The sequence below is a fragment of the Leiobunum rupestre genome, chromosome 4 (genome assembly GCF_980474605.1).
Source record: "Leiobunum rupestre chromosome 4, qqLeiRupe1.1.hap1, whole genome shotgun sequence".
Taxonomy (NCBI): domain Eukaryota; kingdom Metazoa; phylum Arthropoda; class Arachnida; order Opiliones; family Sclerosomatidae; genus Leiobunum; species Leiobunum rupestre.
Window position 1 is genome coordinate 38,006,854 of NC_143387.1, and position 121,896 is coordinate 38,128,749.

Consider the following 121,896-nt stretch of genomic DNA (forward strand, 5'->3'; position numbering starts at 1 on the left):
ATTTGATTATAAAAGGTCTATGCATGACTAACTATTATTGCTAACGTGCGCTCCGCTCATTTTTTTGTCGAGAAAGCCCGTTTCGGGTTTTGAGACGCCCTAGTTAATTAATTAATCATTACTTTGTTTTTATGCACGCTCTAGAGTTCAGTTCAGTTTAGTTCAGTTCAGTTCAGTTCAGCTCAGTTCAGTTCAGTTCATTTTCCACCCCCAAGAGGGTCTCTTTTAAGTCGATCAGGGAGGCTCACATTTGCTTGCGCCAACGGGGCACGGTGGGGCATGGGATAAGTTCACCACGTGGGTCGTTTGTTCGGTTTTGTCGAGACCACCAGCTATCTAAGAGATGTTTGGTGGCCTCCGTCGTTGGTGTAGTTGGTTTCAGTGGCGTAACTAGGAACTTCGAGGGCCCCCCGCGAAAAACGACTTGCGGCCCTTTTAAATAGCACAGATTTTAATCATAAACGTTTGGGGGCCCCCTAGTTCTCGCCCCCCCCGCGCCGCGGGGTCTGTGGGGGCGCTATTTACGCCACTGGTTGGTTTGACCGAGGTCAGCGCAACCTCTGTATGCTAGCGTACTCTGGCGGTGGATAGTTACATTAACTGTTATTTACAATGTCCCTAACACTTTCTCTCGGCAATAAACCTTAAATGTCGTAAATATCCAAATTGATCAAGTTCCTCGCCAACAGTATAAATAGTCCCTTTCCGCTTAGATCCCAATGATGAATATGTTTCATTAAAGAAGCGTCTTTCGAAACTGTCGACGTTCCACAAATGTCGGTTTACGACAACGGCTCGCGAGCGAATCTAAAACTTCATGGAAAATTCCTCCTCGACCAGACGTGTATTGTCGCGTGTGATATTTAAGCAACCGAATGGGACGTATAGAATCGTGCGTTTCAGACAGACACACTCTCCTCTTACGTAGTTTACCACCGTCTACGTGCTCTTACTACCGACTCTTACGTATAATTACCATTTACGATAATCGTCCTGATTGGACGCGACCTCTTTAACTTAGACTCCAACTTCGCCATATAGACAGCGATCATTTTCTATCGGGCTACTTTATTTGCGACTGTCAGATTTGAGAGTCCACCGAGTTTTGCAAATTGTTCTCGTAAGGGTTAAAATTCCGCGAATGTTGTATTTCTCTGAAAGGCTTTCCTTCTAATGGTACCAGATCCAGTCAGAAGTCGAATATTTGCAACTTTCAACATGTCAGCGTGAAGTCTTTAAAGACATGTCTAACGAAACAAGTAGGATATATCCATTTTTAATATAGTAAACATACCATAATTAACATTTAGTTAGTATACGTCACTGATGTAGCTTTAATAGTGGCCGTCATTGCTGGAGTATCTTATTTCTTAATTTACAAATAGTATTGGTAACATCAGTTAAACTAATCTTATATTACATTACATATTACATTACATATTACATTACATATTACATTACATATTACATTACATATTACATTACATATTACATTACATATTACATTGCATATTACATTACATATTACATTACATATTACATTACATATTACATTACATTACATATTACATTACATTACATATTACATTACATATTACATTACATATTACATTACATTACATATTACATTACATATTACATTACATATTGCATTACATATTACATTGTATATTACATTACATATTACATTACATATTACATTACATTACATATTACATTACATATTACATTACATATTACATTACATATTACATTACATATTACATTACATATTACATTACATATTACATTACATATTACATTACATATTACATTACATATTACATTATATATTACATTACAATACATCTAAAATATTATCTAATAAGCGACAATTGGAACAAAGTAATTTAACGGTAAAGTAATTATTGGTACATGGTCTATTTGAATGAGCCGGAGGAATTTGATGGATGTCAAGTTAAGCGAGCGTTTTGAGAACCGAAATCGGCTAGTGATTCATCTCGCGTCGGAGGAGCAAAGAAAATAAAGAGGAGACATCGCTCAAAGTCTATCGAGTCACGTACCGTATTCGGTTTATGGAAACAAGTCGAATCTTGTTGATCCTTTGAATGCCAGCCGAGCACGCGAAATATACGCATCACGAATCCAAACGTGAACGTGAAAAATTTCATTAAGGGCAAAAGCTCCTTTCGCTCACTTTACAGTTCGCAGTTCGGAAATCCCTGATATTTAACGTTCTGCAGGTAACGGGGTACAGCCAATATAGACGAGTCTATGTCGTCAAAAAAGGAAAAGTTATCTTTCGGCGTATATAACTCTCTATTCTAATCTCGAAAAAGAGTTTTTATAGGTTCGGCGCCATAATATGGGTATCGCGAGAGGTTATTATAACGGAGGAGAATTTCGGAGGTCGTTGGAGGAGAAAAGGGGTGCGGCTTTGGGTCGGGCCACGCCAGCGCCGCCTTATTAAGAGCCTAATCTTAAGATCTCGCTCGCCCGCGTTTTAAGTCTTTCATAAACATCGGGCTGGTGCGCGAGGCAATTCCTTCCCGACACTCGCTCCAACGAATCCTTTAAAAGTTTTTCTACCTTGAATATTTTATAGCGGAGTCTAGTTCCGACTTACGACCATCCATTAGAAAAGAAAAAAGGTCTAAGCCCAACTACGGTCATTACTATATTGTGAAGAGAAAAAGGTCGAAAATGTATACGCTACCCATAATAAAGAGTAAATCACTTCGGCCGTTTGGCGTTTTGACTCTCGAAGAATTTTAATATTTTTTCTACGTAGCGCCATCTAACGTAGCAAATTTATTATAAATAATTAAATAATTAATGTTTAAGCTGGTATGGTGGAAAATAAATACGATCCAACCCATACAGAGTTGGCAGTCCACTTGTATATGTAATGGACATAGCTCAAACCTTTGAGACATGTTTCTAATAAAATTTAAATTTAAAAGGGTTAATAATAATAATAATAATAATCAGCTAGGCTATAATACTCAAGGCATGTTAAAAATAACGTGATATTTATATATATATATATATATATATATATATATATATATATATATATATATATATATCCTGTTATTTTTCTATCGGAATTATGTTAAATATAGCACTTTCGCCTCGCAGCAAGAGGAGCCAGGTTTGATCCCCGCTTGTGGCAACGGGTGAAAACTCGGGACAACTCCTTCCGCGTTGAGTTTGCAAGTTCTCTCCCCACTGGTTTAAGGGGATTTCCCCCGAGCTATTCGGTTTCCCCTTCCATAAATACTTGTTGAGGTTAACGGTAATAGTTAGTGTAGGGAGCTGTTGGCTCGCGAGGCATGAAGGGCTTGCCACCATCCTCCTACGTGTTGTAACCCGGGCACCTGAATTAATGGCTTCAAAAGTCGATTGATGACTTAGGCCTAAGGTGGTGCCTTGGGTATTAGCTTAGCTGATTACTTGATTTTTTTTTATATATTTATTCAAAATAATTCGGCTCTAAGGCGTACAGTCTAAACAACAGTAGACAATTTAAATTGCAGTATTCGCGAAATAATTAAATGATAACACAAATGACGAAATATTAGTGAGCGAATGACTGGCTGGTTCACCCCATAAATAATTAAATAAAAATGCTTTTATCAAAGCAGTTGGAAGGTTGATTTAAGGGGTAGTTCGAATCTATGAAGGCACAGATATTGGAAATGTTTTAGATTAAAGAGTTATTTTTTGGAATTATTTTAAAAAGCAAAATATATTTCTAAAATAATTTCCATAAATTTTCCCTCACCTTTTATATATTTTAAAACCATTTCCTTAAATTTGAGCCTTGAAACTGTAACAGTAAACTGAGAAAATTTTAAATTGTAAAGGAGTACGCGTGTTTAGTTCAGAATTATGTATATTCTAATGGAAATATTTAAAATTAATTTTAAAATCGGCCGCCATGGATATAAAATAAGGCTGTGGGATAAAAAATTCGAAAGAAAAGACATACTACGAGCTGAGCTATTTTGCTTGATAAGGCACCATATTTTTGAAACACTTATTTCTGGCATTGATTTTCAATGCTATAGACGCAGTGCTTCCATATGCGGGGAATTTTTCCTTTTTCCAGAATTTTTCACCCTTTAAAAACGCTGAAAGGGAAAAATGCAATTTAAAAGTGAAAACGGGAAAAGCGATGGAAATTTAATAAAGGGTCATTATAAAAGTAATGAAAGTCACAATCTAAATATCCAAAGCAACTTTTGAGGATATGTTTTTGCAAAATTATTAAAATGTAAGTAATTTTGTAATAAATAAAACCTTAAATTTTAAAAGTTTCTACTTTAACGAATATTTCTTAATTTATTCTTGAATTATTTGATAACTAAAAATTCAAGCTGAAAACAGTTAAGCAGAGAAGTATAGATAGACCCAAAAAAGAATAAATCTTCGGCAATGATGCTAGATGATTGTAAAGCACGGGCACTTGATAAATTCGTTATGTCCAAGTTTTTGTGCGTTTATTATGAAAAGCGTATTTTTTATATTGAAATTTCAACGCGACCATACACTCTTAGAAAAATTCGTCCATTATTGTATAAAACATGATCCAAATTGTTGTCACTGATACCGTACGTATTTTTGTCCAAAATTGCACAAAAACAATACGTGCAACGTTGGACTTTATGTGGATCCAATATTGCACATTATTACGGGATATATTGGTAGTTAATTTGTCTATTATTGTACAATATAGCATCAAATATATTTTAATTTTGGGACTCAAATTGTCCAAAATTGGGAGGTGATGCGTCCGATATTGGAGTTTAATTCTTGTAATATTAACTATTTATTTGTCTAATTTCGAAAGTTGTTATGTGCAACATTGGGAGGTTATTTGTCCGATATTGAAGTTTAATTCGTGTAATATTAACTATTTATTTGTCCAATTTTAAAAGTTTTTTGGTCCTGTTTGATAGTGAACACTAAACCCATCAACATCTATTTCTAAATTGTATGATTTTGGAGCTGAAAATATTCGATATTGAGCAATAACTTAAATAATAACGAACGAACGAACAAATGTTTAATATTATCGATTCAATAGATTTATTTCTTTAGGTAGTACCGTCCAATACATAGTGTTGACTTTAGACAATGAACTGTTAGAGCGCCTTATTTCCTTATTTTGATTTAAAGTTACGCTATTAAATTAAATGTTCACTGCAGGGTCTTAAATTAGTGTTACAATTATGTTTCAAGGTATACTTGAAAGAATAAGTGAAGTAATAATTTTATTTATAATAATAACTGGTAACAATGTGTTCCATTGAGTTCGATAGTTTAGAGGCATTGAGTTGGAAATAAATAGAGGTACAACTAAATCTGGCTGGCGTGGGACCAATTTCGTTCAATAAAGAGATTTTATCCACTTTATCGTTCTACCGTGGCGGTATCTGTCTCTAGTGGTGGCAACTATATTGCAATTGAATTTTTTCGCGAATCGGATGCGAAATTGAAATGTATGACTACTCGTAACAAACAAATCTTTGAAGTTGTTTAAAAATAATTTTATTCTGTCAACACGATCCTTTTTAACTCAAGTTACGGTGAGTTAGCTAATAATTATTTATTTTTAGCCATATAACTTTACAAAATATAGATAGCCCTACCACCTAATTATAAAGATGAATTTACATATATCCACGCATACACCCATACACGCAAACATAAAAGGACAAGCTTCAAGACATAGAGTAACCCACTCGCATAGAGTGGCAAGCCTTATGGAAGCGCATGAAACATCCATCCTAACGGGCCAGCTTGTCTTCGAGGCGTGAATAAATATAGTCCGAAGAGCGATGGTGTTGATTTTACTTTTTTTAGAGTATAAACTTACTTTTTTATCTACATATTGTACATTACCTTTAGGTCAACTTGTTTATTTCACGCCTCGGAATCAAGACGTTGCATACGAACAGTGTTAACAAGTTTCGCTGATGCTTCCACTCTATGTGAGTGGTTTACTCTAGGCTTCAAGACTTATAGTTATAGATACGGAAGTTTTCATTTTTAGAAAGTAATAATTTATAATGAATTTAAAAAAAAACATACGATAAAATTTTTGAAAATCACATCGATTCTATAATAGATGGCGCTATTTAAAGGACCAATATTAACTCTATTTTAAGTTTAATGTAAAAACTACATAATGAAATCGCTCCGTAAAGATATCAAGAAAAAGATAATGAACGTTTCGACCTATTAATTTTGAAATATTTAAACGATTATGTTTTGAAGAGTGTTAAAAATTAACATTACACTAAATATATTTAAACCTAATTAAGATATGAATACAATTTTTAAAAAATAGGCAACGTTATCAATCGTAAACAATAAACATTTCGAGATTTTCAAAATAATAGATGGCGCGTAAAACTTAAAATTTAATTTCAGTTAAAGTTTGACAAGTTATATTTAAATGACGATACTTTATACTTACAACTTTTAACAATCATGTTATCGTATGTTTAATTAGCTTCAATTTTAATTATATTTTGAGGAAATCCATAAAACTGAACCCGTGGAATTAAACCAAATAGAAACTACATTATTTTTGTGAATTTTAAAAAATTTGGGTCAAGACCCCTAGCAAACCAAAGACTATATTAGCTATGGTTTCAAAGAATGGCGTGTTCTGCGGAGAAAAGGTTGCCCAAGCATCAGCGCCATCAAGTAGTCGCGGAAGGAGTTTTTCGTTAAAAAAGACGCTCCCGACGCCGGTTGTATGGTCTCAAAGACTATATCAACTATAGCTATATTAACCCATTTTAAGTTCTATAAACCAAAGATAGATGGCAGAGAAGTGCCACTCTTTTAGTTCCTGCCGCGAATACTACGTGGTGCTAGGTGTTAAATTGTCAACCTTTCTACGACACAGAGAAACTGTAAAATAATACATTTCGAGCGTAAAAGAATCACCTCTTCCCGTATTGGGTGGGGTAATGACGGGGGTTCACTCTCAGCCGCGTATATTGGACGCTTCTGAAAACGATTGAACACAATTTTACCCAAAATCGTGTAGAGAGAAAAATTTGGATTACTGGTTCCCAAATTGAACAAATTTGTACCTATCGTCCTATGTTGGCACACTGTGTGCAATTTTGGACTTGATTTGGAACCTTTTTTCTAAGAGTGTAAGAGTTAAGTTTTTAAGTTCCGAACTCAAAAGCCTTTGCCAGAGGCCACCCCCTTCGGTACGAGTGAGCTAGAAGTTAACATTTATTATTAAAATTACTGTTCAATTAATAACGACTACAAAAACGAAATCACGCAACTGTACTCAAATTTGTTATAAAGGTAAGGACGTTTTCTCAAAACTCAAGTTAATAATAAAACTCGATAGAAAGCAAATGAAAGTCTAGCTCCAATCAATATGGAGTGAATTTAATTGAAGTTGATACGAACCATGCCTTTAGTTAGCATGTACGTGACTTATATGAAAGAGTGATTAAAGACCATATAAAAGCAATACAAACACTTTTTTTAAATATATGGCTTAAAAATAGCAGCTTTACAAACGTATGGCTTAAAAATAGCTTATTGCAGAATTCAAGAATTTGTAAATAGTTATTTCAAAATGCAAAATCAAAATTAAACTGTCTGAGAAACCATTTGTGGGCACTTTCAAGGAAAGCAAAAGGTACTCAAAATAAACCAAAAGCAAACATTGAAAATGTTCTTTCTGAAAGCTGTAGAAGAAAAAGTTAAGATAATCATGGAATTTCGAATTAAACGAAGAGTCAACGAAGCGGAATTTTATCTAAGAGAGCTCTCTTAATATAGTTTTAGCTCTATTTAAAACTATAAGTTGTTACGTTTTCTTAAAATTTTTGGTTTGTGGCATGTTTCCTAATTCATTGAAAGGTGTGAGGTTTAAATAGAATAGTAAAACAATAAATTTAAAAATAATTTGGATTTACTCAAATACCGCTATGAAATATTTTGATTCAACCTTCAATTTCAAAGAAAAATAAAACTCTAATACGAGTTAAAAGAGGCAGGAAACTATAGAGGTATACACTTGGAATGTCTAAGGTTCCATTGGGACGGTGATACGAAAGCGCGTCGAGAAAAAGGCGGGGCTTAACTACGTCAAGTGTAAGACGTAACGCGACATTTCAAATTCATTGGCTCGAGGTTTGACGCGAAAAGAATGCGTCGTCATGGTAACAAATAGGCGATCTTCCCGCGCAAAATACAATGGATTTAAAAACCTCAATTTGTTATCGTACTTAATATTTCTGCGAGCTTCATAACGGCCGTAAAAATCTTCCTTAGTCATTCCAAGTGTATACCTATATAGTTTCCTGAAAAGGTTATAATATTCAAAGAAGCAACCCTTTAAATTTTGTTTCAGATATCTCTAGTTGCAACAGCCTTAGAGTCGTTTATGCTAGAGATTTTGCAACCATTAACATGCGTTAGAGAACATACTGAAATTGTGCAAAAAAGGTAAATTGACCAGAATTTCTGGAAAGAAAATCTGAAACAGCCTTCAAATACAAATACATCAATTAAGGTCAGGTCACACGTTGACCACGAAATTAATTCAGTTTGGGTAGATTTACTTGGTTTAAATTTTGAATTTGAATTTTAATGTTTAAGAAATTATTCTGAAATATATTTCTAGTCTTCTGTTATCGACTTCAAAATTTCCGAATGCTCATTTAAAATTTTCCCCTGATTTAAAAATCAATTTTGAAAAAGTTTATTTCGAGCATTGAAGTAAAGATACACGTAACATTGAAAAGCACTTGGCGGACTTTACTTCGTTCCCGCTTCACAGTCATATAATTCTGCTAGGATTTCCGGTTGTTACAAAATCTTCGAAAGTCGAACATTTAACTTGTTCCAATTGTCTACAATTATGTAACATTTTAAGAAACGAGGCAAAGACCACATTTTCGCTTTCAAATTGCTGTGTACAAGTTGAGTAGATTTTATCACGAAATAAGTGGCAAAGCAGCATTAAAGCAAGAACACTTTGGTCGAGATTAAAACAAAACGAATTTACTAACAATAATTACATTGAACAGGTTGAAAAGTTAAAATGACAATAATCGTAATTTATCTGGAGCTTCTATACTAAGAATTATTAGCGCCTTTGATTTTTTATCGTTAGTCGAGGTAAGAATTCATTTTCTTTTACCATTTTTTACCGAGATAGTTGCGACACAAGTCTTAGGCCCTTAACGGTTTACTGCGTAATAACTGGTGGCTTCACCGGGGTGTCGGGGTCCGCCCAGTGGCGTACTTGGAGATGTGAGCCATGGTCGAAGGGTCTACCGCCCACCACCCCCCTCCGACTCTGGTCAGCTCCGTCTTTTGTACCTTCACTTCCTGGCGTTGGCTCCCGTTCTATGTGACTTGTGTGTCTGTTGATGGTTCTTTAGCAACCATCCTTATTCCCACGGCTGTCCTCGACGTGGGCCCATTGCTGCGCCTTTCGGAGGATTGGGTGTCTTGCAACAGCGGTGCAACTGTCAGCAGTAGGGTTATTTCGCTTCCACTGGCTGTTTCGTCACCCGTCCGGGCTGTGGACGCTTGCGCGTGGGAATTATGATGACACCACCGCGGATATAGGACGCCATGATTGCTCTCAGGTACATAAATTCGGACACAATTTGTACAAGTCTTCGAGTGGTTTGAACCCTAATTATTTGAGTAATTACTTCCAGAATAATTTCGCTATGCTATTTTTACAATCAATTGTTGGACATGTAATCCAATATAGCAGGGTATGTAAATGTGGATGCAAAATTATTATCAACTTTTTTATATACTCAAAGTTAAAGATTGGAACACAAACTAAACCGATTATTTTAAAATAGAGCCCCCCTCTATCTTATGATGCGTGGGCCACTGCTCTTGGTGGGCTCCTAGGCTTCAGCCTAGTCAGCCTTATGGATAATGCGGCACTGATCGAACTGTGCGCGTTGTACCGAAGAAAATTATTATGGAATGGCTTGAAATATTGTATGGTTCGATTATATTATGCATATAATGTTGGTGATTTTTTATTTGCGTATAAAGCTAGGGTATTCTTCTTCGGTCCTTGAAAAGATCATCAGTGAATTGGACATTCTAATTTCAAATAACTTGATCTATTGCTTTGACTTTATCAAAAACCATTTTGTTTATCTTTTTTGATTTTTTAAAAATCTTCAATGGGTCATATTTTTTTAGTCGTTCACGTAGTCGAAATCAGTACCGGGATCATTGTCATATTTCTTGGAAGCTGTTGAATATTGAATTTGCGAATAATGTGAATGATGTTTTACTTCTGGTATAGCTGATCAAAGCTTTCCTATAAGTCATTATATTCAACTGATTTCGTTTTCAACTCTTAAAGGAAAACTTCAAGCTGAGAAATACGGTTCACCATGAGAAAGTTCTTGAAAAATGAATTAAAAATGCAATTTGAGTTTTCTCTCTATCTATAACAGCTAATCATTTAAATATTCTACAAGACCCCTTCGCGCTAGGCTCCCCCATTGAGCACTTGAAATCACCTCAAGGCTAAGCCGCCAACTTCACTTCGTGTCTAGCGGCGCTCTCCACAGGGAGTCTTGAAGAGACGCGAGTTTGCAGTTTGCTTTGCGGCCTAGTCTAACGTCTAGGAACTTTATAGAGAATATAAATAAATATAACTTTTTAACGGTGACAGATAAACACACAATTCCAAATTCTTTTAGTATTTATTTTTCAAGGTCTTTGTCATGTCGAAAGGTTTTCCAGTTGAAGCCTCACCTCCAAATTTTCTATTTCATTTCACCAAACGTTCCAGATAATTTTTCTTCAACCGTCTCAGTGTGAACCGATAGCTCATTAATTAAATTCGTATGGTTTTGTATAGTTGATAATAATAATAATAATAATAATAATAATAATCAGCTAGGCTAATACCCAAGGCACCACCTTAGGCCTAAGTCATCAAGCGACTTTTGAAGCCATTAATTCAGGTGGCCGGTTACAATGCGTAGGAGTGTGGTGGCAAGCACTTCATGCCACGATAGCCAACAGCTCCCTGCACTCACTATTACCGTTCCAAATTTATAAGTCAACTTCTGCTTCTTGTTGTTCATTTTCAAATTGAGAAATTGCTATTTTTCCTCTTAGTATTTAAGTTCCTAATTGTTGTGGTTACTTTTTCCCGCTTTAAAACTTTTACATTTTGACAAATAATTTTCGCCTTATAACCGCAATAATCTTTTTAAGTCAACAGTTTGAAATCTTAGCGTAGCGTGGGAACTGGTAAATTTATGTTCTTACGGTTATTCAGAATTTAACAATGGCTCATTATTAGCTGCATTTAAAAAGAACAAAAAACCATATTATTGGACATTGACTTTAAACATTTATTTTTTCATTTTAGTATACCACAATTTACGATGTATAAGCTCACTGCATGCCGGCATACGACGAAATAAAGCAAAGCCAGACTCCATTGTGATTTACTCCCGAAATCTTTTTAGGCATTAAACTAAAACCGAGAGCTATTTAAGTAACTTGACTTAAAGCATTAGTCGGCTCTATCATTGCCACCTGTATTATGATAAGGCCCTTGTTATTAGAGAATGGTAATGAATCTATCTGATTCTTCGGAAACGCAACTTTACTGGAGAGCGTGGTGCCATCTATTAATGAAAAAAGGAAGCTAGAATTCAAAATAGCGAAACAATAACGTCGTCAGTGAGCCATTGTAGAGGATTATAATTATACAACTTATACTCTACTTAATGGACTTTAATCGAAATTATATATCCCATATAAAATATATTGTTAATAATTACTATAATTGAAGCTATCGTCAAATATACAAACGAGCCAATTAACGCGAGGGGTATTTTTATGTCGCGCCTTTTGGGTCAAAATGTAGCGTAAGCATCTTGTTTTGATTTCGACGCTAGCGACATCAGTTGAAAAAAGAGCCACTTCACGTCGAGCCGACACTTGCTTTAAAGAGTAAGTTGAAAATAGATTTTCGGAATAGATATTAAGCTTCTTTATATTTTTATCGTTAATTTTATGATGGGCTTTCCGAAAATGAAACTAACTTGATGAAATACCGCCGTTTAGTTTATTTAATATTAATATTAAATTTTCTTGCAGCGCCCCACAACGGCATTTAATACGAAGGATAATTTTATCGCGCCTAGTTTGTGACGTCATTGACTACGGTTTTGTCTGAATTATTCCCACTGCATCTGATAAATTATATAATTACCACTAGTGTAGTAAGTCGGAAAATATTCCGCGGAAAATGACCGAGGCCTTTTTTTCCGGAAAATTTTCTGTATTTTTCCAAAAACAATAAAAAAAAGTTTTCATTCCATGATTAGTCTAGTATTGTTTGCAAATTTAAATATAGCGGCATTTTCGCCTCGTTTTTTCGAATCAAAAAGTAAAACTAAACCTCTAGACAAACTTTAAACTGATTACCAATGTAACACTATTAATGTTTTGTAGTTGTTTACTGTTATTAGCCATTTTATATCGAAAAAAAAGTAAAAAAAATTAGAAAACCTTAAAAAGTAATTTATGTTCAATTTTTTTATTTTTCCGATTTCAGGAAAATTTTCCGCATCTAATTTTTCCAGAAAATTAACAACGCTAGTTCCCACTATCCTACCCAGATCATTCTTTTAATATCATTGGGAAATATGGCGATGTCAAGAATAAGCGTGAGCACCTGTTTTCTAAAGTATCTAAGCACTAAATTCAGTAGTAGAATCATAACAATATAATAATATATAATCAGCTAGGCTAATACCCAAGGCACCACCTTAGGCCTAAGTCATCAAGCGACTTTTGAAGCCATTAATTCAGGTGGCCGGGTTACAATGCGTAGGAGGGTGGTGGCAAGCCCTGCATGCCACGCGAGCCTATATGGTTCTATAGGAGATTTTTCGGTTTCGACCACGGAATCAGTAGCATCTACATCAAGCCTATAAACTCTATGAACACGGTTGAAGAGGTAAAAAAGACCAACAACGTTTGGAGAAACTCAAATATATTTAATTAATAAGTTAAACCGATACGCGGTACTTCGGCCGATAGGCCTTCAGGGCGAAGTTACAAGTTAAGACTAATTAATAGAATGATTTAGAAATTAAAACACGCGACTTATTAAATAAATATATTTTAGTTTCCCCAAACGTTGTTGGTCTTTTTTACCTCTTCAACCGTGTTCATTGTTACCTTTAGACCAACGGTGGTTCTCGTTTTCTTGTATTTGCTATAAACTCTATGTTGGGGATAGCGGCCAATGAGAAATAACGTGAACATAGTCAATAACGTCAATCACCACGCTAAAATTTTAAATGTTTTTAGCGTTCTAATAATTATTTCCAATTAACTACGAAACGGAAAGCAACGTAAGCGCTTCATTTTATAACCAAATTAAGGCGGTAACAAATAATTTGCAACTTACTCTTTAAGTGTACAGCTAGTGAAAACGAGACCAAGACTAAAATATGCATTGGTGGTAACAAAAGTCTATAATATTGTTCCATAAGTTTGTCACTTTGAGGACTATTTTACTGAGAGCTAGTAACGGAGTGACGTCATCACAAGAAGAAAATCTCCCCCTAGCGAGGCGCTGTCAAAGGCTACGTGTGACGCGGGAGCGAGCGGTCGCAAAACGGCGACGAAGTCCGTAATGCAGTCTGTCTTGTGAATAGCTCTCACAAGGAGACATCCCGAAGTGTAACCCACCGATTTTGTTCAAACTCGGGGGATTGGTAGACCTTCATGTAACTTGAAAAATCCTAAAAGGAATTTATTCAATGGGCAACCGTTTTGCCATGGCAACGAAAAATGTTTTTGACAACAACAAATTTAAATTTTCCCATTGAAAACAACATGGGATTCTGAACGATTCCCCCCCCCCTGTGAAAAATTTCGAAAATGCCAAAAATAGAAAAAATAGATATAAATTGACAAAAAAACCATCAAAACTGATCAACTTTTGATCACTTTGAGGTCCAAATCCCATGTTATTTTCAATTTGAAAATTTAATATTTTGTGTTATCAAAAACATTTTTCGTTGCCATGGCAAAACGGTTGCCCATTGAATAAATTCCCTTAAGGAGTTTTCATGATACATGAAGGTCTACCAATCCCCCGAGTTCGAACAAAATCGGTGGGTTACACTTCGGGATGTCTCCTTGTCAGTGTCACACTTATGTAACAATATTATACATTTAGGGCGGTAGTTAATGGTCGCTCTTGAACGATAAACTTAAGGTTTATGACTGAATACCACGGTAAAACGAAACGGGGCAACGGAATTTGAGTGTCGCCTTCTTGGCGAACTTGTTTTCATCTGCCTTCGTAATATGCAAAAAGTAGGAAGACGTTTTCTTTCATTGAAGAATAGCGTTTTTCTGGTCCGTGTCCATCGCGCCTGGAAAAGTGGTCGCGAACCATTAGATATTCATGCTCCGGAGATGATTTCCAATTACTGGACAACTACGCGGAATGCATAATAAATGACCTTCCTGCCTTTCACCCGCTTTTGAATTCCTCGTCGTCTCTTTGGCCTTTTTAAAAGCTCCGAAAATATCAAATAAAAAGCGATGATGGTTCCGGGGCTCACTCCGAACAAATAAGCTTTCTTAATGATAACGTTTACTTACGATGAAAACATAAATGAATTTTTAAAATATTTTAATGGAAATTGCGGCAAACAATTTTTATTTGGTCCACTCTCATCAACTCAAGCTCTGGAAAAGGGTTCTATTTCGAAACTAGTAAACTTTCTTTTTCAATATTTAAAATTCCAATTTAGTTTGAAACGTTTTATAAACCCATTTACTGAAATTCATCTATTGACGAAAATAAAGAAGAGGAATGGAAAATTGAAGTATTATCGTCTCTAGGTATACTTTACTATATTCCTCTAAATTTCCGGTAACGATATGACTTAAAGGGGCACATAGTCGTTTGAGTTTTGAGGGGTGGGTTATGTAATCAAATGTGTTCGTTGATATATTAACCGATAGTACACCACGCAAACCCCAAGGCTTTAGAACCTCGAGATACGTTTTAAAACTTTGTCAAAACGATAGTTGCTATTCGTCTTCTATATTTTCTATGGTTGGTTTGAATCCTTGTAGAAGACATTCGGGTTTGAACTAACAAACACGTAGTTAACAACTGAAGCGGGTGCAATAATAATAATAATAATAAACACCTAACGACTTACAACGCGTAACCCTTCTAAGAAGCCTTCGTACGCAGCATTTTTAGCGGATATTTATTATCTATTAAAATAAATTTATCCAAGATGGCATAAGAAATACGTGGCTTCGTATAGTTTTCCCGGTTTGTACGAATAAACAGGATGTTGCAAAAGGTTATGCAAAAATATTAAGGAGTTGTAGGGGTGAGTTGAGAAGTATGCCTGTTTTTTCCCCATTTTCCTACGATGAGTTAAAAGAGCACCCGAGAGCTTCAAAAAATGGCCTACTAGCCCCTGGAATTTAATCATTTTAATCGAGATTTAATCATTTTAATCGAGATTTAATCGTTTTAATCGAGATTTAATAATTTTAATCGAGATTTAATCGTTTTAATCGAGATTTAATCATTTTAATCGAGATTTAATCATTTTAATCGAGATTTAATCATTTCAATTACGATTTAATCATTTCAATTACGATTTAATCATTTTAATCGAGATTTAATCATTTCAATTACGATTAAATCATTTTAATCGAGATTTAATCATTTCAATTACGATTCAATCATTTTAATCGAGATTTAATCATTTCAATTACGATTTAATCATTTTAATCGAGATTTAATCATTTCAATTGCGATTAAATCGTTTTAATCGAGATTTAATCATTTCAATTACGATTAAATCGTTTTAATCGAGATTTAATCATTTTAATCGAGATTTAATCATTTCAATTACGATTAAATCGTTTTAATCGAGATTTAATCATTTTAATCGAGATTTAATCATTTTAATCGAGTTTTAATCATTTCAAATACGATTTAATCATTTTAATCGAGTTTTAATCATTTCAATTACGATTTAATAATTTTAATCGAGATTTAATCATTTTAATCGAGATTTAATCATTTCAATTACGATTTAATCATTTCAATTACGATTTAATCATTTTAATCGAGATTTAATCATTTCAATTACGATTCAATCATTTTAATCGAGATTTAATCATTTCAATTACGATTAAATCATTTTAATCGAGATTTAATCATTTCAATTACGATTCAATCATTTTAATCGAGATTTAATCATTTCAATTACGATTTAATCATTTTAATCGAGATTTAATCATTTCAATTGCGATTAAATCGTTTTAATCGAGATTTAATCATTTCAATTACGATTAAATCGTTTTAATCGAGATTTAATCATTTTAATCGAGATTTAATCATTTCAATTACGATTAAATCGTTTTAATCGAGATTTAATCATTTTAATCGAGATTTAATCATTTTAATCGAGTTTTAATCATTTCAAATACGATTTAATCATTTTAATCGAGTTTTAATCATTTCAATTACGATTTAATAATTTTAATCGAGATTTAATCATTTTAATCGAGATTTAATCATTTCAATTACGATTTAATCATTTCAATTACGATTTAATCATTTTAATCGAGATTTAATCATTTCAATTACGATTCAATCATTTTAATCGAGATTTAATCATTTCAATTACGATTTAATCATTTTAATCGAGATTTACTCATTTCAATTACGATTAAATCGTTTTAATCGAGATGTAATCATTTCAATCACGATTAATATCCGACTTAATCATTTGAGGTTGACCTAATAAACATGCTAGTGATCTGCCCCTCGGATTAACCCTATTAGAGCACGCCACATCCTCGCTGTGTTAAATTCTCGCTTTTTAGTTCATAAAACATAATAGTTAAGGAAAAAGTCTTCGAGCATTAACGCGAAGGCCGACAGACAGTGGAAGAGACGGAAAGTGAAAAGTGAAAAATAAAAAGGGAATGAAAACCGGCGGGCGGTAAAAAGCTAAACAGGAAAATAAAGAAATTGAGGGTATACGAAGAATTTCTTTTTTATATACTCGAGACTGTAATAGAGACTATATCCTTATACGCGTACCCTTGTCTTTAGTTTCTTCGCGCCTATTCTTCGCCACTGGGCTCGGCAGCGTTTCTACAATTCTTATTTTATTTCACGCTTTGGAGACTGTAACATCGCGTTTTTCGGAGTCTCGGCTACTTGACAAATTGCTCCCACCGGCGCCATTTCTTCCGTATTTTCCGGGCTATCTTGGGATTATACAAGAATAATGCGTTACACGAGTGCACCCCCGGATGAGCGCCCAAAAGAAAAGACTTTTCGAAAACCCGAATTCCGAGCTTTACCGATAGCGGCCACTACTTTACCCAACGGCAAAGACACTATTTCGCAATCTGTATATATAACGCGTCTCCGAGAAAGAAAAAACTCCGCCATTTTCTAAGAGAAAAAAAATTGGGCCGCTACACTCGACTAATTATCGACGCGTAAGATAAATGTAAAAGTCACTTTTATTTTTTTATTTTGAATGAGTCTTTTAATTTTAGAATTAGATGTCCCGTAAGGATAAAAATGAGATTTTTCGAGGGTCTTTGCGCTCGACGAAAGGAGGGCTTGAAAATTGGGGTTCGCGGGTCACCTTTGGGGAATTCTTCGTTGTCCGACTTAATTAGAAAAGAAACAGTTTTTGTAGCGGGAATATTCCCGGCTTTTTGTTCCGAGTAATTGTCCGTGAATAACGAAGGGTAAGAAATGAACCTCGACTCTCACCACCGACTTAATAAAGTTTTAATACGCTCGCATTAGGCAGGTTTTTGTCTGCCGAAAATGGGATTTTTCTTCGCGCACGGAAAATAAAATATTTCTATTTTTGAGAAAACCCTATTTCGGAAATAAATGGCGAAAGATATTTTAAGAAACTATTAGAATATTTGAATTTCTATACTATATCAATTTATATGTTTAAATCGAGTGGTGGTTCCGGTTTAGTACCTAAATGGTACGGTAGGTCGTTTAATTGAGATTTAAAAAGCTTACGTAGGGGGACTAAATATTTGCAACGGGCCGTTGGGCGTTACAATTCAAGTCTTGGTCTCTCGAATTTCACTCGTTCACCGTTTTAAGACCGGGGCTTCTCATCAAATCGTAATAATAATAAACAGCTTTTCAACTGAACGCGAGTCAATAAATAAATATACACCTACATTATATTGATCAACAGACGAAGTATTTTCTTGGCTGGTTAAAATAAAAATGTTTGGGGATAAAATTAAAGTATTTGTCGCTTCTATATTGATCAACAAAGATTGAAGTAGATGAAGTATTTTTTTGGCTGGTTAAAATGAGAAATCGCCATAGTTTCTCGTTTGGGGATAAAATTAAAATATTTCGCGCTTCAGCTACGATAGGGGGCATTACATCCGCGGGGTTGTAGTCACTTGTTTTAAACGATCCGCGGCCACCATAGCTTATCCCCGCCCGCCCGGAATCCCGTCCGAAGACGTAAGTTTGTTTCATACCAATTAGGTTACTTAGGTACCTTACCGATTTGATTGATATATTGATATATTCTAGATTGTATATGGGGTTTTTCCCCTTGCTGAGGTTAACGGTAATAGAAAGTATAGGGAACTGTTGGCTCGCGTAACTCGACCACCTGAATTTAAGTCGCTCGATGACTTAGGCCTAAGGTGGTGCCTTGGGCGGAATCTCTCGAGAAAAATGATATGGTTTTATTTTGACTGATTATTATGTAAGGATTTTTACAACCATTTAGAACAAAATAGTCTTTTATTAGTGTTTATAATATAATGGTGATATATTAGCTTTCGAGAATAAATCTTGGAAGACTGAAACGATTAGTTCCAGTAAATAGGAACTTCCAAACAACCTTAATCGTAGCTAAGGCACGTAGGCAGAAAAAGGGACTTATAGAGAAAAAGCTCTTTTCGTTTCGTCAAAGAAAAGCGATTTTAAGCGTCTAATAGGAAGAAACCCGACAGTTTAAAGCTATCATTTTATGAAAAAGCGCTGTCCTTTCTGGCTTTCTCCGCGCTCTATAAACGACTCTCGTCGCCGGGTCTTCCTGCGCTGCAAAATCAATCAAATGCCGCTTCTTTTTACGGAACTTTCTTCCGCTACTGGCTTTTGTAACTTTGCTACACGCCACAACGCTATACTCGGATCCTGATAGAAAGGGAATATTTCAAAATAAAATGTTTGCATCCACCGCAACAGTTGCGGTAATAACGGTCTCCTTTTTTTCTCAATTGTCCTCCCCCTCAGTGTCGAGTTTCATTACTTTCCGCTAGCGTATCTTCCATTGAGTTGGGAATAAATAGAGGTACAACTAAATCTGGCTGGCACGGGACCAATTTCGTTCAATAAGGAGACTTTATCAACTATATCGTTCTACCGTGGCGGCATCTGTCTCTAGTGGTGGCAACTATATTACAATTGAATTTTTTCGCGAATCTGATGCGAAATGGAAATGTATGATTACTCGTAACAAACAAACCTTTGAAGTTGTTTAAAAATAATTTTATTCTGTCAACACGATCCTTTTTAACTCAAGTTACGGTGAGTTAGCTAATAATTATTTATTTTTAGCCATATAACTTTACAAAATATAGATGGCGATACCGCCTAATTATAAAGATGAACTTCGTACAGTCTTATCGGAACAAGTCCAGCGTAACCATGGCAACCGAAATCGTAATTGTAATTCTAGCAGTACTATTCCCAATTCAATGGTATCTTCTATGGCTTTCGTACTTTTATCAAGGATCCTATATGTTAGAATGATATGATGCGAGGGACGAAAAATGGCAGCGCCGTCGGTGGATCACGCGCGATAGAGAATCCGTCTTTAGATTCCGTCAAGGACAAAACGTGGAGGGATATTACGCCAAAATTTGTCCTTGAGGGAATAGAAGCAAGATGTCCCACGTTTAGCGGCTCTCTTAATATCGACGGCCCTGCCGGCGTTTTGAAAACACGGGCTGGCCGGAGGGCTACCTATCCTTCTAACATATAGGATCCTTGCTTTTATGACGATTTAGATGGAAATTATTTTATGAAATGTAAACCATTCGTCTACAGACAGAGTTGTTCATTAATTTTAGTTGGTTTGATTTTATTGATTATTAAAAATTTTGTGCATCTTCCTCCTTGCCAATTGTTAACTAAATGCGTGGATTGGTATTTTCAACTAAAAATTAAATTATTCTTAGATAAATTTAATTAGCACTTGTAATTTTTTATTGGTAAAGCTACAGGAATTACATTTGCGCATTTTCGTAAATACATTGAAGTATAAAAGATGAATTAAATTAATAATTTAAAATACATACATTGATTTAATTTCGGCAATACTGCCCCACAGCTCAAATACAACAATCAGCTAGGCTAATACCCAAGGTACCACCCTAGGCCCAAGTAATCTATCAACTTATAATGCCTTTAAACAGGTGGCCGGGTTACAATGCGTAGGAGGGTGGTAGCAACTAGCAAGCCTTTCATGCCACGCGAGCCAACAGCTCCCTACACTAACTATTACCGTTAACATCTACAAGTTTTCATGGAAAGGGAAAACCGAAGAACTTGGGGGAAAACCCCTTTAAAAAGTAAGGAGAGAACTTGCAAACTCAACGCATAAGGAGTTGTTCCGAGATTTCACACAGTGCCACAAGTTAGTCTTGGTTTATATTTACATTGCATTGAACATCCTTATGCAGCTATTTCGCTATTCGGTCTATATCTTATCTGGTTTGAGAGCCGCTAAAAGTCTTTTTACCCCTCCGAGGTGACAAAGTCCCCTAGGAGGGGTTATACAATCACCGTGTCTGTCTGTCTGTCAGGCCTGCGAACGCGTTCGCATTTTCGGGGCAAAGGGCAATCACTGCGTACGAAGTTTCTTGGCTCACTTCGTTCGCAGTTTCTCTCCAACTTCTTCTGAATGACTTTGGGACGGACCGAGTGCTGAGAGTTATGCAACCTCTCAACGTCCAATGGCAGGGTTTCCACCAATTGTAAACGGTATTCGTCTTAGTATCAATTTACGATTTATTGGCGCCGGTCGGGAACCGAACCCGGGTCTGCCTCGTGCAAGAGACGTACTCTAGCCACTCAGCCACCAACGCTTGTTAATTTACGGTGTTTTTCTAAAAAACAGCTTTGGCGAATGTCCTTTACAAAGTTATAACGTTAGGTACTATAATTTATTCTACATCATTTTAAATATTTATAAATTATATTAATCTTATATTTAATTAAATATTTATAAATTATATTAATCTTATATTTAATTAAATATTTATAAATTATATTAATCTTATATTTAATTAAATATTTATAAATTATATTAATCTTATATTTAATTAAATATTTATAAATTATATTAATCTTATATTTAATTAAATATTTATAAATTATATTAATCTTATATTTAATTAAATATTTATAAATTATATTAATCTTATATTTAATTAAATATTTATAAATTATATTAATCTTATATTTAATTAAATATTTATAAATTATATTAATCTTATATTTAATTAAATATTTATAAATTATATTAATCTTATATTTAATTAAATATTTATAAATTATATTAATCTTATATTTAATTAAATATTTATAAATTATATTAATCTTATATTTAATTAAATATTTATAAATTATATTAATCTTACATTTAATTAAATTTTTTTTCGTTAATGCCCACCGTCGCTACGTTTGTTATGCGTGCGCATTCTCCAACTCCTTCTTATTGACTTTTGGGACGGACTGAGTGCTGAGTGTTATGGCAACCTCTCAACTTCCAATGGCAGGGTTTCCACAAATTGTTTACGGTATTCGTTTTAGTATCAATTTGCAATCACATCGGGCGGGAATTGAACCCGAGACCTCCTGCTTGACAGGCGGACGTTCTACGACAGAACCACCGACACTTGTTACGCTTTATTGAAAATTAGACCTTCAGCGTTATCGGAAGCGTATTTAATAGAGTACGGAATTTTGGTTTAATTTAAATGGAATAGGTGTTTCAATGAAAAATGATCTCTCTGCTTTGCCCCACTACTAAAGCGTGGTAGGAAAATACAGACATAAGGCGACTGAACTGCGCATGCGTCTTTGACGTTTCAAGGGATGAGGGGGTACCGACGCCTGAGAGCGAAATCCACGTAACTATATACACAAATCTTAAAAAAATACGTGGATTTTGCTCTCAAGCCACGCGGCGTCGGAGCTTGAATTAAAAATAGAAGCCAGGTCTTTTCCTGTGTTTACTATTTACCTGTTTTAAAGTCCAAAAGGTAAAAATATATTTTTTTAATGACTTGCTATATAATTCTAATAACTTACGTGATTTCGACATCTTTTGAGATACGAAACGTATTCTCCTAACCCACTCATCTCTTATCATATTTTCTTTAGGAAACTAGTGAAAGCTTATATTGTTTGAAGTTATTGTATTGCTAAAACAATTTGGAATACAACAAGTAATACCTCTCTGTATATATTTTTTTTATCCATCTTAAAAACAAAATTAATCGCCTAACAATAATAAAAACGCTAGGCCTAGGCACTTCGACTGCTTTGTAGAGTAAGTAAACAACGACAAAGTCACAATATTATCGCCTGGTAGCCCTGGCAAAAATACGAAAGAATAAAAATTCAAATACTAAATAGTAGTTCAGAGTGGTATGTCCCGTTGCCTAACGTATAACACCTCCATGTCGGAAAAGCAGTCATATATTTTATTGAAACACCTATTGAAATTGAAATTATTGCATCGAAGAAATTCTAATTTAGCGTTTTCTCTATTGATTAAAAACAAATGCGCCACCCAGGTTTCGAACCCAGGCCATTCGGCTTGGCAGTCGAGCGCTCTATCACAGAACCACCGGTAGCTGCTTAGCTTCACTAAAAATAAGACACTCATCGAAAGCATAATAGGTAATAAAGTCTTGAATTTATGAAGGCGTAATCTGTTTTTTTTACGAATGAAATTATGTTGATTTAATCTTGTTTGTCTAATCATTGGTATTGTTGGTTTTTTCTGTCTTATATTTGTATCTACTATTTTTTAAGTTTATTTCCTTTTCCCCACAAAATCGTCCAATCTTAGAGCTTATCCGGTTTCATTATAATAACGTGAAAAATCGTATTTGTGAATGGTACGATGTTGCGCTTCTTGATATTATATTTTCTATTGCTTCATTTTTAAGTATTTGAACTAATTTATTGCTTGACTGCGTTATAATATTTTTCTATGAATTATTTTGATTCTGAAGTCTGATTGCTTGACTGCGTTATAATATTTTTCTATGAGTTTTGTTTCTGAAGTCTGATTGATTGGGTTGTTATTGTGTATTTTTCTATTCGTTATTTTTATTTTTTGATACTCTAATATTTTAAACTGGATATAGTATAACGTTACTTCTGCGTATTTCGAATGTGCGTGACGTGGAGGGTATTTTCACGTTTTATTAGGATCAGTTTTTTTAAATTTAAATATCTTTCTTTGTATTTTATTTCGTTTTTTCAGTCGTATATTTTTATCGAGTTGTATACATCGTGCGCTTACACTTATGTTGGTCTGGCTTTTAACTGGGTCGTCATTACTTCGTAATTTATTTTAAACGTTTTCTCGACTGATTAAGATGTTTAATTTGAAATAAAATGAGCGTTAAAGATGCGGCAAGTATTTCGTAAGCGAGAAAAATACAAATACCCTCTGTAGATATTTCTTTCATTAAAATTGGCTTCGTATTATATTTAACTGATAAACTTGTACCGTAAATAGGGTTAAATTCAATTGTGCATTGTTTTAGTAAGTCTAACTCACTGTTGTAACTACTTAATTTATAATATTCTGAATAAATTTTACTCGGTTGTTTCGTCTCAATTATTTTAATTATAATTAAAATTTTATACCGGGCGGGATTGAACCTGGATTACGTTTTTAGTAAATAACTCTGAATTGCGGAGATTTATCTTTAAGGGTCATCTCGAGAAATTAATACCGCTAGTTGATTTTGTTATCTCGCTTTTTAGTTCCACATCGAAATATTGCTATGACCGAAATGTAGTATTTGTAGTAGTAGTAGTAGTACTAGTAGTGTATTGGCGCGGCAGCATTAGAGATGGCGCTAGCGTAGAGATAATATGTATATTCGAAGACATCGGCACACGGCCGAAATAAAAAATCTTTTTACGAATGAATATAATATTCAAGCGCTAACCACAAATCACACGCTATTTTATCGTTACCATGGCGATTATTTATTTATTTTAGAAAATACGTGAAAATAACTTCTACTAAGGATGATAAAATACGCGAAAAAGTATATTAGTCCATAATTAAAAGGGATAATATAGCTAAATCCTAAACAAATTTGAATAAATTAAAAAACTTACTAATAACTCGTACCAATAGGTCTTCGAGTAAACAAACAAGTTGGCAAGCCAAAATATACCTCTCCTCGGAAGAATTGTCCCTAGTGGTATTAATTTCTCGAGATAACCCGTAAAGATATCTTCGCAATTTAAGAGTTATTTTTAAAAAATGTTATCCCAGTTCTATCCCGTCCGGTATAAAATTTTAATTATAATTAGAATAATTGAGACGAAACGACCAATTTTAATTTATTCAGAATATCATAAGTTAAGTAGTTAGAACAGTGAGTTAGACGTACTATAACAATGCACAATTGAATTCAACCCTTTTTACAGAACAAGTTTATCAGTTAAATATAATACGAAGCAAATTTTAATGAAAGAAATATCTACAGAGGGTATTATAACCACCGTTCGCTTTTTGGTTTATAATTTTAACGGAATCGGGCCGATTTTAATTAAACGATAGTTTATCGAAATTTTGTTAAAAGAATATTCCCTAAGGCCGCGCGATAAATTTACGAGAATAATTTCCCGTCGCCGTTATATCGAAAATTTATTTGATTCGGGATTGCCAGAACTGTAATGTTGTGGGCGAGTGATTAGAAAATAAAATGGCAACCAGAATTATGCAAAATTATAAATGTTTATTTTTATTCAGAACAGTCTATGGAACGTTCTAGATTTAACTTTCATCAATAACCCAACAATATATATCCCTTTTACGTAATTGTACAGAACTGGTACTAAGACTAGTATTGTCTTAGTTCATCGTGATTGAAAAATAAACCAAAACACACTTACACTTAAGTAAATATCATAAATTATACCGAGTAATTTCAACTAAATTCAAACTACCTAACTATAAACTCTGTCTTAATTAACAGCTGAGAGCTGTTCGCTACTAATTACTTCCAATCTACTTAATTACCCTCACAGGTTGAATTGATAATTTCAAGGGTATAATTAGGTTATTCCAATTCAAAAAATAATAACAATCAATTTTATCTTACAGCTGACTTGAGTTAGTTCACAATTACTTAAACACTTTCAGTCTTAAACACTGACTGTTCATACACTGAAGTCCATTCACTCACGTTCCAAACGCGAAACACAATTAAAACCGCAAAGTTACCTCATAACTTTGGACCGACACCAGGACCCCGTCCTGTAGTAGTTCGTCTGACAGCCAAGAACTAAGAAAGACTAAATCTTCTGTATTGATGGCAACGGCCTTATATACTGTTATTTTGTGTTTTTTTTTGACCCGTCGAGATTTGACTAAAGTTCGAAAAATTGAAGAGATTATATTTTTTACCCGGTTTGATTGATAGTTCTCCATACGGTGGCGCTATATTATTACTTACTTATTAGTTTCCGCGGGAGTTTTGAATAATTATCCTTTTTCTAAGCAATATTAAAAGGTAACAATGAACTACTTTTTGTGTTTTAACGAAATTTTGTTAAGAATTTAACAAAAATTTAAAACAAAACAAAAAACCGTACCAAAGAATAAACAAACAAAGTTCAATAAACAATATATACAGATATTGTTTTAATCCGTTTAGTAAAAAAACCCGCGTTATCATAATTGTTCCTTTACTTTAATATTTTCCCTAAGGAAGTCAATGGCTCGGCGATGAACTATCCGCATTGTTACAATGCGACCCGAGTTCAATTCCTGATCACGATCAAATTTTACATAAAAATACTAAAATATTTAATTAAATATAAGATTAATTTAATCTATAAATATTGAATTAAATATAAGATTAATTTAATCTATAAATATTTAATTAAATATAAGATTAATATAATTTATAAATATTTAATTAAATATAAGATAAATCGCAAATTGATACTAAGACGAATACCGTGTACAATTGGTGGAAACCCTGCCATTGGACGTTGAGAGGTTGCATAACACTCAGCACTCGGTCCGTCCCAAAGTCATTCAGAAGAAGTTGGAGAGAAAACGCCCATACAAACACAACAGACCCAACATCCACAACCTTCATAACGCAAACACAACAAACTCCACACCCACAACATTCACAACACGAACTCAACATTCACAACAAACTCAACACCCACAACCATCACAACACGACCTCAACATTCACAACCTACACATAAACATTACAATAACGGAATATCCAATCAAACTGAGTTAAAACTGTCGCGACGGTGAGCGTTGACGAAAAAAGACCAACCAAACCCAACCCAACCGCAAAGCAATCCGTTAACGCTCACCGTCACACGGTGGTTTTGCCAACCCTTCGAGAAACTGCGAACGCAGTGAGCCAAGAAACTGCGTACGCGTTCGCAGGCCTGACAGACAGACCCACAGACAGACAGACAGACACGGTGATTGTATAACCCCTCCTAGGGGACTCTGTCCCCTCGGAGAGGTAAAAACGCGAAACTCGGATCAAATAGATCTTCGAGTAATAAACTAAATTAAAAATAATTTTAAAATAATTTTAATTTAATAATATTTTTAATTTAGTTTATTATTTGGTCCGAATTTCGCGTTTTTTGTTTGCTCGAAGACCTATCGGTACGAGTTATTAGTAAGTTTTTTAATTTCTTCAAATTTGTTTAGGATTTAGCTATATTATCCCTTTTAATTATGGACTAATCTACTTTTTCGGGTATTTTATCATCCTTCTCACAGTCCATAGGTGGTTTCTTCTAACTTAACTTCTACTAAACCTACTAAAAAATGAATTCAAACGAAAAATAGCGCGTTCACGTCCCAACAAAATTATTTTGTAGCACTTGAGTTTTTTTTTATTTCGGCCGCGTGCCGATGTCTGTACTTGCTTTAAAATGTTTGCTCATTCTAATGAATCATTAATTAGCCATAGTTAAAATTTCGTGCAACCAACACTTTAAGGTATTAAAATTTTATTTTATATTAAGGGGTCGTAACTTCGAAATGGTGTCCTAAATCAAAAAAATGCCATAGAACATTTTCGTCTCAAAATAATCTGTAGAACCTGTAGACGCTCGTTCCTACCACCATTTAGGGAACACCCTGTATTATTTGTATATTAAACTGGACTCTCCGTATTCGAGACGAAAAGTTAATTCTCACGAGATATTTTCATTGGTTTCTCAATACGCTTGCGAGAAATCGCTATAGAGGGCAGCGTTGCCAGACATACGAAAACTATCGTCCTTGTCGATAATATTGAACCGATTTTTCGAACGTCCAATGTTTTGGATATTAATTTTCAATATATTCCGCGACTCTATCATAGCCGGACATGTAACGTGCAAAGACGATCAATAGACGGGTTAAGCCAACACCTGAAAACGTGTAGGGGGAACTAGTAGGGCTCGTAGATGTACCTTTGTGTGTACAGCCTGCACCTTCTACAAGTTCCCTCTACACGTTTTCTGGACATTTTCTAGTGCGGGCTTAACCTCTCTAATATACATAAGTACGCCTTTATAAATGACTGTACCTCTTTCCCGGTTCATAGGCGCTGGTTATGGCTCGCGAGTTAGTCCTTGTCGAAACCAGTTGTCATGGCGTATTTGTTTCAATTTAATTGGTAGAAACTGGCATTCAAACCGGCTTAAAAGGATTTTTATTCTCTTGTGTGACCGTGGTTTGCGTCGCCATTGCTACCTTATTTCCAAAACAAGGTATCTTAAAATATTCGCTTTAAGTAAAAAATAAGGTCCATTACTCAATTAACGCGTTTGCGTTTCGCTGCTTTATTTCTAAAACCAGGTATCTCAAAAAATTCGGTTTGAGTAAAAAATAATGACAACTAACGCGTTCGCGTTTCTCTATGTTATTTCTAAAACCAGGTACGTAAAACAATTCAGTTTCGGTATATTTTAAAATTTTACGAAAAATTATTTAATTTTTAAGAAGGTTAATTTATTTTATGTTATACGTGTAAAAATAAACGGTTGTAATCTTGATACGTGGTGTCTCGATTGGATTCAAGATGTTAGCGGGACCAATTGATGTCATGAACAAGGACGTAACTTAAATGAAATTTTTATGACCTATATTAAAGAATAATTCTCGCACATACACTTTTCGCCAAGTGACTCGGAAAAATTTGGATGGAGTTGGTCCAATCGAAAGTCCTCACCCCGAATTTGTCCTCCTTGGGTACGCCTCTGGTCATAAATCACGATGCTCTTAGGTACAACTTCGTGGACTGCAGTCATGTTAAGCTCGCAGATTCTTTTCGAATTGTATGACAATGGAGTGCACTGGGGCCAAGCTTTCAGATCTTTTCCTCTTACATCGCTTACTAGCCTTTTCACATTCTAATCTTCTTTAACTAATCTAATAATGTTCCCTTCTCTTAGTAGAATCGGCTTAGTTGTGGTAAAACGGATTAAGTAATGTACTAGTATGAGGTTTCCTCTGGTTCAATTACCGCGTGATCTTAGCTCGTCCATTGGCTTTCATCGTGGAATTGATAATGTTGCTTGTAAGAATATATATTATCTGGAAATAAGTTTATCAAATTTATAGATCCGCATACATCAACGCAAAACCCAATTTGATCACTGAGTTCCAGAAATTTATAGTAATCCATACGTGAAATGCCTAAAGCCGATATTTAAATCGTTCGAGTTCCGTGTGATAATGCAAATTTGAAAGGAAAACAAATCAATTTCTGTTCGAAACGATTCTAGCGAACGTAGGCGCCATCTATGACGCGAGCGCGGAATTTGCTTTCCGTTCTAAAGAACAAATCGATAAGACTGGTGGCGGAGCATACGTAACCAACCCAAAATGATCAATAAATGTTTAATTTAAAAACAAAAGGCAAATGTTTTTGCTTAAATTTCTAAAATTAACAATAAATATAGTTCAGCCATTTTAAATGAGTTTACCTAATTTGGTATTGTTTAATTTACTTTTACTTTTAAATTTTGAGCGGCGGAATCAATATCGATTGGTGCCCAGCGAAGGAACGTGGTATTATGTCTCAGTGAAATAAATACTATATTGCCAAAGTTTACGTTTTAGATCTAATGCCTTTACAATAAACATTAAGAGGGCTAAAATAATTAGGGTTTTATGTGTTATATTATAGGATAAACTTTTATAATGCGAATTCAAATATCTTATATTAGTGCGGTTTTACCATTTATCGCTTGAGAGAAAACAAATCTTGGATTTGAAGTATATGCTCAAAAACGTTTCTACAACTATGGAAAACTGGCTAAGCCTTGTACATACAACTAAGTTTTAAAATAAAATTATTATTTTTAGTGCCCGACGAAGACTCGTGCAATCGAGTCGAAACGTGCGTTGCGCGCAAATTAAATATTTCAAACTGTGCAATAGTGGATTTTATTTTAAAACTTACGTTTCTACAAATCACCCACATTTTCCTCTGGTGTTTGTTGTTTGATATTCACATGTTTTGATAGCCTTAGGTTCTTAAATTGACATTAAATTAAATTGGCGTATTTTCGTGATATTTTTTTTACCCAAACACGTAATGCAATTTTCGCAGGTTAAAATGATTCCCGGTAGCAAGGACCTTACGAAAATGATTTGGTACTATGTCTAAATTTGGATCACACTGGAATCAAATAATTTTGATCATATAGGAATAAAATTAAATTTCAAACATTGTAATTTGAACCAATTTGGGATATAATTTCTGAATCCATTTATTTTAAAATTATTATTATTAAGAGTTATGGTTAAAATTGAATGCTAAAAGAGACCGGATACTTCATGACTAAATTTTTTTTCAAATAAACTATGGCTTCGAAAGCTCACCTTATGTAAATATATTTTTAATAAAAACAATGTGTCGTTGACTGGATCCATAAAATATTTCTGGGATTGCGCATTTTAACCCGTAAAGAAAATTACTTGTTATTCTTAGAAAACTACTAATTAATCAGTTGATAATCACAAATAAATGCATTTGTTGTTCCTATTTGTACCTATTTTCGCTCGAATCCCAAAAATATATATTAAAATTTTAGGGAATAATTTTCAACTAAGCCTTGGCAATAAAAACGGCCAAGTTTCAAACAATATTTGAATGGCAACGCGTGATCATTATCGTAATAACTTGGCCCCTACCATCCCGGCAACTGATGCCAGACTTCCTAATGCAGTTCTATATTGATGCTTGAAATGAATACATTCATGGTACAATGTCAAACATATATAGAATCAGCATTTTCTTCAAACTTATGCCCACCAGTTCTTTCCCCGTGAAACTATAGTTTCAATAAAATTGGAATTAATATATTATCAATTTTTGAATAAATCTTTAAGGAAGCAATACTGCAATACGTATTTTCAAAGAATTTAATATATGAGAAAAGTATACATCTAGGACGAGGCAATTTTCAATTGTCGCGATTTTCCTGCCAAACCGCGGAAGCTAACACAGCATCACGCCTTGAAATTTCCCGGGTGTATCAATGTAAAACATCTTTAGAAAGACAGTATATGAACGAATTTTCAATCACTATTTGTTTTCCCAAAAATCATCGAGGGTACAGGCTTCAAGAAAAAAGCAATAGCGCTATAGGCAGTTGAATATTTCACTATAAGATACTAGCTATACACTTGTGGTATTTGAAATGAATTCGTCTATAATACAAAATTATTACAGCGTTTTCCATTTGATTACTCGAGATTCACTCCGAATCTGTCTCTGACGTCATAGATCTCGCCCGAATCGATTAGAGTAGAACCGCAAACGAAACATCCCATAAAAAAATTCCCGCGCTCGGTTGTTTTTCGTCTACTAAGTTGAATTTTCGCGTTTTGGTCTGCCATTTTGACAAAAAATCTAAAAGGAACACGCAAAAATTTGCTCCGATCTCGATCCGGTTGATCTGTCGAAATCGGCAGATCGGTTTTGGGCGAGCTCGAAGCACCCGAGAGCGTGAAATGGATCGCGCGAAACGTGATTGGAGCAGATCCGAGCACGAAAATGGAACATAAATTGTTGATCCGAGCGATCTAGCTAGCGCGGTTTCAGTTTCAAATACTTAGTCAGTACGTGTGTAGTCATTAACTTTTAGACTCGATGTCACGTTAGTTGGACGCGATATTGCATCGAAAACTTAATCTAAGACGGGGGAAACCTCAAGCAGTCGACGGAGGTCGTCTCGGACACCGCGCGCGCTGGGAGAGATGAGACTATTCCAGCTTCAATTACCCGCGAGATAAATGGAGAGAGAATCTCGTTCGAAAGGTCCATAATTACCGGAGAGGAGGCGGAGATATCCCCGCTTTGATTGATGGTCACCTTTGGCCGAGAGTCGCCCGTCTTCGGTAGATTACTCGGGACGATAGCCCCTTACCTATATAAAGAAAGAAGTCTCGGACTGTTGACATTGCTCCGCGGATGACACCGAAAGGAAACCTTACGGTCCATCGGGAAGACTATAAAGAAAGGTAAGATGGGGTGGCGGAGTGGTTAGCGCTTTCCCGTCTCAGCTTGTGGTACTGGGTGAAAACGTGGAACAACCTCTCCAGACTCCAGCGTTGAGTTTGCGAGTTCTCTCCCCTCTGGTCAAAGGGGTTTTACACCCCGGCTCTGCGATTTCCCCTTTCCTTAAACACGTGTTGAGGTTAACGGTAGTAGTGAGTGTATGGAGAAGTTGACTCGCGTGGCATGAAGGGCTTGTCACCGCCATTCTACGCGTTGTAATCTGGCCGTCTGATTTAAAGGCATTCAAAGGTGATTTGGGCCTTAAGTATTAGCTCAGCTGATTATTAAAATAAGCTTACCACGACCATGCATCGTTTCTTCCGATTAACTACCCTTACAATTTTGACTTTAACTTTTGTCTCGTGATGTTAAGTATTATTACAAACAGTTAATTATAAATATTGTTTCGAAAAAAGCATTCAAAGGTGATTTGGGCCTTAAGTATTAGCTCAGCTGATTATTAAAATAAGCTTACCACGACCATGCATCGTTTCTTCCGATTAACTACCCTTACAATTTTGACTTTAACTTTTGTCTCGTGATGTTAAGTATTATTACAAACAGTTAATTATAAATATTGTTTCGAAAAAAGCATTCAAAGGTGATTTGGGCCTTAAGTATTAGCTCAGCTGATTATTAAAATAAGCTTACCACGACCATGCATCGTTTCTTCCGATTAACTACCCTTACAATTTTGACTTTAACTTTTGTCTCGTGATGTTAAGTATTATTACAAACAGTTAATTATAAATATTGTTTCGAAAAAAGCATTCAAAGGTGATTTGGGCCTTAAGTATTAGCTCAGCTGATTATTAAATTAAGCTTACCACGACCATGCATCGTTTCTTCCGATTAACTACCCTTACAATTTTGACTTTAACTTTTGTCTCGTGATGTTAAGTATTATTACAAACAGTTAATTATAAATATTTTTTCAAATTTGAATTTTGGTAAAGTGTTATAGGCGATAGTAGCTGGTTAACTTACTTCGCTAAATAGAAATAGACGGATTTAGCAGAAGACAAATGAAAATTTAATTTAAGGCGTGATCGGTCTCTTTAGATGGTAAGGGGTCTTCCAGTCTATTTTCTTGATTTAGCTTCTAAGGTGGCTGAAAATGGGGGATTCAGGAAATAGAGTGCTCGGCTAGAAGAGCGATCTCTTTAACAGGAAACTAGCCCAAGTCAACAAGTTTCCAAGTGTTTGTTCGCGCTAACGTACAAAGGATTTTTTTCGAAGAACATGGAATTTTAATTATTTTTTCTCTCGTTTTATTTTACCTGGGTTTTCTAAAGGAGGGTAACAAATATTTACGTTTGACGTTCGCGTTTTATTGTCCTCTTTCGTAAAACCTAACTAGGAGTGGATTCGAGCAAATTTGTAAACAATTTAATGCGAGGGGTCCGACAGTCGTACAAACATCGTACACTCTAAAGAAAAATTATTTTAGAAATCTTCAAATCAACTTGAAAATCTCGAACTCTGGCGAAAATCAGTTCCAAGCTCTCGAAATCCACCTAAAAACAGTTTCTGATTTCTGAAATCACTTTGAGATTCAAAATCTCGTGCGATTAATTTAATTTTAAATGTCAGACCCCTCAATCTAATGTCACCGATTACCACTTTTTAATTTAATTCCGACATAATTCAACACAAAATTACAACTTTTCTATTGAATTCCGTCGTAATTCGATATAAATTACGACTTTTTTAATTTAATTCCGACATAGTTCAACACAAAATTACCACTTTTCTATTGAATTCCGTCGTAATTCGATATAAATTACGACTTTTTAATTTAATTCCGACATAATTCAACACAAAATTACCACTTTTCTATTGAATTCCGTCGTAATTCGATATAAATTACGACTTTTTTAATTTAATTGTTGTATTGAATTCATATACAACAAAATGTAAATCTTTTATTGCAAAAATTAAATAAAATTTCGAATGAATTTACTGGAACAATTCGTCCACGTATTTTTGGGAAGCAAATGTCGTAATCAGTTCAATGTTTTGGATGAATACATGCGGTAGGCGTTACCATCACGTTGGGATAGGAAAAACCAAAAATGTAGCTCCGTGTTTTAGGTGAAATTGAAAGTGGGTGGAGCAATATTAATATAACCAATCACTCATTTCTTTCACTGAACGCGTTTACCGTTCGACCCGCAATATTTAGTATATGCCGGCAAATATTTTGCCCTTTACATATTTAGGTACTAAACATATCGATTCGCGAAATCGAACAACGAGAAACCCCGGCTTGGGAAATGCTCGAATCAAATATGCAGTAGAAGGGAAGAAAGGGAATCCAGTTCTCGAAGAGCGCGCGCCGGCAAGAGATCAAGGGGGCCACGCCGTTTCAGTTGAACCCGTTGACAGATGGCGCCCCGCGGGAAAGTTTGTTTCAAAGTCCGGCGAGCTGAGAAATGCCCGGGAAGAGTCCGGTGCCGGCGGAGAGAGGCAGCGCGCGCCATTCGATCAAACGCTTTCGAGCATGACGTCCAATTCTCAGATTGGCGGATGTGGCTAACCGCCAAACAACGGTGACGCTCGCTTCATAAAGAATTCATCACGCGCGCTTTGGCCGAACCGTTCTCCCGACGAAATACTTTCATTTCGGGTTTCTAATTCGGACGAGTTTCTCCGAGCACGCCGTCGAAATGCCGTATCTGTACGTGGAAACGGCTGGATATCATTTGTGCAAAGGTGACAGGTACGTCAAAGTTTTTCCAGTTGTTCGCGTGGAAACCACCCTTATCGACAAAATACCCTCGCGATACGTTTCAATAATTCACGGAATTCAATCAGTCTATACGCTACAATATTCAAATATACCCCTTATTTTAATTCTTGTAGTTCCGAAAATATCACCCTACGAAATTTCCTATCTTGGAACGAACCGCCCTCTTAATGATTAGTCAGATCATAAATTAAAAGGGTTAAAAAGAGCCACCTATGGACTGCGATGCAAATAATGGTAAAACACGAGAAAAGGTAGAAAATTCCATCATGAAAAGTGATAAAAAAGCTAAACCTTAAACAAATTTTAAAACTTACTTCGAGGGCAAAATAAAGACGCGAAACTCGGATCAAAGAGAGCTTCGAGTCAAAAATTAATTATAAATTAAATAAAATAGCGATATTTTCGAACGATTGACCAGTTTCTACCTATTTGGGGAAATCGCGTAAGTTTTTTTAATTCCTATAAATTCGTTTAGTATTAGTTTTTTTGCCCCTTTTCGCGATGGACTTTTCTACCTTTTCGAGTGATTGGGCATTCTTTTCATAAAATATTAAAAATATTAGTACGAGGAATATTTTCAATTTTTATCGTGATTGTAAAATAACTGTGGTCAATCTTTGTTTGGATTAATAGAAAATACGGGGTGACCCAACAACATAAAACAATTGAAAACTTTTAACTAAATCTCTCTGATTGTTAAGGGTGTTGTTTTAAGACCTTCGTCAGCCCTGGGCACTAAGACTTTTGTAGGCCCTTTTTCCAAGAAACAATGTATTAAATTGAATTTTTTCATACTCATAGCTTTTCTTAGGCCCATTCGAACTGTCGTAACCCCCTTTAAAACTTCGTAGGACCTAGGCACAGTGCCCATTGTGCCCATTGTATAAAACTGCCCTGGTTGGGAAGACCGTGGTCGTCTTGAATTCCAGGCTCAGTGCCACAGTTAAGTTTTGCAATACTTAATTAAAAGTTAATTGGTGATGATGAATGAAACTGCTTTTGATCAAAAGAAATTAGTTGCGAATCACGTCGTTAAACCTCATTAACAATTCAACTCAAAATTTTCAAAACATTTTTAAACGCTAGAAAAAGTTTGATCTACATGTAAATCATTTTTTTCGCGTGTAAATGTAAAATTAAATGACAAACATATTGAAATCATAATATGAAATAGCATTTTATTTTGGAATAATGATTTTTTTTAGGTAATTTACCTGTTTACTTTTTCACATACGAAATGTGGATTTAGTATCCCACGTGTTTTTAAATGAGCTCAAAATAGGAGTACATTTTCTTCTGTTTAATAAGGTTCCATCTAAAATGACTTTGTCAAAAGTGGGAGTGAGACTACGTTGTTAGCCTTGTTTGGGTGTTGGCTTATTCCCTTCGAAATCTTATACGGGCCACCACTAAACAAAATAATCAATTTCCAGCAGAACCTGAAAGGCAGCGTGTAGGCCGACCGATAATAATCAAATGCCAAAGAGCGTGCTTTTTTCCGTTTGGTGTTTGGCCCTTATTGGCCCGCTGGAATGAGGTTAGTTTTTGTAGGCGCTATAGCGTCTCTATAATTTAAAATGATGTATAAAAGATATAAACCAACACCGGGCCTTGGAGGAAGTTGGCAGCGATATTTTTATGTTTACGTAAAAATTTCAACTTCCTCGCCATTTTCCGCATATACTCAAACGCAACGTAAAAATGTTATTGCGGGCTTGTAGCGTTTGTTTATTTCGTACCTCTACCGGTCACGCAAGTTGGCTAAGACTCGTTAGGCTATTTTATAGTACTGTTATCTTTCAGCCCTCTGTACGATACGATTTAATGGAGTATCAGTATGCGATTCTTTAAGAAATAAAAACGAGCAACGATTTGGGCGAAATGACGCGTTACTTCGACCGATAAGGCCTTCCAGGCGATTGTACCACTTAAACCTTTGTTTTATTTAGTTTTTCATACTCCCGGTTTAACGGTGGCTCTCATCAATTATGCAATTCTTTCGCCAGGAGGTATGTCTAGTCATTAGGAAATTGAAAATAAATTGGTACATCTAAGCCTTCATAGGTTTAAGATTGTAAGACTTGGCATGTCTTGGTCTATTGCCTATGCATCAGGAAATTGAAATGGAACGGCTCATCCGCGTGTTCAAAGTATAGATTTAGGATTTGTAAGACTTGGCATGTCTTGGTCTATTTCCTATGCATTAGGAAATTGAAAGGGAAAGGCTCATCCGCGTGTTCTAAGTATAGATTTAGGATTTGTAAGACTTGGCATGTCTTGGTCTATTACCTATGCATTAGGAAATTGAAAGGGAACCGGTCATCCGCGTTTTAAAAGTTTAGATTTTGGATTGTAAGATTTGGCATGTCTTGGTCTATTTCTTATGCCTTAGGAAATTGAAAGGGAACCGGTCATCCGCGTGTTCAAAGTTTAGATTTTGGATTGTAAGACTTGGCATGTCTTGGTCTATTTCCTATGCATCAGGAAATTGAAAAGGAACCGGTCATCCGCGTTTTAAAAGTTTAGATTTTGGATTGTAAGATTTGGCATGTCTTGATCTATTTCCTATGCATTAGGAAATTGAAAGGGAACCGGTCATCCGCGTGTTCAAAGTTTAGATTTTGGATTGTAAGACTTGGCATGTCTTGGTCTATTTCCTATGCATTAGGAAATTGAAAGGGAACCGGTCATCCGCGTGTTCAAAGTTTAGATTTTGGATTGTAAGATTTGGCATGTCTTGGTCTATTTCCTATGCATTAGGAAATTGAAAGGGAACCGGTCATCCGCGTTTTCAAAGTTTAGATTTTGGATTGTAAGATTTGGCATGTCTTGGTCTATTTCCTATGCATTAGGAAATTGAAAGGGAACCGGTCATCCGCGTTTTCAAAGTTTAGATTTTGGACTGTAAGATTTGGCAAGTCTTGGTCTATTTCCTATGCATTAGGAAATTGAAAGGGAACCGATCATCCGCGTGTTCAAAGTTTAGATTTTGGATTGTAAGACTTGGCATGTCTTGGTCTATTGCCTATGCATTAGGAAATTGAAAGGGAACCGGTCATCCGCGTTTTAAAAGTTTTGATTTTGGATTGTAAGACTTGGCATGTCTTGGTCTATTTCCTATGCATTAGGAAATTGAAAGGGAACCGGTCATCCGCGTTTTAAAAGTTTCGATTTAGGATTGTAAGATTTGGCATGTCTTGGTCTATTTCCTATGCATTAGGAAATTGAAAGGGAACCGGTCATCCGAGTTTTCAAAGTTTAGATTTAGGATTTGTAAGACTTGGCATGTCTTGGTCTATTTCCTATGCATTAGGAAATTTAAAGGGAACCGGTCATCCGCGTGTTCAAAGTTTAGATTTTGGATTGTAAGACTTGGCAAGTCTTGGTCTATTTCCTATGCATTAGGAAATTGAAAGGGAACCGGTCATCCGCGTGTTCAAAGTTTAGATTTTGGATTGTAAGACTTGGCATGTCTTGGTCTATTTCCTATGCATCAGGAAATTGAAAAGGAACCGGTCATCCGCGTTTTAAAAGTTTAGATTTTGGATTGTAAGATTTGGCATGTCTTGATCTATTTCCTATGCATTAGGAAATTGAAAGGGAACCGGTCATCCGCGTGTTCAAAGTTTAGATTTTGGATTGTAAGACTTGGCATGTCTTGGTCTATTTCCTATGCATTAGGAAATTGAAAGGGAACCGGTCATCCGCGTGTTCAAAGTTTAGATTTTGGATTGTAAGACTTGGCATGTCTTGGTCTATTGCCTATGCATTTGGATATTGAAAGGGAACCGGTCATCCGCGTTTTAAAAGTTTAGATTTTGGATTATAAGATTTGGCATGTCTTGGTCTATTTCCTATGCATTAGGAAATTGAAAGGGAACCGGTCATCCACGTTTTCAAAGTTTAGATTTTGGATTGTAAGATTTGGCATGTCTTGGTCTATTTCCTATGCATTAGGAAATTGAAAGGGAACCGGTCATCCACGTTTTCAAAGTTTAGATTTTGGATTGTAAGATTTGGCATGTCTTGGTCTATTTCCTATGCATTAGGAAATTGAAAGGGAACCGGTCATCCGCGTGTTCAAAGTTTAGATTTTGGATTGTAAGACTTGGCATGTCTTGGTCTATTTCCTATGCATTAGGAAATTGAAAGGGAACCGGTCATCCGCGTGTTCAAAGTTTAGATTTTGGATTGTAATATTTGGCATGTCTTGGTCTATTTCCTATGCATTAGGAAATTGAAAGGGAACCGGTCATCCGCGTTTTAAAAGTTTCGATTTAGGATTGTAAGACTTGGCATGTCTTGGTCTATTTCCTATGCATTAGGAAATTGAAAGGGAACCGGTCATCCGCGTTTTCAAAGTTTAGATTTTGGATTGTAAGATTTGGCATGTCTTGGTCTATTTCCTATGCATTAGGAAATTGAAAGGGAACCGGTCATCCGCGTGTTCAAAGTTAAGATTTTGGATTGTAAAACTTGGCATGTCTTGGTCTATTGCCTATGCATTTGGATATTGAAAAGGAACCGGTCATCCGCGTTTTCAAAATTTAGATTTAGGATTGTATGATTTGGCATGTCTTGGTCTATTTCCTATGCATTAGGAAATTGAAAGGGAACCGGTCATCCGCGTGTTCAAAGTTTAGATTTTGGATTGTAAGATTTGGCATGTCTTGGTCTATTTCCTGTGCATTTGGTATGTCTAATCATTAGAAAATTTAATTGGACCGGAGATTGTCACGTTAAAATTATATATGGAACCAAATTTGAATTTTTTTGTATAATATTGATAAGTTCAATTTTCGTTTTAGTTTCGCGACTTTCTTCAAAGAGATCTGATTCCCCGAAAAGGTTAATTACGTCCCCAGATCCCAGAGGTTGGGAAGCGGGCTCCCATAAGTGGTTTCCCTCTAGCGTAGATCATGTCCGGGCTCCTCTTCCTTATTGTATTTTACCCTTTTGACTGTTTATCTCAAAAGTACCGTGCCGATAGTCTAGTCGTTAAAGGGTCGTAAAAAGACCCCGATTGCTATTTTAGAGATTTTTCGTTTATTGTATAGAATTGGTGACCTTGTTTTGAAACATTTTTGTGGGGAATATTTTTGGGGAATTATTGTATTTTGGTGGGTTAGGGAATAATTCGGGATAGCCGCTAAGCCAAGTGTCAGGTAATGAAAAATAAGCCATAAAAAACTTTCCAAATATTCGTAGTGTCTAACGTAAATTTAAACTAATTGTCACATAAAATCAAAATTGCATTAATATTTGGGTTCTCCACCCATGATCAGCGATGGTGTAGCTTACAGATTACCTACACGTGATCTCGAAGATCCCGGATGTCCGGGGACATCAAAACCAGGGAAGGGAGTGCAAAAAGTCAGATTCAGATGAGTTCCGAGAGTGTGAGATCAACAGAGTATCCGGGTTTGGACACCGAACTCTTTCCTCAGTGCGCTGATAATCAACATAGTTCGTGCTTTGAGCGAATCCAAGTCGTGTTTTGGTCAAAATCGTCTTCTAGTCTTCCTCTGTGGCCAACTTCGCTTACTCTTCAATTTCCGTTTCCGGAGGTTACATCTTAGCGTCGGGTTTTATTTTGATTTGGGAAGGGTGTTGCTACTTTGATATGGGGATTGTCGGCAAATTAATAGAATTTATATTAAAATGACCATTGGCACGGTATCTGTTTCGATCATTTAAAATCATACCCCCAGTTTTTAAGTTTCCGGGAGCTCCGAGATCCTTGTTTTGGTTCATGCTAGAGGGATACCCAAATCTTATAAAAATTAGCGTGACATTTAGCGTGTAAGATTTGAAATGTCTTGGTCCATTGCCTGTGCATTTAGTTAGTCTAATAATTAGGAAATTGGAAGGGAACGGGTCATGGGCGTGTTCAAAGTATAGACTTAGGATTGTATGATTTGGAATGTCTTGGTCCATTGCCTGTGCATTTAGTAAGTCTAATAATTAGGAAATTGGAAGGGAACGGGTCATTGGCGTGTTCAAAGTATAGACTTAGGATTGTATGATTTGGAATGTCTTGGTCCATTGCCTGTGCATTTAGTAAGTCTAATAATTAGGAAATTGGAAGGGAACGGGTCATTGGCGTGTTCAAAGTATAGACTTAGGATTGTATGATTTGGAATGTCTTGGTCCATTGCCTGTGCATTTAGTAAGTCTAATAATTAGGAAATTGGAAGGGAACGGGTCATTGGCGTGTTCAAAGTATAGACTTAGGATTGTATGATTTGGAATGTCTTGGTCCATTGCCTGTGCATTTAGTAAGTCTAATAATTAGGAAATTGGAAGGGAACGGGTCATTTGCGTGTTCAAAGTACAGACTTAGGATTGTATGATTTGGAATGTCTTGGTCCATTGCCTGCGCATTTAGTAAGTCTAATAATTAGGAAAATGGAAGGGAACGGGTCATTGGCGTGTTCAAAGTATAGACTTAGGATTGTATGATTTGGAATGTCTTGGTCCATTGCCTGTGCATTTAGTAAGTCTAATAATTAGGAAATTGGAAGGGAACGGGTCATTGGCGTATTCAAAGTATAGACTTAGGATTGTATGATTTGGAATGTCTTGGTCCATTGCCTGTGCATTTAGTAAGTCTAATAATTAGGAAATTGGAAGGGAACGGGTCATTGGCGTGTTCAAAGTATAGACTTAGGATTGTATGATTTGGAATGTCTTGGTCCATTGCCTGCGCATTTAGTAAGTCTAATAATTAGGAAATTGGAAGGGAACGGGTCATTGGCGTGTTCAAAGTATAGACTTAGGATTGTATGATTTGGAATGTCTTGGTCCATTGCCTGTGCATTTAGTAAGTCTAATAATTAGGAAATTGGAAGGGAACGGGTGATTGGCGTGTTCAAAGTATAGACTTAGGATTGTATGATTTGGAATGTCTTGGTCCATTGCCTGTGCATTTAGTAAGTCTAATAATTAGGAAATTGGAAGGGAACGGGTCATTGGCGAGTTCAAAGTATAGACTTAGGATTGTAGGATTTGGAATGTCTTGTCCCATTGCCTGTGCATTTAGTATGTCTAATAATTAGGAAATTGAAAGGGAACGGGTCATTGCCGTGTTCGAAGTATAGACTTAGGATTGTACGATTTGGAATGTCTTTTTGCACAGCCATCTGACGAAAGTAAAAAAAATAAAAGTACTGATTTATCAACAAGTACTTTGTTATATAATTTGTGGTACGTCAAGAAAACGACGTAGGTGAAGGGAGATAAAGTTGGGCCCAGATGCCCAGAAATCGGGACTGACAATTTCAGGCCTTGACGCTTAATATACCCGATGACGTAGACATAAATATTTCCATATGTACAGGGCATTTATTCCCAAAATGAACGGATAACATACAGAAATTTCCTCGTACAGAAATGCTGGGAAATACTATGTTCTAATAAATTAAACATTCTTGGAATATTTTTACGGGGGCGAAAGAAGGTGAAATTTTTTTAACACTCCATTAAATTTCAATTATTAAAAGGACGAATGAAAAGTAATATATAGAAATATAAATCCGTAAGTCTCGAATTTGCCGGAGGTTTTCGTCCTGGCTCTCCGTGGAACAATGTACTGACCAGGTAGAGGGATCGATCCAAAGGCACGAAGCCAAAAATAAAACTCAATTATTATCCAGCAGAATATAACAAAGAAATTCCCGGCGGAGCCCAAATTTGGTTATAACTTGGCTAAATAAATTATTGATCGGCTGAGGACGAAGCCTACCAGTTGCTTTGTACCTCTCTCTGGCGACTCGACCCCGGAATGTTAGCCGAGATAACTCTCCCCATTTCCTCCAGCTTTTTGCTCCACCTTCGCTATAGTTTCGTTAGAAAGTTCTCCCTTAAAAAATTACTTTCCCCGCTTCTTGAAATACCGCAAATTCTTAATCTGCACTTTTTTTTTCTGCCGGGGATCTTTATTTCCGAGAATTCTCAGAACAGTACGTAATATATTACGTATTGCATAAAGCGTACGAAAAAGTTCCTCTGGAAGAATTTTTTTTCTAACATACTCCGACTTTCTGGAGTTCGCTTTATTTCGTTTATTCCGTTAACTGAAGTTCTCGACATTTTTAGTCGTACGCGTATATTCTTGTACCGCTCGTTGTGTAGGGGAAATGGTGATGGAAGAAATATTAATAACGGAATGGCATTTGGTGTACAATTCTGTTAAATGGGGTTCAATTTCGTATTGAAAGCGTTTATTCTGTTAACTGAAGTTCTTTTCTGTTTTAGTGGTACGCGTATATTCTTGTACCACTCGTTGTGTAGGGAAAATGTTTGAAATGGTGCTGGAGGAAATTTTAATAGTGGGCGGAATGGCATTTGGTTTATATTTCTGAGGTTACGCGTATATTCGTGTACCGCTCGTTGTGTAGGGGAAATGGTGATGGAAGAAATATTAATAACGGAATGGCATTTGGTTTTCTGTTAAATGGGGTTCAATTTCGTATTGAAAGAGTTTATTCTGTTCACTGAAGTTCTTTTCTGTTTTAAAGGTACGCGTATAATCGTGTACCTCTCGTTGTGTAGGGGAAATGTTTGAAATGGTGCTGGAGGAAATTTTAATAACGGAATGGCATTTGGTGGTTCAATTTCGTATTGAAAGCGTTAGTTTTTATAGTATGTGTTTCACGTTAAAAGGTGGTAGCTGCCCTTTTGAACAAATCATGCTATCCTGTAGTAGACAGTAAATTCTCTTTGCTAATAGTAAATTCAGTAAGAAAAATACTATTTCCGTCTCTAATTTGGTGTTTTCTACGGGAAGAAAGTATTTTTCGAAATATTGGGTTTACACTTTCTTCCTAAGTAATATATAAATACAATATTACCTGAAATATATTTGTTTTTAAGCCAGTGGTACGTGTTATGTTCACATAAGAGATTAGTGTTTCGAAATTATTACGCGAAAGATATCACATTAACCATTTAACGTTGTTAGTGAGTGTTTTCCAGGGCCAAGTGAGGGGCTACTTCGTGATTTCGGTTATCTTCGCAATGACTTCCTCGATAAAAAAAATTTTCTCTCAGCTGTTAGCTATGTTTTTGCGTCGCTTGGTCAGCTACAGTGATATCGGAAAATCGGAAAATTGATTGGTCGGGTAAAAAAGAGCGGGTATCAAAACATAAGAAACTCGGTAGCTATCCTCCGCTGACTATGTTGACATTTTTGCTTCGCATGGACGTGAGGGAAACGACTAAGATGGAATGGCTAGTTTCCCGATTTCTTTTAATGTCCGCGCCAGCAACGAACACGCGTAGAAATGGTCAGCGATCAATTAATGGTTTTAGGAACGGAAAACCGATGGCTAACAATTGTATTCAGGGTGTCGGAACATCAGGGAAGAAATGTTCCGCAAATTGACGCGTTGCATAATATATTTTAGAAGCCTTTACCGAAATTGAAAGAATTTGTAAAGGTACCACTCGACGAACGCGATTTTCAAACTACCGGCAATTACAACCCTCACCTATTAAAGAAAGGTCCGCTCGCTGAGCTCTAGACGAAGCTAGTGGCCTTCGTAAGCGGTTACCATCAAGATACGATTTGGAAATCGATTGAAACTGAGATTTATTCTATGCAAAAAGAAAAAAATCCAGCTTTCAATATTTCGAAGGATTAGGTAAATTGGCCGTGTCCCCCGTTGCTACGCGAACGCGGGCACGATACGCGTCTGGCTTCGCAACCTTTAAGGGCAAAGTTTGGAAGGCGGGCCTCGCAACTTGCCGTTCGCAATTACCGCCGATTTTATCGCGGCTGTAAAACGTGATGTGTTTGTAATTAGCGAGCGAGTTTCAAAAAGGAGCTCGTGTTAGTGGTGTGGAAGTAAAAGCCCTGGCCTTCCCCGCGGCCGCTGGCTTCGCTTAAAAATGAAAGCAAGTTTCGCCTCTTTCAGCCGTCACAGAAGTGACGCTTTAAAAGCTTAATTTGGCGATGTCCCATTAGCAGCCGTACCCTGCGCGTTTAACGCTGACGTCGTCTCATCCATTTTAAGGACTCTATTCCAATCTCTTAAGTTTTGATGACAGTGGATTAGTGTTCGAAATTACACCACGAAATGCCTGTACGGCTCGCCTTCAATTTGCCTCCTTATTTATAGTCCAGCATTTATTATCACGTCGTTAATCCCCGTTATGAGGATGGCCAAGATTGGATTTACCAGAGCGTGACTTTCCGCCGAATGGACTTCTTGTGAACCGTTAAAAACTTGATGGATTTTTTAAATAATTTTCGGTATATATTTGTCAAACTGCAATAATCCGATCCAGCTCTAGGTTCGTAAAAATTCGCGAAAGACGCAAACTAATGCCGCGATCACAATATTCGTTATCGAACCACTATTTAGCGTACTACAGTTTATAGGAGCTTTGCAGATAATTAGATCGGCTTTGAAGTGATTGATGATGTCACGTCTATAATATATATTGCTACTAACAATCTTAACACTGCTCCAAGTTCATTGTTTGATTTCCTAGTCTAAAAAATATAGGAATACGATTTCTCTAATATTTATAAAAGCTTACGTGTCTGTCTGTCTTACTATAGGCGTCTAGACAATTGGACTTCGGGTGCTCAATTATTGAGCGATTGTTCTTAATGTTCAAAGTAAGAAAATCACGCTATCACAACCTAAGGTCCTCGGCCCATACGATTTATTTAAGAATTCTTATTGCGTAAAACACAATCCGTAAGTGTAGTTCATAATTTACCTTTTTGCAATTCAAATAAACAAGTCCAAGAAATTAAAGTTTAATACTTTAAGACGCAAACCACTAAAAGATTTTATGAAAGATAATATATTGCTACTCGCCAACGAAATGGTTATATCATGATGGCACAAAATAAAATGCGTTTTGCATCGCCGTTTGCCCTTTTAACCAATTTCACATGTTTAATTTATTATATATTATATATTCACGAAAAACACGAAAACCTTTGGGAATTGCGCGGAACAAAACCATGGGGGTCAAGGGACCTCAGGTTGAGTTAGTGGACACGTAAATAGCGCTTTTCGCTTATTTTGTACATTGACAGCAATTATGCTAAGTTTGTGCGCTCTATGGCAAAGGGTGTGGACGCCTATAACGAGGAAGACAGACAGTCAGACAGACACACACAAACTTTCGGAACTATATATTAGATAAAATCAATTAAGCAAGTGAATTTGGTAACCATAGAGATCTATGTTAGTAACCGTGAAAAACACGCATAGATATAAGACTCTTTAAGATTGAGCCACGTGTATTTAGCTATTTTCTTGAACCGTTAGGCATAGTGTCTTGCAGTTGTTTCTTACTATTTTAAACTTTAATTTTACTGACTTGCGAATTTGAATTGTGTGGTGGATTGTGCTTTAAGCCCACGGATTATGTATTACACAGTAATAATTATACAGTACTTAGCTAAGAGCCCGGATGAAGGACTGTCTACCAAGCTAGAGTACATGGCGATATTTTAGTCCGACTTAGACCGTCAACTAAACTTCCCATTCAAATTATCGCCGTCGAGAAATAAATTTCTAAATTTCAATTCTATATAAACAAGTTTTCCCCAAAGTCACTCTTTTGTTTACGCCGAGCTCGCGTTTGGGTTGCTAATAGAGGTTAATCAGACCCCCGTACGAGTTTTAAATGCAACTTCTGAATGTGAACTTGACGAAACTTTCGCTAAAGCGTAGTGGATGGGTAGACGTTTCGCGTTTATATCGTTGGTTGATAAACCTGTGAATTGCTTAAGCGCTCAATCGCTGCGTGCAAAGTTCGATTTCACAGCCGCGACAAGGCGTTGAACGCGTGTTAGAGAATAATGCGTTTAAAGGGTCTCAATTAACTTTAGGAGAAAAACAGAAGTTCGTGTTGGGAATAAACGACCTCCTTTGGGGGAGCTCTTTCAGTCCGTCGCTTCTCCTGACCGTGTCCAGCGACCTTCAATTACGGCAGGCAATCCGATCAAGCCCCGGAGCTTCGATGGCAGGCTTCGAGGAAAGACAGAGAAGGCGGATTAACGGACGACGTGTAATGTTTCGAGAAACAACACTCGCTTTTTAAAAGCTTTTAAGAGTATTACGAAAACGAATGTTTTGTGGCTCTAGAGGTTAAGCTCCGCCCCGTACATGTAATATCCGGGACACTTTGATGGTACTGCCCGTGAAAATGCTTCGATAAAACTGCGTAAGTGTAGACGTTCAAAACGATGGATGCTTCATCTCTACACAGTATTAACAGTGTATGGTTGAAATTGAAAGTCGAAATTATCTTGGTCAAATTAGTCTACCACAATAATTTCAAAATATTGCTTGATATTTCACAACTAATTTTATAAAGCTAAATTTTCAAAAGGCGCTAGATATACCCTAAAAAGGTGAGTCTCTGCTTGATGTGCATGGGTGCATCAAGTCAAAATAAAACCAAATCATTTTTCTCGAGAGATTCCGTCACAGATAATGTCAAAAATCAAATAAAACATTTATTTATTACTCGTATATCTCTTCGAAAATTTATAAAACTCGGGAAATTATCGAAATTATCGATATCAAAATGTAAATAGAAATAATTCTATTAAATATACTTTATTCCGTTTTTAGTCATACTTCTAATTGCATAGTAATAGTTTTGGCAAATTGACTGCGAGCAGGAATCCATACCGCTACTTGCAGAATTAGATTAGAGGAAGTTATCATAGAGCCATAGAGCCCACTGTGGGCGCATTTGACTTACCAGATAGAGAGAGAGAGAGGGAAGATTAGGCGGGATGACAATTTTGGCCCCCCTATCACGGGAGTAAGACGGAGATCGGTACCTGGTGGAAATTTATAGAAAATGGCAGCCGATATAACCGCTGAAACGTCTTTGCGATTTAATATGGATATTAACAGCTTAGAAAGTGAGACAGATGCATCTAGGAATATGAATTTCCATCCTCCTAGGATGCATCAACTCAATATAGTTATCATTTAATTAGCAAATCTAAAACGAAAAATAAGTCTGTACCATGTAATTTCGATAAAAAATTGGCAAATAATAACCAAAAAACGGCAAATAATACTAAGCCTTCGCCAAGTTTTCAATCGGTTTCTTAAGCCGGAAATTATAGAGAAAAACGATTCAAAAGCTAACAAATTTACCAATGTTGACATCAAAACGAAGAGTTAATCCACCCTTACGGAATCAGTGGTAGTTGGGATATTTGTTTGTGATATTTCAAAGATGATCAATTTTAATTATCATGTAGAATTAAATTATGAAGTAAGTAAATTTGTATTTAGGAATTTGGCATTAATGATAAAAAAAAATTATAGAACATTGAAGCATATGTTTTAAATAACGCAGTTCTTGACTGAACAAATAAACTTACATCTAGTTTAAATATATTAGTTACTTAGGTAAATAGGTGTCATCCCAGTCCCACGCTTCCATGTCTAACAACACTTAATATCTAAGCCTTTTAAAACGTACGATATAGCAGACGATATTTTCCTTTCGTTAGCTCACGTTAGATGGCGGTATCGTTACCCAGTGTCCCTCGAGAATCTTCTCTCCTTTTGAGGGGGTGGAATTTTCAACGAGAAAGAAACTTACCCCCCCCCCCACGCTTTTGTAAGGCATTTGCGCTTCCAGAATTTCAGGCTCTGTAGTAACTTCTCCTAATTCTGATACTTGGAATGCTTATCCTGCCGTATCGCGTATGGTAAGATAACTCTGACGACTTTGGCCCCACCTACGAGAGAAAAAATCACCTCTGCGCGCTCCCCTCTCACGTTGTTGTTTGTTAAAGGCCGACTACATAAATCTTCGGTTTACTCTGTCTTTCACTGGAAGTACTCGGACTGCATGGCACACGTGTATTACAGTAAGCCTACTTCCAGTGAAAGACAGAGTAAACGGAAGATTTATGTAGTTGACCTTTAAGTTAACATGGCGACGTGACGTCAAAAAAACCGTCAGCCACATCGAGACGAAAATCTGCCACGATAAGCATTCCAAGTAGAAGTATGGGTTCCCGCTGCGAGTGAAATCATTAGAGCATTTTCATCGTAATTAACTCTAAATTAAACCAATAGATTCTCAAGAATATCAATGTGAAAATGGTAATTACGAGTCAAATCATTTATCGCTTTGGAAACGCTTATGTCCGTTGAGCTCTCAGTTTCGAGGTGGCACACGGAGTCAACCACTCTCTCTCGCCCCCAGGAGTAATTCCCCCCGTCTCCGCGTGCGGACGGGGAATGTGCCGTTGCTAGAGCCATTAAAACTTGGTCCGAAGTTCTAGGATTTTAATGAGGTAATTAAGTTAGGTGGTGTTGCGAATGTCTTGGAGATATCTGCGCGCGCCAGTTTCTACGACTCCTTCGGCCAGAGAAACTAGTTCAAGATATTCCCCTAATTAACTTTCGGATCTCATTAATTCTGGGTATTCTGCTAGGTGGGTTTTAGTTTGCGTATTAATAAAGTACGGATTGGGAAATGTCTAAAAATATCCGCGATAAATTCGCTCCAAGAGAAATCCTCGCGAGTTCCGAGTCTACGAGCCTCATCCATTCAAAATTTCCATACTAAATTTTTTTAACTTTAAACGCGGCTTCGCTTCTGACTGAACAGTATTCTCTGCAGCCGAGAACGAATGCGCTGATAGAGAAATTTATAGGCTTCATCCTGCTCATACAAATTTATCGTAAAACGGGAATCCCTTTTAATCGAGCGCGGCAGCTGGAAGATCGCGTTAGTTTATCCTTCATCGTGTTTTATGAACAGCCATTTTTAAAATCCTCTGCACATTTTGGTGAACATCAGACTTCGTCATTATCGGTAACCGATATATCGGCCTATTTTTTTAATATCGGTATCGGCCAATATCGGATTAAATCAAGCCGATATTGGCCGATACCATTATAAGATAAATATTTTCAGAACTTTTAAAAATAAGAAAATTCTCGATAAACTAACTAATGATCATATTTTATTTGATTGGCAGCGCCACGTACGAAGCTAGATCATACATTTTTTTAGACAGGGGTTACGAGTGTAAACAAATAAAAAACTACGATAATTAATTTGTGATAGAAAATATGTATCAAGTAAATTGAAGAGAAACATATTCAGTTATGCTCTGGCGAACCTTTTTTCATACAAAATTAGAATAAAATGGTATGGCAGCGCACTGAACCGTCTTTCACAATGATTTTATCATATACACTACTGTTATGATAGATAACTTTGGTAATTATCAGCCAAAATTACCGCCGATATATCGGCTGTACCCATATCGGTGGTAATTATCAGCCAAAATTACCGCCGATATATCGGCTGTACCCATATCGGTGCAGTCCTACTTTCAGGGACGTAAGATCGTTCGCGAAGCTGCTAGGAGCAGAAAAAAGGTCGTATAGAGAGCAATTGCATTAGTAACCTCTTTCAGCAAAATATTTGTGTAGGGCGGCGCAGGCAGCCCGCCATTTCCTGCGCCCGTGTAACACTTTCGGCATAAACCCATTTCCATTATCTCAGGCTCGTTTAGATAAGGGTTTAATTCTTGGATGTCCTTGACGTATCTCCGCAGAATAACCCTCGCGGTACCTATATATTTTCTTCCTTAATGAAACGAGTTATCTTGTTTGCACTTTTACAAGGCCATCTTGGAAATAACGACTACTACCACGTGTAAATGTCCTTCGTTCCGAAGATGCTCCACTAAATACTTACGCTCTTTGAAAGACAAACATAATTTATTCAAGCTTACGCTACAAATCAATGTCACGTTAAAGTTAAAACTTTGACATAATTACGGTTCAATGAAAATACGAAATTTAAAAAAATACCTAGTTACTGTTTCATAAATAAACCTTAATGGGTACTACTATCGAAGGCTTAAACTTTCGTGTAGTGATTCTGATCCCCCTCTGTGCAAAGCTTCAACATAATGGCAATGAGATAGCGTAATACTCCTTAGAACGACTTGGCTTCTAGTTTCGGAGATTCTAATGTATTCGGGTTAAATGAGAACGTGGCCCCAACTAAAGTTTCAGGTTACCTTACCGGGGAAATAGAGGAAAGATTACATGAATCTAAGTGGAGGGGCGTGGTTTTTGTCCCGGGAATCACAAGCCACATATTATCATTGGCCGCTGCTAATCACGCCATTTCTACGCTTTAGAATGACCAATTTGATTTATATTTGACAACACCTGATAGAAACCTCCGGTAGGCTTTCGCTGTCCAATTCGGGAATATTTTCAATTATACGATGTCACCGTCCACGCTTTGGAATTATACAGGGTGTTTCAAAAGGTTATGCAAACATTTGAAGGAGTTGTAGGGGGTGAGTTGAGAAATATGCCTATTTTATTCCCATTTTCCTACGATGAGTTAAAAGAGCGCCAGAGAGCTTCAAAGTGTGGCCTACTAGCCCCTAGAAGTAGGCTGCAACAAGTGCAAAATCAGTAGAAGGGAAATGCGGTTTCAGGGGTACGATGAATTTGCGAATGCGTGGGAATTGAGATAAATAACAAAAAACAAATGAGTAAATAAGAAATGTGCAATGAGTTTAATTAAACACGGAAGAACTAAGTAGAAAAATGTGTATTTTGTACAAGTTACAATAAATGTTTGAAGTTTCTTCCTTCAACTCTTACACAAAGACGACAGCGTCGGAGGAGGGAATCGCTTACACGTTGAAATACTCCTGGTGTGTTCCGAATCTGTTCGGTAGCGGCTTGGATCCTTGCCACCAAATCAATGTCGGAATCTACTGGCGCGGCGTATACAAAATCCTTCATGGTGAGACTTTAAATACTGTTTAAGTTTACTTTCTAACGATAGTTACCTCGATTTGTTTCAAAGTCCTTTTTTACCTATCACACGAACCCAAACCTTAATGTTCGCATTTCCCTCCACCACCCTCCTACGCATTGTAACCCGGCCACCTGTTTAAAGGTATTACAAGTCGCTAGATGACTTGGGCCTAAAGTGGTGCCTTGGGTATAAGCCTAGCTGATTAATTAATTTTATTTTAATCGTAGGAAAATGGGGAAAAACCGGCATACTTCTCAACTCACCCCCTACAACTCCTCGAAATTTTTGCATAACCTTTTGAAACACCCTGTATATTTGGTAGCATGCCGTTACGCAATAAATCGTCGCCCCACTACTAAGTGTGGCGGCATTTCGGCCATTCGCACTACCGCATCGACGCCGGGGTGATTTTTATTTTTCGGGACTAGAGGCTCCTGACACGAGGGCCAAAAGGAAAATAATGCGAGCAACAAAACCATGGCAACAGCTGAGAAGAAGGGTGCGCTCAATCGGAGATAGCGATAAAAGAATTCTTTCTCGCGGCAAAAGAAACCAATTTTCTCAGGGAATCTAATCGAAGGAAGAAAAGGCGAGGTGGGGGGAGGGGGGGGCGAAGAAAATCGAGGCTCTATCTCTCGTTTTACGTCCACTTCGGTCAGTTCCTCGCGGAAGAAATCTCGGGTGTTCCTAAGGGTCATCGGGAGTCCAAAGTTTCTCGATGGTTCGTCGGAACAAAGAAATAGGGTTGACTGCGTTTATATCTGTAAAGGAAGAAAAAAATGACGGTGGCCATTTGAGCGAGAAATACGAGCGGCCGGGAGCCCCCGTGGCCAGCTGTTGGCTGGCGCCTTTCTCTTCCCATTCGTCAAAACCCTCCATCTTCAATACAAAATAATCACTCGCGGAAATAATGGGCTACTACACCGAATGTCCTCGTTATCGCTATTTGGCATTGGGAAGTCCGTTCTTCGTTACTCACGCCATCGCGAGGTTTTATTGAATATTGAGGTTTCAATAGGTGCTTAAATAAATCATCCTCCTAGGATATCGCCAAGAAGTAATATTTACGAGAGGACCCGCGAGGTATTGTTTATATAGTGCTTGTGGTAATAGTAAGTGTAGGGAGCTGTTGGCTCGCGTGGCATGAAGGGCTTGCCACCACCCTCCTACGCATTGTAACCCGGCCACCTGTTTAAGGCATTAAAAGTCGCTAGATGACTTGGGCCCAGCTGATTATTATTATTATGGTTATGAAACTTGCGGATTGTTCTTAATTTCTTAAACTTGCGTATTGTCTTGTGAAGCCTGGAAATCGTCGGCTTATATTAACACCATGTACGAGAGTCAAAGTATAATAATATATATATTTATCAATGTTTACAAGGCATGGCAACAATAGAAAAACATTCGACCCGCTAGGTCACACTCCGGATCGAAATGATGACGTCCAGTGCCACGACGTTCCTTATATACTGCGCCCCTCGGATGACGCTACCGGTCTCCAACCTAATTCGCTGGAGAAGAAAGCCCGGCAAGAAATCTAAGTGTCACAGGTAACTTTAACCCGCTCTTAACCCTTCGGGTCAGAGGTCACCACTTTCTGAGGATTCCGAAGGTGGACAACGTGAGCGAGGATGAGTAATCTTGGCCTCCCCCAGCAGCGTTGAGTCAAGACAACAAGATAACTCTCTGAAGTAAAGGGAAAGGCTGTTAGGGACAAAGCTTACATTTTTTGTTGCAAATGTGGGCTTTACACACCTCACCCAAAAATTAGGTGTCGTATGCGAGGTTAAGGTGGTCCATAGTGTCGAGAAAACGTTCGTCGCCGCGCTCGAGGGGATAGCCATCGTTATTTCCCAACAGAGAAATGAACAGTTGAGGAAATGAGTAGTTGGTAATATGAGTGGTTGAAGTACCCGACCTGGGACAGCTACCGAAGGAGACTCCCTCGGAACCACTGTTTCCAAAGTACACCCCTGGAAGACACGGGGAGTGTGGCGTCCCACTACCCCAACTACCTGCTACTTGGCCACCTGACGGCGCTGAAATACATAAGTACGCCGACACTAGTTTGTGCCTCGTCTCAGTGGTGCCTCAGGTTGACCCACAGGCCGATGGTGACGATGCCGCGGGGTGGGCGGCCTGCCCCATATTCCTGCGGCTCGCTTAGCCGTCACTGTCGTGGTTTGCCCTTGACGCCCTTGGGCCGTCTGCCCCTGCCGTTGTCGACCAGACTGATTTCGACCGGCACCACTTCTGGAGGGAGCAGTTGCTCCCTTCCCCAACTGGCGAGATCGGGATTGATCTCTCCGATCCTGGTTACAATTGCTAAAAGATGACGCAAATGCGCAACAATCTTCAGCTATTTACTTACGTACAATTCAAGGTATATCAAATTCTACGCAAAAAGTAAGGCCCCCACCGAAAAAGTGTAACTAGGTGTGCCTTTGAACGCAGATTGAAGTGATGCTAAGGGGGGTTTACACCACTTTCATCCCATCTACGCCGTCTTTTCCTCTTGGGACGAGAGAGGGTTTCCTTCTTCTCGTCCAGAGTTTCTACCCCGCTACCGGTTTCGGCAAAGGGAGGGTCATCTCCTTGCCACGGCGGGGTGAACTATTTCAGCTGGGACACATGCGTTACTCCTATGAATTCACCGGAGTACGGGTCCCCCAGCCGATATGTCAAAGGAGTGGTTCTTTCCTGCACTACAAAAGGCCCCTCAAGATAATCTCCCAATAAAGCCGTGATACCACGACTCGCGTCGGAAAGAAGATGAGTTTAGCGCAATACGAGGTCTCCACGTTTGTTGAAAACTGCTCCATGACGTTTCTCGTAGTGCAAATTTTGCATGAGCTTCGAATCCTGTAAATTCAAGCGTGCATGATCGATTTCATCATGTGGCCTAATTTTCAGTTTCTCGGCGTACGTGCCTGCGCTTCTATAAAGTATTTCCTGGTATCAACTCCCAATTCAGTGGTGCGCGAAGCTCTCGGCCTAAGATAAAAACAGCGGGCGAATACCCTGTTGCTTTACTTTTGCCTAAACGCAAGTTGAAGCCTAATTCTGGGTGCCGGCGTCGCAATCCTTATGTCGTTCAACATAAGTAATTATAATCGGCTTAGTAGTTCATCTGCTCAGTCAGATTTCCCTGAGCGTCATGAGGGGCCTTTGTCTTAGGGTGTATGCCGAAACTGGCGCTTTTGAAACGGTAGGTGGGGCGATAAATGGCTTGCGCGAGATGGTCAGATTGAATAACCTTCAACTCCTGCGACAATTCTTTCGGGGTGGCGAATAGCTTTCCCCTTTAGTGGTGACGGTAAGACGGGTGACATTGCCGTAACATTGGAGCTACCTTATCTACAACGGTGGCGTTTCCCCCAATACGACGGTAATATTCAGCAGTGAATATACTGCGTCAGGGGTTCATCCGCACCTTGAGTTCGGGTATCCAACTCAATTTGGATACGCCGGCCGTAATCGGTGGCTAGAAATTCGTCACAAAACGCCTGACGAAAACCAAAGTGCAGTGGGTCCTCTCATGCAAGACGGTAATACCTGCGAGACGACATCCCCTTCGCTGTAACCCGTAACTGCCTGATGCCGGTTGAGAGCCTCCAGGATAACGGAGACCATGTTGATTAGCGCTTTTACATTTAATTCCACCCTCGAGATTTGGGCAGCGCGTGCTCCCGCATCCCGGCAGGCCGCAAAATCATCCAAGGCCTCGCGCAAAGCACGGGCCATGACTTGCGCCATATCGTCCTGGCTGTGTTTCCAGTAAAAGTTCCCCCTTCGTTTCAGAAAACCATTCCAAACCTGGTTTTAATGTTTAAAATTTAAACAGCGACTCTAAAACCCCTCCGGAAAACCCAATGGGAAACCAATTTACACTCAATACACTAAAAAATTAAATACACTAACACTAAAAAAACTAACTCATAATCAAATATTACACTAAAAATTTAAAATAACAAAAAAACTAACTCTCTTACATTCAACAGTCAATTGTGAAGCCTGGAAATTGTCGGCTTATATTTAAACCATGTACGAGTGTCAAACTCTTTTTATTATAATAATATATACAGGGTGTCCACTAATAAACGAAAAATAATAAATAACTGAAAAACGTTTTTCTTTTAAATTTCAAATTTATATGGAACAATACATTCCTCGTGCAGGGTCACATTTACTAGTTTAAAATTTAATGACCTTGAACCATGTCTTCAAGGTCATTCAAAAACTATCTCGAGAACCGTTGGGTTTACGGATTTGGTTCCAATTAGAAAGTTGTTGCTCGCCATATCATTAGTTCACATAACTTTGATTTGACCAAATTTGACAAATCAAACTTGCGGATTGTCTTAATTTCTTAAACTTGCGGATTGTCTTAATTTCTTAAACTTGCGGATTGTCTCAATTTCTTAAACTTGCGGATTGTCTTAATTTCTTAAACTTGCGGATTGTCTTAATTTCTTAAACTTGCGGATTGTCTTAATTTCTTAAACTTGCGGATTGTTTTAATTTCTTAAACTTGCGGATTGTCTTAATTTCTTAAACTTGCGGATTGTCTTAATTTCTTAAACTTGCGGATTGTTTTAAGATTGTGGATTGTTTTAATTTCTTAAACTTGCGGATTGTCTTAAGATTGTGGATTGTTTTAATTTCATAAACTTTACGATTGTGCCTTAGTGCATTAAACCATGAATTTATTCAATTACCCATGAATATGGATCAGCTATAGTGCTGTAGGCGAGGTTGGTCTATAAACTTCGCGCCATTCGTGGCTCCGCCCCTTCTGGTACCAATGCCAAAGTAGCGCGTGATATTGAAAATGGTGTAACTAAAATAACAACAATAAGCGAGGAATCATTATCTCAAAAAGTTATGGCTAGGTTAACCTTTGATAAGGAAGGACTTTTTAAAAATCCTCGACTTCAACTGGTAGAATATTTTTGGTTTAATATCCTTGAAAGAAAATGGATGTTTGACCCCTGCACCACCCATTCGTCTTCAAAATGTGATATTCATCATCATTCAAATATTTTGAATTAACTTAAAATAATATTTGAAACTGAGTTCCTAGCTGTTGGTAACGATAGCAAAAATAAACAACCCGATACACACATGCAATTTGAAGCAAATTGGTATGCTCGTCTAGGAAGATTCTCTTCTATTAAGTGATAAAACGTTTCTGAAGCCGCTGGTTCACATATATCACAATTTTTAAACTCTTCTTTGCGAATTTGTCCAGATAGAGCAGGGAAAAATGCTGTAGAATCTTCTCTCTTTATTTCAAATGATGATAAGCCTAGGCCAGAATCGTTATGCAACCGAATTAGTTTTAGGTTGTTGTGAGTATCACAAGCGGTGGAAAGAATAACTTTCAAAAGATCCACCTTTGAACATTCCATATTAGAAGAGAAAATATTAAAACTAACTTTCAAACGTATTTAAATAACTGTAAACAAACCCGCAAAAAAAGGACGAAGGTGAAAGCACTGAAGCAGACGATTTTTTAAGGGCGCGCTCTTCGAATTCCGAAAATAAAATCGTAACCCCCGATTGGTTTATTTAAAACATTGAATGACGTAAATCGAAAGTTAGTCCAACCTCCTTTTGACGATGAAGATACCATAGCTATAGCCTACAGATCCATATTCATGGGTAAATGAATAAATTAAACTTTAATTTAACTGACTCGCGAATTTGAATTCAGCATAGGGTGGTGCCTTAAACATAAGAATTTTAATATATTTAATTTTGCATCCCTTTTTAAAACTCGATTAATCGATCTTCACTAATTAATGTAAATGTAAATATATTTTATTTGGTCCTGTTATACCCCAAAACAGTGGTTCCCAAACCTTTTGTACTTATCAAATTAAAATAAAACGCTCAGGACTCCCAAAATCAGGTATTTTGAAAGCCAAAGATCCCCAGATTTAATATATTTGAACTTTTGTTTTAAATGCAATTATTTGTAAACAACTTTTTTTCAAAATATGCAAACAAATATGAAATAGAATAGACTAGAAACTAGATACACATTTGTTATTCATTTGAATTGATTTCTGAAAACACTAATAAGGTTCTAATAATAATATTTATATTAATATCAGGCTCGGCATACACGAGGTCTCGGTTATTGGTTTTAGTGACCACGTATCGGGAAAATAGATTTGTTACATGAAAAATATTGGTACTAAACGGAATCAAGTTGTAGACTAGACTCAGAATACAGAAGGTCCCATTAAAATTAAGAAAGTTTAACAGGTTATTAATACGTTAAATGAACCCTTATAACAGTCGGATTTTGATTCGATATGATTGAAATAATTTGCTGGTGTTCGTAGGCTAGTGTATATTGTTTATTAAGAAGGTATTAGAAATAGTACTCTATACCACTCTAATACGTGGCTATTGAAGCCATTGATGTCCGCGGATACTATAATTACAAGGGCAAACACTGGCGCAGTGCGTGAGCTCCATGCTCGCGCCTAAAACGCGATACAATTATGTCATCATTAATGGAAGTAGATGACTCTAAGCTTAGGAAGAATTCAATTAATTCAGAGCGAAGATAATCCGGCTTGGTCACCTATAGTCCACCCTCCGCTGGAACTGGTAATTCCCGCTCGATCGTTCGCGGCATACACGCGAACCGTACGAAGGCTTTCACGTGACATTAAATCCTGATAAGGCGATAGGCGGTGGGTGGCTGCGACGTAAGGCGAGTCTCCGACCCATTTCTCATAATCCCCTAATCCCATTTAAGTCTATCTACCCACGGCAGATTTCGCGCAGATTGGTTTCACGGCGTAATATGATTACGGAAGGACCAAAAATCAATATAAGCGTGACCTTTCGCCTCGACCAGACGCACCGTTTGGGAAGTTATGTCTGTTACTACGAAATTACAAAAAATAAAGAATTTTTGAGCGAGAATTAAAGGCGCGAATAATTGCAGTCAATTTTACGCCGAGTCTTCGTCCCCGAAAGTTAGTTTCACTGTTGTCAGCCATTATCTAAATCATCTTAATTATAACAGCATCGTTGACGAAATTGACTCTTTAAGAAGCAAGTCTCCGGTCGCCTACAGTCGCCGCAGATGTTTTGAATTCGAAAAGCAAATAAGGTAGACTGTAGATTAAATTCATAGTCTACTGCCCTAATTACTAAATTAGACTAACTTTTCTTAATTTAAAGCGAAGTCTTAGCTCTAATGAGTTTATTACGGCTTTTTCCATTGGGTACCGCTAACTTAATGAAAACTTTATTTTTAAAAATATAACAAAATTATAATTGGATTATTTAGCCGTTCGTTAAAATACCGTCGTTCCAGCGCACGCGACGGTTTATTTATCGTTTCCGGGTTGACGGAGGGCATATACCTCTAATTAGATGGTAATGCTAAAGGCATTAGGATAAGATTAACTTGCGTCTAAGCAATATACTTTAATCTTTTTAGAGGAAGTACTTGTAGAGCCAAACTTAGGGTGGCGGAGTGGTTTGCTCTTTTTCCCCGCAGCAAAAGGAACTGTGATCAATCCCAGATTGTGGCACTGGGTGAAAACGCGGAACAACTCCTTCTGCTTTGAGTTTGCAAATTCTCTCCCCACTGGATTGAGTGGTTTTGAACCGAGTTCTTCGGGTTCCTCTCTCCATAAAAACTGGTTGATGTTGACGGTAATAGTGAGTGTTAGAGAGCGCGGTATGAAGGGCTAGCCATCACAGTTCTACACAATGTGACTCGGCCACCTGATTTGATGTCGATAGATGACTTGGGCCTAAGGTGGTTCCTTGAGTGTTATCCAAGCGTAGCTAGCTGAACCTTTTGAAAGGAACTTGCTTGTATTTACATAAGGGATAGCACAATTTATGGAAGAGCACGCCTTTACAAAGAGATGAAAAGATCACAAATTGTTCGACAAAACCACGAAACACTACGGCCAACTCCGGAAGCTTGTTCAAATTAAATAAAAATAATGTTTTTTATTCATATTACTAAAACAAATCAACATTTCATAAATCATCGTATTTTAAATAAATAAATCGGAAAAGACATCTGAATTAATCCACAAAAGTGTTATGCAATATTACTTAAGTTTCAGTTGATGGTACGCGAGGAAATTACGTAGAGTGATTTGGAAACCCTTTTTCTTGAACACTGTAAGAAATTACCGTAATTTAAACGGTCAAATTACTGGCAACGAGCTGCCAGTAATTTGACCGTTAAAAAAAATATTATTACCATTAAAATTCAATGCTACATTACCGTAAAATTTACAACAGAGAAAAAGTTAAAATAATTAAATAATTACTGTTAAAAAACGGTTTATAAAATATTAATTTAACGGTGAAAATCAATTGAATTTTACAGTGAACATGTTGTTAAATTGCATTCTCCCACCAGAAAAATGCAAGAGAGAGTTTAGATTTCATGAGCGAATTTTATTCCGCTGGGGAATTTCACGCATTAGAATCAAATGTAACATACCTTGACAAGGTATTATACACATTTATTTAAGATCATGTGTATCCCGCTGAACGTCGCACATTTAAGCTATGCACTTTTAGCTCTTATATGCAAACACAACAGTCTGCTTAGAATCTATTCGTTGGAAAATCGCCTTAAGATAGGCATGTTCTCAATTCAAAATACCAAAATAACATTAACTGCATCATTCAGTTTTACGGTAAGATCATGTTTGGAACCGAAAAATCTATTGTTACAGAAGTAAACTAAAACCATCACTATTATGATGTTGATTTTTAATTCTTTAGCATAAATGGCTCTTTGGGTGCTCTGTATTTTGTATATATACCATGACTGGCATTAATACAACAGACCACTGGAAAAAAAGGTTGAATGAATTTGTTTATATTTTCGTCATTGCGCACTTTTAAGCAAACTGGGCATGAAGTAAAATGGTTATTGTTTTTAAAACAGTGGAAATGCCGTAGAGTTTACAATTTTAAAACGGTGTGGTTTCCATGTTCAAACTCCTTGGATGCACAGTGGCGTAACTAGGCCATTGCAGTGCATTGGGGCCCAAATTATAGAAGTGGCCCATTAATCCATTTTGCTTTGGGGCCCACCTCATATAAGAGGGCCCATTTTTCCATATTGCTTTAAGACGAACCTTATATGTGATGGCCTATTAATCAATTTTGCTTTAGAGCACACCTCATAGAAAAGGGCCAATTTTTTTCATTTTGCTTTTTGTCCACCTTACGGAATGGCCTAATTTTTGCATTTTGCTTTGAGATCCATGTTATAGAAGGGGCTCCATTTTTACATTTTGCTTTTGGACCCACGTTATAGAAGTGGACCCATTCTTACATTTTCTTGGGGCCCAGATAATAGAGGGGGCCCATTAATAAATTTTGCATTGAGGCACAATTTTTCTAGCTGCGTCACTGACTGTACTAAATTGTAAACCCTTTCCTGAGCCTCTGAACATCTATAAGATTTTACCCCTCCCTTGACAATATTTAAATTTTCCCCTAAAAAGAGAGTTTCCGCTACGCCCCTGTATTCACGACAAGTTCATGTTTGAATTAAATTTTGTCATTTATTTGACGTTAAAGCCAATTTTTTAAATAAACTTAAAATTCTACGTTTCACGTTTTTATTTAGTCTTTTGTTACTGTAAAAAAGATTGCATTCTTACCTTTAGTTTTACGGTAATAAATATTTAACCGTTAATTTAAATATGAAATAACCGTTAAAAAATTACAACAATTTAACCGTTAATTTTAATGTGAACTTACCGATGGATAAATAATGGTATTTTCACTGTTAATTTCCATGTGAACTTACCGTTAAATAAATAACAGTAATTAAACCGTTGATTTTACGGCAAAAATTGATACGGCATATTACTGTAAATTTTACGGTGGAATTACTGTTCAGTTACGGTAATTTCTTAGTGTAGATTTCCAGTTATTAATTATTTAATCAGAATATGAATAGGTGTTAATTTAAACAATGCTGAAGAGCGGCTAATCCGTAGCTCTAATTGAAAGCGGCATCGTTTAGTAAAGTTATTTGGGACGACACGGAATGGCGAACAATAGTAGACGGAGGAGCAACCTAAATTTAGGGGCTCGATTTTAAAAGCTATTTTTGGACTCTATAGCCGGTTTCCGGTTGAAAGTGTGCGGATAACGGAGCCGGTGACGTATTCCTTTCAGGTTTAGCCTCTAAATTGTCCCTATCTATTTCGAGTGGAGTCGCCCGTTATTCGTAGACAATGCGCTGTCCCGTATATATACCTATAGACGCTTGATTGAAATTTATAAGCGCCATCTGTCCTTTAAAAATATATAATTTCGAAAATTTACACGAAGAGTTTCGACACTCTCCGAAGTAGTCATCCGTTTCTCAATTTTTAATAAAATCGTCTTTCTGTCTTTGAACGTCCCTCGAAAGGCTTACCAGAGAAATCTCTTCATATTTGAGCAGTTCGTAATTGCGCCAGCCAGGAGAGCTAGTCCACGGCCGGCGAGCGGGACTCGTTCGATAAATCGCCGTTTCGACAGTTTCTTCTCTTTGCAAGCCTTAGTTCGTTCATCCGTGTCCTCCATCAATACTGTCGCTCTAGCGATTTTATCGCATTTTTAAGACGTTTTCTCGAGAAAAATGACTTTGTAGCGATAAGTAATAAGAAGCGGGTGACGCCTGATGCTCGTATACGCCTTCCGTCGCGCTACAAACGCCTCAGAAGCTTCTTTCATTCGAGGCGTCACTGTATCAGTCGCGTGTGTTCGCCTCTATATATATGTAGCTTTGTCGGCTTGTTTTTGATGTTCTAGCTTGATGGCTTTGCTCGAGATTACTTTGAACCGGTCGCCCATTTATCAATAGAGCCAGACAGTTCGAAAGCGCCATCTGTGGAGTGCGCTGCTTATATTCCACGGGTGCCTTTTTCTCCTTAGTTTCGCTTTACGGAGATTTGAGCGGAACACTCGGACATAGCGAGCCGAATTTCTCGAGTCTTTACATTCAAACTTTTATTTTTTTGATGTCTTATTATTATTATTATTATGTTATTTCAGATTAATTATCAAACCCAGGGTTGCCCAAATGAACAATTCAAAATCCAGTGGCAGGACAGATAGTTTTGGTCTCGTAGGCCAAGTACAACTGGGGGGAAAGGAGGTTATTTTTATTTACAGAGGCGTAGTGAGGGGTGGCAGGGGGGCGTCAAAGGGGTGCCCAAAGTATTACAAGTTAAATGAATTTGTTGGATTATATGTTAAAATCATTTTCCTTGAATGTTGAAAAGTACACAATTTTTAAAAAAGGTAAAAATAAAGAGTTTATATTTTTTGTTAATTGGTGGTTATCGGGAGACATTATGAGCCAAATAACGTGTTCCCGAATTCACGCCAGACCTATCAGAACCACTATACATAATTTACGTATTTAATTCCATTGAAATTATCCGTATATTTCGGGAATTTAACGGCGTCATTATGGTGGCGCCCGTAAGAAACTTAATGACCGTGAAGAGCTATTTGGAATGTGTTTTGTTTACTATCTCTATATAAACGAATGAACGTATAAATACGTCCATCGAATCCGCCAGGATAAAAAAAAACCCAAGTATACCATCATAAACTGCGCAAAAAGCGAAGAAATGGCTCCCCTCTACAAATAACCTATGGACATACTAACGAATAAAAAATTCCATTACCTTATGATTGCTTTCGCCATAAAACTCCGAGCTATATATATATATATATATATATATATATATATATATATATATGGAAGAGAGCTATTTCGTCCGTATTCGGAGGCCTGATATTAACCGCGGATATTATTCGGGATTCTAAAAACATCGCTGGAAACAGAGGCGCAGCCAAAATCAGACGAGTATCGCTGGAAAGCGAACACTCTCTTCGGTCGATCCAATATTCCCCGAAAGGAAACCATAATCGTAAAAACACGCCGTCAACTCGCTTTTCCTCCTATGCCCAATATAGCGCTCGCAACGAGACCTGGAAAGATTTTAGGCGGCGCCTCGACACCTATACGGTGTCACGGCTTTAAGACAAATGCCGACAGATGGCTCTCAGCCCGCAAATTCGAATTTATTTGTCTCGCCTAAAAGGACACTAGCGAGAATACCGAGAAAAGCGTGAATATACTTTTCAGGCTCTACCGTAGCCTTTCACTAATACGGAGAAACTTTCTCGCGTTGGAAAGTGGGTGACTGAGTGGTTAGCACTTTCGTTTCGGAGCAAAAGGAGCCGGGTCCGATCCTAGCTCCTGAAAAGGTTATAACCCTTACAACCGAATTCCCCATTTATTTATAAAAATAGCACGAAAGTTGGCGGGGTCCCATTCAACCGAATTAAGTAGGTTAGGTTAGGTTAGGTTTGATTAAAATCGGATTGGACAATACTAGGTGCGTTTGGCTAGGTACTGTCCTCTAGGTTGCGTTACAGACGGCCCATCGTGATAGCTCGAGGTGCCAATACTTTGCATTATAAGTCAAACCGACACTAAAGACATAGTATAGGGTATAGTATATGCTATAGTTCTGGTTGAGCTTAGGTAAGGTTGGGTTAGGTTAGGTTAAAATCCGTCAAAATCGTATGATTCGGCCGAATGGGAATTCGGTCGTATGGGAATTCACTTGTATGAGTTTTCCCATACGACCGAAATCCCATTTGACCGAATGTATAGTAGTTGTATGTATTGTATCTTTTATATATAAAAAAGCGGTTTTCAGTCGATTGGAATTCGGTTCAATGGTATACAATCTCTGAAAAAGCTTAAAAACTCCTCCGTTTAGTTTGCAAGCTATCTCCCACTGGTTAATGGGGTTTTCAACCAGGTTCTTTGGTTTCCCTTCATTAAAAACTTGTTGAGGTTAACGGTAATAGATAGTGTAGGGAGCTGTTGACTTTCCTGGCATAGGAGCAACAAACACAAGGAGAACGCAGCTAACCTTTAAACACGCTAACGCAGTGTTGTGTACTAATATCATTGGACGAGCCTTTACGCTGAACGTTTTACGGGCGGGGGGGGGAAGACAATTTCCGAACTTTCCCTTTCCGACGGCAGCAGGCGCTAAAGCGTCTAACCAATGAAAATTGTACTCAATAAAATATCCGACTTTTGACAGGTTGCGTTCTCTTTGTGTGGGGTGCTGTGTTTGTTGCTCCTAGCTGGCATGAAGGGCTTGCTACCACTCGGCCACCTGATTTAAAGGCATTAAAAGTCGCTAGATGCCGAGGGTGATGCCAAGGATATTAGGAATTTAAAAAAAGAACCACTATCTAACGCTAAACTTCAATAATTGATTATTTTCAATCGAAAGCTAGCCGCCCGACATTTCTTCCAAGGACTATCAGATTATGACTTTTAGTATTGGTTTTGATTCCAAACTGAAAAGAGGAGCTCATTGTTCATCCAACTTATACATTTTCCTAGCTTATATAATGTTCATTTGTCTACTTTGTTATTTCGTTGGCAGTAATTAAAAGTTCTAAAATTGAAATTAAGAACGTTGAATAATAGCTCTTAACGGTGATAAATCTCTTTGGTATTCCAGCGTTAACTCTAGCTCCATTTATTACTTTATTTCGCCCTAAAGTTTAAAGTTATTAATCAAATTTCGGTCAACGAGTTTCTCAGACGTAAAATATCAAGATAAGATATTATTTATTACCAAAACCTAAAGCTTCCATAGCATAATACCAAAACTTCTATCCTTAAGAATAACTGCAATTTGTATATTTATCAATTCTATATTACCCCAAAATTAATAATGATAGTTTTAAAAGGCTTAAATTATCAGTTTAATTTAAACCATTTATTACTCTTCATTATTAATTTTGTTTTCTTCACAATGCTTAATCCTGGAAGAAAACTCCCGGTAAGGAGACGTTGACATCCTGATAGAATCACAGATCTATCTACATGTAGGTAGATAATATTTTCCTGGAATCAATAAAACGAAGACCTCGAACGTAAAAAAATTTATGGACTCTATGGGTTGCTATTATTTTCGTCAAGTTACATCTATCCAATTGTTGATCATGCCGTAGCATTACGAATTCAACTAATATTCTCAGGCACTATGGTATATGGAAACTCGCGCTTGTGTACGTATTAACCCATGGCAAAGCCCCTAGGTTTCGAGCTACTTGGGACCTCTTGACATCCTCCTGCCCCTTGTGATGCATAGGCCCCTGTTCACCCCTGCTTTTTGTCGGCCCCTAGGATTCAGCCTAATCAGCCTTTTGGATAATTCGACACTGGCAGTGTATCCTTGATGAAAAACATTTGCTAATTTCCACTTGTCTGAACGTAACGTGTAGGCTTTCACCGTAGGCTTTTATACGCCTACGTTCGCGTTAGGTCGAGCGGAGCTCAAGCGGTCTAATAAAAAGGCAGATTTTTTTTAAAATAAGCGGATTTGCATGGGCTTTGTTGGGTTTCCACGAAATAAAAACATTGCTCTCGGTCTTATAAAAGCCGGATCAAAATTGAAAATGGAAATACCAAAAAATGTTTTTAGGAATTTCCGAGTAAAGCCGAGTACCTGAGGGCAACAAATATGTTGATTTCCATCGCGCGTAAGCATCGAACGAGCCCGCGAATACCTTTGAAAATGAATGGTAATGTTTTTGCGCGTTTTTTTAGTAGGCAGAGGAGGCCTCGAGCGGGATTGCTGAGATTTTATTTAAGTTGAATACATTAGTCGTGTTAGTGCTAAATATTTTTTATGGCATTTTACCGGAAAACGTTGGTTCGTCGCTTGTACTACGCCAAGATTTCCTTTGTATCCAAAAATAAACTTCTTGGCAAATGGTATTAAATAAATGTTGTAACGTTTCTGTACAGCGTCGATTTCAATGCGATATTGCAATCAATATATGATGACCAAATTTAATCCGTAGAAAGGGGGACGTAGTCTAAGCACCAAACCCAAATTTAGAAGAACTAACGTCCAGAGGTTTCTGAAAAAACCAGTTGGATTGTCAAACGACTACGTGAAATATTTAAGAAAAACGACTTGTATTTGAAATTTCCAACGTCTAGAATTTGGTGCCCGAAGTTCGCGTTGTTAAATTTTGACGGAAATCTTCAAGTGTCTTACGTCGTTAAAGAGACAACCCAAACGCGAGTGGATTTTGGTAAACCACCGTCTCAAACGCTGACTTACAAGTCACCGCTGACAGCGGAAGTTAATGAAATTCTAGTAAAGCTTGTCCTTTATCAACAAACCAAAACGCGCCCACTCGCGCTACCATCTTGTCCTTGGCTCGTTTATAAATATGGAAAATCAAAGTTGTCGTCGAAACCACGAACGGGACGAGAGCTTCTACGTAGGCAGACGTTCGGTTATGATTAACGTCAATATTTTGCGAGCACGTCATTGTGGAAGGGACACGGGGACTCGAAAGAGTGACACTCGTAGAGGGATTGCCTAAAGACGCGATCCATTCAGGCTTAGTTGGGATCGGTCTCCGGGGCTGAACGACGAAGCTCGGGATGAAGGGCCCCCGAAGGCTGAGTCTCTCTTTCGATATTAGTCGAGACGATATAAAGATCTCGAAGCGCTCTAATAAGAGACCCAGGGTTATTTAAAGCGTCTCTTCCGCAACCTAAGAAGCTTTGACTTCCATCGTCTACCTCCCTTCGCCGCAAATTGGACCTCGCTTTTTCAGACGCGGAAGAGTGAAAAAGAGAAAGATATACGGCGCAAATTGTCCCAGAAGGGACGGCCTGTATACGAAAGTTTGTCATCCCGACTCCCAACAAAACTGACCCGTCAAATCTACTTTGGACATAGCGTCTATATTTTCGGTTGAGAATTGGGAGGATAGAGACATATTGTCTGCCGGAAGAAAAGTATACCTGTATAGCGAACTTTAATATAGATGACAAATGTTTTTAAAAATATGTCGCTTACCTAGCTCAAATTTTAAACAGTCGTTCAATTAGAGTTACGCGACACTGATGTGGACAATAGGCGCTTAAATAAATCATCTTTACAGGAAATAGCCAAGAAGTAATATTTACGAGAGCCAGGACCCGCAAGGTATTGTTTATATGGTGCTTGTGGAAATAATGGAAACTTTGAGTCAAAAATATCAAAATCAACTCAGATTTATTAATCAATAGAATTATTTTGTCTACGTATTGTAAAGTTGAAGCTAAATATCTCACCAATTTAAATTGACAAAAGATGTGACAAAATAAAACAAAATATACGTAAATTATGGGCAGGGTGACACGATTAAAATTAATTTGATTTTAAAAATAATTGATTTAAATCTCCTTTTATACTTCAATGTATTTATGTAAATATACAAAAAGGTTTATGTAGCAAACTAAATTACAAGTAGTAATTTAATTTAATAAGGATTCTTTTAAATTTTAGTTTACATTACCTATGTATTAGCAAATTTAAAAATAAAAAATGGCCAGAAATGTTTAAAAACCAAAAAGCATTAATTAAAATAAAAAAAACCCGATATAAACGAAATTGATTTTTGGCGGATTGATTAAGACTTTCGCCTCGCAGCAAAAGGAGCCGGGTTCGATCCCAGCTTGGGGCACTGGGTGAAAACTCGGAACAACTCCTTCCGCTTTGAGTTTGCAAGTTCTCTCTCCACTGGTTTAAGGAGATTTATCATTTCCACCGAGCTCTTCGGTTTCCCCTTCCATAAAAAACTTGTAGAGGTTAACGGTAATAGTTAATGTAGGGAGCTGTTGGCTCGCGTGGCATGAAGGGCTAGCCAACACCCTCCTACGCATTGTAACCCGGCCACCTGAATTAATGGCTTTAAAAGTCACTTGATGACTTAGGCCTAAGGTAGTGCCTTGGGTATTAGCCTATAGCTGATTTATACCGGCGTTTGTCGTTGACTCGATCCACAAAACGTTTTCGGGATTGTGCGATTTAACCGGTGAAGAGATTGACTAGTGAATCAGTGATTCTTAGAAAAATACCTCTACTACAACAAAATCAATTGATAATCATAAATAAAGGAATTTATTATTAATATTCTTACCTATTTTCGTTCAATTATTATTTATTTATCATATATTTTTGTAACAAAAATCAACAATCTTGATTAAAAGGCGTCTACACATTACCGTTTAATAATAATAATCTCTAGGATGAAAGTCTGGCAACACGGCGCATTCCTTATTAACAGAGATGGCAGGAATCGCCTTATAACGAATGTAATGGGCAGTCGAACGAGAAAGTTCCCCCAGAATAAACAAAGGGACTTGCGGGGATTAGGCCACGCGATCGCGCCCAGCCGGGGCCCTGAGCAGAATGTACTCGCGGCCACGCTGCGATGAGCTGCGAGGATCTTTCGTCTCGATGAGCTTCGATCCCCAAAAGCGGCCAAAGAATGCACGTTCGTGCCATTTGTGTCATAAAACTAATTTTGAAACCGAATTTTTTTGCGTCGACATCGATCGATCAGCGGGCAAATTTCTTCAGACGACGAAGATGGGCCATTTGGCCCGAGCCACTCTCCCGAACTCGCTCGAATATTCCTCTTTATCTTGATGCTCCTCGTGCCGTCTTTCTTTTATACATACGCGTCATAATATAATATAACTAATAATGGGGAACGAGATGTTCATATTACCGAGTAACGGGGGGGGGGGGCGTTGGGGGTGCTGGGCCTGCAATTTTGCGATCTATAAAGAAAATAAGAAATGCATTTCAACTTTTACGAATATGGTATTCCGGCTCACGCAAAATTGATCTATGACCTCGTTATTTCTCAATCCGAGTGAAATTCAACGAGGCATCTCTTATTAAATTGTACTTTTTCCCGAACCTATAGTCGAAGCTCGAAACTATAAATACAATATCAAGAGGTCTTTTTATTTAACATTTTCTCCCGCGTATGAATAACGTAGTTTTTATTTAAGAAGAAAAACTAAAAGCCATCTGTTGTCGTTGTAATATGCGTTTTTTTTCGAGTAGATTGTCTCGGGTGGCGACCACGTTTAATTTAATTAAGTTGATTAATAAGAATTTGTACTTTGATAATATAGTATCGCGTAACGTTTTATAAACGCGTAAAACTTAGTTTCCACTACTGCGCGTCAAATCGTTTTTATGTCCTAAAGTGGAGTGACGCGCAGTTACGTGCGCTAGTGGAAACCAAATCTAATGCTTGATTTCCACTAGCGCGCGTCATTATGCATTTTTATTTACGCGCGACAAAACATTTCGACTTCACAAAGTTGAGTGACGCGCAGTTACGTGCGCTAGTGGAAACCAAAACTTATAACTATAATCACGTTAATTTAAAAGAATAAACAAACTATAACATTTCAATTTTTATTTTTTGTTATATATCTAAACGAAACGATTATACTTTCGTAAAACCACATTAGCTTTCATAACAGCCCATTATCTAGGCCTGGTTTTTGTAACGACCTAAAATCACCTTACAAAGAAGTTTTGATAAAAGTTGCGAAACAGAAAACGGGCCAAGTTAACGAGACGTGAGCTTCTAAAAAGCTGTTAACAACGCCACCTATTAGCCTAGCCGATAATGAATAAAAAAGGCCACCCAAGTTCCGCCTCGAAGGCAAAGCCTCCCTTAAGTGCCCTAAAGTTTAGATAGAGCTTCCGACCTGGTCATCCAAATTTCTTAGTCGAAAGCAGCCGCGTTCCCTTCGCGTAAGAGGAGCTATAATGCCCCGGACTTCATCCCAAGTATCTCGGAAGTTAAAGGTAACCAGACTTCCAAAGGACGAGATAAAACAAAGAATAATACTGGAGGAAAAGAGAGATTTCGACCGTGTCGTTAGAGAAAGTATATCTGGCGAGATTGGATGAGATTGAAGGCTTTACTTCGGGATATGTTGTTATAGACCTCACGGTACTAATAATGGAAGAAGCGAAGAACAATTCATTTCTTTGAAAGGTAATCTTCGATGACTTTTTCTCCGGAATTCTTGGAGAGAATTTTAGGTTTGACAAAAGCCAAAAGTGGGTTTTTTCCTTTTTGGCCGGAACCGAACGCCCGGGAAAGTCTTTTCCCGAAGTATCCCACCTTTGTGGTTTTGTCTCGATAATTCCGTTTTCAAAAAGATAAAAGAAAGAGTCAAAAAAAGGATCCGTCGTGAGTTGAGGCGATTACTTTTCTCCCCATCTCACGCTACGAGCCCCCGGTAATTGATCAAAGTTCGCTTCCCGACTGAATTGGGAGGTTTTCAATATTAATGAGATTTTTCCAAATTGAAATGGGATCGTATAATATATAATCACGTTGGGTCTATACTAAAATTCCATTTTATTTTAAATTGGGTAAGTATATTAAGCTATGTCCTAAAGCGAATGCGTTTCATTTCATCGTTTCGTTTCGTGATTAAAATGAATTACTTTTAAAAAAAACTCCTAACGAATTTAACGAAGATTCTATTTGGTTGATTAATTAACTTAAAATATATTCTACAGTACATATTTTGGCTATAGCAAAAATTAGGAGGAAGTTGTTTAGTTTGGAGATTGAGAACGATATAAAACGAGAGTTTATAACCATTTGAGTTTATGGGATACTCCTAAATTCCACGCGAAAACCCTACTTTAGACAAACCCGTAAAACCATTTAAAAAATTAAAGGGGAACGGCCAAGCTTTTCTAAATATGGCCTTATTTCCGTATCAAAAGATTAACAAGACGTTCAATATACTAACACGTACCTTTTTTTGTTTTGAAAAAATAGCTTTTGGCCCAAAAAGTTGAAACTAAAAATAACGCCAGGTGTTTGGGTTTGAATTTTCGCCGCCATCTTAGGGGCTGCCGCCAGCGCCCCTAACCCCGTATGAGCGATTTGCGAACTATCCTAACTTTTAAAATCGCGCAATTTAGGCTTAGGTCTCTTATAACTGGAACGCGAAGCGCGTTCAAAACATATATTTTGCGTCTTCAGCAGCGCGCGCTTTTACGTTGTTTTTCTGTCGCGGCGGACGCGCGCTTTTCGATTTCCCGAAATTTCTTTATTTTATTTAAAATTAACCACTCAATATTTTTTGATGCGGTTTGCGCCATAAATTTTAGTTTTTAATGGGCTATAGGGCTATCTAACTGGTTAAAGCTTGACCGTTCCCCTTTAACAAAAACGGGACGTTAAAAAAATCCAAACGCGACCACAATGGGGAAAAATTTATGTACTAGCAATTTTTAAAGCATATTTGAAGCAGAAATGAAATACTGAGAGAATGTTGAAATGTTCCTTTTGAAAAATAAGACTATATGAACCAATGCACGGTTTTAGAAGTGAAACGAGTGTTTTCCCATCGAAATACAAACTAACGATTAATGTTATTACTGCTCTTTCACTTACAATTGTTAGTGAGAGCGCATGGTTACAAAAAACACCTGAATTGTTCGGAATTGGTATACAGCTCTGAAAATTGATATACACGTGCCTTGAACTATACATATCAGGTTTTAATTAGTACTTTGACACGTATCACCATAAACAAATGCATAACTTTACCACCTTTAGCACCCGAGCAACACGCGATTTACCTTTTTTATTCGTAAAGTTGTGGAGATGCGGTGCAATGTAGGATACTTATTTTAAAACACTATAAAACAAAGCAAGCGGGATTTTGGCTTATAAACGTTTTTCCAGTAGGTTTAAAAAAAAATTAAGTTGGGTAGTAGAGAGTATAGTTCAAGGCAAATATATACCACTTTTCAGAGCTGTATACCAATTCCGAACAATTTATCACCATGCGCTCTCACTAACTAACAACATTTATTTTTGGAGTACCAAAATAAAATTCCAGTTTATATAGCCCCCATTTAACCAATTTGAAGTCATTTTGAAAATTCAAGGTAGGCGCTACGCGACTCTTAAAATTACACTTTAACAAAATGTGGGTGCCTCAATTTTAAACTAACCATGGTTGTTTCTTAATATCCAGTATATTTTCTGCTACCAATAATAAACTAGTTATAATCACGACACTGGTTTTGGGCCCCTCGTTATCTCAATTACCATTTTTTAAACGGAATTTTTAGGGTGGTTTTAGTCTTCGTTTGTCCTTCTTCGAGTTTGATGATACAGATTTTTATTCAAAATTTTTATTTTTATATAATTTATTATTTTTGTTTATTTTAATGGTATTCGCGTTTCTCATTAAGCCCAAAAGCCTCTAATGAAGAAAAACACATTTGGATTGCCACAAATAATTGAATTTTAATCAAGATATGATGTTCATTTAGAGACAAAGTGATTAATTGGTTCGGCAAAAGCATGTCATGTGAAAAACTGGCCTTATGATAGGAAATGTTAAAGCAATCACAGCGATCGAAGGTACAAAGACGTGTCCTTATATCAGAGTAATATTTTAGCCAAAACGTTTGAGTCCAAAGATAAATCTAAAACAATTTAGTAATTAATTCAGACTTCTATATTATCAGAATTGTTTCATCACTTAATCTTTTATATGTGCAGGAACGTTTTAACTCTACTTAAATCTATTTTCTAATTCTATTGATAACCTGATTCTTCAGAAAAGGTACATCACTTATGATGCCACTCAAGGACTTTAGTACTTCTAGAAGTGTCGGGGTCATTTTGGGTACTTGGACTTTGCCGGAACAAACCTCTTAAGCCGCTTCTTGTTACGTAATTCCTATCAGCCCTTTGTAACTGCTTTTAACAACTAGAACTAGCTTCGTTTTTCATTGTTTTAGTATCCCTTTCTTTGGGCTGCTCAAATCACACTTTTTCAACACCTTTGCTTCGTTACTATATTTCACTGTCAAGCGCACTTTTATTTGTGTCACTAGAAATAATTATCTTAAGAATGGCCATATTATTTTTCCCTGGCTTAGAATTTCCCTTTCACTTTTCATTTTGCAAAGGTAAAAATTGAGTTAATATATATTTTGGTATAAATAATTCTCCATTGGGCCTCATTAATTCCTGAAAAAATTATATCCGTATTTTCTACCGTTGCGCGTTTCTTTTTTTTGTAATGTACAATCCCAGGGCATTTGCGCTATATTTTGCTGATCAGCAATCAAGACCAGATATTTCTATGAATTTTTTAAATAAATACTCCCCCTACTCACACAACCACCATATTCATATTCTTCAAAGACCCATTTATACATCATATTTTGTGTCATTTTGTGCAAACCCTTACCGGCAACACTGGTATCGTGGTGGTTTGAAAGTAAACAGTATAAATGGTACAGTACGAAAAATTCCATTTAATTTGGTATTTTCTCACTAGCCTTGGTATTTTCTAAAATATAGGAATATTTAACTGCATACATTGGTTAGTTTTAGCTAGGAGCAACTAACACAGCACCCCACACAAGGAGAACGCAACCCGTCAAAAGTCGTACATTTTCTTGTGTACGTTTTTCATTGGTTAGACCGGGAAACTATAGAGGAATACACTTGGAATGTCTAAGGTTCCATTGGGACGGTGATACGAAAGCGCGACGAGAAAAAGGCGGGGCTTAACTACTTCAAGTGTAAGACGTAACGCGACATTTCTAATTCATTGGCTCGAGGTTTGACGCGAAAAGAATGCGTCGTCATGGTAACAAATAGGCGATCTTCCCGCGCAAAAAAGGCTTATAAAACAATGGATTTAAATACCTCAATTTGTTATCGTACTTAATATTTTGAAGTAATTGTAATGTTCTTCGCGAAAGAAGTGTAGTGATACCTAATTTCAGGTATTTGTATATTTATAAAAGCGATAATCAGGTAAGCTAATAATATATTAACCATGACTAGGCTTAATGACGAGTTTTCGTCCAATTAGGGAAGCGAGGCGCGAGAGTTTTTCCCGCGAGATTTCCCGCTTTAAGACACGCCCGTTTCTACGAGCTTCATCACGGCCGTAAAAATCTTCCTTGGACATTCCAAGTTTATACCTATATAGTTTCCTGGTTAGACATATTAGCACCTACTGGCGTCGAAAGGGGAAAATTCGGAAATTATCTTCCCCCCCGCCCGTAAAACGTTCAGTGTAAAGGCTCGTTCAATTAAAATTATACACAACACTGCGTTAACGTGTTTAAGGCTAGCTGCGATGTCCTTGTGTTTGTTGCTCGTAGGTTTTAGAAAGGTAATCTGATAATTGAGTTGGGTTGCGCAATAATATCTACGTAATTCAAACCTGGAAAAAACCATCTCGCCTTGATACTTATAAGGGAGAAAGCAAGCTAACAGAAGCAGATGTAGGATGTATTGTATAGGATCTTCTTTCTTCGCTCGCGACCAGTTATGAAAGATACACGCGCATATGATGTTAACAGCGCAGCGGCAGAAAATCATTCTAGAGAACGACTATTTTGAGAAGCGTAATTGAAGTTCACCCCATAAATGTATAAATTCCTTCGAATATGCATATATCATTTAAATCGTTTCAGGCCCGTCAAAAAATATCTGAGAGTGCCCCATCGTGCTTAATCAAAATGTTTCTGTGCCCCCTTACAATATCGTTGTGCCCCGATTACTATCGGAAAAGATTGGGAGAAGCCGATGTAAATGCTTCTAAATCCACTAAATTTATCATGTTTAAATCATTTCTATTTCAATATTGAGTAATATTTATTCCTAATTTACTTTAGTTATGACATATATTAGGGCGATATATACACATTTTGAACCGGACGCCACAAACTCTCTATAAGGCACTGAACGTGCCCCCTTAGGAATTTGCTGGGCCCCCTCAACTGAAAAATCCTGGCTACGGGCCTGAATCGTTTCCTTTTTGTTGGCCTTGCTTTAGTGATTTTTCGTGCTGGATATTTTTTCGGCCTACGACTTATTCAAAATTCGTCAAATCCTATTCTTTTAAATCTTTAATTACCATAGATAGCTTCAGGAATTCATGCATTTATCAAAATTCTTAGGTAGAGAAGTTCAATAATATAAATTTTTCATTATTGCAATTTGATTCAGTAGTTTATCACGCTGTTTAACTTAAGATTAAGTCTTTCTGTTAACATCAATTGCTACGTGATTAAAGTTCAGTATTGGAATTCTTATATGTTTTCTGTTAACATCAATTGCTACGTGATGAAGGTTCAGTTTTGGAACTCTAATATGTTTTCTGTTAACATCAATTGCTACGTGATGAAGGTTCAGTATTTGAACTCTAATATGTTTTCTGTTAACATCAATTTCTACTTGATGAAGGTTTAGTATTGGAATTCTTATATGTTTTCTGTTAACATCAATTGCTACGTGATGAAGGTTGAGTTTTGGAATTCTTAGATGTTTTCTGTTATCATTAATTGCTACGGGAGGTTTTTATTCAGAATTTTAAAGACATTACGTAAAAACGTACTTTTGGGGAAAAACAACATTTAAAATTGGTAAGTAAGCATTAGTCGTCGTCGATTTTTGTCTGGAGGGAATTTGAACGAAGGTGAATTTAAACGAGCAAAAAGGATCGAGGCGAACAGGGTTCTTCCATTTCCGTGTGTCGTGTCACCAGTTCTTTAACGCCATTAGGACCTCAATGAAGATTAACCGGAGTTTATTCGACCTAATTTAGCCGCTCTAATATCGGGCGATGTAAAAGAGCCGTTAGTTCAAAAGGGGTCTGGACCGAAGAACGCTAAAGATTGATTTTCCTTCGGTAATAGTTTTTCAGTGTTTGCCGCCTGTTTTTGAATGATTTACTGCGAAAGTAAAACGCCGGAAAACGGGTAAGTCTCGTTAATTCAATAACTGACCAATTAGCGGCGAGGGCGCCACGCGCCGATGGCTAGCACCCGTTTCGCGGCTCGCGTACGACTAACAATGATTTTCCTCTCAGAACTAATTAAATTCCCTCTTGAATTATGGCCGGATCTCCGGGCTTTCAATAGTTCCGTAAACAATGAATCGGATTATTGATTGAGACAACGTCGAGTCGCTGACGATTCAAAACGAATCAGACCAGCCTTCCTTTTGTTGGCCCTCCGGTTATACTGCTCCCCGACAGAATCAATTATTATTAAAAGAGCTTTAACAGACTCCAGGGTATAGTTTTCTCTTAGGCTTAGAAGACGATTGAGCCTACGCTCGGATTTAGTTTAATCTACGACGTAATTATTGGTCCACCGAGGAAATTTCGCGTGGACCAAAAATATATTTCAAATGAAATTCAACTTCCTATTTTTAATTTATTATATTATATTATTATTATATTATATTATTATTATATTATATTATATTATTATTATATTATATTATTATTATATTTTATTATTATTATATTATATTATTATTATATTATATTATATTATATTATATTTATATTATATTATATTATTATTATATTAAATATTATTATTTCACAGTTATTATTATATTATATTATTATTATATTATATTATATTATATTATATTTATATTATATTATATTATTATTATATTATATTATTATTATATTATATTATATTATATTATATTTATATTATATTATATTATTATTATATTAAATATTATTATTTCACAGTTTCCGATCGGTCCTGAGAACCGATTTTAACTATGATTCTGTTTTGTCTAAATCAGAGTGGTTCTAATTTAAGTTTATGTAGATTTTTCTAACACGTTTTAAAATAAACAAAGTGTTTCGTTCTGAGTGACTCGCGGTAGTGGCGTAGCCAAGAGAGCACAGGTGGAATGTGTCCCCCCCCCCCCCTAATCTTATGGTTGCATAAACATTTATTTTTATTTTTTAGTCAATTATGTTACCCACACTAACGCAACTAATTTTTATTATTTTTTAGAAATGATCTACGTTACGAAGGAAATTCTAGGAAGCAGAAAGTTTCTCAAAACCCCTTCATTTCAATATTTTTATTTGAGAATAACAGTAAAACCTTTAGCACAAATCAGCCTTCATCAATTGTTATATGTATCAAATTTCAAACACATACATACAGATGAAAGTCACGAAAGGGATTTAAAGCAAGCACGTCCCTTTGGGGGGTCATGGATAATTTTCGTCATTTTCCAAAATGATGTTCAGTTGGGAAATTAGTTTCTTGACGACCTTTTTTTCAGGCAAGAATTTTTTCCAAAACATCTGAAAGGAACATTTGCCAAGTGCCTAGGGAAAATAAGGTTAGAGTTGCTATCCCCGTCGGTACGTCCCTGATTTAAAATTGCGTGTTGCAGTATTTAGAATTTGGATATTTAAGGAGTGATCGCCACTTGAGGCTTTGACTGGATTAAAGTGATGACATACCAGATCTCAGACATAGTTTCAGGAAGTGTTTGGTTTTCGTATGGGCATTACGGGTTAGGCCAGGCGCTCACTGCTCTTCGTAACGTCTCTGTCCTACCTTTCACAAGCCTTTGCTTCGTAACGGAGACAATGCCTTGTGGAAGGCAGGACGGATACGAAACGGAGAGCCAGTGGGCGCCTAGCCTTAGAAGTATGGCCTCGAGCAGTGTAGCGTTATCACGCCAAATATCGGCCGGTGGTTTTTGGGATTTATGAAGCTCTTATGGAAGTCAAGTTAAAGAAAATCCAGTTTTTCAAAGAAAAAGTAAAACCAACGAAAGATTATCCAGGCTCGGCATGAAACAGCCGAAGGGATCATTCTCTTTCGCATTTTCTTTCTTTGAAAAGGACTCATTTTTACTTGCCCTAGAGAGATTATTTTCGGGTCTTTGAAGGTGAAACACTGGCATTCTCGCTTGTTGGTTGATCTCTCACGAGGATGATAAGGGGCCATTCCCATTTCCTAAGTAAAGCTCCGCCTTTCGACTATGTACGCCATCTATGACCAATTCTCTCGTTAACTATCTCATATTCTGTACAAATAAATTTCAATGCGTACAATTTAAAAGGCAACTTATGATAGTCTGTAAAAAGATACGATTGGTAATTTTTTGGTTCAGATTTTCTGCCGTTGGTTTATTGATATGAACCACCTCAAAACCATACATTTTGGTAATTTTAAATCCTTTTTTTATGAGAATGTCAGAGATACATTTATATGGTTGCTTTATTTCATTAAATAATTAACAACGTAAAATCTGTTCAGAGCACCCTTCCTATTTAGACTCTTAAGCCCAGTTCACACTATAATAATTGGGCCACTTAATTGAAACCAACTAATTGTAAGCAAGAAAATTGAATAGTGTGAACAGAAAAATTGTAACCATTGTTCCAACTTTTTCTGTTCACACTGTACAATTTTCTTGCTTACAATTAGTTGTTTTCAATTAAGTTGCCCAATTAATTGTATAGTGTGAACTGGGCTTCAATGTTTTTATAAAAAGTATTAAACATAGGAGATTCAAGTCACACTTAAGCCATCGTTATCGATACTTCTAGCGCCTAATAATTATTTTATATTATTTATTAGTTTCAACACTTCTTAACATGTAACAAATCCTTTTAAACAGATTAATGATTGGAGCCTTACTCCAATCAATAAAGCTCGATGCTACGGGAGTTCTTAACCCACCTGGTGACAAACAAAGTTACTAAACATTCATAGGGCTTCACCTTAATTTTATAAAATTTCAAAAACTAATTGGCAACCCTAACCTAAACTTATATTCGTCTGCTAATTGCGAGCGCTAGTTTTTTAATTGAAAAATCTAATTAGAATCGGTCTTCGTCGTTTCCAGATGAATAAATATTCATTAATCAACTACGTCGGCGAAGGAAAAACTAAACATTGAGGCTTAAAAGGTATCTCGACATAAAGAAAACTAAATAAATACGCGATGATATTTTTTTTGCAAACATTAATTAAGCTACGTTTGGGATTAGCCTTCGTTTTCTTAAAGCCAAATAGTATTTTATTTCTTAAAAAAAGCTGTACCTGTAAATTTATGAATAAGAAAGCTAAAGACCTATTCAAACGAGCCAACATTTTGACCTAACTTTGTAGGTGAACACAGTTTTCTACTCGAATTCGTAAAACACTACTTTTCCGTTCACTCGTAATTATTATACAAACACTTGCTCAACTACATAATACTTCAATTTACATTAAAAGATTAATTTTATATTCATATTTATCATTTAATTTTGTGTAATCAAAGGATGTATACGAAAGTTATTATTTAATATTTGGAGCAAAGTCTCAAAATTTGGATAACAAAAGCGTTTACGTGTCTAAAGGCCTGTTCACACGAGCCAACATTTTTGCAAAACATTGTTGACCGACATGCGTCGTAAACATTTCGACAACGTGTTGGCCACCAAACGTTTTTGTTGGCCAAGTTTTTTTTTCCAGAAATAATGGATGGCGCCACGGGTCATATGATAACGTTTTCTCGTCATTTTAGAGGAGACGACACATTCGTAATTTCCAAAAACTTGTTTCGAGGGGAGCAGATTTGATTGGATCTCTAGATTAATATTCCAAACTCAATGGTTCAGAGCACCCTTCCAATTGTGTAATCAAAGGATGTATACGAAAGTTATTAGATTTAATATTTGGAGCAAAGTCTCAAAATTTGGATAACAAAAGCGTTTACGTGTCTAAAGGCCTGTTCACACGAGCCAACATTTTTGCAAAACATTGTTGACCGACATGCGTCGTAAACATTTCGACAACGTGTTGGCCACACAAACGTTTTTGTTGGCCAAGTTTTTAAAAACGCCTAGATTCTCTGGCTGAGGCTTATATGCAGCTCCAAATATTTATATCTAATAATGTTCGTATATAGCCTTTTAATGACGAAAACCTCAATCATAAAATTAATAGTAAATACCTTTATTTGGGTAAATTAACATATTTTATAGTAGAAGAGGTATTTCATTTAAAGAATAGGCGCATAAATACAATATCTTCAAGGAAATAGGCTAAAAATAGCCCGGAAGTAATATTTCAGAGAGCCAGGATCTGGAAGTTCTTGAACTTTGTTGAAATAACGGTAACGTTCCACCTGTACGGTATTCAACAAGTGTTCCCTTTTAACGACTTAGGTTATTTTGACATATTGAGGTTTAGCAAAAACACCACGTTCTATTTCCCGGGAAAACTTCCATTATTTCAACAAGCACTATATAAACAGTAACTTTCGGGTCCTGACTCTAGGAAATATTACTTCTTGATGAAGATGTTTTATTTAAACGCCTGTTACGAGTCTTCACAGGTTAACAAACAAAAGAGGGCTCTAAAATCTCCAGATGACTTAACCCTCTAACATTATTTTAAAAATGTACCTAAATGAAATAAAATTTAAAATGGCCTTTCTATAAAGTAACATTGACTTTCTTGTTTAGATACATCTGGCACGTCACTCGTGACGTAGAAGTGACGTTTCATTATGATAGCCAATAGACGCTAGCATCTAGGAGCAACAAACACAGCACCCCACACAAGGAGAACGCAACCCGTCAAAAGTCGCGCATTTTCTCGCGTACAATTTTCATTGGCTAGACGCTTTAGCGCCTATTGCCGTCGGAAGGGGAAAATTCCGAAATTGTCTTTCCCCTTTCCGTAAAACGTTCAGCGTAAAGGTTCGTCCAATGAAATTTGTACACAACACTGTCTTAGCGTGTTTAAATGCTAGCCGCGTTCTCCTTGCGTTTGTTGCTCCTAGCTAGCATAAACTCTATGTCTAATTCAACTTGTTTAGAGTTCCACGCGCGCGTCTTGATATTTTAGCGTAAATGGGCTCGAGCGATTTCGAGCATGGAACATTTTAGCAAGTTGAACAAGACACGGATAAAAATTCGACGAGTTTCCCTTTTTATAAAGATCTAACCTTCAAAACTGAACTGTACTCCTACGTATCTCGTGACAAGTTCGACAAGCGTAATGACTTTATAGAAAGGCTTATTGAATTGAAATCTCATAAATTCTTCGTGTAGCGTAAGAACGATACGCAACGTGTTTCGCGAACTCGAGTCGAAGTCTGTGCTCACCAACAAAGTTGGGGAAAAATGTGGCCTCTTGCGAATAGGCCTTAACACTTTGTGGAAATTGTTCATACATTCATTCGCACGAAGCGATTTGGCTCGCGACTCGCTTTGAGAAAGTGATCCTCCTCCATTGTCACTATAAGCGTTGTATAATATCTCGCTCCGGCATTCACAATTAATTATCTTCCGGCAGAACGGCTTCCTGGAATTAAATGTATGTAGGAATGGGGAATTTGAAATCCGAGCGCCGCCTGTCGTCATCAATCGGCCGACGAAATTAGTGCGTCTGTGTACTTTCGGATTATTAAAAGGGCGCTTCCGTTTCTATAGAGCGTTTGCAATTATCTCGATCCGTGTCGACGAGTGTACTTACGAAAATTGTGCCCTCTAAACGTATGATTAACAATCCCGCCGCTATTCTTTGGCGCGACTTAAAACACGTCGTTTGTGTACGTTGATTTCATTAAAAGAGTTTCCGTTCTAATCACGTCAAAATGCAAGTCCAGTAGCGCTAGAACGTTATTCAATTAACAAAAGTGGAACGAAGCTCGAATGGGAAATTGGTCAAACCCTTCTCGAGGATTCACGACCGTTGTATACATTTTAAAATTTTCCGTTGATTTAAAATGATCTAGGCTGTTTTATCAAATTGGAATGTACACTAAAATTGGTAGTAATTGGTTTGATAGTTTCCGGAAATTGATATGATCATAAGTAATATAACTGACACATTCGCTCATCTTCGATTTAGACACGCAGTCGAACTAAGTATCGTCCTGTGTAGTAGTATATTTAAGCTTTGGCATATTTTGGACACCAGGGATATTTGTGTTGAACTAAACCTTGTAGCGTTTCCCATTTGACTGCTCTAGATTGCTCTGATCAACATTTTATGTTCCATTTGCGTGCTCGGATCAAGCTTCGCGTGTTCCATTTACCGCTATCGGGTGCTCCGATATCGCCTTAAACCGATCTAGATCGTGGTTGGAGCAAATTTTTGCGTGTTCAAGATTTTTCGGTAAAATGGCAGACCAAGACGCGAAAATTCAAATCACTAGCAGACGAAAAACAACAAAGCGCGGGAATATGCTAATGGGATGTTCCATTGGCGGTTTTACTCTAGTTGATTGGGGCGAGATCTATGACGTCAGAGACAGATTCAGAGTGAATCTCGAGCAATCAAATGGAAAACGCTATTAATTTCGTGAAAACTTGAAAATCAATAGTCCAAACTATACAGTCGATGGGGAATGAATAAATGGTACTCACGTGACTAATTGACGTCATTAACTCGTGAATAGGTCTTTCTATAAAATACGGTGATTATATTAGTTTCATCGCGTGCACATTTTAACAGGTTGGCCAAGACCTTTATAGTTTCGCCTATTCGGTGTGAATTTTTGTTGATTGTCCTACTTATATCGCGCTATGATTCATAAAACGAACTTTAGTGGCTACTATTAAAAATTTGCTCGCTGCGCTACAATATAGAACTCCGCAATAGCTCCCGCGGTAGTAACAACAGAGAGAAGGGTTCGTTCGAAAGAGAAATTGATATCGTCATACAATCGACTCTCTATTTGTCTGAGAGAATAAAAAGATAATGTATCTAATATATGACTAGGATCATTTATATTTATGAAAACGATTTTATTTGAAGCCCTCAGCCAAATACAATGATTTTTTTTAACAATTATGAATATAAAAAGAAAATATCGATTTCGCTAACGGACATTTTGAGTTTCAGTTTGGATAAGAAAATGAAAAATCAAAATGTTCGATTTAGGCGAGTGCTGTCTTTGTATGTAAATCGAGTCGAAATTCCAGCAGTGTTCAGATGCTCGGCAATCACGACAAAGAGCCTCAGGTGGAAAGGGGAGGGGCGAAACGAGACTTCTGTATTTTAAGGTAATTGTTTCCCTCTTTTTGTTTTATTCAGGCTTGTTTTCGGATCACTGTGCAACAACACTCTGCTACCAGGGGCGTTGCGATCGTCTCCAGGCAGCAACGGAGGAGCCGCTATTTCGAGCAAGACTGTCCGTGTCGTTTTCCCCGAGCAATCCACTGATGCCATCATCTACGTCACGGTTCGTTTTCTCCATCTTCACGAGATCCAGTTCGCCTAAATTCCATTTTAGAATCGATTTTATTTTAGCGAATTCGCCGCTTCGTATATCTTTTAAGAATGTGATCTAGGTGGGGGGGAATAGAATGATTGTTTTGACATTAGGAGAATAAGTGGATTTTCAATTTATTTTGCCCGGAAGCCGGAGCTTAATTATTGAAAGTTTCTCGTCACGGAATATGTCTCGAGATCCTGTTTCGCTATGAACTAATAATAAAATTGAGAAGTACATGTAAAATGAAAACTCGTAACTAAGGTGGCTTCGGTCTTTCTGTTCAAAGAGTTCTTGAAAGTAGTTTATAGGCCCGTGTAATTTCATCTAAGAACATTTGAAGGATTCGCTAACTTCCCTTTCAATTAAGAACTAAATGGGAGTTTTATCTTACTTAGAATAAATATTTTAAATGTTAAATCTAATGTGCAGAAGTGGAAACACCATTTTTATCTCAATCACGGATAAAGCTACTAAACCTTTTACACGTTTTGGTAGTTTGAAAAGCTATAGGTTGTCAAGAATATATCAAGAAATAAGATGCGTTTCCGGTTTTAGTACAGCAGGTAAACAGCGCCAATTCGCCACCAACGTGTCTTATACCAACATATTGTGACGTTCAATTAGGTAGAAGCAGATATTAAGTTCATTTATAACGAAAAGGAATTAAGAATAATAATAAAAGATAAACGCAACGTTCAGGTCTTGTAGCGGGACGGAAGATTCTAGGACGAAAATAATACTTCGGCTTAGCGGCGATTTCGGCGGTTGAACCTTCTCCTTCCTTCCTTAAACCTGAAACTCCTTTTTTCAAAACCTCTTCCAAACCGTCGTTTTTCCACCTCGCTCACGCGCTCCTTTCTAAATCTAATCTCCACGCTCTCCGAAGCGCGTGGGCTTTTCACTGATCTCGAATCTTGGGAAATGTTGTTCTCTAAATGCGTCACATAACCCCCCTTCTCCGGAAAACCCATCTCGGGTTTATCGTCTTTTCTTCGAAAAGCTAGTTTAATTTTGGAGATGTGGACAGTTTCAGTTTGCCGATGTCCACTGCTTTTGACTTGTACTGTGAAATTGACTGGACCCGTTTGGCGAAGTATCTCAAAAGGACTGTGGAATTGTTGAAGTAATTTCTCTGACCGTCCTCGTTTTGGAGTCGGTTTCCTGACATAGACCCACAGGCATGGGGTGAAGTTAACTTACAGGCGATGAGCGTTATGAAGTACGGTTTGACGATTTTGGGCTGCTGCGATGTTAGCTTGTGCTGTTGCTCGGTCTACGTCGATTGGGTAAAGTGTTTTCAGGGAACCTTCAGCGACGGGTAATGTTCGATCCTTAGGCAAGAATGGGTCTCGTCCATAAACGAAGGAAAATGGTGAGGCTCTTGTTGATTTCTGGACGGCCGTGTTATAGGCAAAAGCCACTCCCAGTAAAGCGTCAAGAATGTTAGTTTGCTGGTGGTATGAGGTCGTTCGAATGTGTTTAGTTCCTATTTGCGTCAAGATGTTTTGGGTCATAGCGGCCATGAATTGAGTCCCTCGATCGGTAAGTAGCTCTTTAGGGGCGCCGTGTTGGAAAACAATCTGTTCCACGAAGAATGCGGTGGCTTCTTCGGCTGTGGCGGCTGGTACTGCCTTGGTTTCCGCCCATTTCGTGAGATAATCAGTACAGTGATTCAAATGTGTTGTTCTGGCGAGACTTCGGAGATGGGACTAGGAAGTCCATACCGACACGTGTGAAAAGCATCCCAGTACTGGGAATAGATTGTAGAAGACCTTGAAGTCCAGAGGTGAGCATCTTACGGCTTTGGCAAAGAGCGCAGGATCGCACATACTGTTGGACAGATTGTTGAAGTTTAGGCCAGAAGTACCGTTCGGATAGGCGCTTGATGGTTCTAAGGACAATGCCTAGAAACGTGGCCGATGTTATTGCAGATAAAACAGATTGGACGGCCGTCTGGGTCGAGGTCTGGGTTACGCATCTGGTCGGCGCGGGGTAATGGTCGTGGCTGCTGGGTTAGTCGATTTTCGGGTAATTGCCATTGTTGTTGGGTTTTTGACGACAGTTGCAACTCCGTTTGATGGGAAGGTAGAGATTGGTAGTTGGTTGGTATGTTTTTATTCATATTAGAGGCAACAGGGTGGAGCGCAAGATAATTTGTATTTCTAGCGGCGGATCGACTACGGGCGACTGCGTCTTTAGCTGCCGAGACCAGGGCGGTCGTTTCTTTCAAGTCCTCCAATTAAATTGGCTTCATTTTGTACACGTCTTCTACGAGATTGGGACGTTGGCCATTCATAAGTCTTTGGACCTTCTCGGGCTTAGAGACGTCTCGACTTAGTTTGTCTCACAGGGCTAAAACGTCTGCGCAGTATGCATCATAAAGTTCATTTGATCCTTGGCGTCGGTTAAACAATTGTTGTTCAATTGTGGCGTCGTCAATGGTCTTCCAAAAAGTTGATTTCAGTTGGTTTTTAGCCCTTTTATTCCTTGTTTAGAAGCCGAAATACTTTTCCAGTAGGAAGCGACTGTACCTTCGAGATTGAGAGACAAATACAGAATCCAGTTGTCGGCAGGCCATCCGTTCATTGTAGCGAAAGTATTGAATCTGTATAACCATTCCTCGATGTCTTCGGTTGAATCTCCTCGGAATGGAGAGATTTGTTGAGCCATAGTAACAAGAGGTGTCGAATACGACTGCCCGGCGCCTCCACCAATGTGACGTTCAATTAGGTAGAAGAAGATAATTAGTTTATTTATAACGAAAAGGAACACGACTGAGAAATTGTTGACAAAAATAATATTAATAAATTTAACCCTCTTGATCCCTGTACCGTCGTATGACTACCATTTATCAAGATAATTAACATGGCTTAATCTATTACTGGTTGGGTCATACGCTATCAAATGGTATAGTTAGAACTTTCCATTCCAGAAGTTACCAAAAAGCATTTCACTTTCCATTCCAGAAGTTACTAAAGAAGCAATTCACTTTCCATTCCAGAAGTTACTAAAAAAGCAATTCACTTTCCATTCCAGAAGTTACTAAAAAAGCAATTCACTTTCCATTCCAGAAGTTACTAAAAAAGCAATTCACTTTCCATTCCAGAAGTTACTAAAAAAGCAATTTTTAGTTTTATTTTTTCGTTACCGTGTAGAAAATAACATTCGTGGTAATTAAATTCTTTGGTACAACCATAAGTAACATAATAAACACTGGAAGATTTCGACTAACGATAAACTGTCGTGGAATGATTGCGTAATCAACTCTCTTCGTGGATGACCAGGTTCGTGTGAAGGCGATAAATAAGAACGAAAACGCTTTACGGTCTCAAATTCGAGACGAATATAGCTAAAAATAGTCAATTTTAAGTTCATATTCAATAATTTATCGTGATTTTTCGAAAGAAAACTGTTGGTGTCGTTTCATTTTTTTTAAGACTAGTGACAGTTCGGGGAGAGTTTTCAGTCCTTAGTCACTAGATTTAAATGATAATTTTACGAAATAAACTCTCATTAAAATCTTTAGCGTCGGAAGAATAGGTAGTCCTACATTCTATTATTACGTTACTTATGGCAACTGCTTACAAGGGGAGTACCCGAGGTGTTTATTGCCGATTTTGTTCAAAGTCGGGCGTAATGTAGATCTATACGAGATGTGAAATTTCCCAAAAGGAGACGTTGCACTATCGATTCGATTTGCAATGGCAATCACGAATGTTTTTGACCCCACTTAAAACCAAAAACTCTCCATTTAAAAAAACATGGTATTTTCTCGGAAAATTTTTATTTTTTTTAAAATCACGAAATGGGTTATTTGGACCACATTAAGGGAAATTTCATCAAGTTTAGTTAACTTGGAACATTTTTGGGGTAAAATGGTAACAATGTTTGGGTAAAATAAGGAAACGGAGATTTTTTTTGTTTTAAGTGGTCAAAAACATTCGATTGCCATGGCAAATCGAATGGGTAGTGCAACGTCTCCTTTTGGGAAATTTCATATCTCATATACACACTTTTACGAAGTCGGCCATTTCATTACAGGCCTAATTTAAAATAGTGCAGGCAAGGGCGCCTGCACGTGCTCATCAGCTCGAGACGTCGCGTGTACTTGCCCTTACCAAAATCGTGACTGTCACTTTTAAACTTAATAAAGTTTTATTTAAAGGAAAAGTCCAGGTTTGGTAAAACTTGGGTCTATTTGAAAGATCATGTTTAAATAAACTCAAAAATATCAGTCGTAAAATTGTATCTTTTTTTAATGACGAGAAATTAATTTTTAAACGAGCGAAATTTACCGCCAAGCGATCTGCCATTTTTTATTTCGTTGCCCCAAGGGGGGAAATGAAATTATAGTTTCCCCCTGAATCGGGTCGTCTTGGATAGGGGTGTTGGATAGGATTACCTCGCCGTGTTCGTAAAGGCGCGAGTTCAGTGGAGTTTGTGGTTGAGGCTGTGAAGGGTGCTCCGGGGGTAACGTCAGAGTCTTGGCCGACCGATCAAGGGGTGGTGGTGGGAGGGAGCAGATCACCTCGTACTAGCCGCAAACGCATTTTCGAGGGTCGGAGTTTAACGCAACAACTTGGAGGTAAGCCTGCCCCCTCCGCTTTTCGTTCTTCGTTCCGCTTGGCGCCATCGTTTTACTTGGCGCCATCGTTCCATCGTTTCACTTGGCGCCGTCGCGGCGGGTTGGCCTTGTAGAAGACTTTGTTACGAAAGTTTCAAAAATTCTCCGCTAACACCGCCAAAGCGGCGCTGCGGTTGTGAAATCGCTGTCATGTTTATTACTTAACTTAAATATTACTTAAATATAAAAGCTCTTGGTTTAAAAGTTATTAGAACATTTTTTAAATTATTAGAATATTTTTTAAGTAACGTAATAACATTAAACATAGATGGCGATAGCGTCACTAACTTTTACTTTTCAAACTTTATCTCTCGAACGTGTTTCCTGGTCAAGGGATGATTTCATAGAGTTTATAATACAGGGAGTCGAAACTTCCCTCCCCCTTCTAGCGTTGAGCAGTGCTAAGAAACCCTAAACAGAATTTGTCCTCAAAAAAGGGCTATACATTTTTCCCCCTCCCCACTTTTCCCCTTCGAAAAAGCCGAGCCTATGTAAACAACAAAGATGGCCGCGATTGCAAAATAAGCCTAGGATCCAAGCTCAATTTTCATTTCGTTATTTTAATTTTGGTCGTAACAAAAGTAAACTACAAATACTAAAAAGTTAAAATGGATAGTAACGTTAGGAAAGGGAAAAAGAAGAAATGCGTGTATGGTAGTTGTAGGAGTGATTCCCGGTACATGAAGAACAATGATATTAAGTTTATAATTAGTGCCTGGTAGCATATCACGGATTTATAAAACGTTTGCGTGGCCTGTGTTCAGTGAAGTGAGTAGTGTGTTGTGACAGTCAATATTTGGCCAATGTGCGTTTTCTTCTCATGAGGACAAGCTGAAATTTTGATGGTTTAATCCCGTCATTCAGGCTGTATTTCTTATACTTCATTTGAAACAGGTAGTTTGGTTTTTATACATTCAGGCTGTATTTCTTATACTTCATATGAACCAGTTTGGTTTTTATATTTTCAGGTAGTTGGTTTTTATATTTTATTTGTATTTCTATTTTTCTTAATTTGTTTTTCGTGGTTTTTGGATTTTTTTTTGGATTTGTATTAATTTTTTATTCGTATTTCTATAGCGTTCTGATTTTGAATTTGTATTTTTATGGAATTCAATTGATATTTCTGCTAGGAAATAATTTTGAATTTTCGATAATGTAAGCATTTTTTTACTTTAACAGAAAATGGTTAAAAATTACATTTTTAATATTTAATTTTGGTTTTAAACCCGTCAAAATTTTAAATTAGGAACAACTAGATTTCTTTTGAAAGGTTAACTACATACGTTTTCAGTTTATCACGCAGACTGCCAAACTTATAATCTTCCAACAAAACAAAGGCAGAATAAATAATGTAGTCGAATTATTTAGCGTTATTAATTTTACTGGTTTGGTTGTATTTCCTGAAATCGATCATTTTTAAGCCTGGTACAATAATTTTATTTTCACGATCTGGCAAACGCTGAAAGCTTTAGCGGTAGAAGTCGGGAAAGTGATATGATAAATACCGTGTTCCCCTCCTTAATGTGGCTTTCTGTAAATAGCTTTGCCTTCTACAAGGCGCTATTTGAATATGGCAAACGAAGAAACCACTCAAAGCCAGCGGGAGCTAAGCTTTTAATGGTTTGAGGACTATTTTTTTCTGACCAGCGACGACGCTTTTATCTTTATAAATCTGAAGCGGGTTCAAGCGGGTAATTTCTGTGAGGTGAGCGAGCCGCTTCCGTTGTTTTGTATGCGCTTCACTTTGTCGTCGATTTTCCGGGGCCTGAACCTTTCCAACGAATTCGGCTGATATTCGTGGCGTCTATTTCTCAGAATTTAGTAACTCCGGAAACCGTTGGCACGTTCTTTTTCTGCACCGATTTTACAACACACAGCTATTTCGATTTTCTGGACCTCTAATCATGATATAATCTTTAATCATGATTAAATCAGATTTAATCAATATAATCATTTTTAAAACGAATTTAATCGATATAATCATGAATAAATCGGATTTAATCATCTGAGGGGTGCGTCGTTAATCAATGAAGTGACCTGCCCTGGAATAATTATTAGTATAATTAAAATCACCTTTTTATGTCCTCGTGACACATTTGTACTTGAACTAAAATGAAAATTGTTGAAGTGGGCTTTTCCTTTGGGTTTTTCAGTATACATAAATGAGATAATGGGGCCGGAATTTACAGGGCGCCATATTGAAGTAGATTTAGTTATTTTACAATATTTCAAATCGCGGTGAATATTTATCAGCCACTTCGCTCTTATGTTCTCTTCTCTGGGTAAACTATGAAACGTGACCTGAAACATTACCAAGGGTTAAGTCAAAATATGAATTTTTATAATGAAAATTTATATTATTTTTACCAAAAGACTTACTTTTTGACCATTATCATCAAAACTGGATTTCTGTTGACAACGCGCCACAAAACACGCTCTTGACATTTTCTTTAAAAGATTTAATGAATATGGTAAACAACAGACCGAAATAAAAATGCGAAAATGTTTCTTAGGTTAGGTTGCCGCCAAAATAAACCAAAGACCAAGAAATACACTACGGATTGGTAAATTATGTATACCGGAAATACCAGCCGGAAGCACGTTCAAACTTTAATACGGCTCCGATACTTCATGCCCCCCCTAAATCTCATTCGTGTATTTCCCAATATTTTAAGAAAAAAAGGTACCATAAAGCGTTCGCACGCGCATATGTTCTCGGAACTGGACTTCCCGTAATCCGTCAATTGTTCGCACCGAAGAAAATTATTAGTATATCACCCCCTTAGGTGATAACAAAACCGGAGGCGAACATCTTCGAGGTCCGCCTCCGCTTTTTTGGTCCGTCTTTTCGCCGAGCGTTCGGACTGTAAAAATGTTCACCTAGGAGGGTAATTGGACCCTCCTAGGTTACCCTAGCTTCTCCGTGCGAACAGGGTATAATATAGCAGTAAGAGTGTATTCAATTAGTAAATAAAACCAAATTCCGACTGAGAAAGATTAACGGGAAATATTTCTTTGTTTAGCTTTCCCTCCGACGCCAAACTTTACCAACTAAATTTTCGATAGGTTAATTCTAACAGATTTTTACGAAGAGTTTATGAAAAAAACACAATAATTTGGCGAATGAAATCCAATAGAATTTTTTAAACGATTTTTGTAACAACTGACCTTTCTTAAGAAACGCTCGGTAACTTCGGTTCGTTTAAATCTGATAACATAGGCAACGAAATATTATCGCCCTTGGCGAACTTGTTTGTTTCGGGGTGACGTTTTAGGACTTTAATAACGCGCTGTTCGCGCTATAACAGGCTTTAACAGCGCTCTGTTCCCCGCGCGCGCTTGCTCCGCGTGCGGTCTGTGGAGGGAAGGCGAAAGAAAATGGCAGCTCGCTTGGCGGTAAATTTCGCTCGTTTAAAAATTAATTTCTCGTCATTAAAAAAGATACAATTTTGCGACTGATATTTTTGAGTTTATTTAAACATGATCTTTCAAATAGACCCAAGTTTTACCCAACCTGGACTTTTCCTTTAAAGATGCCACAGTTCCAAATACAGCCTCAAATCAGATTTAATTCATACTTATTCTGAGAAATTGAGTCTTAATTTTTAAATAATAATAATAAATAAATAATTATTATCAGATTTAATTCATACTTATTCTGAGAAATTGAGTCTAAATTTTTAAATAATAATAATAAATAAATAAATTATTATCAGATTTAATTCATACTTATTCTGAGAAATTGAGAGTCTTAATTACGGTGCCAAAATCTTGTAAAATCAAGTTTTTTATAAGTATGCAAGAATAAACACTTTTAAGACTTAATTTAAGCTGCTACAGTTCCAAATACATCCTTATTTATTACTTATTTCATACTTGTTTTGAGTCTTAAACTTGGTTGAATCTTGCATACTTATTTGCAACATCATTTTACAAGATTTTGGCAACCGTAATTAAGACTCTCATTAGTCTCAGAATAAGTATGAATTAAATCTGATTTGAGGCTGTATTTTTGAACTGTAACAGCTTTAAATAAAACCTTTTTAAGCTTAAAAGTGACAGTTACGATTTTGGTAAGGGTTAACTCTAGCAATAATTGGAAATCTGCCGATATCAATAAAACTAATATACATCCAGGTGCCCTGTATGTGAGCAGTCCACTGCAATCTATAGTGAAATTCTTCACCAATTATTGCATGGCGATCGCTATATAGCAGGTTGTTTTTACGCTCGGGTATCCTTTGAAAAAAACAATTATATTCTAAATATCTAATTTTATAATGACCCTCTAGCTGGCTACTCAAATACTGAATCAAAAATGACTACTTTGTTCAGCTGCCATGCTATATTGCAAGTTTTAAAATCTCCAGACTTCAAGGATGGCGCTAGAATGATGCTGGGCTATTTTTGACCCAGTTCAGTTGATTTACACACTCGTACTTAGAATTAATTTTACTTGAAATGAAATATCCTATTTTAAGAATTTCAAGTATATTATTTAGTAAATTTTTCAACAGTTATTTTATTACAAAATTTTTAATTTTAAGTATGTGAGGTATTCAAGTAAGTTTAGCTTTACCAAATATAGCCAGGCAATCCCCTAGGACCATTTTGTAACCAAGCTTCAAGATTCAAGTTGCAAATCCATTACCTGTTTAATATTAATCTTAAGGGGTCATTATAGTTGAACTCATGAGGAGTTCAGTTGTTTGGACTTTACTACAATATAATTTTAAAAGTATAATTTAAAAGTATAGTACAGTAGATCATATAAAATATTTGCTGTATTGTTTGGACTAATGTACATATATTTATATAAATTGCGCGGCACGTGAACGAAACTCGTTTTAGATAACCCTACAAAAATAGCTAGATAAGAGGATCCAGTCGAAAGTATAACATAAAATTTACGATTACTTTTAGTTTAACTTCAAATTGTTACCTCTAAGCAACTCTCAATTATGTATCTACCGGGAGCTAACAGCGTTTAAAAAAAAAATTAGTGCAAAACGTTTGAGGGTTGTTTCTAGGTGAAAAAGTGGCGCTGAATTCGGAAAAAATAGTCTTGCAAGTCACTGACTGGGCAATTAGCCGCCAGAGGGCGTTCAAGGTCAAAATGACCACTATGTCAGAAATACATGTAAACTTTGAATGCAACAGTTTAATAGGTGGTTTCTAGGTGAAAAAGTGGTGTTGAGTTCGAAAAAAATAATCTTGCGAGTCACAGACTGGGCAGTTAGCCGCCAGAGGGCGTTCAAGGTCAAAATGACCGCTATGACAGAAATACACGGAAACTTTGAATGCAACAGATTAATAGGGAGTTTCTAGGTGAAAAAGTGGTGCTGAGTTCGAAAAAAATAGTCTTGCGAGTCACAGACTGGGCAGTTAGCCACAAGAGGGCATTTAATGTCAAAATGACCGCGATGACAGAAATACATACAGCTTTTTAAGTGGTTTTAGGTGAAAATGTGGCGCCGAGTTTAGTCTGCCATCTGGTGGTCTTAACAGACTAACTAAATAAAATATTTCAGTAAAAATAATTATAAATACGAAACTTTTTCCGCTATATTGTGGTTTATGCTCAAATTTACCCTTAATGTAAATTCGAAAAGTATAATCTTTGTGCGAATCTGATAATTTTACGATAGATGGCGGAAGTAGATTAGATCTCTCTCCGATATTTTTCAAGGTCATAAATGATACGTGTTTTGACAGTTTGAACCCCATACATCATGTGGCGGGAAACTACAGAAAGTGCATCAATTAGTCGCGTAGGAATATTTAGCTTGTTATCTTATTGTTAAGAACACCTTTTGTCAAAGTTGATTTAATTTTAACTAATTATAAAATGAGCAGTAAGACATGCATCTTACATTTGAAGTCGAATGATGTAAAGGAGGAAATATATTCATTCACCGAAGTATTGGAAACAGCCGAAGTAAGAAAGAACAAGTAGCAAACATCCAAATATTCCGAAATTTTCCACTCGATTCCACAACATTTCTCTGATGAACATGGATACCATAAAACCTGTTACAAGAACTTCACGGCGGTTTCTAAACAAAAATGTATTATTTTTTCAAAATTTACTTCGATCGAGAGACCCTTGCTTCGTTCTGAAGTTAACCACAGTCAAGCGAGTAGTTCCGGTATTTTGGAACCAGTATGTCTGTTTTCTTCAAAGGAAAGGAAAAATTCGACAAAAGGCTCAAAGGAACTTCTGGGGGCTTGTGAAACCCAAGTTGCCGAGGATAAAATCAAAGAAGCAGCCCGTGCTCTTAATGACCAAAACATGCTAAGCCGCATAAACGGTATTGACTTTGTCGCCAAAGAAGTACGATATCATCATTCGTGTAGAAAAAAATACTTATCAACAGCGGAACGAATCAAAACTGAGCACAATACTAACAATAAAAAAAGCTCTCTCGAAGTAGTTTTCAAAAAAATTGTTGATTATGTCGAAAATGAAATTATTTTGGCCGAGAAAGCGGAACTTTTAATATCTGTTTACGCCAGTTACGAATGTTTTCTCTCCGATGAAGGCATTCCTAGTTCATCGACAAAACACAGCCCTCAGTACCTAGTGGACAAGTTACTCGTACACTATCTAAAAAGCAAGGAAATATCTTATATTCACACACACTCGAAAAAGGCGAAGGATTGAAATTAGCTTTCGAAATGGCAATTTCACAGAGGGCGCGCTTAAAGGAATCTGCCTTGCATCTCCGTTCGGTACTTTTGGACTTAAAGAGAATTTCTCAAAAACTTCCTTTTCCATTATCAACAACAGATCTAGAAAAGGGCGAAGGAATAGTTCCTGAAGATCTACTAATGTTTTATCGCGTTTTATACACTGAATCAAGCGACGCTTACCATCAAACTGAAGGCGTGGAAAGATACATTAGTTCAGCTTCAAGTGACGCCATTTTTGCAGTTACACGTGGAGTTTTAAAGCCTGCAAAGCATCTTTGCCTTGGCCTTAGTTTAAAGAGCATGACTGGTAGCAAGAAAATATTGAATATTTTGAACAGATTGGGTCATTCGATAAGCTACCACGTGGCAGAGGAACTAGAAACTGACCTGTCACTATCTATAACGGAACGAGGTCGTATCACACCAGATTCACTAGAATGTCAGTTGGATTTGGCAACAGGTCTTGCTTGGGACAATTACGATGAGAATACAGAGACACTGTCAGGACTAGGTACAATTCACGACACTTTTGGAATTTGCGTTCAAAACGTACCCGAAGAAACAACGTCTCGAGAAGTTACATCGCTGACTCCAAGGGTTTTAAAGCGGCGCTCGCTGAATGAAAGCAGTTATGTTGAACTTCCACCCTATCTCGTCAAACCGAAAATATCCACTTTCGATTTTCCAATCAAGCAATCAAATATTCAGGAAAATGTGTTTAAAATGAAGAAGAATGATATAATTTGGATGATGTTGACAAACGAATTTAATGATACACCAATGTGGGTAGGTTGGAACAGTCTTTTTACAATAGACCATTTGCCAATACAAAAAGTTGCTTACATGCCAAACCTCAGACTACCACCTACAAGGCTAGACGTAGTGGCAGAAACGATGCGTATTTCTCAACAGGTTGCGAAAGAATGTGGCGAGAAATTCATACCAGTCACGTATGACCTTGCAGTTGCGAAATTAGCAATGCAAATTCAACAGCAAGAAACGCCTTTGTATGACAACATTTTTGTATGCTTCGGGGCATTTCACACCGCTTTGGCATACTTTGCTGCATTGGGATACATTATTGACGGTTCCGGCGCAAATCACTTGTTGTCTGAAACACAGGTTTTAGCATCGGGTTCGCTAAATGGTTTCATAAGTGGAAAGTATTATAATCGATGCAAGAGAGTTCACGTACTTCTAGCCACAGCATTTTAAACTTTACACTTCAGAAGTTTCTTAGAAGAAAAAGGCGGCTTACCTGTAAACCTCAAAGTATTACTGTCTAGTGTTAAAGAAAATAGTTGTGCAAAACAACTTAAAAATTTAGAAGAATCAGATGATTTAACGTCCTTTATGTTAGACTACGAAACGTTTACAAACGAAACGTTATCCGGGAAACACGGAAAAACGGCTTTGTTTTGTAGAGCTTTATCTGATGTTCAGTAGGGCTACTAGAACCAGTGACCTTGACTTGTATATGTACTGTCTTGAGAAGATGTGTCCAATCTTTTTCGCAACAAGCAGAGTTAATTACGCGAGATGGATTACTCGTTATCATCTATGCTTGCTAAATATTGATGAAACTCATCCTGGTCTCAGAAAGGTGTTAAACCATGGAGGTCTCTCAGTCAAGCGATCCGAAAATGCATTTTCCCGTGTACCTGTTGACATGTCGTTAGAACAAACAGTTAATGCCGACGCTGCGTCTCGCTTAACCGGAATTACCGCCTTTGTTCAATCTTTCGGGGCAACTACACGATGGATGACCACAAGAACTGCCAGAAGTCAAATAGTTGGTCACCTTCTCAATATGACTGGAATAAAGAGTCACGAAACACCTAATCAAGAACTCAAGCCGTACAGAATTGCTCGTGATAATTCCGACCGTATAAAACTTATTGAAAGTATCCAGTCAAATTTGAATCCATTTTTGCGAGACTCTCAAGATGAACATCTTCGATGCCTTACCACTGGCAAAGCGCTACCTTTCAAAGTTACCGGGGAACTAACAAAAGTACGATAAATTGCTTTAACGTGGTATAATGACTTCAGGGGCAAATGTTTTAGCGATGGTAAAAATTTCAAAAAGGCTATTCCTCGTAAAAAAAATCTGTAATTTCACAGTTAACGAAATGAAGACCTCGATCCTTTCAAAGGACAAAAAGTTACTAGAACTAAAAGGAACAAGAGATTTGTTTGGCCGACTATTATATTTAGTGTCCAAAAAAGGTATTGATCTGTTGACGGTGTTTCACTACCCTTTGACACCAGTTCCTTTGTCACTTTCGCAAGTCGACGGCACCATGACTAAAACAGTAAAATCAACGCTGACGAAGTCATTGGAACTGAGAATTGAAACTTCAGCACCAATTAGAAAAGATGTTGTTATTGTTGATGCCATGTTTCTTATACAGTCTTTGACAAATATTCCAGACACTTTCGGTAACCTCGCTAAAATGGTACTAGGCTGCTTGACAAAACTGGCCAACGAAGTTCACTTCGTTTGTGACATGTACAAACACCCGTCCATTAAAGACCTGGAAAGACAAAATCGAGCACAAAACGAACTAAATTTAGTGGTATCTGGCCGTAATCAGAAGTGTCCCCGTGATTTTCACAAAAGCCTTCATTCTTCTATCTTCAAAGCTTCACTACTCTATTTCTTTGTTAAAGAATGGGAAAACGAATGCCACTACGAAACTTTCAAATATTTCAAACTTTACGTTGGCTTAAAAGAATCCTGTTACCTATTTTCCAACTGTAGTGGCGTGTTGAAAAGGGAAATAGTTGAAATTGTAAGCTCCTCACACGAAGAAGCCGACTCTCGAATTATCATTCATGTAGCACACATCTCAAAAGAACTTCCCAAACAGGCTATAATTATACGAACCGACGACACAGACGTGTTAATTATTATTTTGTTTCACGCGCACCGATTCAATGCTCATATTTGGATGGAACTAGGTCAATTGAGTAGAAACAACAGGCGCTATATTGATATTAAGGCCTTACATGAACAACTAGGCCCTGAAGTGTGTAAAGCCTTACCAGCTTTTCACGCCTTTACGGGGTCGGACTATACCTCCTCCTTTCTCCGTAAAGGAAAGACCCGGCCGTTTTCTTTACTTGAGAAATCGAAAACATATCTAAAGACATTTGGAATTTTGGGAGAATCGGAACAACTGACGGACGAGGTTTTCGCATCAATTCAATCGTTTGTATGTAGAATGTACGGAAAAGTGAACGTAACAACGATGGCCAAAGCTAGATACCACATGTTTATTGATAAGTACTCCAAAACAATTTGGAGAAATCTTTTCAAAACACTAAAGGAGCTGATCCAGGAGCTCTGCCGCCATCGTTACCATCTCTCACAGAGCATATTAAAAGAACCAACTATGTGGCACACTTATGGAAATCCGCGAACGAGTCGTATCCAGATTTATGGGACCCTCTAAAACATGGATATTGTTTGTCTGGTAACACCTATCAAATAAAATGGTTTGAAGGTGAACAATTGCCTGCATGTATTTCAAGTGAATTGGACGAAAGTTTCCTTTTGGAAGAAGGTAATTCCGATGTAGAAGAATGGGATACAGAAGATTCTGACAGCGAGTAAAAACGTCAAAATATATCGTTCCTAGTCAAAATACATTATACTTAGTCAAAATGTACCGTGCCTAGTCAAACTATTGTACATAGTAATTTTTAACTATTGTTTATTAAAAAACGTTTCTTATATAATTTATTTGTTCTAGCTATTCCTAACTATTTCTGTAAAATATGTATACTGATAAGCCCTTAGCAGGAAACTAAAACGTTTGGTCATTTACAACATATTTTATTTCGAGTTCAACGTTCGTAACGGCCATTTTGACTTTGAACGCCCTCTGGCGGCTAACTGCCCAGTCTGTGACTAGCACGACTATTTTATTCGAACTCAGCACTACTTTTTCACCTAGAAACCTCCTATTAATCTGTTGCAGTCAAAGTTTCCATGTGTTTCTGACATAGCGGTCATTTTGACCTTGAACGCCCTCTGGCGGCTAACTGCAAAGTCTGTGACTTGCAAGACTATTTTTTTCGAACTCAGCGTCAATTTTTCAACTAGAATCAACCCTCAAATCTTTTGCACTCAATTTTTTTTTAAATCGGTGGTAGCTCCCGGTCTAAACGCTCAATTATGTAACTTTCAAGTCCCCAGAAATGAATCTCCCCATATGAGACTTAAGTGAAGTCTTAAATGACTCTTATTTTTATCTAAAATTCTAACCCATAGTAAACTCTCAATTAAGTCTCTTTCAAGTCCCCAAATATGAGTCTTCAAATATGAGACTAAAGTGAAGTCTTAAATGACTCTTATTTTAATATAATATTGTAACTCATAATCAACTCTCAATTAAACTTCTTTCAAGTCTCCAGAAATGAGTCTTCCTATACTGAGACTAAAATGAGTTTCATTTAAATATATAATAATAAAACTCTTTTATTGAGACTAAAATAGATTTTATTTAGGACCCACAATTCTGGTCTCAGTTCTTAATGCTTACATAATACTTAAAAATCCTTGATCCTACATTGAGACTAATTGGCGACTAAAGTAAGACTCTCATTTTGGTAAGGGTGTCCGCATGAAGCGGCCTTGCATGCACTATTTGAAATCAGACCTGTAATAAAATGGCAGCTCTCACAAATAAGGATATAAAAGAGTGTATATATAGGTCTACATTACGCCCGAATAACAAATATAAAACCAAGTATTAATATTCAAATGCCAGTAAGATTACAATAGTTTTTCTTATCCGTAGTTGAATCGATTGGTCGTTATTGCCGATAATAATAAGCCTTTGGAAATGGGAAAGATACGGCCCATAACCATTCGTTCAATAAAACCATCCATTTGGGACACATATATCAAATAAAATTTTATCCAAAATTGTTTTTCGTCGACGATATTTATAAAATGGCTGCAGAGTTCCGAGATATTACGTAAAAGAAAATCCATTTTTTGTAGGCCTTGGCCCTTAAAAATAGACTTAAAAGAAATAGAAACCGCGAAAATTTCACAAAAATAATAAAGTATAGCGTCTATCTCCGCGAATATGATCCAACCACAACCGTTCTTATTGTTATTACGAGGACGGCTATTTGCGCGAAAAAACATTTCCGACACGTTTAGCTAAATAAGTTCAATTTTCTTCTTTCTAAGGGCTGCGCCCCCAACCCCCGCCCTTCGCCTTTCCCAAATCCAAGGGCAGCTGAAAAGAGGGGCCTAAAAAGTTTATAGATTCGCGTGCATTTAAAAAGAGTCGGAATATGAACCGTCTAGTCTAGACTAGGAATGGCTTTGGCCCTGGTTTTCGGTTTTCCACCAGCAACGGGTTCCCTCTACAAAAAAAATGGGGGGTTTTTCGGGAGGCGACACTAGGCGGGAAATTGGCCCGCTTTTTTTGGTGGCGATGCCTTTTTTATAGGCACCCAATGCGCGGGCCGCGATAAGAAAAGATTTATGGAAATTTCCTTCCCAGTTGTAGGCCGCAATTTTCCGCGGATGTAGACTTATATTTCCAGCCGATTCAGTTAGGACTTCTTGTCATTTTTTTCTTCTGCTGTCCTATAGCTAAACCTGACGAAAAATGTCCCTATAGAAACCGTTGGTCGCCACGGCAGGACAAAATTCAATATGAAAAATTTGTCCGAGGTTATCTCGGGGGTTTCTGCCCATGGCTACTAATTTTCTTCGCTTCGTTATTGGCTTTTCAACTTGCTTATCGAAATTTAAAGTAAAGAATATCGAAATCGCATAGATTTTCGTCTTTCGAAAATACTTACACTATACACTCGCGTAGTCTTTGTGACCAATAAATTGGGCACGTTGAAACGTGACCACTTGTTTAGTATTTAAAAGTAGATAAGGGGCCCAATACCCGGCCCGGTCAACTCAGGTTTTGCCACATATATTTTATATATGTAAATAAAGTGTTAATTATTAAAGTGATTATGTTTAGCTAAGTAATATTTAAGATTTGTAGCTCTGGCTCGATAGCATTGTATTCCCCATTGACGTCACTGGCTCGAATGGTTAGTTTTGCCCCGGAGGAAACCGTCCCGTAGAAGCCGGAAATTGATGCGCGTATTACAAAGTGCAATATTTTGGAACCTCTTGACCGCGATTGTGAAACGCCCGGAAACGAGACCGCTCCCCCTTGGCATGTAAGCCGGGGTCACGAGCGAAAGAGTAGTTAGTAAGAATCGGACTCGAAAGCCATCGGTCACGATCGGAAAGCGAAAACATTGTCGCAGCCGAAAACAGTTTCAAAAAGAGTTGCAGAGTAGCCGTCATGATGAGTTCGAAGCTTTGAACGTCCGATGACCGTAGTGCCCAGCCGAAATACCGGAGCGCCTTCGTCAAGCTCATCGCGGGAGCCGAGTCTCGTATCGCCAGCCACCACGCATTGAGGACCGCCACAGTGCACGTCCGCCAGTCAAGCTCCGCCGCCCTGGAGCCTCCGCTCTTCGTGAGTAACTTATGCTAACGCATTAACTTAACGCCGACGCTAAAGCCAATAGAGTTCAAAAATAGAGCATTCGTTGCTAAAATAGTGAACTAAGTGCTATAGAGCGTCGCGCAGTGTTTAATTGGTACCATTCGCAATAATCCCCTTTTAATCCATAAACGAGCCAGAGCGTAGTTAGAATTGTTTAATTATAATTAGTAATAGTATTAATTTTAGTGTGTAATCATTAGTTCATAATAACCGTATTCCTTTAATAAAAGTGTTCATTGATTTATCTGAATCCGTTGTAATCTTTAATAATATTTATGGCCTACAATTAACCGTCATAAATAGCTAATCAGAGTGTGTAATTCGTTAGGCCATTTTTAATATTTCTTTAATTATTTGGCTGACGGTATTGACTGAGTTGGCTGGGGTGGAATTATTGGACCCCAACCATAAAATCGTCACATCTTATGTTATTACCCTCCTAGATTTCAGGTGAGGATACAATCAATGTTTTTGCATCCCCCCCCCCCCCAAATAGGCGCTTAAATAAATCTTCCTCCAAGGAAATCACTAAGAAGTAGTATTTCCTAGAGCCAGGACCCGCGAGGTATTATTTATATAGTGCTTGTTGAAATAATGGAAACTTTTCACTTGTAAACAGAACGTCGTGTTTTTGCCAAGCCTTAATATGTAAAAAAAAAACTACCCGGTTAAAAGGGAATGCTTGTTGCTGCCGTAAAGGTGAAAAATTTCCGTTATTTTAACAAGCACTATATAAACAGTGACTTACAGGTCCTGGCTTTCGGAAATATTAATGCTTGGCGATTTCCTTGGAGGATGATTTATTGAATCGTCTATTGCCCTTCCAAAAATTTTAAAATCACGTTTTGGTCTATAATTTTTCAAAACCCTCAGAAATAATATTTTATTATATTATGCCATAAGTGAAAAAGAAACATCCACTTATGATTATACCATAAGTGGATAATAAACATAAGTATGACACTTTCTATTCATCCGATGCATTTTTTGAATGATAGTCTGTTTCACCAATGACAACGTAACCCATTACGTACCGCTAACTGCTCCTAGTATTTGGAGGAAGCCTTTTCGACGGACCCGCCAAGGCCTATTTAAAATTGAAATGCTTTCAAAAGTGTAAATAACGCTTACTTTTGGAAAATAATGATGAATTATTGAATCGGAAGATAAAAATAACTATTTTAAACACTGGCTCCATTTCAGAAGTTAGTTTTTTTCGAATTTCAAACCTAAACGCGTGTACCAACTATTTTGCCAACGGAAAGAGTAGAAAGGGACGAGTTTCCTGTTCGGAAACTTCCTATTTCGCAATAACTCCACGACAGACTATCATTAACCGAATTCGTTCTGTGCCATACTTATGTTTATTAACCACTTATGATTATACTAATAATATATTCATATAATTATATAAATTAATAAACTGATATAATAAAATACTGAATTAGACTGGCTATTTGCTAAACACTGCTCTATTGTCCTAAAAATCACTAGCAAATATACCATACAAATTGAGAAAAACGAACAAAAAACCGAAATCATAAGCGTTTTTGACTGAACAAAAAACCTTATTTTTATCGGAGCTCTGTGGACTGCACCAAATATTTTCCGTCCGCCGCCACTGGTCGAATGTAAGACGTAGCGCACTAAGAAGACGGGCCAAAATGAATTTAAGAAACTCCGATTAGTTCTCAAACTGAATATCTTGCAATTTGTGCAGGTTTTTCACGAAACTAATCTAGTTTCGAGTAAAATCACGTATTTAGATGATTTAAAATGATCGTGGAAGGCAAATCGAAACAAGGCTTAATATCAACTAGGAGCCGAGTCTATCTTTGCATGTAACCCGTGAACTTAAGACATTAAAAGTCGCTCGATGACTTAGGCCTAAGTTGGTGCCTTGGGTATTAGCCTAGCTGATTATTATTATTATTATGTCGAGAGCAAGATCTCCGTTGTAAACGACACGCCTGATTCTATGATAATCATCAGGGTCACCGTAGTCTTCCTTAGAAATTCCCAGTGTATGCGTATATAAATTCCTTCTTATACTATTTAATTTAACTTGTAATATTTTAAGTTCATTTTAATCAACTTTATGTCAGATGTGGCTGCTGGCCGCGATGTTTCTGTCCGTGTTGGGAATTGTTGATTGGGGTTATCTCGCGGTCGTGCTTTTTTGTTGTTACGAGCGTGTAGCATCCACTAAAGTCAAAATATAGGTGTCCCGGTGAAGCCATTCAATACTGGCTGGAAAAACAGAGCTCTATCGGTCTTTAAAGGATAAAGGACTGTAAATAACGGTCGTCAGTCAACTTTGAGGGACAGGCGGAAATTAGAAATAGAAAATTTTCTTATACGAGACGGAAGAGCGGGCCCGTTTGCTCGCGGAGAGGCCGTAAAACATCGGCTGGCCCACCTCGCAAAGTGACTCGTTGCTAAAACCCCTTCCATGTAGGCCATCCATCCAAGAAAAGAAAGACCGAAAAAGATACGTCTTTATAAGCTTTTAGCCGGTTGCGATCTAGACTCATTCATACCATGAGAAAATACACTCTCCAAAAAGAATCTGATATAGTACTCCATTTATGTTCGAGGCGGTAGTTTCGAATAGCAAGGTCGTCTACCCAAAGTTTGAGCTTAATCGAATTTTCAATATTGTCCGCGCTTTGATTTGATGGTTTGTTTCTTTTGATAGATTTGAGAATATCACATAAAACACAAACCGAACGCTTTTTGGTACTAGTACTCTTAGATATCCTATCATTTAATCTATCAATTTAATTAAGTACTACATCCCATTTGATAACAAAATTGGGCAGCTCAAAATTGGACTTTGATCAATAATTAAAATACAAAATGTGTTATATTTGATCCAATTACCGTGTATGAAATTCAACATTATACCGATTTGATGAGAATAATTTGATTCAAACAAAATTGGATTTAAACTGCACGTGTCTCGCTTTCAGTTGGATCCAAATTTGGACATTGGATCAAGTCAGTTCCTAAAGGATAAGTGACACACTGAGTAGTAGACTAGATATCCTTAGTTGGTGGTAGAGTGAAATGGGGCCAAGGTCACTCTTGTACTTTTTCCCCACCGTACTGAATGTTTTCCGCCGTTTATTTGGGTCTTCTCTTCCAATGAGGTTAATGTTAATATTTTTTATACGTTAATATTGGCACGCGTGGCTCGAAGACCTTTCCACCACTGCACAAGCTAGTTGTTTTCGTCTTAGACCTGTAGTGGTACGTCTGGGACTTAGCTCAGTGGATTATTATTACTAGTAAACGAGAAAACATCAATTTCCCACGGGAACATTCGTCTTTCGCTTTATTATTTAATACATTATTTTGAGATATATCAACTCGGAATAAATACCAAAGAATCGTATGGATGGGCCAAAGAAGAATGATGTAAGATTTTATCTTTTCTACAAATTGATAGTTCGTATCTTAAGCAAGTTCTTGGTATTAGTGTTTCAAAATTATCCAATTTTGTTAAAGCAAGTTGAAAGCCAAAAAAAAACAACAGAGGTGGTACAAGCCCTTGGCTTTGAACGGTAACGTGTACGCTACCACGATACTTGATGTAGAAAAAAGAACGTAAGATTCTTTCGCTCAACGCGAGTTTTAATCTCTTTAGCCTTTCTGAAAGTTTCGGCGTGACTTTGTAGGTGTGTTCTCGAAGTGCCAAATTGAAATACTCGGCTGAAAATTTGGTATAGGGCGGATATTTTGATGGCTATAAACAAAAATGAAATTCTTCGAGCGATATCCGGTTCAGGGAGAACGAAAAGAACTAATAATTCCGCTTCTTTCGGAGACAAAAGTCAAAGGGCGGCCGTGGGTAGTATATCTTCTTGTTATTCCTAAGACTCCCGTAAAAAGCGAAAGAAAAACTCCGTAAAACAAAGAAGATAAGTCGATTGGATTTCGAAAGGCCCACTTCGAACGCGACGACACTCTTTCTCGCTGGTAAAAGGATTCGCGATTCTAAACTTTCACTCCGGGTGCTCGAGTTCTCCACCGCGAGATAGACACTCCGGCACGCGTAGGGAACTCCCTACATCTACGAAATAGGTTCGAGACTATTTGATTTTAGATAGCTGTCTCTGGTATTCCGAATTTCTCCCCTCTCTCTCCGCTCTTCTAAGTCTTAAAGGGAAACTCGCGGGTTTAACCGCGCTAAGTTACGGCAAAAGAAAACCGTCCGGATCCCGAGGGTCGCTATAAATCTTTAGGACTCGGCGTGGACAAGTTCAGACCTGTTTGAGAGAGAGAAAGAATAAAAAACGAAATTAAAGTTACGGCGGAAAGAGAGCCGAAGAGATTCCCTTTACGATCCATAACACTACCAACAGATGGCGTTTAAAAGGCTGAAGGTCCTAATGACATCAAGCTCTTTCTTTTATCAGGGTAGGGTGCTTTGGAAAAAAGAAAGGGGGTCCCTCTAAGCCATTAACCATCAATATACCGTAGGGCAATTTCGTATATATATAGTAATGTACTGGCGATCAACAGGGAAGGCGAAAAGTATATTTAATGGAAGCCATTTCTTTTGAAACATCTACCGTTAGTTTAAGCAATTCAATTTTACGAAATTGATGGCTTCAAGTGGGGTTCTCGTTGAATAGACTAAAATGCTACTCATTCCCGCGGAACAAGATTTGGAAAATATCGAACCATAGGTTAAGCCTATCGCAAATAACTTTACCAATTTTATTTAAAAAAATATTTCATAACTTATAATAAACTCGATGTAATTTTGGTAAAAATATCGAATTTCCAATCTAAAATTCTTGTAGCGTATAAAGGAAGTGTCATTACGTATGAAACGTTTACTAATTGGCATTGTAATTATTAGCCTATAAATCACTGAAAAATAAAAACCCTGGATTCAATTAGATCGTCACCATGTAATTTTGTTTAATCGATATTCGTTAATTATCTGGTCCTCGAAATTTGTTTATTCCTTTCGTATTCTCCCGCATTTTCGATTTGCAACAATGTTCCCTCTTAACGAGAAAAGTTTTCGGGTTGGTTCGCGGAGGTGTTGATCCCCGTATCACGAGAGAGAGAGAGAGCGAAGCGGAACTTTCTAAACGACAAACTCCGTTTAATCCCTAAATCTAAAAGAGAGCGCTCGAGGATTTGCTCCGCAAAGTTCATTCCTTTTAAAAGGAAATAATTCTTTTCGCTCGTTTCGAAAAGTAATAAATTATTTCTGATGGGGTCCGAATATTTTTCAATTAAATTTTATTTTCCTTTTACAGAGATTCTCAAAACGAATTAACGAACGAATTGGAAGCTGACACTCTCGAAGTCGTCTCCTTTTTCTTAATTATTTTTACCGAGCGCTTTACCGCGGCGGATCAAAAAAGGAAATTTAATCCTTTTATGCTTAAAATTTGAGCTAAAGACTGATTAATGAAACTTCTCTTTTACCTGTACTCGAAATTCGACCACGCGAAAAGCGAAACTCTTTTCTCGCTGATGGAAGGCGGAAATGTCTCTTTGGCGACTGTCTTGGTCGTTTTCTTTCTAGTAGCGTTTGTCCGGAAAAGCAAAATAAAAGGCTACATTCATGAAAAGAAACAACTCTTATTTTAGCTTTTACAATTAATCGAGCGACCCGACTTTTTTCACGTCAAAAATACTTTTAGATTTACGGTCAATTATGTTTAAAAAGCCATTGAATATGAACTTTGTATATGTTATCCCTTAAGAAAAAGGTATACCAAATTTGATTCCAAAAATATAGCCGCAACTGTGCAGATTAAAATGGGACTCTGTCCAAAAATTACTATACTTAATGTTTTATATTTGATCCAATTACAATGTATGAAATTTAACTTTATTCCGATTTAATAAAAATTATTTGATCCAATGACAATGCATGAAGTTTAACTTTATTCCGATTTAATAAAAATTATTTGATCCAATGACAATGCATGAAGTTTAACTTTATTCCGATTTAATGAAAATTATTTGATCCAATGACAATGCATGAAGTTTAACTTTATTCCGATTTAATCAAAGTTATTTGATCCACTTACAATATATAAAATTCCACTTTATTCCGATTAAACACAAATATTTTGATACTAAATGGGACTCAAACGGGATGTTACTAGATTCCAGATTGATCCAAATTTGGATATTTAATCGAGTCATTTTCAATGAAAGGAAGCCGGATCCTGCCAACTGAATTGAATTTCCTCGCGCGAAACCGATCCCAAGCTGCTTTGCGTTAGCGGCCGTATTAATCCAAGGTTACTCTAACGTACTCGTCTCAGATCTGTCAAATTTGTAAGCGCGAGTCTTTGACAAATAAGCTTCGGGCGCTGCTATCCGTCGATATCCGCGTCCTGTTAATTAGATCAAGTATATATATAGACGCCTTTGTAGCAATGACGTGATCGATTTCTCTCTCTCTCTTCAACAGGTTGTCATCGTCTTCTACGCCGCCATCATATTATTACTGATTGGAACAAATCTGAAACGATTCCGCGGAATCCCCGGACGAACGGCGGTGTCGCCGCCCAAGGAGAGCATCATTTTCGTCGAATCAAACGGGTCCTCCTCGATCGTCAGCACGTCGCCCAAGGAAGCCGAAGAATTCTTAAACCCACTCAGAAGAAATGACGTGGCGACGGTTTGAGACCCGGAACGCGTCCGTGTACTCGAAGAACCGATAAGTCTAGATTTCGTTTTATTTTTCATCAAGAAAAATGCGTGATTGTTTTTTTAATCACGCTTCAAATGTCACTTTAGCGCTATCACCGCAATCACTTAAAAAGTAAGGAAGACGCGAAAAATAAAAGAATCAGTGAGCCAGAAAAAATCTTGAGTAGTTGTGCCGTGGAAAGTTTTTTCTTAAGCGTTTTAACGTTGTCTGCTTTGAATACTCACTCGGAGAACAAAAAGACTATTTTTTATGAAAATGAAACTCTGAACAGGCCGTTCAAGCTGGACTTGGTCATATTTTTTGTTCGATTTTGTGGTAAATATGTACATAAACTAGAAATGGGATCTCATGGTGCAGCCTAATATTCCCGAAGAAACCGAAAACACACGCGTTCCATTTGTAGCCGAGGTATTATCTAATGGTTTTTTATAGACTCGTGTTTAAGAAACTTTAATGGAACTCAATGTTTTGTTTATACACTATCAATGTTTTATCTTAATATGACTGATTTTTGTTTGACTGGTTTAAATAGGGCTTGTAACATTAATATTAATTAATAGAAATTGTTGAAAAGTTGCAGAGGGAATCTTAAATATAAATTGCCGACATCTTCGACAAATAAACTACTGGATCCGAATCATAAGCAAAATCCTCACTCTTCAAATTTCATCGGCCGCCAGCGCTCCTACCGAGAAAATCGCGATACTTTTCCACTCAAATACAAAGCTCGAGCGTAAAAACGTTAGATGACGAGCTAAAGATATTCGGCCGAACGTTACTGCCGTATTTAATAGTTGAGTGGAAATCTTTCGTATATAGAACGCCGTGGCGATACTCTAAAAGAACCACGAGCGATATCTAGATTCTGGTCCCGTAGTTTATTCGTCAAATAATACGTGTAGTAGCTCGAAAGATGACTGTAGTGAATTTCTAAGTTTACACGATAATAGGTAAACTCGTTTAAAAAATAAATTAATACCTTGAGCTCTAAAAATCATTTTAAAATGTTATTTTGATCGTTATTTTTTTCTGAACCGTAAATTTGCTAAAATTTCAGTTTACTAGGGTATATGTTATATAAAGTATTATAAATGAATATCAGTACGTTCAAACACGGTAAAATTGTTTAAAGATGTACTAACGCTTTTAAGCGCAATGCCAATATTTTCAGATAGATAAAATTCTGAGTTAAAAACTGTATACCTTTCATATTCTATTTACTCGTATACGGTATATCGTTAGATAAGAATTTCCGAAGCAAAGATTGAAACGAAAAATCCTTTAATGTTCGGCAAACGTTGGTTTTTTCGTTTTATACATACAGTCCTTTACATTCGTTTCAATCGCGTCTGAGAGAGAAAAAGGTCTTTCTGAGTTTGCGGAAAGAATTATATTGATTCTTAACAGAGGAAGAAAGAGTGAGAAGAGAGAGGAACGACAGAAAAAAATTAAGCGCTTTCAAATGCGAAAGTTCTATTTGTCCTCCTCTTTAATTGGGCAAACAGAACATCGGCAAACACGCGCCACAGCGAAGACTATTTTTAGGATTCCGAATCCGAGCGCGAAAATTCTTACATTTCCCTGGGTCCTCTTTCCAAGAGATACATAACATTATTTCTACTTCATACGAAAAATATTGCCGTAAGAAAGATCGGCGCGCGTAAAAAATAACAAAGATATTAACTTCGCGGGGAAAATCTTAAATAAAATAAATAGTAAGTATGAAAATTTCTACTCCGACTACGTTGAAGATGGCGCAAAACAACATTAGGGGGCGTTCTCGCTTCCGTTTAATAACGGCGCGCGACGCACGCTCGTTGGCACGTTCCAGTTGACGCGTGACCCCGAGCGAGAAAGCCCAATAGCGCCACCTTCAGCGTTGAAAATGGAATCACGGAAATATTGTTCCGAGTCGCTTCTCATTTCTGACAACATCTCTGACACTATAATATCAATTACGGCCATTGCTAAATGTGTTGGTCCAGGCTCGCGCCGCTGGCTTATGCGTGGTTAATTTATTTTGCTATTTTTGAGATTGTCAAAAATGGGTGGGTTTAATATATCCCAGTCAAATCTTTCACGATATGAAATTTATATTGCCAATAGAGTTGTACAGTATGGTACAATACCGTAAACCATTTAGGTTATAATAGTATTTTAATAAAACTGTTATTAACTGTTTATTACTGACTGTAATGATGACGACATTTGGAAATCGATTGCTAGAAATTGCTCCTGGCAAGAACGCCTAAATGTAAAACTGAGAACTGATAATGCTAGCTTTGACCTCTTATTTATGGTCAAAGATATTTTCTATTTAAAAACGAAATGTTTTGAGCCCCGTCTCAAAAAGGCCCGTTGATGTTTAAAGTAGAAATGGCAAAGATATCGATACGCGGGGATCTTGAAATATTCAGTCTCTCTATGTTGCATGAATGCATTCTTGGTACAGGATATTAACTTAAAATTTAAGAGAAGCGTGCGTTGGTATTTGTGATCGGTTACACTCAATATTGTTACGAAGAAATTAATGAAACCCCGTGTGTCATTTGTCACTCTTATAAAGTGGGAGTCATTCGCAGGCAATGACATTTGAAGATAAATTATAAATCTAATCCTTAACTTATTAAAATGGCTGGCTATAAATTCGTTTAAAATTAATATTTAAGATTTGAACGCTGTTAAATGTAACATATTTTTCAAGTGCCACCAATTTAATTTTGTTCCAAAAATAATATTTCGGGTAACGATGAAAACAATTCTCGAAATTTTGTTTCTGTAAAATATCTCAAGCCGCCATCTTTGTTATTTAAAGATAACAAAAAAAATAGTTTCCGTGTACTTCGAAATTCGAATGATTTTCACTATAATTATAAATACCCATATCATTATCTAATTTTTAATGAACATATCTGTTAATATTTTAAATATTATCAATTTTAGTATATTGTAGCTGTTCAATTATCTTTGTGTACTATTTTTATAATAAAACATTGTTGAAATTCACAACTGGATAATAACTACAATGATGTCCCTCTAAAAATTGGTAAAACTCTTAAGACGTTAATTGACGAGAGAAGTAAACAAAATTTCCAACAGCAAAAAATATAAAATTTTGTCCATTTTTGGTTTTCAAAAAAACCTTATCCAGAGTCTCCCTTCCACGAACGGATCCCAGGAGTCTCACACGCCTCGCCACCTGCAACGTCCCACATACCTAGTGCTTCAAATTTTGATCTTTTGAGGTATATCTGATATCCGACACAGATATCTGGTTCTACAAATTGTAAACAGTTAGGTTTAATTTCGATTAATTTCCAGATATTACATCTGATTTGATCCGGTAACTTTTAATTATCCGCTAGCGATAACTGATAGCTTTTTTAAGTTTATATCTGTGGCATTAAAAAGATATCTGAACAGATAACTCCAGTTTTATAGAAATAAAAATTATACTTATAATCGTTATAATACCGGACACTTGGGTCGCGTTCTAGCCAAGCCTTTAAGAATAGAACGATTCAAAATAAAACCATTACCAGGTTAAACGTACATTTTTATTGAATCAATAATACAATTTATGTCAACCAGGGTCCACCAGTCTTTAAGACACATGGCCGCGCATATAGTGTCTGTCTTCAAAGAGCAACGTTTTGTTGAATCCCGCGCCATTCTGGCTACAGTCTTGTACTCCGTTTCATGAACCTTCAAGAAGATAATCAATCAGGTTATTAAGTAAACAAATACCAAAGTAGACGAGCTTTTCATTTACATTTTACCATTGAAGTATATTAGTGTGAGGTGGAACAACGTCGGTTTTTAAATATGGAAGCAATTCAGCTACTTTATTAGTTTTTCTTTGTCTTTTAGGGTAGAAGGCTAACAACTCGTCTTCTAAAGAGTTCGGTGTAGTTTCGAAACTAGGCAACTGTTCTTCATAGTGAGCCGTGTAAACAGACATGACATTATTCTTTATATTTGTAGCGAGTTCCCCGGTTACCCCAACCAAAACTGACTGGCCACCAGCTCAGTGGAGACTGCTAGACAAAAGTCTAATTAATGTAATCAAATTGGTGTTCTAATTGTAGGTCAATTAACGAGAAGGATCTCTAATGAACAAAAGGTTAGGAATATTTAATTGAACACTAATAGAAAGTAATTATACAAAATGACTATTGTTGTCTCATTGGTATAAGCCCACCGAATGTCTGCTAATTCACTGTTAAATGGGATTATGATTATACAGAAAATACTACTCCTATGGTTACGTAACCCCAAAAGAATCAGTGCACTGCCACTATGTGGAAAATGTAAAACAACAATAATAATATTTTGGTACTAAACTCGGATGACTAACTTAATGAATCTTAATCGTTCGCCACAATACTAAATAACTTAGGTATACGAAATACCGATCGCCCACTGCACCTAACTAACGCCACCTAGTGGAACGAATCCTTGGCTCGTGCAAGTGGGGAATTAATAGTCACAGTACTTATCTCATTGAAGTGATGGCGACGCTCATTGTCTCCTTTGTCAATTAGCAGCAACGGTGATCTTACGGCATGGCGATACGCTGGCCTTGGATATTTCTTACGTCGTGATATTCGAGGACTTGAATTCGTTAAGGCACGGAACGCGCTGCAGTCGCTAACTCACATGTTACGGCCAAACTAATATATTCCGGTTAGCATATACCGCGTGGAAATATCACCGCACCATACTGACGATTAGTTAGACAGAACTTAGCTCCACCGAGTTACGAGCAATTCTCTTTTATACAATTCCCATGGTTTCCTCGAAACCTCCACACCTGACCACGCCGGATATTAGTTCGCGCGCCCAGATTCTACGTCATGGGTTTCTTTTAAATACGGTCCACATTCCATTAGTATTCCATGACCGAGAGTTTGGAAAGTTTTGGGGAAAATACATAGCTATGACAACTATTTACAAGGCTACAACAATAGAACCAACTTTAGAGATCCTTCCAGAAATATTTACAAAGGGGATTATAATGGGTAGGCCCAAACTGATTTCACCAGGCTGGCGCCATTCAATCTACACTGGAGAAAAACAAGTTGGCCTAGTCCCATATGATTTTGAAAAAAAAGGCTAATTATAATTGAGTGCACTCGATGTTTCGTCACATATTCTTGCACGTGTTCTTTGGCAAATTCGATTTTCAGAGTAGGATTTAAAACTAAATTAACAATGGAAAAACCACCTTAAGTTACCATGGTGACGAAATAGACTATTATAATCTTACCCATAAACACCCAGTAAACAGTGCTTTGAGAGAGCTTGAATAATTTTTCCAATTTGTCCCTCGCACTTGAGCAAACTACTTTAATGCTACCCGTTGAGTTGCCGATTTGTCGGTCCAACTTCTCCATTATCCACACGTATATTGGCATAACCAAAGATATTGTGCAGTATTATTTTGATTGCGAGATACGGTTTGTTGCGGTGTCAAAGTCCTGAACGAACATCGTAAGTGAGGTCATTGCAAGTTACTTTTGAAAAAAATCGTTACTTTTAAAATAGCCATTAATGATTCTAAGCGCATCCAGTCACCATCGTCCAGATGGTACTATTGGAGATCTTTGTCGCTACTTTTAAACGCTGTCAAGGACTATATATGTAACGGTGACAATTCATTAGTTTGGGCGTATTCTATATTCTTAAAGGGAGTATCACCAGCAGGGAAAATATTTTTCTAAAAAATACGCTGCAGCCACTTTGGCGCTGATTCACACGTAAATCTTCTACGCTCGTCTCGCTTGGAAGATGTGGTTTTACCTCCAAATTCCGAAAATCTTATACACCCTTTAAGAACTAATTAAGACTAAAGTCAATATCACAGAAGCTCAGGGCAAGTTTAGGAACAATATTCTTCAGACCTTCGAACGTGTCTTTCAAGATTCACATAGGTATTGGCCTAATGGCCCTGAGCCGTTACGTAGATAGCACATAAATACTTGCCTGCTTATGCAAATGGCCTTTACGTATTATTGCGTAAGTTGAACCCCACCTGGTCTTTACCTCTAATATTAACTCGTTATCCGGAAGCCCGTATGCCAAGTTAAATTCCGAAAGTTTATCGCGCTTTTGCGTTGACAACCTTATTATCACCACTATACGTCTTAACTATGAGTGTAAAGTTATAATTGTAAGACCGGGAAATTACCCTTCCAGAGCAACTCATACGTACCTTGACGATTGAAGCACTTATTGACGTTTCATATTGGCGTCAGTCGTAGTGTCTGAAAGTAGGTCGACAAAGTCATCTTCCCCGTGTTTCGCTTCGGATTGTAAAGTTCTTAAAGGGGAACGGTCGAGCTCTAACCAGTTAGATAGCCCTATAGCCCATTAAAAACTAAAATTTATGGCGAAAACCGCGTAAAAATTATTAAGTGGTTAATTTTTAATAAAATAAAGAAATTTCGGGAAATCGAAAAGCGTGCGTCCGCCGCGACACCTGGTAAGAAGTCGGTGAGACAGAAAAACCACGTAAAAGCGCGCGCTGCTGAAGACGCAAAAAAAAAATTGCACGCGCGGCGCGTTCCAGTTATAAAAGACCTAAGCCTAAATTGCGCGATTTTAAAAGTTAGGATAGTTCGCAAATCGCTCATACGGGGTTAGGGGCGCTGGCGGCAGCCCCTAAGATGGCGGCGAAAATTCAAACCCAAACACCTGGCGTTATTTTTCGTTTCAACTTTTTGGGCCAAAAGCTATTTTTTCAAGACAAAAAAGGTCTTGTTAATCTTTTGATACGGAAATAAGGCCATATTTGGAAAAGCTTGGCCGTTCCCCTTTAACAGTTCTTAAACTGCGATATTGAATACATGGGCCAAGCATCCACCGCGGGTGTTAGATGAAAATTGAAAACCTGTTTAACGCTTTCTAGTTCTTTAGTGAAAAGTATCATTATTTGAAGCATTATCCATGGTGACACCGAGAACCTATTTAAGAAGAACACAATGTTTAGTAATTATATTTACGACTGCATATGACCATATCCACCTTTGTAATCTCTATTTCCTTTAAGAGCCTCACGAAACTGTCACAAATATTTTTTCCCATATGGCTAACAGGGAAATGCAAAAATCTTACCAGCAAGTCGTGGACCTCCCAAAGACTATCAATCCAATGACCTGTTACGACAATAAATGGTAGCAGCAGTCATGAGTGAAAGACGCCCTAGTCAAAGTTACTGGCTATTGGAAGTAATTGTTCGAGGTATCGTGGCAAATCTATATTGCGACCATATTTTAGAAATAATTCGATATAGCCATGGATAGCACAGATAACCGATCTGATATATTTTTAAATACTATTCATCTCAGTTAGATACTGATCCGACTTTCAATCTGAAAGGAAAATCTGATCTGCACAGATAATGACGTCAAAATCCGAATCCAATATCTGAAGTGACGCAAAAAAATCGGATAAGTTTAGTTTGTCAATCAGATATCCGATTTCGGTTTAAAGCACTACACAGACCAGCGTTCAATTTATATTCATTGTGAAAAGTTTGCCAGTGCGAAGCTTGTTTAAGCTTGAAACTGACAGTAAAATGTAATTGGATACACCTTGCAAAACAATTCTCTCAAATAAGATCGGGTTTTCCAAAAAGATGGCCGGGAGAAAACTCGTACCATATTTTTGCGAGCAAATGAGTGATGAAATTGGTTCAATAAATCTCTAAACTAATAGCGCGTATAAAGAATTTCATTATCTTAGGAGCCAACTATACGAAAATGTAGATTCTGATCAGACAGCGAATCTTTCCTCTTTTGCAAAATCGAGCCACGGCTAATGCAACATAAAATCGCCGTCTAAAAAAAAGAAATGCTCAGGAAAATGTTTAAGTTCCCTTCAGGGAAATGCCACTCTTTCGGATTTTTTTTAAAGATGGCCAAAATTTATCTTCCTGGGCGGCAGCGAGTAGGCTCGTTGAGCAAGCGGCTCGTGGCAAACGAACCGGATAATCATCGTGAAAACGCTAAATATTTTATGAAGGATCCAGGGAGACTGATAGCCGAGTTCGGCGGTAGAAACAAAATTCGGAAAAGACGCGAAATAATAGGCGGCATCGTTAGGCGGCCGGCGGAAGATCTGGAAAAGTGGAATGAAAACCCTTCCGGCTCGCGTGCGCCGTTGCGAACACGGCAACGAAAATGAATGGGACTCGTTCATTTTTGATCGACTACAACGTCGAGGAAATTCCTTAAACATCTAGGTCTTCGGTCTCCGCAAATTGTTTCGACGTTTAAGCGCCACATTGGGGCAAGCTGGTGCTGGATACGTACCGAGGTTAAGCTTGATGGAAACGAAGCCTCGGGTCTTTAAAGTGAAGCTATTGGGGTTTTCATATATCCTTTGGTTTTTATAATAAATTTCTGGCAAATCCCTTTGGAAAAAAACAGTAATGACTGCCTCAATCAATATGAAAATATCGCGGTCTTAAGGATAATCGTTGTACAAAGGTAATTTCTCTTGGGCGAACTGCTTTGCGTATTTTTGAGGAATACCTACTAGATTGGAAGTTATAAATTCCAAATTACATCACTACAAATGTAAAGAAAATTGATTTATTTAGTATATGGTAAGAATCGGTTATCAGAATGCTTCATATTTTAACAGTACATTTTATTAGAAGCATTCCCGATCACATTTGTTTTACGGTATATTTTAAACTGATAATGAAGTCCCTTGTGGTATTGCGTATCGCAATACTTTCAATAAGTTTTTAATCAATATTCCCAATTTGTACATTTCGATCTTGAAAAGGAAAATCTTCTTAAAAATCTTGATTTTTCTCTCGCGCTTTCAAATCCCGTTGTATCAAATCCGCGTGGCTTTATTTAGTAAGTAGCCCGTTTCTTCGGAACCTCCAAAATGTCAGCATATTTGAATGATAACCTAACTCCGCGAAACTTTTGGGGTTTTCCAGTCCACACGACCTAGATCGAAACAGCGAGTGGATTGAGAAGCGAAAAGTCTCCGTTTGTCGAATTTAGTCTAGATTTCGAACCGCTAGAATCAAAAAGATTTCGCTAGCACTCGCAATTTCTCGAGACTTTTTCAACCAATAGAACTAAGAGCCGGTTGCCGAACGAAGTGAAGAGAGACGAGTGGAAAAATGGCCCCGGTCCATCGTCCACGCCCCCGAAACCCCCGCGGGGGAACGGCCTAAAGTGGTTCCGATAAACTCTTATAAAATATACAATGTCGACGACCCTTCGCTATAGCTGGCAAGAAACTATTCAAATTTTATGTACGGTTAGCACATACAAAGTGGCGCTTGTCTTCTCAAGTTTCTACCGTTTCTGGAGCGCGAGATATGAATTTTGCAGATGACGTCGGAAGGACGAGAAAAATATCCGAATGCTGGAGATGAGACCCGTCATATTTTTTGACTACACTTACTTCGCTAAAGTCTAGCGCTCCTGTATTATACTCTACTATATGTCTATTACCATGGGTCTATAATATTGTGCCATAAGTTTGTCACTTCGTGGAATATTTTACTGAGAGCTAGTAACAGAGTGACGTCATCACAAGAAGTAAATCTCCCCCTAGCGAGGCGCTGTCAAAGGCTACGTGTGACGCGGGAGCGAGCGGACGCAAAACGGCGACGAAGCCCGTAATATACAGTCTGTCTTGTGAATAGCTCTCAATAAAACTTTTGAATGTGAAGAATAGGAAGTGTCACACTTATGTTAAATATAATACACTTATGCTGTTACCCATACTGTTTTGAAATTCCAAGACTCGAAAGTTTCTGTAAGAAAGTGATTGATTTATAGTGGAATGTCTCGAGACGGAGACAAACTACGTTGTGGACTTTATTCTAGAAGGGTAAATAAAAAAATAAAATTGAATCCCCTGCAGCGATGAAAAATATACTCTCTATACCTGTCTGAGTATGTATTTTGAAATATACACATTTATATTTGAAACGCGACCATCCAACTATTTTTATTCAAACCAAAAATGAACTGGCGTAATCAATTTGTACCACTACAATCCGAAAAGCACTTTAAAGCTACAATTTCCCCAGAAACTATCCTGCATTAAACATTTATTTTTGGCTTGGGTAAGATCGGAGCTTTTTAAATTTTTAAAATTAGGCTGTTGGTTCCTTAGTAAATGCGTCCATCAATCATATTATCTACCAATCATACGGGGAATGTCATAGCTGCTTCGTATGACCCATCATACAGGGAACGTCATAGCTGTTTCGTATGACCCATCATACAGGGATCGTCATAGCTGTTTCGTATGACCCATCATACAAGGAACGTCATAGCTGTTTCGTATGACCCATCATTCAGGGAATGTCATAGCTGCTTCGTATGACCCATCATACAGGGAATGCCATAGCTGCTTCGTATGACCCATCATACAGGGAATGTCATAGCTGCTTCGTATGACCCATCATACAGGGAATGTCATAGCTGCTTCGTATGACCCATCATACAGGGAATGTCATAGCTGCTTCGTATGACCCATCATACAGGGAACGTCATAGCTGTTTCGTATGACCCATCATACAGGGAATGTCATAGCTGCTTCGTATGACCCATCATACAGGGAATGCCATAGCTGCTTCGTATGACCCATCATACAGGGAATGTCATAGCTGCTTCGTATGACCCATCATACAGGGAATGCCATAGCTGCTTCGTATGACCCATCATACAGGGAATGTCATAGCTGCTTCGTATGACCCATCATACAGGGAACGTCATAGCTGCTTCGTATGACCCATCATACAGGGAACGTCATAGCTGCTTCGTATGACCCATCATACAGGGAACGTCATAGCTGTTTCGTATGACCCATCATACAGGGATCGTCATAGCTGTTTCGTATGACCCATCATACAAGGAACGTCGTAGCTGCTTCGTATGACCCATCATACGGGGAATGTCATAGCTGCTTCGTATGACCCATCATACAGGGAACGTCATAGCTGCTTCGTATGACCCATCATACGGGGAATGTCATAGCTGCTTCGTATGACCCATCATACAGGGAACGTCATAGCTGTTTCGTATGACCCATCATACAGGGAACGTCATAGCTGCTTCGTATGACCCATCATACGGGGAATGTCATAGCTGCTTCGTATGACCCATCATACAGGGAACGTCATAGCTGCTTCGTATGACCCATCATACAGGGATCGTCATAGCTGTTTCGTATGACCCATCATACAAGGAACGTCATAGCTGCTTCGTATGACCCATCATACGGGTAATGTCATAGCTGCTTCGTATGACCCATCATACAGGGAACGTCATAGCTGCTTCCTGTGACCCATCATACGGGGAATGTCATAGCTACTTCGTATGACCCATCATACAGGGAATGTCATAGCTGTTTCGTATGACCCATCATACAGGGATCGTCATAGCTGCTTCGTATGACCCATCATACGGGGAACGTCATAGATGTTTCCTGTGACCCATCATACGGGGAACGTCATAGCTGCTTCGTATGACCCATCATACGGGGAATGTCATAGCTACTTCGTATGACCCATCATACGGGGAATGTCATAGCTGCTTCGTATGACCCATCATACAGGGAACGTCATAGCTGCTTCGTATGACCCATCATACAGGGATCGTCATAGCTGTTTCGTATGACCCATCATACAAGGAACGTCATAGCTGCTTCGTATGACCCATCATACGGGTAATGTCATAGCTGCTTCGTATGACCCATCATACAGGGAACGTCATAGCTGCTTCCTGTGACCCATCATACGGGGAATGTCATAGCTACTTCGTATGACCCATCATACAGGGAATGTCATAGCTGTTTCGTATGACCCATCATACAGGGATCGTCATAGCTGCTTCGTATGACCCATCATACGGGGAACGTCATAGATGTTTCCTGTGACCCATCATACGGGGAACGTCATAGCTGCTTCGTATGACCCATCATACGGGGAATGTCATAGCTACTTCGTATGACCCATCATACGGGGAACGTCATAGCTGCTTCATGTGACCCATCATACAGGGAATGTCATAGCTGCTTCGTATGATCCATCATACAGGGAACGTCATAGCTGCTTCGTATGACCCATCATACGGGGAACGTCATAGATGTTTCCTGTGACCCATCATACGGGGAACGTCATAGCTGCTTCGTATGACCCATCATACAAGGAATGGCATAGCTGCTTCGTATGACCCATCATACAGGGAACGTCATAGCTGTTTCGTATGACCCATCATACAGGGAATGTCATAGCTGTTTCGTATGACCCATCATACAGGGAATATCATAGCTGCTTCATGTGACCCATCATACAGGGAATGTCATAGCTGCTTCGTATGATCCATCATACAGGGAACGTCATAGCTGCTTCGTATGACCCATCATACGGGGAACGTCATAGATGTTTCCTGTGACCCATCATACGGGGAACGTCATAGCTGCTTCGTATGACCCATCATACAAGGAATGGCATAGCTGCTTCGTATGACCCATCATACAGGGAACGTCATAGCTGTTTCGTATGACCCATCATACAGGGAATGTCATAGCTGTTTCGTATGACCCATCATACAGGGAATATCATAGCTGCTTCGTATGACCCATCATAAAGGGAACGTCATAGCTGCTTCGTATGACCCATCATACGGGGAATGTCATAGCTACTTCGTATGACCCATCATACGGGGAACGTCATAGCTGCTTCATGTGACCCATCATACAGGGAATGTCATAGCTGCTTCGTATGATCCATCATACAGGGAACGTCATAGCTGCTTCGTATGACCCATCATACGGGGAACGTCATAGATGTTTCCTGTGACCCATCATACGGGGAACGTCATAGCTGCTTCGTATGACCCATCATACAAGGAATGGCATAGCTGCTTCGTATGACCCATCATACAGGGAACGTCATAGCTGTTTCGTATGACCCATCATACAGGGAATGTCATAGCTGTTTCGTATGACCCATCATACAGGGAATATCATAGCTGCTTCATGTGACCCATCATACAGGGAATGTCATAGCTGCTTCGTATGATCCATCATACAGGGAACGTCATAGCTGCTTCGTATGACCCATCATACGGGGAACGTCATAGATGTTTCCTGTGACCCATCATACGGGGAACGTCATAGCTGCTTCGTATGACCCATCATACAAGGAATGGCATAGCTGCTTCGTATGACCCATCATACAGGGAACGTCATAGCTGTTTCGTATGACCCATCATACAGGGAATGTCATAGCTGTTTCGTATGACCCATCATACAGGGAATATCATAGCTGCTTCGTATGACCCATCATAAAGGGAACGTCATAGCTGCTTCGTATGACCCATCATACAGGGAACGTCATAGCTGTTTCGTATGACCCATCATACAGGGAACGTCATAGCTGTTTCGTATGCTTCTACAAATCCCATATAGCTACAGCGAAGCTATAGCTAAGTGCAGTGTGAACTGGCCTCTCGGAAGCAACGATCCAAATGAGAAGCGAACGAAAAATTGCCACTCGAATCGGGAAATGTATAGTTAAGGCCAGTATGGATATATTGATTGTACGAAAGCGAGAGAAACCTGTTAGGTTCGCGAGGCAAAAAAATAAATCCTGGTTCTCGGGGAAGTGGATTTCAAACTAAAACGCGTCCTTCTAAAGATAGGACAAGGCTGAGTGATTGTCTAATTAAAATCTGGAATTGTTGAAGTGAATATTGGACCGTCCACGAACGGGTCAACAAAAAAGGTTCGGGCAAAATTGTCGGGGCAGACGTAATCGAGCGAGATTTGT

At 37.5% G+C, this 121,896-nt stretch overlaps 1 protein-coding gene and 1 long non-coding RNA gene across 3 annotated transcripts; one reads left to right on the forward strand and one right to left on the reverse strand.

The window, feature by feature from the left end:
• Positions 1 to 28,418: 28,418 nt before the first annotated feature.
• Positions 28,419 to 29,700, reverse strand: LOC149947670 (uncharacterized). Its single transcript, XR_016480665.1, has 3 exons — positions 29,626 to 29,700; positions 28,615 to 28,979; positions 28,419 to 28,504 (listed from the first exon to the last, which is right to left on the reverse strand). It is a non-coding gene; the product is annotated as an uncharacterized LOC149947670 (long non-coding RNA).
• Positions 29,701 to 34,443: 4,743 nt separating this feature from the next.
• On the forward strand, positions 34,444 to 109,134 carry LOC149947671 (uncharacterized). 2 transcript variants are annotated; one of them, XM_090172037.1, is made up of 3 exons: positions 34,444 to 34,675; positions 83,338 to 83,485; positions 107,835 to 109,134. In XM_090172037.1, the coding sequence occupies exons 1-3, from the start codon at positions 34,623 to 34,625 to the stop codon at positions 108,048 to 108,050; spliced, it is 417 nt and encodes a 138-aa protein (XP_090028163.1). In that variant the 5' UTR covers positions 34,444 to 34,622; the 3' UTR covers positions 108,051 to 109,134. The 2 variants fall into 2 exon arrangements, with proteins under 2 accessions (XP_090028163.1, XP_090028164.1); XM_090172038.1 differs by lacking the exon at positions 107,835 to 109,134 and adding an exon at positions 106,663 to 106,930.
• The last annotated feature ends 12,762 nt before the right edge of the window (positions 109,135 to 121,896 follow it).

Bases quoted from the DNA above. Each gene is read 5' to 3' on its own strand.
- LOC149947671 (XM_090172037.1), top strand. From the start codon at position 34,623: ATGCCGTATCTGTACGTGGAAACGGCTGGATATCATTTGTGCAAAGGT. The intron at 34,676-83,337 runs GTACGTCAAAGT...TGTTTTATTCAG, and splicing joins CATTTGTGCAAAGGTGACAG to GCTTGTTTTCGGATCACTGT. The intron at 83,486-107,834 runs GTTCGTTTTCTC...TCTCTTCAACAG, and splicing joins ATGCCATCATCTACGTCACG to GTTGTCATCGTCTTCTACGC.